Genomic DNA, 144,179 nt, shown 5'->3' on the forward strand with positions numbered 1-144,179 from the left:
CTATGGACCTATAAACTATAAAAAGGCCTCCATAGAAGCAGCTGAGGAAAGGAAGAACCGTTTCAAAGGAGAGACTCCTGTAAAGAAGGCACAACCACCGTCACCTCTGCTGTGATACTACGTGTTTTGTCTGTGGCAACAGGATTGGCAGCATTCTATGCGACACAAAGGCTTCCAAGTTCACTACTATTCCAGTGAGAGGATTAAACAGATACTATTGTGCATATCTCTTTTTTTGGATAGATGCTAAACGAGTTGAAAACATATAACAAGCTGTGATTAACTTTTTTGCATCATCCCTCAACTTTTTTTTTTCAAAAAAGAAAGATAAAATACTGATTACAAAATGGCTGCTCTTGGTGGTGCTTGTCTACTTTCATGATGAAGTGACATGATTTTAGTGAATGTTAGAAATTTTTCCTAGTATTTTTTCATGTGAACTTGATCTTCATATGATGGACTTGGAGTACTTGAAAAAAAAACAATTGTATATATGTCCAATTAAAATAATTACCCACCTAGGTTGTGAGTGTCTTAATAACATAGAGTTTTTTAACAAACAGAAACTAAAGTAAAAAATTAAAAACAAAATAACTAAAACATGTTATAAATATCAAATGTCGGTGTGTGTGTTTTTGTTTTCGTATGTTCATTTGTGTGTGTGTGAGTGTGGCTGAGAAGATAGGATGAAGAAGAGAAAAAATCGCTTCCATCAGAGTTAGGAATTTTCTAGTGCTCAACTGTATAACTTCTGCAGGAATAAAAAAAATCATTGGTATATTGGCAATAATTGTGTCCAACCAAAATAATAGGGAAAATTTTTTTAAAAAATAAAATAAGGGACAAGAGCTTAGTGCATATGGAAAATCTACTTCAAAAATTGAGTCAATGGTGTGCAGAAGGAAAATGTTAAATGTGTTACTGTCTTTCTAACACCATGTAGAATTTTTTAAAGATAGACTATTCTTAGTGTCCCATCTCAGAAATATATATATATTATATATATATACATATATTTTTTCACATCACATGCCAAAATAATGCGCTAAATGTATATGTGCTGACCTTGGTTGTACTTTTTAACAAATTAAGATAAATTCGTAGCCCTTGTTAAGTCTACTGTTATTGTATAATATGTATTATTTTGTATTCAGTACAATTATGTAATAAGAGTGTTTAAAAGAATTTTTAAAAAAACATGGCCAGGAAATGTTTCGAAAATCACAAAATAAGTTATTTTTAATAAGTGTTAGTATAACATTTCTGTGAAATCAAGAAAATATCTGAATTTCTCTTTTATCATTTTTTTAAATAAAATAGTTTACATATGCGAAGGTGAGTAGAGTGAAATTGTTACTTGATACAAATACAGGATAAATAACTATATTAAAAAATAAACTGAAAGTCAATTATTTTGTAGTATGGTTAATAATAAAATTTTAAGGATTCTTTGTTACATTAAATATTGGATTTTAGAAATTTCCTGTAAGAGCTTATTGGAGTTGCACAAAAATAGTTCCTCTGGATTACAAAACAAACTGGAGCCATTTAGAAGTTTGTGAAGAATTTTTTATATTTTTCTGTGTATAATAAACGGTTAAATTTTTTCAATAATGTAGATTTTTATCCTCTTTAACAAGTATTTCTAAATCAGAATTTTAGAAATCAAATGTATAAATTTTTCCTTCTTAGTGTAAAATATTTCTATGTAAGTAACATCTGGGATGGGACTGTAACGTTTAAACTCTAGCCAAAAATTAATATTATATATATAATTGCTCCAGATTGGAGAAAGGAAAGGTTAGACAGTGTATGTACAGTTAAACTACTGTCTTTTGTAATGTTATAAAAGGATTAATAGGCTTTTTAAAAAAATGACTGAAGTTTTGTTTGAAGTTCAGTAGTTGCTTTTGATTATTCGAACAAAAGAAAACTTGTATTTGTTGGAATTAGCTTTATGAGATGAACTATTTAACTTGACTTCCTGGTACAGATCTCTACGGTGCTTTTTCTTGTAGCCTAGCTTGAAACAAAACAAGGAGCATTGTGCAAACTGTATATAGAGGTGTCTACCTTGAAGTCTTTGTTTGTACTTGACATTGTTATACAGAAACCAAACTACATCACTGATATGTGTCAAATTTCATGTGTGATATTGAAAGCGTACATATAAACTGTTGTGATAATAATTTGTGTTTTAAATTCTTTTGTATTGATTCCTTTACCACGCTTATTTCCCAAACCTTTTCATTTGATGTTTCCTTAATAACGATTAAATCACGTTTCAAGTCTGTTAGTAAACAAAGATTTTCAACCATATTGTTCAGGGATTTCAGGGATACTAACTGTTGAGATAAATTTAACTTATCTATAATTATGCATATTTACACGTATTTAATTATTAAAATGATGATTGTTTTTCTAAGTTCCTATTACAATGTTTATATCGGTAAACCTGTGTTCTTTCTTTTGAGGATTAAGTAAGTGGAAAAAGAGAAATACAGACAGCAGAGCCGTATTTTCCAGAGCCTAACCAGACAGAAGTAGAAATCACTATAAAGAAATTAGAGAAAAACAAATTTCTGGGTGTAGACAAAATTCCGGCTGAGTTACTTTTAGGTGCAGAGGAAAAATTGTGGAACAAGATACACAAACTCATTCTCCTTATCTGGAATACGAAGAAACTGCCACAAGAGTGGAAAGAATCAATCATTGTTCCAATTCACAAGGAAGGCGCCAAAACTTATTGTAATAATTATCGAGGCATTTCTCTGCTGTCAACATGCTGTAAAATCTCAAATATTCTATTAGCAAGACTGACCCCATACGCAGATGAAATTATTGGAGAATATCCGTGCGGATTTAGACGAAATCGATCCGTTATTTACCATTCGACAAACACTCAAAAAGAAATGGGGATACAATACCCGGTACACCAATTATTTATTGATTTTAGAAAGGCTCATGACTCGGTTAGGAGAGAAACATTCTACAACATTCTTATAGAATTTGGACTACCGAAAAAAAAAAGCTAATTACATTAATTAAGATATGTTTAAATGAATCCTAAAGTAAAGTCCGGGTAGGAAAGTTCTTGTCCACGAGCTTTCACGTAGAGAATGACCTGATACAAGGAGAGGCATTGTTGTCATTATCATGCAATTTTGTCCTGGAATACGCTACAAGGAAAATTAAAGATAGCAACCAGGGCCTAGAGCTGAATGCTGAATGGATTCACCAGGTTATGGTGTATGCTGAGTATGCAAATTTAATAGGATTTAGGATTTAAATTTCTGGGCTTTCGGCATCTAAGGCCATTTAGTCCTTCACGATTTGAGGGATGACGTCCCTCGGGAGCACACAATCCGGGGAAAGGGAAGGAAGAAAGGATTGGGGAAGGAAGGAAGCGGCCTGGGACCTATAAGTTAGGTACCACCCCAGCATTTGCCTGGTGTGAATGAGGAAAACCTCATTCAGAGTGGCTGGCCTGAGAAAGCGTGTTGCACTTTTTCGATCGAGTGACTCTACCGGGAATCGAACCGGGGACCACTCGCCCCGAAGGTGACAAATTTAATAGGAGATGATAGGAGAACACTAGAAAGACATGCAGAGGTCTTATAACGCTTGCAGAGACATGGGTTTATTTATTTATAATAGGTTTCAGATACAGCACTAGGCCATTTTATACTGAAACATTTAAAACATTTTGGTAACATAACAATTGGATAATAATTTGAGCTCAAGATGTACAGCATAACAGCGACATTACAAAAATTGTTTATTTGTAGAGGATCTGAAAGTATACATATTTGAAGAAACGTCTACAGTTTCTGGTAACTGATTATAAGTACTAACAATTCGGTTTAAAAGGGACCTTTGGACAATATTTTCCCTTGCCACTCGAGTGTAAAAGAGATCACTAGACTAGTGGGTATGCAAAAATTGATCTGACTTAAATGTTCACATGATATATGGCCATTTACAATTTTATGCAAAAATATTAGGTCTGAAATTTTGTTTCTGACTAGGGGAGGTTTGATATTGAGATATTTTAAAACGTCATTTTTGGAAGTATTCGGAGGTGAGGTACTCGGTAGGATACAATGGCTAAAAGGAAATTAGTTACTGATTTTTTTTTTTTTTTTTTTTTTTTTTTAATGAGTAAGGCAGGCCGTAGACCAGATAGGAGAACAGTACTCAATAGTGGGAGCAACATATGAATTACAGAACATGCTTAAGGAATTAGGATTTTTTTATGCCAGTGAAGTGATAAAGGAGTCCCAGTTTACTCATTGCAGTATAAGATATTGTGCTTATATGATCCGCAAAAGTAAGCTTTACTGTCAATGATAACACCAAGACCTCTGAAACAGGTGACAGGATTTATGTTCTTATGATCAATTTTGTAAATGTGGTTTATAGTTTCCTTTTTAAGAGAAATCGTAAGAGAAGCACATTTTTCTATGTTTAAGCTAAATTTCGAAGAGTTACACCAGTTGAGAAGAATTGAAACATCGTAATGAAGAGCAAGAGCATCGTACTCTGATTGAACTTGTCTATAGAGTTTTGCAATCTTCCGCAAATAGAATAATATTGGTAGAGCTGCTTATAAACAAAGAAGGCAGATCGTCAATGTATAATAGAAATAGAAGTAAACCCAGAACACTGCCTTGAGGAACTCCATAAGTTTCGGTAATAAAGTCAGAAAAGTAACTTGAAACTGAAACTTGTTGTGTCCTATTACTGAGATAGGTTTCTAGAAGACTAAGTACTTTACCATGTATATTGAATGTAGAACTGAGTTTGTATATAAGAAGATGGTATGGAAGAGAATTGAAAGCCTTAGACAGGTCCAAATACAAAATGTCAAGTTGAGAATTTTCTGAGATGCTGTCCACTGCATCGGACAGAAGAACTGATAAATTAGTAAGACAAGATTTTCCTGGGAAAAAGCTGTGTTGCGAGGGGTTTATAAATGGAGCAACAAATTGAAAAAGCCTGTTTTTGATTATCTTTTCACAAACAAGTGAGAGTGGTGATAATAAAGAAATAGGTCGATAGGAGGATACCATTTTTATTTTTTATCAGACTTATGAACAGAAGCGATATTAGGAGGTGGAACAGAGGTGGGAGGGGATGAAGCAAAGCTACTAGCAAAAAAAAATCACTAAACACCTTTGCCCTGTCTTCTTCATTTACATAAGCATTTTTGTAGGTCAGTTCTGTCGGTATGCGAGAACTATTTCTTCAATTGTTTATTAGGGTCTAGAAACACTTAGAGTTTTTACTTATATCACTTGTGATGTGTTCAATGTACTCTTCATACTTTCTTTTCAGAAGATATTTACTGTCTTCTAATATCTGTAAAGTTCTTTAAGTATATTCACTGGGAAAATCCTTCCATAGCTTCCAAGCACTTTTATTGTTGCGAAGTATGCACTTTAGTTCATAAACCACGGAGGAAACCTTGAAGAAGGTCTTTTACGGAAATGTACAGTCTTTAAGTACAGTCTGTAGGACGTCAGCAAATAAGTCAGCTGCATCGTCAACTGAGCCTGAGGAAGTAAGCACAATGGAAAAATATGAAGAGCTTGACGTATTTCACTCCAAGGGGCCTTTTTCCACTGGGGCAAAGAAGTCACTGATTTTTGTCGTTGAAATATTTTGTGTTCGGTGTGAAGAAAGAACACACTGAGAGAGTCGTAATCTGATGGTAAAAAGTTTAACTTAGAGACCACAACCATTGATTTGTGAGTTGATAACATATAGTCCAGGTTACTATCGCCTCTAGTACGGTGCATATTATGCTGTGCTAAGCCAAGATCATGTATGAAATTGTCCAAAAACTAAGAGTCATTAGTATAGTTTTCTAGAGTGTGGGATACCACATGTGGGGGAAAGCCAGACAATGGAGAGATTGAAATCTCCAAGAAGAGCTGCATTACAGTCTGCTACGGCGGCAATCATAGAGTCACCACATGTTTCCAGTATGTACAAGGGAGAGTTTTTGTGTGGTCGATAAAAACAGCCTATGAGTTGTTTTGGACCGTTCGGAATGTTTATTTCAACCCATAAAATTTCACAGTCCTTACTGTATAAGTGTTTGCGTTCTTTACTTTTTAGTTTAGAGTTCACGCATATCATTACACCACCACCACATGAACCCTTGTCCCATCTGTATATAGTAAAGTTATCGGAGAATGGCAATTTACAATCAAGTATGTCATCAGTCATCCAGGTTTCAGAAAAAAAAACTAAACAGTCATATTCTAGAACTTAATATATTCAGGTGAATGTATTTCGCAGTCATTTAGTTTGTTTTTAACGAAGCGAACGTTTTGATAATATAGTGAAACCCCTCAATTTGGACACCCCTCTAACTTGAACACTTTTCTATTGATTTTTGTATACTAGAAACCCCTGTAACCTGGACACCCCTCAATCTTGCATCTTGGATACACACACATTTGAAACGAAGTTGGACACCTAAAAGATACACCACAGGGGTAAAAGAGAATTAAACTGTAAGAAAACGAACTGTTGACAAAAGGTTATCCTCTGTTGAATCGCGAGAAAAAATTGCTGGAATTCCGAGAAGAGAAGGTGGGTGAGGGAGAAGAATAGATGACCCATTTTCATGAGAAAACAATAAAATTTCGAGAACAAATGGAGGGTGGCAGGTAGAGTGACCAGTAATACATTCCTTATTCTGCACAAACTAAACATTACAGTTTTGTCTGTGGTGTGATCGACGTCAGAAGACGTTTGAAGTTGTAAAAATGAGTAAGCGGAAGCCGAACGAACTGACATTAGAAGAAAAGAAAAAAAAGGTAATCGATCACTTGAATAACGGTGACTGCTGTAGGAAATTAGCAGATGAATTTCGGGTTTCAAAATCGACGATATCGATCATTAACAGAAACAAAAACGTTATTGTAAAATCATGGGAACAAAATTGTAGCACTCGAAGGAAATGGGTACGTGAAATACCACACGAAGAAGTGAATGATATGGTGATCATTTTTTTCGTCTTTGTCGCACAAAAAATATCTCTGCAAGTGAGACATCTTAATTGACTGCTAAGATACGTACGTACATTATAAACTGAATTGTGCCCTATATTATATTGCACAGTTTAATTCAAGATGTGTTTCTTGTGATACTTTAAGAGTATTCAACAATATCAACATGATGTGTTAGTACTGTTCTGCTTACAATACTGTATAGCGTATTGATGCATGCAGTAGTGTACGATGTTTTTCTTCTAACATGGCCATGATATAAACCTTAACCCCTTTATCTTGGACACCCCTCTCACTTGGACAGTTTTCGAAAGAACCGCAGGTGTCCAACTTAAAGGGGTTTCACTGTAGATAGAAAGGGCATGTCCCTCACTGGGTCCTGGATTGAGGTGGACATCGCCACTAAGCAGAACGATCAGCAGTAGGTGGTGCCATCTATTGGCATATGTCTTACCTGAATCTGTCTGCTCGGAAGAAGTTTTCGTAATGGCAGTCCAAAGAGTCTTTGTCAAGAATGATATAGGAAGAGAAAACATCCTTTTAGAGCAAAGCAGATCACAAACACAACACTGAGAACCACACTGTTTTTCAATGTCACACCATCATGTAGATACGGACAACTAAAACACTCTAACCCACGGGTAAACCAGACAAAAACTTAAGAATATCAGAGCATAACAAAACACCGACACGCCACTGAACACTATCTTGAACCAGTGGCGGCTAATGTTAGTGTTGCAGCGTTGCGCAAGGACCAAAGTATTTCAAGAAAAAAATATTATTATCAATAGTAGTAAAGAACAGAAAAATACTTTTTAATACTCGCATATATACACTTTAAATAACATATTTTTTACTTCTGTAACTGTCCGTTCCGTTAATCCGTTTTAAAAATCGAAAAATAATCCGTCACAGAGTCTCTAATTTATATTGTGTTGCACCGAACATACAACGACCAGATTCCTTCAGCGCGGGAATTGGAGCGAATGTTAAGTCTCCTTTCCCCTATCTCAGAAGTTAAAGGGACTGGTCGTTGCAGTGCTTCTGCAACAAAGCACTGTTTCCAGTGAACGAGAAGGTTTTTCGCGCTAAATAAAATTTCTAAATTTTATTTCACTAGCAATTAACAAATGGAATTTGCTTTTATGCATTCATATTTTTAAATTACAGGACCATACTGAAGCAAATCAATATAATGACAATTAAAAAAGTGATTGCAGAATTACAAAATAAGAAAGAAAATATCTAGTAGAGCAGAAAACAAATGAAAGTAGACCAGCGTTTACAAGTTAATTCTTAGCTTATATAGATAATGAAGGCTTCTTCTACAGTAATTTGTGAAACAAATATTAATAAGTCAATATGTAGAATCCACCACCCCCTCCTGTGGATAGTATTTTAGTATATACATTTTTCTTTTATAAAATAAGTATGTTTTATACTCTCGATAATTTCCACATAAAACTGTATGGTGAGGAACGCCACATTGAATTTGGGACCAGTTAGCAATGCTCAGAGGCGTAGCCACGAGGGGGGTCCACCGGGTCCGGACCTCTCAAAAATTTCGAAACTTGACTAACATTTGTAGACTTTCCTAACGAACTATACTTGTTTAACAGAGAAACGATTGATGTAAGCTAAATATTTTATTTTACGCCTCATCATGTACTCTCTCTTTTCTTAAAAACAATTGTTCTATCATTTTTTCCCTAAGAATATGTGACGGTTATTACTTATTGTCTTTTCGGATGCAGAATAAGAAAGGTATATATTGCATAGACGTATCGAACCCCTCCCAACACACATTTCTGGCTGTACAACTGCCAGTGCTGTTTGTTTTGATGTTCTTCGACTTTTACCTTCTGTTAGGTATACATGCTGATCCTACATTTGGCGGGTTTCGAGGTTTCCTTTCCAGAACATATGACATTGATAAGCATTGTTTCGCCTCATGTGGAAGTATATTGTGTTCATCGTGCATTGCGTAATAACCAAGACGGATGATTTGGAATGTAGTTTTTTCTTTTACGCACATGTGTGTGTGTTGATGTATGAATATGTGACATTCGGAATTCATATACCAGTACCTCTTTTGTATCACTGTTTTGATTTTTATTTATTAGATTTAATTTTATTGTGTGTGCTTTAATTCTGTAAATAACCTACAAATTCTGAATGAATTGTATACCATGACTTCTGTAAATAACTTACAAAAAACATTGACCAGCTTTCAACTGAGGAAATACTTGCAATTAAGGCTTAGACAAAACAAGCAAAGGACAATTCAGGAGAGTGTTCGAAAAAAAAAAATCCAGTTTAAATTTACAGGATGTTTTATGGCAGTAATGTTGTTTGCACTAGATGCATTTCCTCAATTTATTTTAAATTTTCCTGGATAAACTGTGAATAAAATGTGTTCAATGGACATTTTCTATAACACTAATCTCTGTTACGAACTCTCTTCAGCCAACGCTGAAGAGGAATTCGGATCGCTGTCAGGGACTGAGTTTGGTAGAATGAATCGTTCGCAATAATCTAGAAAAAATATTTAGTGAATCTACAAAGCTTCTGAAATTAATATTAACTGTACCTATGGCGTCAGCAAAAGACGAAAAGTATTTTTCTACATGAAAAAGAATGGACACTTTCAAGGAATTGAATGTCCCAAGAAAGGTTATCACCATTGGTTATGCTTTCCATCGAAAAAGACCTGACAATAAGAATACCAGAGTTCAACCAGCATGTATGACAGTTTTGCTCCAATCAAAGAGAGGATAATGAACTTACTAATTAATTAAGGTGATTAATCGAATAAAATGTTCTGCATTTTTTATTTTTTAAAAACAGAATTTTATTTAATTTCACATCTCACATAGCATTTGCATCTAAAGTTATGCTGATTAGTCAATGAGTCCACTTTATATCTTCTGTCTCTTATCGTTCGTACTGCAACACCCGAAATCACAATCCACCGGCCGCCACTGTCTTGAACTCAAATGCAGAGAAAACCAAAAATACATGGAAGTACGTCGGGATTGTAATACTGCAAATTATGGATGCGTTAAAATATTAAATACACGTAATACTTTCGACAGACTGGATACTTTCAAGTATCTAGGATGAAATATTAACAGACCAAAACCATATTCAAGAAAAAATTAGATGTCGACTAAAAGTAGGGAATTCGTGGTATTATTCAGTTTTAAATCTTTTGCCGTCGCGAATCCTGTCGAGGAATTTGAAACTTGAAACATATAAAACGATAATCATGTCTGTTCTGCTATATGTTTGCAAAATATGGTCGCTGACTCTAAGGGAAGAATGTAGACAAAGTATTTTTAGAACAAGATCCTAAAACGAATATTCGGACTCAAGAGGAACAGGAATGGGAAATGGTGGAAACTTCATAACGAGGAACTGCATAATTTATACCGTTTACTAAACAGTATTAGGGTCATCAAGTCTACGAGGCTCAGGTGGGCAGATCGTGTAGCCAGAATGAGGGAAAGTAGGAACACTTTGAAAGTTTTAACTGGAAGTCCAATTGAAAAACGACCATTAGGAAGACCTAGGCGCAGGGCAGAAATAGGAATACAAAGTATAAACTGGATTCAATTGGCTAAGGACAGAAGTCAATGGAGAACTTTTGTGAACGTGACATTGAACCTCCGGATTCCATTTAAAATTATGAAGGGCAATTGTGAAATTACATTTCTAAATCTCGCGTATAGTATTATCTGTGTTGGTATGATAATATTAATCAAACCAATAACGTCTTTGAAATAATCTTAAGTATTTTGATTGCTTAATAAATGATATTTCTAGTTTTCCATCTCACAATTATACATTTTATGCTAAAAGAGATGGATAATTAATTGAAATGAATGATTATGCAAGAACCGATGGAATGAGGATGTAGAAGGAAATGGAAGAACTTTCGGAAAACTCATGGACACAATGTCGTTAACACAAACACTCACATGGCGGAGATTGAACAAGGACCTCTCGTAGTAGAAGTAATAGCTCCACTACCAAGCCATTGTGCTCTCAATAAATCTTATTATGTTGTTGTTATGTTATTTCCTAGTTATTATTAATATGAATCTACTCTCAGGTATGAATTGCATAGATCATTTTCAAAATTCGTGACATTTTCCTTAAACGGAAAGATAAAATATCGAAATAGAAACTTTAAATATTTAAGATGGAAACTCCAGTAATAACCAATTATTAAATTATAATTAATGAAATTATTTAGCAATTACCAGAAATGTACCGTACATTTGTATTCTTTATTGGTAGTGAGTTGTATGAAAATGGGCACTTTATTAAGAAATAAATCAGGGTAATTTAAAATCCCATTTGGAAAAGATAGAAAAAAGAAAACATTGTATATAACATTCAAAATAAAAACCAGATAGTAGGTTTTGCGTTGTAAGGTAGTTCTAGCTATATTAATATATGCATATACAAGAAAGTACCAAATTACATCCTCAGTGAATCTTGAATATGTCTGGAATATTTCTTTCTCTGAAATAAGTCATCATTGATGACGTCGCAACTAAGCGAGGCGCTGGAACGGGATGCACCATCGTTGGATTGTGGATTGGTTGTGATTGTGTAGACTGCCATTGTCCCAATTTTCAATAGTCCTTCTTTCAGCAGGTCATAGTCCTTACACACTTTTTACTTCTCCGTGCACCCACATCAATCATCCTGATTGCATATAGACCCCTAGAGTTTTCAAGCAATTAGATATTCTATTTCATTACTGCCGTCCGTCTTCTTTAGCCTCGGTATATAATCGTGGGACGTTAAACTAAAAATATTCCTCCATTTTTAAATGAGATTAAGAAACATTTTAAGCTTCATTTAAGCTAAATTTCATGAGAATTCTACGTGGATCGGACTCCACATTAATCAGTAGGTCCCCATCTCATATGGCCTCGATAAAAGTAACGTTAAACTCAAAATCAACTTATACCAGGAAGAAAATTTGCTTATTTAAAGTACAACAATACTGCAGATGTTTCATTATGGGTAAACTAACCCTTATGCATCAGCTACGTTTATTTGTTTAATTGTCTCAGACTGATGTATCTGAATCATATTTCCTTTATATTCCACAACTTAATGCATGTTCCTGTATGAATTGAAAATATAATTGCCAACCCTGGGATCATCCGAACTCATTTCAATATTTTTTAATGAATTCTTTAACATTCGTTTTCTGTCATGAAATTATCTTACACGTGCAACGAATACAAATAATTGAGTACAATCCTATACATCCGCTCGAGGCAGGAACAAGGCCAAAAAGATTGCAAAGTTATTGACACAAAATTCATGGGAAGGGGTCCTTCCCAAAAACAGAGTTACTCTACTGAACTATTGGAAAGTGGGTGAATGCAACTTTGAAATTTCTTTTGTTTTTCTGCGTAACTTTTATATTGGTAAAATATTTTAACCGAAATAAATCACTACATTCTCAAAATTTCAACCACTAAAGTTTTATTACAAAAGTAGCAAAATATAAGCCTAAAAAATAACGTGCGTACATCAAGGTGACCAGACGTTTCATTTTAGCCGGGACAGTCCCGTATTTTCAACCGTTGTCCCGTTTTTTCCTGATTCTCAAACGGGACGCCTAAATGTCCCGTTTGTAAGCAAACATGACCCAGGTGTCCCGTAATTATTATTCAATATATAAATGATCAATGCTAATTCTATACTCTTCCGTACCAACACTCATTGGGAAGGTTCAGCTGTGCCTAGAACTTCTGAATATTCAAATGAACATTGAGTGTTCTGTGGTTCCAGTGGGAATTGAGTGGTAATTCTGAGTGTTGAAGTAATTAAAAGTATTTTTGGATAGTACTTAAGTTAGAAACGCTGTGTTATCATTCTTTTTTGTGTATTTTGTAAATTGAAAACACTGCTGAGTCCCAAAATGCAATATATAAGTCCCCCCCCCCCCCGTCGCCGATTCGTATGCGTCCCGTTTTTAAAAGTAAAAGTTCTGGTCACCTTGGCGTACATAGCTTGAAGTACGAATAGATAACTTATAAGCCAATAGTCTCATAAAGTTCAACTTTTAAAACAGTAATTTTATCCAAACATCTGTTTTCAAACATATAACAAATGAGTCACTTTGTTTTAAACTTCAAAAATACTTTTCCTAGAAGCTCCTGCTCAAGGAATTCCCTTAATTTATGTTGGAAAGCAGTCACTGTAAAGGCCGACAAAATTTGAAAGATAACACCTACAAGAATTTCCGCCAAAGTTAAGTCAGTTTTATAGAATACTACTGTGTATAATGAGACTTTGAAACAATAGTTGAAATTGAAGTGTGAAACGATTTAAAGTCATAAAAACATAAAACTGGGAGAAGGCGGTTTCATCCTCTAATAGGGGTTACTTTGCACCGGTCCAAAGTAACCCCTTAGATAGGAAATTACTACTGTTCGTACCTCCTCCCTTCTAATTTTAGGTAAATTTCCTATTTAGGCAGATGCTGGAATGGATTTTTTGTTGGAAAATAAATTACGAACAGTGGCGGATCCAGAAAAGTAATTTGAGAGGGGCTTCACTCAGAAAAGCTTACTTTTTTTTAGAAATCACTAGACTTTCGGGGGGGGGGGCTTGAAGTTTATCGCATAGAAATGACTAACATTAGATTAAAAAAAAAAGGAAAGAAAAGAAATTATGCAATTTGGATGGGCTTCAGCTTGAAAGTCCCAAACCCCGTAAATATTACACTGATTACGTTTGGGATGATATTCTTGGACATGAAGAGCAGTCAAGGCAAATCAGTTCACGGGATTATTTTTTCTGTTCGTGCGTTAGCATTTTTGTGGGACATGTGCTAAACTATCAGAATGTGGCTCCTGTGCCGGTACCAGAAAATATACAGGGGAGACCGGGGTATTCACGAACACTTAAGCTGTGATTATAAATTTGTTTTCAGAGATACAATTAAGATTTCTTGTGTATACAAAGCTTGGTGTTGTTCCTGTTTACTAAAGTGCAGAGGAAAGTCAAAAATAACATTTTTCAACAAATCAATGAGATGTTTTAAAAATGTACCTATATTCGGGATTGCCCCAGTGGTCGGGGTAATCCCGAACTAGTGATGGGAAGATATTTTTCGGGAATGTTCCCTGGGAAGATTACCAAAAATGGGAATTTTCCGGGAATTTATGTATAATCACAAAGAAAATTGCATTCTATTTCACATTATGATGTCAAAGTTAAATTCGTTTTTATATCACAGTATATTGTTACTGTTGTCCCCAGGGTAGTCTTTAGAATGTATATTCTGAACGATGTTATGTTATTTTATTAATATTTTATTATATTTAGAGAGTACGCAAAATGGATTCAAAAATGGTATAGTAATTCCACATACTTTTAAACCGCTAAACACTTTCTGCCTTATGCAGAGTCGTTTTGACGTATGATTAGCATCATACTAAAGGCCTCATTACTGCTGCAAACATATGTTAGTCGAGATCTTTAGTATGGCACTAATCACACATCAGAATAACTCTGCATAAGGCCCTTTAAATTTATATGTAAGTGGATTTTCTAAACTTCTACTACTAACATTATAAACATTAAATTTTTAAATGTTATAAACAAATTAGGTTGGGTAACTGCCAGGACACACATGTCCCATCATTTTGTCAACACTTGCGCATAAATATGTATGTTCACAATATTTGCAAGATACTTTCCTGTCTTTATAATTTTGCATGTAACATTGTTACACACGTCTTTTCTGCCTGCCCATTTCTCGAAATTCCATGCGTTAATTCACATGTAAAAGAAGTTCGAGTACCTTTTCAGAAATTCGAGTCAGAGAGAGGAGACAGACTGACGTCTATTACTAACAGTGGTTCAGGGTTTATTAATAGTACTTCATTTCTATTTCTACATAATTCTGCATTACTTTACAAAATGGTTTCTTTCCATCATTTGTAAATTAGTACTTTGCTACTTTTGGCGATTGTTTAGCTTTGGAGGGTCCGATTTTGCACCTACTTTTTTGCAATATTCTATTCCGATGTTGTTGTTTTATAGTTTCATACGTTAAATTACGTTACCAACATTAAATTTAGATAGCATTGCCGAGCGAGCGTTAGCGAGTGAAGGTGGGTTAGAGCCCCGCAGGGCACGTTGTTTGCTATCTTCGTTACCAACAATTCACTTTCTTTTCTCACATAAATCACTTCGACTTACCTTTACGGTTTGTACAAATCCCCTACTGCCCCCCAAAAAATGTGTTCGATACTTTCTTGACTACTTGAACACTATTATCAACTCATTTCTTCCGTAAATCATCCTACTTTTTGCTAGTTTTGGCCCCCCAATACTAAACCAGGGCCGTGCCGTGGAAATCAGCGTCCGGGTCGAGAGTATACGACGGCGCCCCCATACATATATTCCAAGCAATTTTTCCTATCTTTTTCCTTTTTCTCCCGAATTTTTTGGCCCCCTTACTTCGGCCCCCGGGGCCGTCGCCCCGCTCACCCCCCACGGCACGGCCCTGTACTAAAGAATTACTCTTTTTTAGTGCAAATGGAAATGGAACTTAAAAAAACACATTATTAATTATATAAAGTACTATCAAAGAATTTTAAATTTTTTAACCTCCAAATTCTTTAAAACCTAGAAGTAAGTCATAATATATAAAAATAAAGTAATTAGTCATATAGTTCTTATAATTTGGAAGATAGACTAAAGTAAAGAAATGGAAATAAGTTCCTTCCCGTGAATTTATAGGCCAGGGAAAAAACTCGGGAATATTCTCATTTTTTAAATTCCTTCCCACCGGGAATATTCCCACTGCCCATCACTATCCCGAACACACTGTTTACTTTAAACTTTTCCTTACGAACGAAGCGAAATACATTAAAATAAATTGAAAATATACCGTAATTTAGTATTTAAATCTTAAAAAGAATTAAAATTACAAACATATCTCAAATTAATGAGAAACATGACCAGACCTCATCATCTTTAAACCTATTACAAATGAAAGCTAATAGGTAATAGGCTAAACAAAATGTACTCTTGTGAAACAAATTCAGAAATAACGGTACATTAAGTAAAATATTCATTAAAATGAAAACATTATTTTTAATTGCAGAAATCACAGATACACGAATTAATGTTTTGCTTCCAAGGACAGTATTATTTATTAGTTCAATGTTCAAATGCAGTTAATAGGACGAACAAAATTGGCTAACTGCTAAGGGACGCTACTAGGCTAAATACATTTGTAAAACGCTCTGTGAATCACGCACTGAAAAAAATTGCAGCCTATGATGAAGGATCAGTTATCTAAAATATGGTTACTGACTATAGAATAATGAAATAGGCTACTAATGGCCTAAAATAATAAATATAGCAAACTATTCTAATTAATAAAGCTAATAACGCTTATTACCAAGACATGATTTTTTTATAAAACCAATTTCATTAACTCATTACTTACTTTTCAATAAATAGGAACTATTTATTTATTTTTTAATGATAATTTATTTCACACCATGGAGCAATCCTGAACACTCCGGGGTAATGGCAAACATTCTGTTTGGCATTTCCCCATGAGACACCATTTTATTGTTAAAGTTGAAACTAATTATTGACTGCATACAGGGTAGTAAAATTACAAGGAACTAATGCTCAAATATAGGGAAATATATAGCCTTATCTGTAACAATATAGATAAGATAAGAGCCACCTTACCTTGCTCAGATTGTTGAATCAACGTTATAAGTGATTCGATATATATATATATATATACATATATATATATATATATATATATATATATATATATATATATATATATATATATATATATATATATATATAAAACGTTTTCTTTACGGCAATCCACCCAACTGATTGTCACCAAATTTATGCTACACTTTTCCAGGTCTCTCCTATAGCGTGCAGCAAAATCATCTGTTTTCTAACAAGCTTCCTTGGGCGTAAACTTGGGTGTTCGGCATTACCTCATGTTCGCGAATACCCCGGTTTCCCCTAATTGTCTTTACAAATATCGATAATTCATACTAAGTACTGATACCGGTACCATCATTCTAATATCAATATTTGTAGACTGCGTGCAGTTTTATGTAAGTGAAATGTATAGATACTGAAGGGAAAATATTGCACAAAAGCATTATGTTCGTATGTTGAACATACTTTTGTATGTTGTGTAAAGTATCCTGACCCATGGTGGAAAGACTACAAGGTGGTTGCATACGCATGTTGCCTGGAGCGCTGTCGTGGCTGTGACGTCATCTGGTTTGCAAGAGACGACTCTTTGTTACTTTGTTCTTTTAAATGATATCGAGAATGCCTAACTGTGCAGTGCACGGCTGTAGTAATTATTACAGAAAAACAAAAGGAACTAATAGATTTCCTCAAAAAGAGGGGGAATGTCTCCAGAAATGGATTTTAGCTTGCAGGCGACAGGACAAAATAAACCTAAAATATGGTAAGTTTTACATAAAAGTAATAAATAAATGCAATGTTAAATGAAATTATAGAAAAAGCGATTTCATTATGTAGTTTCTTTTTAGTATTAATAGTATGTAATAATAGTAGCTTATATAAGGCTACAGTAGCTTGTGTTGATTCTGCATACAAAAATCCAATAGTACGATTTAAAAAGACGAACTTTGAGGCAAGACCCGGATTCGAAATCGTAAGGGAGGGGAACCGACAGAGTGATAATTTCTATCATCATTTCCTTCTACATAAGATATTGAGATAAAATTTTCCCCACAGAGGCAGGCATGTAACTCGAGAAGGGAGGCACGATGATCTAGGAGGCTTACCTCCCTCGAGTTACGCAAATGGAGAGCATTGAACGCGTTAAAGTAGTTCAGGTTCCATTTCATTCTGGAGGTCTGCATTCCCTGTAGCCTCGGTGCGAAAACGGGACGTTGCACTTCAAATTAACTAACGAATGGAAGGTTCGTAATAACGATTAACGGTTACAAAGATATATAACAATGTATTAGATCAAGAGAATAAAGTATCCACCTACCATGTCAGGGCGACATTGTCGGGACATTTTTACACTCAGATTTTGAAATTTTTGTTCATTTTAATCATAACTTTGGATAATTTACTTTGGATACATATTTAGGGGTTCCCTCCAGAATTACAAAATTAAGAATGACTGCAGTAAATTTAAAAATATGGTAGATTCTCAACCAATCCAGGAAGCACGGTGGCTCAGTGGCAGAAGGCTCGTCTCTGGTGCAAGGGGGTACTGGTCCGCTTCTCGGTCAAGTGAGTTTTGGTGGACAACATCGTGTCCGTGAGTTTCTCGGGATACTCCCGCATTCTCATTCCACTAAATTCCACATAATCATTCACTTGCATTTATCTTTTGTCTTCTTTAGTCCACGGGACAGAAAAGAGAAAACTTATCAAGAAAATTAAGAAAATTATGTAATTTTATGGTTTATATGTTTTCTAGTCCAGCTGTAACACCCCTACATCGTCTTCACCTACTCCTAGTACTTTGTTTCTTGCTTGAAATAGTCATGTTGCAATTTCTTTGTTTGAGGTGCTTTGTATATACATATTTATTTCTATATATTTTTAGAACACAATAGTATATGTAACGTTTTATTTCGTACAAATGTTTAATAATACAGTTTGTTATGGCGTAAATTTTGACGCTAATATTCAGAGAGCTGTCAGATTCACCAAACCTTTTGTTCAGATACAAATTCTATAAATAAGCGATCAGCGATTTCAAATAAGATGATTTTTTTATATATAAATCAAAAATAAAAACTATGTATAAATATTAAATACGTGCGTCCCTGCTCAATAAAGTTTTTAACCTCCCCTGAGATTCTGGCGAAACTTACATGGGAGCAACCTCTTTTTAAAAAAAAAAAAACTGTTCAAGCATAAGGAAAATACTGTATACGTACGTGCATTTCTGTACGAAAACCGTGAATTCTCCCTTGAGATATTCTCAAAATTTATATGGGGTCTTCAGTAAAGAATTCTCTTTCAAGCAAAATAATAATAATATAAATCAAAACCGATCAATGTGTTACGAAAATATACTTGAGCATACATAAATATATAATAATGAAATGCATTAACGACACACTGTGTTATAGATTATTCAGGCCCATACATACTCGAGTGTATTACTTCAGATGTTTAAAAAAGAAAAGAAAGAAAAAGCAGAAAATGTCGTGAGTAATATTGGTTTGTTCAAGCTTCAAAGTTGTTTAATATGAACTGATATTGCTGTTTCTTTTGCTATTGTAAATATCTTCCTTTGAATTCGCTTAGCTTATGCATTGATTACATTACGTTTATATAATATTGTTTGTACTAAAATTTTTACTTCGTTGAATATCACTATAAATAGAAGAGAAGTTTGCGTGTAAGATACCAGCGAGCAAGCGATTGTTAAAAGTTCATCTGACTCTCGCTGGCCACGTCTGAGACCAAGATGACGTCATGCGCCAGAGCGACAAGAATGTAGCACTGCATTGCATCCACCTTGTAGTCTTTCCACCATGTCCTGACCTATGGGGTGACTTTGCACCAAAGTTTATATTTCAATAACTATGGTCATACTGAATGTTAATTTTCCTTATATATCTAGCTATTATATGTTTACAATATAGTGTTCTAAATCATTACATTTGTAAGTTACACGTGGTTTTCTTTAAAATTCCTTAAATCATGTGCGATGTAACCCCGTCTTATGGTAGTAGAAATTTAAAATCTCCTTCCCTTTACCAAAATTAGGTCAATATTACCATTCATTTAACGAACCTACTTTCCATTCAAAATTTTCCCTGCGAATGGCAGACAGAGGAAATGTACTGTAGCGAAATACCATATATCAAACCACTTGCAGAAACTAATTACCAAATTTCAAAAGCACACAAATACTTGGAAAAAAATGTTTTCACCATTCATTTAACTGACATATCTTTAAAACCTAGTATCTTTTAACTTTCCATTATTAGTTAAATCGAAAATGTTATAGTTACATAAAACATTTTGCAAAATTTAGAAATTCCATTCTTCCCAACATCCCACTCTATAATTAAAATTGCTACAGCATTCAACCACAAACAAACAAACAAACAAAAAAAAAAAACATACGGTACGAAACTCAGCTAATGTAACTGCTAAAGCCATCTATCGGCTTACTCTTTCAAAACTATAGCCAAAACGCAGAGGGAGCTGCTACTACTTACGACGTTTCCCAAAACTATTTCGAGCCAGTGTTGCCAGAGCTACTGATTTTGCAGGATATCTTCCGCTTTTTCTACGTTCTACTGATCTACTGCGAAAGAAAATGAAAAGTGGACAATCTCCTGCTTTTTCTCTACTTCAAGAAGTTAAAGAAATATATCATTATTAATATTGAATTTTCATATTTTTCCTTACATAAAAAAAGAAATTTATCTGTATGCATATACAAAGCTTCGTAGAGCATATAGTTCTAGAGGTTTGCTGTATATAATATGAATACAAGGATACAACTATACGTCATTTTGTAAATGCATGATGGTTGGCGATCTTTATGACTTACTGTAAGATTTAAGAGTATGTGTTGTTTTGGATTGGGACTTGGGTTGGAAGATAGCTCAGATCACCTCTTCACGATCGTCAGCGAAAAATCGTCTTATGTCACGATCAGCTGCGAGTGTATCATATAGCTATACTATCGCTAGGTGCATGATAAGACATTTTCCCGTCTTACTTCACACACATATGTATCAAACATTATTAATGTAAAGAGGGCATGAGGGTCTTTCTACCTCCAAAAGATTAACCAATCGTCGGATCAAATTTTCTTTATGAAACTTATCTTGAAATAATTAAAATTCAAATTTATGTTTACTATGTATTGTTTTATTTTGAAATGAAAGTAATAATGACTTTTGGACTGCTTGATTGTCCACTGTCTCATTAAGAATGGCAAATTTTTTGTTCCTTCCCCCTGGATTTGCACTCAAATTCTGCCACTTTATGTATCTACTGCTTTCTCCTGTTTTTTATCTTCGAGTCTTCTGCTTTTCTAACTGATCGGTCTGGCAACAGTGTTTCGAGCTGAGCCTAAATAGCAGCAACGTAGCCTAGTGTGTAGTAAAAAAAAAATAAATTAAAAAGTTAAAATAAAACGACCGGAAAAATAAGTGAAAAACATCCTACTGTGCATGAACCATTAATTAAGCTGTTGTGAGAACTAGGATGTTCATTCACATGAAACATGCGAATGGGAACAATTAGTTAAAAAAAATCTACTTTTGCTTAATAGAGAAAATCTCGTCAACTAAAATGAAGCCTAAAACAAACAACCAAAAAATAGATATATACGCGGCAATTAATAGAGGAAAGTACCTAAATATGGAATAGGGTTGAGAATATGGAATACCACCTTATCTACCCTGGTATGTGGTGCACTTTCGTGAAAGTGCCCAGAAACGCTTGACTATGTATAATGTGATGTGTTTCTGGTCAGTTTGTGGTGAAGTAAGCAGTTTGTTGCACGTAATACTTCAAAGAGTGGATGCTCGCAATTGTTAATTATCGAAGGTGAGTGTTTCAGAAGTAATTTTCTTAGTTACATTGTAATTTGAAATTATTGACAATGAGTCACGCGGAAAGTTGGTGTTTTCTAGCTATAGGCTACGTTAGTTAGATTATTTTGTACCTAGGCTAAGTACCATTTTTGTGGTTATGAAAACAAATATGGCGAGGCTTGCAATATGGAATACCATAAGGTTTTAAATATGGAATAGTATTCCATATTTAGAGTCTTATGCAATCTTTTTGTTTCGTTTCCCAGATGAATAAACAGTGGAAGACTTTTGATCACAACGCAATGAGGAATGCAATTCAGATGTGAGGAAGAAGAAAATGGGATTTTTGAAGGAGACCAAAATATACAATGTACCTCGGACAACACTCTTTCGCTTGGCGTCATCTAAATTGAATCCTGAAGAAGCTGTTGTGGAGAAGCTAGGAAGAAAACCAATTCTAACACCGGAAATTGAGGAGGAACTGGTCCAGTACCTGTTAGTTATGGAAGACAGATTTTTTGGTCTTACTCCGAGGGATGTGCAAACTATGCCATATCAATTAGCTAAACAAAATGGACTTGCATACTCATTTTCAAAGTGCCACGAGTTTGCAGGAAATACTTGGCTGAAATTGTTTATGAAGAGACACAAGGGAAAATTTTCTTTCAGAAAACCGACACAAACGTCATACAATCGAACCATTGGCTTTTGTAAAGATAAAGTGACCCACTTCTTTGACCTTTCTGCAATCGGAGGTTGATAATAAAGACATTTCTGCTGATCGCATATTTAACGTTCATGAGACAGGCCTGACTGTCGTTCCATTAAAATTCTTCAAGTTCTTGCACACAAGGGAAAACGTCAAATAGGCGCAGTTAGCTCTGCAGAACGAGGCTCTTTAGTGACCGTAATAACGTGTATGGGTGCCACGGGTATTTATGTTCCTCCCATGCTAATATATCCAAGGAAAAAATGGTCAAATCACCTCATGCGCGGTGCTCCTGAAGGATCTATTGGAGCGTGTCAACCTTTTGGGTGGGTACAGAGTAATCTCTTCACTGAATGGTTCAGACATTTTATTAAACACACAAGGCCATCTGAAAAATCTCCAGTGTTGCTCATTCTTGATGGCCATTACGCCCGCTGAAGGAATTTAGAAGTTTTATATTTGGCGAGAAGCAATAATGTTTCCATACTTTGTATTCCTCCACATTCATCGCACAAACTGCAGCCTCTTGACAGAACCTGAGTTCCTTAAAAACGTACTACAGTGAAGAGATCAGGGTTTGGATGAGAACTTTTAAGACAAAAGACTGTTTTGTGCGGCCTCTCTCTGCATTTGAGGTAGCAGAACTCTTTGGAAAAGCGTACGTGAAAGCACAAACTTCTTCAAACGCCATTAATGGTTTTAGAACGACGGAAATTTGGCCCCTCAATCCCCACATTTTCAATGATAGTGACTTTCTTGAAGCAAAGCACGCACAACAACTTAGATCAGTATCTGGCTTTGAACTTTCACGAGATCTCTGTTCCCCTCCTATACCACTACTAGACTCTGAAACCTTCATCTGGACTCCCTCCTCCTTCTACATCAATCATACCAAACACTTCTTCCTCATGTACTTCAGACAACCTTTCTACTACCTCTGCTTGTCCAATCGCAATTCAAGCTTCAGGAAGTGAATCATCTGGCAGCAGTATAACTCCATGGCAAATATCACCAGTGCCCGCAGTGAAGAAGAGGGAAGGCAGTCGAGGAAGAAAGGCTGGCTCTGCAGTCATAATTACTTCATCACATTACAAAAATCAGTTAGAGAAGTCTGTGAAAGCTGTTGATAGTGGAAAAAAATTAAAAATGAGGAACAGTGCAAAAAAACAAAGGTAAGAAACAGAAGAAAAGTTCAAATTAACTAAGAAAGGCCCGAAAAGTACGTTACGAAACAAATTTGATGACAGTCGTCCCCAAAGTGAAACTTCAGATTCCGAAACATCTATGTCCATCAGCGCATATGATGATCAATCATCAACGTTTAGTAGCATTCCCGAAAATGATCAACTAGGGACAGGAGAAGATGCTGAGTGCCTCTTCTGCTTATCAAAATTTTCTGAAGATAAAAGCGGTGAAAAGTTGGTGATGTGTATGATGTGCCAATCCTCAGTTCACAATGAATGTGCTGGATATGACGAAGGTGTTTATATCTGTGACTTCTGCAAATAGACATAGATTTCTCACTGGATATTTTGCAGCATATCTAACACTAGGCAGGGTATCTAATCATTTTTCTTTTACCTAACTTTATAACTCCTCTAAGATATAAATGTCTCTTTGCAAATTTTGCTTCTATGCTTCTTTTTGTAACTTTACAGCTCATTTACTACATTTTTTTTTTTTTGCATTTTTTAAATGATTTTTGGAATTATTTGCATCTTTATATCATGTAATTAAAATATTTATATTGTCAAATTCCTTTGTTTTACTTAGCATACCTATATTAGAAGCATGTAAAACATTCTGGTATATTTCATGAGAGTTGTCTATGGTATTCCATATTTAGAGCACTTTTTCTCGAGTAACAATTTTGTACAATTTTGATTTTCATTTATTTTTGGGGTCTCTTTTTTATTATTGATTGACTTGAAATGGCAGAAGTTATTACCATATGTGTACAGAATGCACACAAATTTTTTCATATGTAGAAACGTGTAAGGTGAGCTACAGTTGCCAAAAAATGGAACGGTATTCCATATTTAGGTACTTTCCTCTAACATTATTTCTTCTGCAAACGCCAATCATCGTGTCTGAGGCTGTGCGCTTCTGTCGCTCTACTCCTGCAGTGACGTTATTTTACCAGTCAATCATCGTCAACGTCACGTTTTTGTTATTATCCAACCTTACTACTCTATAATACCTTGCATCACCTCTCGTGCATGGGGTCCACGGTTCGATGTCAGCTTTCGCCAAGTGAGGTTTATAGTAGACAAACACCGTGTGCGTGGTTTTCTGTGTTCTCCCGTTTCCTCCCACTTTCTTCATTACACCATTTCATTCATTTCTCATCATCACCATCTTGTTTAGCCTAGCCAGTATAGCCGTGGGACGTAAAACTTAAAGAGTTCATTTCATTTCTATAATGCCTTGCACTGTATACGAGGAGGGACATTTTGCGAGAATTAAACAAAATCTAAAAGGAAAATGTTTTGATGGTGTAGAGGCTGTAAAAAAAAATGCAGGGCGCATTCGACGATTTAAAATTCCAGAGTTCCAGAGGTGCTTCAAACAGTTGGAAAGATGTGTGAAATGTATCGCACTTAATGCAGAGTACTTTGAAGGAGACTGAAAGAATTTTGTAAAAAATGTAATAAATTATTATTTTTAGAACGAAAGTCCGGTTTCTTTTGGGTCCTCCCTCGTATGATAATCCACTTACTACCATCCACGATCTCTTATGACTTTCATTTCACATCGTATCAGAGCTGATCTGAGGGCAAAAGTTGCACTTTCTTGAAGGTGTTTATATATATACATATAACTATATATAATTTTGACAATCGTCTGTATAAGTTATATACAGGATTTTAAAGGCTTTGTAATATTTATTACATTTAACGTACCATTATAAATAATACCGTACTTTGCACAAAATATGAAAAGAGTTTCACAGTCCTCTGTCGGCAAAAGCATGTACAGTAAAGAGGGAGTTCCAACTGCCACCGTAAGACAGAACATCTAACTGTATTTTGGCTGTATTGTTGGGGGTAGTGATGGGCAGTTTGGTTCCTTTCCCGGAATCAATTCCTTTGAATCCGTTCCGAAGAAGGATTCGTTCCTCCGGATCGAATCCTTTGGTTCCGCAAAGTTAAATGATTCCATATTTTTTCGATTTGATTCCCCCAAACAAGGATTCGTTCCTCTCTGGATCGAATCCTTTGGTTCCGATGAGTATGAATAATTGTGAGTTCTCATATGGCTCTCCAATTCAATTCCTCCTTTCACCTAAAGTTGTCAAACCACTCTTATCGCCTGGGAAGTTGCTGCAGTGTGGTGGTGTGGGAAATTGGAATGAGTAGAAGCAAAAGAAGGGATTGCAGTGTTTTGAAACATGTTCACAAGGTTCCATTTTTTCCTGATAAGGCAGAGATAATATTGCACATAGGACAAGAACAGATACAGATATTGTTTGTTTCTTTGAATTTTTCTGTTTTATTAAAGCGTTTTGCTAAGAGTTCACGTTGAAACTGTTAAAGAGTAACAAGTGGTCTTCTTTTTCTTCTTATTTTTTTACATGACTATTAAACGCCAAAAAAATAAATGTTTGTTATTTTCATTCTTACTACAGGGTGTCCGAGAAGTCCTTCCCTGATCACAGAAATTGATAACTCAGGCTAGAAATAAGATAGAAATATGAAACTGGTGTTGAATTGTTTACAAACTATAAAAGTTTTTGTCTGTGTTAGGTTTGTTACGTTTTACCAAGTCTCAATTTTTTTTTTTTGTTTTAGGTTTGTAGTACGTAAGTAAGAAGCCCAAGAAGCCATGCCAACCAACCAGGAGAAGGCACAGTGTGTCCTGTGGTACCATGAGACACGATCACCAACCATGGTGCAGAGACAGTTCCAGACAACATTTGGGAGGATTCCACCTGATGTCAAGAGCATTAAAGCCTGGTATGAGAAGTTCAAGAACACAGGGTCGGTTGCTGACCTTCCGAGGTCTGGTCGACCAAGAACCTCAGCAGACACGGTGGAGGCTGTGCGGCAGTCTTTTCTGAGAAGTCCTAAGAAATCGGTGCGCAGGGACTCACGTGAATTACAGATGCCAAAAAGCTCTATCCATGACATTTTACACAAACGTTTATTATTTCGTGCTTACAAAGCGCAACTCGTTCAGACCTTGTTGCCCGACGACGGTACACGTCGATATGACTTTGCGGTCGAAATGCTATCACGTATTGAGGACGATAATGGTTATCTCAGACGAATTGCCTTTTCCGACGAAGCGACATTCTTTGTCAGTGGAGTAGTGAATCGCCATAATGTACGCATTTGGGGTTCAGAACCCCCCAGGGAGGTCAGGGAGTTCACCAGAGGCAGTCCAAAGGTGAATGTTTGGTGCGCGTTATTGCACGATCGAATTATCGGGCCATTCTTCTTCGCTGAGGATACCATCACATCTGCAGTGTACCTGGATATGTTGCAGCTGTATGCTGTTCCTCAGCTGCTTCAGTATCGCCCCGATGTCGTTTTTCAGCAAGACGGTGCACCACCTCATTGGGGTTTGGACGTCCGTGCCTATCTCGATAGGACATTTCCTGGGCGATGGATTGGTCGTGATGGACCAACAGCTTGGCCTCCACGCTCTCCTGACATACCCCATTAGACTTCTTTTTATGGGGTTATGTCAAGGATGAGGTCTACCGAACACGTGTACCAGATCTTGAAACCCTGCAACCACAGTCGTTGCATCGATCCCTCCAGTGATGTTGGGTAATGTGTGGATGGAAATTGAATATCGCCTAAATGTGCTACGTGCTACCAAGGGTGCTCATGTGGAAGTGTACTGATGTGACCAAAACTTTTATAGTTTGTAAACAATTCAACACCAGTTTCATATTTCTATCTTATTTCTAGCCTGAGTTATCAATTTCTGTAATCAGGGAAGGACTTCTCGGACACCCTGTATTTATTTAAATAAGTAATACCAGCAACATCAAACGAAGTCTCGGGCTTTCTTGTGTAGGAGTGTCATTTGGGGAGGGCAAGGGGCAATTGTCTATCCTGATTTTGAGAATTACATATATTTTTAATAAACTGTATAATAATAATAATAATAATAATAATAATAATAATAATAATAATAATAATAATAATAATAATAATAATAATAATAATAATAATAATAAACGTTACGCGCAATTTTGGTTCTCCTCGCGGGAGACTCGAGATGTATTTCCAGTGGCAACTCGTGTGGTTCGAGGGGGTGCGGTGGCTCAGTGGTAGAGCGTTCACCTCCGGTACTTGGGGTTCCTGGTTCGATCCCACCTCGCGCCGTGTGGACTTTGTGGTGCACAAACACCGTGCTCGTGGGTTTTCTCAGGGGTTCTTCCGTTTCCTCCCACCTTCTTCATTCAACCATTTTCTTCATTTCTTATAATCACCGTCTCCTTTAGCCTAACCGGCATAAACGTGGGACGTAAAACTGAAAGATTTCATTTTCATTTTTTCGTGTGGTTCGGATTTGTCATTAGGTTGTAAACCCGCGTCACAGACATTAATATCTTCGATGCTGAAAGAGAAGCTAAACTCCCTTTCTGCAAAAGTATGAAAGAAGTGTGGTGAATTATGGGAACTCATAAGCATAGTTTCTTTCACACATATTTCTCAGGGAGAGGGAAAGGGAGTTGAGTTTGTTTAGTTTATCGTCCCTTTCAGTAGCTAGGTTATATGAGACGGGACCTACTGATTAATGTGGAATCCGAACCACATAAGCTTCCGCTGGGAATCGAACCCGGGTTTTCCACGCCAAAGAAGCGTACGATAACCGCTTAACCACGAAGGAGCTCAAGAGGGAAAGGGATAAGGTAAGTAAATCACTATTTCATATCATTCTTGTGCAGGACATGACCTTTAGGAAATAGTCACATTTTGATCTTACCCTTTTGGAGAAAATTTTCTGGATGAATGCCAGAAGGGGGAGAATCTGTATGGTTTAGATTCCATTTTTTTATAGGTCGTATTTGCTAAATACATATGACATATCATTCCCTATAGTGTGGTTTAGAATTTCATTCCATTTTTAATGCTGATTGTGCAACAACAAGGCCCTCTTTGACCCTCCTAAGCCTCCCTATAATCCGGCCCTGGAAAACGGAAACACCCAAGGAAATCCACGGACACAATGTTGTCCACCACAAACATACTTGGCCCGTGTTCGAACCAGGGACCCTGCACACCAGAGGTAAGCGCTTTACCATGCCCCTATTTTACATCTGAGGCACAATGCCCACTATTTTATAAAAAGTATAGCTAATTAACGTTGATTGAAGGTCGTACCCAAGAAAGGTATTGTGGACCAAGACAAGGTCTCCGATTCTGGTGGCCCGGGACCCCAAATGCTTATGATGGCCCCATGTATTTTTATGAATATGAATTTTTATATGTATTTTTTATTTTCACATGTATTCTTACATGTATTTTTTTATGAATATGCAATATTTGTTATAATTTAAATTAAATTTCTCTTAAAATTCTCGTATATACCTTTTTAGACCCTTGTCTGCAACCACACATCTGTATGGGCCCCTCCCAAAGTTAGAGAAATCGGGGCCCTTGGATCCAGGTGAAGTATTTTTAAAATATGAAAGCAAGTAACAACATAATCATCAGTTCTTCAAGTTAATTCTTAATTAATAGCAAACCTATAATTGCTTATTCACGCCTAATATGATACATTCGAGATTTTAAACCCAACTCTTAAACTATTTGTTACAGCTGCCTACTATAAACTATACGGTTACTATAAACTATATGGTTAGCTCGTACGCCTTCGGTGTGGGATTCTTGGGCTTAATTCCCGGTTGGAGCTCATGTAGTTCAGATTCCATATTAAGGTGTAGGTCTACGGTCTACGTCTCATAGCATCGGTGCTGAAAGAGACGCTAAACTCCAAACCATCCAACTAAACTATTCCTACACGTTCAATAAAATATTACTGAAAAAATAATAATTAATCGTATACAGATATGTACACAAAAGTAACGCGTGTCTTGAAACGATATAAGGTTGGGCATTTAAACCTCCGCTCTTGATTAAATTATCTGTACGTCACTGCATTGAATTAACGATAATGGTATTAGTGTTAAGGAACCCATAAACTCCCTTTCCTTCTGGATGTTGCAAGGATACAGTTTCAACACCATATAACGCAAGCCTTTATAAATGTATTGGTGGTCAATTTATGAAATATTAATACTTTACAAGAATGGTGAGAAAAGATGTCCAAAATAAGTCACGATAAATAAAACCCAGCAATTTCCGTCTCCTCGTGTGCTTATTTTACCCCTCTAGGAGAGGCCTGAAAACATTAGATTTCAAGGAAACTTTTTTTTTAAAAAAAATTCACTATTCAATATTTTCTAACTCAAATAATTACACATAAAATTAAAGTATTATTGTTCGATTTTTTCAATATGCCTATTTTGAAAAAAAAAATATATGTGAAGAATGAAGACAGAATTGATAACTACTTCTAAAAGGCTATGTCTACCATGCAACTGAGAGGGATAAACAGTATACTTGTAAGAGGACACGACTTTTACGTTCTAAGCCATTCAAAACTAGCGTTATATTAGTATAGTGTTATATGGACATTACATCAGAATATATTGAATAAGAGTTTGTGTGTTACAGCATATAGTTTTTTTATCCATTTTGCAACAAAAATCTATAGACCTGGTAACGCTGAACACCTGTGAAAAAGTAAAAACAAAAAGAAAGAAAGAAAAAAAATAGTGATAAGACTAGCAAACGAACTCCCCCTCTCCTCCAGTAGGGACAGCAGTTGCGATGCTCAGAATATTGCGGAAAAGTGACACGAGAGCGCGTAAGATTGCTTGTTTCCAGACATGCGCAGTACGTGCATTATTTGCTTCTCTGTTGTGCAGTATTCTTTACTACTGTTTTTGTTCCATCCATATCAATCCGACTACATTCATATCAATCCACTCGTCTGTTGTTTGGTTCCGCCATCTGGTTCCACTAACCGAATCCACTGATTCAATCCGTTAACTTCCTGAGTGAATCCATCCCGTGAGTGAATCCGCCCAAATGAATCCGATTCCTTTTAGAGATTCAATCCTTTCATTCCTCTGAAGGATTCGTTCTTTCGGAACGAATCCTTCCGGAACTACCCATCACTAGTTGGGGGTTAACACCAGTTCTAATTACCGGAAGGGATCGTTGTTGTAGGGGCATGGAAAGCAGTCACTGTCAAGGACGACAAAATTTTAAAGGTATCACCTACAAGAATTTCCGTCAAAGTTAAGTCAGTTTCGTAGAATACTACTGTGTATATGTAATGGGACTTTGATGCAATAGTTGAAATTGAAATGTGAAACGTTTTAAAGTCATAAAAAAAGTAAAACTAGAAGAAGGCGGTTTCAGCCTCTAATCAGGGTTACTTTGCACAGGTCAAAAATACCTCTTAGATAGGAAATTATTACTACTGGAACTTCCTGCATTCTAAAATTAGGTAAATTTCCTATTTAGGTAGATGCCGGAATGAATTTCTTGTTGGAAAATAAATTATGAACAGTGGCGGATCCAGAAGAATATTTTCAAAGAGGCTTCACTCACAAAGGCTTCGTTTTTTTTTTTTTTTTTTTTTAGAAATAACTATACTTTTGGGGGGCTTGCAGCTTATGCGCATAGGAATGACTAACATTAGATTTTAAAAAAATAAATAAATCATGATATTTAGGTGGGCTTCAGCCTGAAATTCCCAAACCCCGTAAATCTTCCACTAATTACGGTTGGGATGATATTCTTGGACACAAGGAATAACCAAGGCAAGTCAGTTCACGGGGATTTTTTTTTTTTTTTTTTAGTTCCTGAGTTGGAATTTCTGTGGGACATATGCTAAACTATTAGAATGTGGTCCCTGTGTCGGTACCAGAAAATACATAATTTTCTGCACAAATATTGGTAATTCATACTAAGTATCGATACCAGTACCCTCATTCTAATATCAATATTTGTAAACTGTATGCAGTTTTGTGTAGAAAGTAAAATGTATAAATACTCAAGTGAAAACATTGCACAGAAACGTTATATACGTATGTTAATATAATTTTTTGTATGTTTCAAAGTAGCCCCAACTATGGGGTTACTTTGCACCAAAGTTTATATTTCAATAACTATGGCCATCCTCACACTGAATGTTTACTAATGAACTTGAACGAATGTTTTCCACATATATCTAGCTATTATATATTTAAAATACAGTGTTCTAAATCATTACGTTTGTAAGTTACATGCGATTTTCTTTAAAATTCCTTAAATCGTGTGCAAAGTAACCCCGTCTTACGGTACATCAAATGAAAGAACAACTGAGGCAGTTTTTGCTACAAGTGTTCAATATGACCACCAATCGTTACACGGCGTACATTGAGTCGATACTCGAGAAATACCCAATCTGTGGATGTCTCGTTGCAACTGTCTCGTGGGGATTTGCTGACCCCCAAATGCGAACATATGAGTGTTCACATCGCCATTTCCGTTAAATATCGATTCATCACTGAAGACGACACGATCCAGAAAATCTTCATCGTCATGCAGCAACATTTCATTTGTAAAGTTGGCACGTAAACCGTAGTCTGTAGCCTTGTAGCAACTGAAACAATAAAGATGTAGTTGTAAGCATCTGCTTAAAATTCTCCACGCAATCGGTTACATTGTAACTACAGATTCAGTCTTTTCAAAATGTAAACCACAAAAAGGTTTTTGCTCACTAGTCACCATCTTTGCTACTAGCGCTTTCTAATGGCAGACAGAGGAAACAGTGCAAGTGCATGTGTGCGTTCATAACTGTTTGAGTTGCTTTTTATTTGATGTATTGTTTGTAGTTGTAAGTTATTTGTAATATATACTATAAAGCCTTAAAATGCCGATATACATTTTGAAACACCCTGTATTGTGTGAATTAATTTTTCTTGAATTGTCTCGCTGTGTTATATGAAAACTGCAAATATTATTAGCTTTTAACGGAGACAGAGTTCCAAAGAAATTGGACATAAATCGATCGGTAGATTTCGTTGTGCTGAACAAAATTGCATGAGGGAATGTACACTCATGTCCAAAATTATTGTCGCATATCTATAACTGTCTTCTTCTAAGAATATAATTTGATAATGATTTTGCAGGGTACTTTTAATACTGATACTATGTGTTTAATCGGGAAATGTATATTTGTGGTAAATTTCATAGGAAAAGAATTATAAATACAAAAATTAGAATGAGTAAAACAAATTATTGCTAAATGGACAATAAAGTTTTATTTTCATTTTATTGTTCTTATTTACTGCTCTTTTAACATGAAATTTGCCAGGTACATATATTGGCCGATTATACACATACTAACATTGTAAGAAATACTGGGCGAATTCGTTATCAAATTATATTGATACAACAACATATTTATAGACATGCGACAATAATTTTGGACATGAGTGTACATCATGATGCGTGGTTCTTCGAGAAAATTGAGATAAGTGAATTTCTTTTAATCCTAAAAATTGATGCTCTACGATAACCACGCCACATACTAACGTAAGAAGAAGGTACGTTTGGAATAGGTTATTTAGTTTTTATTCTATTGAAATTCTATTAAAATAGCCTATTTTTATTCTATGGAATAGGTTATTTAGTTTTTATTCTATTGAAATTCTATTGGAATAGCCTATTTTTATTCTATGGAATAGATTATTTAGTTGGTCTTGGTCTTGCATTTGCTCATCACTAACAATAATTAATTATCCAGGCATCTTTCGGGAATTTGCCGGGCCTGAGGAGATGCCAATTGATTGTATATAGGCCCTCATCGCTCATGACCTGCAAATTACAAAGGGGAAACGAACCTGAGGAAGATACCATAAGGTGAACATCCGTCAAAGCTTCGTTTTCATAGAGGGATTAGTAGAAGAATACCCACATGTCCTTTTATTCACTTTGAAAGTACTTACACTAGGTACTATATGTACATACTCCAAGTACTGTTGTTGAAGTAATGAATATTTTGATTACTCTAAGTACTCTCGTTGAAGTAATAAATGTTTTAATTAAAGTACAAGTATTTAAACGTACTTGAACTTGAATTATTACGGCTTTTTTACCGGTACTTTAGGAACAATTACTGATATACAATTACACATGGTTATGATAATGATGTATCGGACTTAGTGCTCTCAAACGGGTCGGGTTACGGGTCGGGTCGGGTCAGGTCAGCTCGGGTCGGGTTGTCGGGTCGGGTCAGTCGGGTCAGCTCGGGTCGGGTTATCGGGTCGGGTCACTCGGGTCGGGTTGTCGGGTCGGGTCAGTCGGGTCAACTCGGGTCGGGTTATCGGGTCGGGTCACTCGGGTCGGGTTGTCGGGTCGGGTCAGCTCGGGTCGGGTTGTCGGGTCGGGTTGTCGGGTCGGGTTATTCGGGTCGGGTTGTCGGGTCGGGTCAATCGGGTCAACTCGGGTCGGGTTATCGGGTCGGGTCAGTCGGGTCGGGTTGTCGTGTCAGTTCACTTTGGTCAACTAAGTTTAGGTTGAGCTTAAACTCGGCTGGAGTCGAAAACTGCTGTTTTACACTACCTGCGTAATTAAAAATAGCAATTTTCAATTGATTTTATAGAAACCATAAATGTATTTTGAACACTTGCAGCTAGTGTTTTTATGGTAAATGCTTATTTTTGTACTTGTGTGTACTTTAATTTTTAAATGTGGAAGATTGATTTTACCAATCGACTGTAATATTAATATCTACGCCAATATGGAGTCTGGATTTAGAACAAAACTAGAAGTTGTTTAAGCAAGGCCAAAAGAAAGATTGGATATGGACGATCAAGCCCAAGCAGGGCCGCGGTAGCTCAGTGGTAGAGAATTCATCTCTGGTGCATGGTGTCCATGGTTCGATCCCAGCTTGTGTTAAGTAGGCTTTGTGGTGGAGAAACGCCATGTAGTGGGTTTTCTCGGGGTTCTCCTGTTTCCTCCCACTTTCTTCATTCCCCATTTCATTCATTTCTCATGGTCACCATATCCCTTAGCCTCGAAGCAGAATCGAGGGACCTTAAACTCAGGGGTGTAGCTAAGGGGGGGCCATCGGGTCCAGGCCCCCCAAATGGTTTCCTGCCTCCCCCAAATGACCAGCTTTAAAAACATCATAGTAAAATTATCTGGCTTCCTTCATTTAAAAGTAACAAAGTTATTGACAATTAATAATATACGGTAAAATAGTATGGAGAAATATTGTTTTTCCATACCGATCGAAAAATAGGATACATTTTTGTGACAGCAGATTACACAATTTACTGCGATTTATATTTGACAGTTTAAAGACAAACATTTTAACGAGGTACTATAAATACAGCCATAAAACAAAGGTACTAAACTGATTTGTAAGTACATTATATTTTTATATGCTTTAACAAGTATTTTAAAAGACAGAGAATGGAAAATTTGGTGAGAAACAATGTTTTTATTCAGTTTGGATTTCATTCGCTCTCTTTTATTTCTACTCAGTGTAATAAAATAATTGTTTTTTTTTAGTCACGAATAATAAATAAATATTTTTGTAAGGAAACCATAAAGAAATTAAGTGAAATTTAAAGAAAATCAATCTTGTGTACATAGGTTCTGTATACAAGGTCTTAAATTTAAATAAAAAGGTAACCAAGAAAAGTTTTGTTGCTTTTTCACCCACCACCTTCGAACATCGATACGTCACCTAACCTGGAAGATCAAAAATAGTCCCCATCAGCATCGACGACCTTCTGAAAACGTTCCTGAAGGCCATGGAATTCATCGCGGTAGAAGTTGGTGGTCCGTGAAACGAAGAAAGTATCAGGTGCATTTTGGACTTTTACTAGGGATTTGAATTGGCGGCCTCTAAGGTGATTGTCCAAAGAATGGAACAGGTAATAATCGGACGGTGCAATACCCGGGGAATATAGTGGTTGCAATATTGTTTCCCATCCAAGGCGGAGAATGGTGTCCTGAGTCATCCTAGCCACGTGTGACTTAGCGTTGTCCCGTAAACCAGGACCCATTTGCAATTCAGAAGTGATGGCTCCAGAGTTTTGAGTTTTTGTTGAGCACAGCTCAACTGCTGACACTACACAGTTGCATTGATACTCTGACCAGCTGGTAGTAGTTCCCGATGCACGATGCACCAAACACACAGAAGGACCTTCTTCTGGTACAGTGCTGGTTTCGGCTGTTTTGAAGTCGGTTCATGGGATGCTAACCAATGACGACGGCGCCGTGGAACTTCGTATAGGACCCACTTTTTAGCACATGTCAACGCCCTGTCCAGAAATGGCTCCGAAACAGTAAATAAACCCATGCGACTGCCACGTTGCCTTCTGGCCCGGGGTCAAAACATGTGAGACCCAACTTGTAGTGCTTCCCAACTTGATGGATGTGCTGCCGAATGGTTTCTCCACACACTGAATTGTAGTCCCAGTTCCTCTTTGTACGTACATGTGTTGGTCTTCTGGCATGTGGTGTTTTCGGGTGTTTGGTCATCGTCCTTAAACTTGTTAAACCATCGCTGCACTGTCCCTGTCGTCACGACACCCTCAACAAAGGCCTGGCATATTTTCTGGCATATTTTCAGCGGCGTTTGACCTCCATTTGAACTCGTTCAGCATACATGCTCTTATGACGCTCTGTGGATGTCCCATGTTCCCCCTGTCTTTACGCAAGTTCACTGTGTATCTGAATTGCCACAACCAGGTAGTATGTTGGATATACCCACACCAACAACTGACCTTCGCCTTATCTCCACTCGCATTCAACTCACGATGTGAGGTCCAATTGAACACAGACCTCCACGAAAAGGGACAGAACTTTCTGGTTATTTTTATAGTTATGCACAAAAGTATAGCGTTTGGTCCCGGGCAGTAGTTCTTGATTAAGCATAATAAAAACTATCTTGAATATAATTCATGGATAATAATAATAATAATAATAATAATAATAATAATAATAATAATAATAATAATAATAATAATAGTAATAGTAATAATAAATAAGATAAAATTGTGTTTTTAGTTTTCCAGTAACGAAACCAAAATTTTCCTTTCTTTTAGGCCTGAAAAACACTAGCAGCAACACATTTTTTGCTTTGTACATTGTAGCCGCCCCCCCCTCAAAAACGACGGGCCCTTCCTACACGAACCTGCTGGCTACACCCCTGCTTAAAGTGAATATTTCATTTTATTTCACCAAGCCCAAGGACATCGATACAAGAACAAGATAAAGATTGGATATGCAAGACGAATTGCATAGTAATCTTGCTCCTGGCCTTGTTTTAGTGATCACCAAGTAGCGATGAGCGTATTTTCTAGCTTTCCGTATAGTATGAAATACCATAATCAAAATCACACTTGGTCTTCATTTGTACCGATGAGGTGAGCATTCTTGGCTCTTGTATAGTATGAAAGATCACCAAGACTACGAAATGCAGGACCAAGACTTGACTGCAAGACAAAGAATAAGACGCAGTATTGATGACCAAGGCCTAGGGAGCGAATTGTTTGAATTTCATTTGTTGGGCTGAAAGAGATGAAATAAAATTAGTACTTTATAATTAAATATCAACCTGTATTTCGTCACATAGAACTAAAGAAAAAAATAAAAATAAATAAATAAAATAAAAATAAAAATAAATTTCTCCCACGTCGGACATTGGTATCAGTTATAAAAAGAAATAACTAAACCTCAAAAGTGCCAAATATTCATTAAGATGCATATACAAATCCCCGCTTGATCTAGCTAGTGGTTAACGTGTAAGACTTCGGTACATGTGGTCCGGGTTCAATTCCCAATGGGAGTGCATTTTGGTGTTCACCCAGTGTTGTGACCATAGTGCTCTCAAGTGGATCGGGTTGACCCGACCCGACCCGTGACCCGACCCGACCCGACTCGGATCGGGTCAGCTCGGGTCGGGTTACGGGTCGGGTCGGGTCAGGTCAACTCGGGTCGGGTTGTCGGGTCGGGTCAGTCGGATCAGCTCGGGTCGGGTTATCGGGTCGGGTCACTCGGGTCGGGTTATCGGGTCGGGTCATTCGGGTCAGGTCGGGTCGGGTTGTCGGGTCGGGTCAATCGGGTCAACTCGGGTCGGGTTATCGGGTCGGGTCAGATCGGGTCGGGTTGTCGGGTCGGGTCAATCAGGTCGGATCACGGTTCGGGTCAGTCAATTCGGGTCACGGGTCGGGTCGGGTCGGTCTTCAACCCGACCCGACCCGACCCGTTGAGAGCACTAATCGGACTGTAGTCTCATTACTTCAGTGTTGCCTTTTTTTGTGTACGTAACATTGAACGTAATTAGTTTTCGTACTAACAGTTCAATTACTGTATCACTTTTTGTATTTATGTAACGTAGCATTTCGCGTATGTAATTTCATTGTTGGACTGTCATTAAAGTCGGCCAGTACCCATTATGTATCCTATTGCATTGGTAATATCGTACGGATAATGATTAGTTACCCTTTTCCCGATGTACCGCGAGGTAAACTTTCTTATTTAAGCACCGTTTTCAGGGTCAAACCTGCTTATTTTAATTGCTTTGTACTCTCTTATATTTATATATGAAATTGATTTGTATACACGAAATATTAATTATTATTTTTTCGTAATTGTTTGGTAGAAATTATCGTATTTTGTATAATATGTACGTAAATCCACAATTATTTAGCGCGATGTTGACCTTTTGTATAAATATAGTTTTTATGAAGATTTATTTCCATTTATATATAGACTTAGAATATGATTTTTTAAAGTCACATATATGTTTGGGTGTTACCTTATCTATAAGGTTGAAATAAATAAAAAAAATTTACAAGGTACGTTTTTTATTGAAATTATATTGTAGAAAGTAAAAAAGGAGTTACATATCTAGTTATTCATACAGTGACTCTTACATAGCATGATATACATTTATTAAATATACCTTGTATATAACTAATTAATGTTGTACAGTAACGGACACTTCTGGATGGTACACTTTTGACGTAAATTTCCATATGGGTGTACCATCCAGATGTGTCCCTTACTGTACAAGAGAATGTGTTTGTCATTTACCATTATGAGTACAATTTATTGTACATAAATTCCGTAATCAAGATAATATTTATATACATATAATAATGTACAATAGAGTAACAATAATATTAATTATGCTACGTATTTTAATATATATCAATGTTCAGGTAATTTTATAATGTATTATACACGGAATCAACATGTAAGATTATCACAAACGTTTTCATTTTTCACATGTGTAAAATTATATTTTCATTCTGTATGAATCAAAATTCTCATACATAAATGCATTATGACTCACTGAGCAAGACTTCAACTTCGGTATCCATAAGGTAATGTTCTATAGTTTGTTTTACTGTGGGGATTTAACCGTCGCCTCTTGTTGTTTACTACTCTATGCGTTTTAGTTTCAGGTCTTGTACAGTAAATCCAGGCTTACGAGTAATCTTACGTGGATTCAATAATGTTTTACTTTCAATTTTTTCCTTTACTAAATTATAATAATGCTCAAAGGTAATTACTTGACTTGCCCTAGAATCTAAAGTAATTCCTCTAATTTTATGCACGTAATCGAATTCTCCAGTTTGAATATTTTTAATTCTGTATGCATAATTCTTTGCTCCACATCCTATAAAGACATATATTCCCCATCCTTCTGGAACCTCGTTTGTTAACTCTCCTAAGTAAGACCCTATCGCAAGTTTAGATTTTTCATGCCGTGGTTGAACAAATATAATACTATCTGTGTCACAGTACAGTACGTTGTTAGGTCCAATGGTGATCAGAAGGTCGTGAAGTTTAAGCCTCGCCCATGATGTTATGAATGCTGCAAGCACAACATTGGAAAATTTGTTCGGTTTGTTTTCATTTTCTCTATCTTTATACGTTACAATTAAAGGTTTCTCTCCTATGGGAATATTGTGGGGCATATATATACGTCATAAGTTTTTCAGGAGTATCATCGATTACAGATTGTGAAAGATCTGTTCTTTGACCCCATTTTCCATAGAGTGAATTCAAAAATATTTTCGAAAGGTCTGTAAAATGTTCGTATTTATATACTTCTCAAACAACTATATTATATCTTTAAATTCTACAATAGATTATTGTACAAAATTGTCCAAAGACGAGATAGGTTCAACTCTTAGATGCGGGAGGATAAAACCTTGCATGTACTTTTCGAGAAACTCTGCAAAAATAAATATTTATGGTGCTTAAAAAATGTTATTAGTGGCCAACAATAGCAGACTCAGTAACATTACACCTAATAAAGCGAAATTGATATTTAAAAACTTTACAAAGCATTTCATTATAACACCAGCAAGAAGGCAGTACATTCTTTGGTTAAAAATACAATAACTTAAAATCATCATTAACTTTAATTTTGGATCCAGGATTGTAATTGTAATAATGTATCCCCTTGAACTAGGATCATACAAGTCTTACCGCCTCGGACAAGGCGCTGATAACTATAGCAAATATGTGAAAGACGTACGTGAATTGCCATCTCGCCACTTTCTACTTTTGATTCTTAACCGAAGCCATACTTTCAGGCTCGTATTTATGTAAGCGCTATTCTGTATTCGAGCACAGGGCGGCAGAAATTTAATGAGCTGCAAAATTTTGGATTTTTTTTTTTTTTTTTTTTTTTTTACGATTCACAATAAAGTAATATTTAAAACTAGCAATCCACAGAGTCCCGTGCAAGCGCGAGAAAATATTTTAATGTGTTTAATTCACTCTAATTGCAGTAGTTACTAATTAGCTAAGATATCTGATTATTTTTAAAATATGCGATCCTTTCAAAGAATATACTTCTGTTCAGTAGCGTAAGGAAGGGAGAGATTTCGGGGTTTGAAATCCTATTTGAGCAAGATGTTATGTAAAAGAAGTAAAAGATATATGTATATATAAACACTTGAAATTATATGAACTTGGGAGTCTGAATCCCGCTTGACGAACTTCTGCGTAAGCTACTGATTGTCTTCCTCTTCTTCTTCTTATTTATTTTTATTTATTTTATTTATTTATTTATTTATTTATTTGCTGCTTTCTGCTTTGAATGAAATTTGCAAGTACAGGGCAAGCGTAAATATGATCACCAGCTTTATTATCAAAATATATTTAATGCTTTTCGATTTTTCTTCAAAACAATCAATAACGAAAGAAAATAAACGATTGAGTTTGGTTTTGAATCGAAATTTGAAATTTTAAAGACTAGTGTGAAGTTGGCTCACGCAATATTATTTTATAAACGACTCTTAATATTTTTCGAAACAAATTATTTTTTCTACAAACCAATCAGTAAGAAACGAAAAACAAATGATTGGCATGAGTCGAATTCAAATTTAAAAGTAGAATTAATAGCATGAGATTGACCAGCAAATGTATCCTGTAAATATCTGTTTTCGTTTTTCGTTTTTTCCCCTCAAACAATCACGAACAAATGAAAAATAAGCCACGTTCGTTAACGTAAATATATCCTTATGTTTATCGAAACAAACTACTTTTCTTCAGAATGATCAACAACAAACCGATATAAAGAAAATTGATTTTGGTTTTGAATCAAATTTTCTAAGTGAAGGAACTAAGGTAAATTTGGCCACATTCCAGCTTTATTTAAATATATTTTTATGATTTTGGAAACAAACATCTCTTTCTTTTAAAAACCATTAATAACTTCAGGTTTGGATCTAAATTGAAAAATGGGGAGGGAAGTGAAAGTGTAAATATGTCTTAATAACTTTCGAAAGAAACTATTTCTTTCAATAGAATCAGTAACAACTGAAAAACAAACGATTGGCTTCGGTTTCGAATCAAAATTGGAAAGTGGGGGGTCAGTATGAAGTTTGTCCCAGCTTTGTTTTTAAATATATCTTAAAGCTTTTCGAAACAAACGATTTTTTAATTCAAAACAATCAATAAAAATGAAAAGAAAACTATTGATTTTGATTTCGAATCGAATTTTGAAACTGAGGGACAATGTAAAGAAGCCTCAAACTTTATTTTGCAAATATCTCCTGAAGTTTTTCGAAACAAGCTATTTTTTCCTTCAAAACAATCAAAAACTAAAGATTGATTTTGGTTTTGAATCGTAATTTGAAAGTGAGGGTCATTGTGAATTTGCCTCCAACTTTGTTTTGGATATATCTCTTTATGTTTATCGAAACAAACGATTGTTCTTCCAAAAAGTCAACAACACACAAAAAACAAACGATAGATTTTAGTTTCTAGTCGAAATTTGAAAGTGCGAGGGGGGAAGGCAACTTTATAGATGTATGTGAAAGCGGTTTCACAAATATCAAGTATAACTCACTGATCAGATAAGAAAATAGTCTCTGTCTGTGTAATTCTCCGCATCTCCTCCCTAATGCTGGTAAATATTTTTTTTTGCAATATAATTGTATTTTTCCACATTTAAACGATTGAAATCTAGTTTTAACTTCGTAAAAAAAATGTGTGGCACGTTTAATTCATGTTCGACATTTGAAAATTTTATCTATTGTGTATCGTTATATTGTAGTTTATCTACTGTGCCAGGTTGGCAGCCTTACTCCGTATTTAGACCACAAAAACACAATGTTGCAAATAGTGTTGCCACGGGACGAGACATTTCTCGTGCTTCGTCTCGTCTCGTCTCGTAAACGAGACGAGACACGAGACGAGAAGGAATCCTTTTAGACGAGACACGAGACGAGACATTCTACTTGTCCCGTCTCGAAAACGAGACGAGACACGAGACAAGACTGGACGTCTCGTGAAATGTCTCGTCTCGTCTCGTGTCTCGAAAATGAAAACGCTGGCGGGAATGGCCAAGATTGAAATTGCCAGTGGTCATATAGATTGCAAAAGGAAAATCCCCTTTGTGAGAAAACATGTTGAAAAGCCTTCATAGAAAAGTGTCCTCTGTCTATTGAATGAAACAATCAGTGATACATGAGCTTCCAGGAATGTCATCCCTAATGTCTTGTCCCCAATTCCCCTTGCTGTAAACTGAGGAATTCTCATATTTTTTTTCATTTCTGGCTGGAATGACATGGAAGATTTTTACAAGGTCTAGAAACCGAACTACCACCACCATCTATTCAATTTGAAAACTGGATAAGGTGTACACTCATTACAGGCTGTAGTTGAAAGTTCTGGTTGAGATGGCGGATTCTCTGGTGGCGGTATTCTTTTTGCTATATGAACCGAAATTAACCGAAAACGGCAATTGAAGTATGTCATCTTGCAACTAAAATTTTGTCTTCTCGCTCGTTCTCTCTCTCTCTCTCTCTGACACACACACACACATACACATAAAAATACACTTTTACCCTTTTACCAATCGCTCGCTTATTATACAGCAGTCATGTTGTAAAATTCACCTCTTCGTTTGGAAGGCGGGCGCAGGACAAAAAAAAAAGCAGATATTATCGACGAACCCTTCAAATTGTTTGCTTTCAGCAAATTTATGATACTAACAACAACACTTTAAATGAAGAGGTTTTACAGGGGGACCTTCGTTTTGTTACGCGGAAATGTTTGATCTGACCAGTGTGCGAAATTGCCCTCTGCTTCCAAGGTTCGTCGACCCTACTGTTCCTTTCCTCTTTTAAGGTCGCGTCATAATTACCCTTCTTTGAAAACCGAAGATGCAGTAAAATTGTGACGTCACGGCGGGAGCAGAAACAGCTTTCGCCCAAGGTCCTTGTCATTCACCCTTGTTTGTTTCTTTAATTTTTGCAGGAAAGTGAGTAATTCTTGCTTTCCTGTATTAAGAAAACATTAATTACTGTAGTGCTCGTGTTAGCCTATAAGCATGTCGAATTCTACACTAAGTACTTGTCGCAATTATAGTAGAAATACTACGGGTTCCAAAGTTATTTATCATGTATTTCCCTCGGTTCCTTTGCGGAAAGTTTGGCAAAAGAAATGCTGTCGGAAAGACATCTTTAAAGTTGAAAACGCCAGCGTCTATTCCGATCATTTTATTCCCGAAGATTATGGACATAATTTAAAATGTGAGCTTCTAAATATTCTACCCAAGAAAAAGTTTAAACAAGACGTGCCTTCACTAAACTTACCTTTACTATACGGAACCGTGTTGATGTAAATAATGAAAGAATTAAATGTACGGAAGTTAGGTGTTTAAAGAAAAAACAAATCAGACATTGGGGTGCAGCCAGATGAAATAACTATTGTGACTGAAATAAAAAAATAACTCTTTGTTTATGTTATTTTTCGTTTGTTTTGTGAAGAGTGAGGGGCATAAACCAAAAGAAGAGCTCTCCTTTTTGCGTAAAGAGAACGAAAAACTGAAGTCTAACAGTATGTACAAAGCCAAAATATGTTTACAAACGAAGTTAAAAGAATTGGAAAGCAAATATAATAAAGAATTAATTTCAAAGGCCAGTTCTAAAATATAATATTGTGATCGTTTCAATAAAGTGGTTAATAACCGGTGGTGGATATATTACGAAAAAGTTTTATACAGGGCCAAGTAAATATGCTAATGAATGGCAAGAAAAAACTAAGATGGATTGATTAAGATATCATTCGTGCATTAACACAACACGCCTCATTGATAAATTATACAATCATCTGCGGTTACAAGTTCGAATCCCCGTACCCAATGTGTCAACATTTCGACGTTGTATGCAAAAATTACCGTTTTTTCCTGGTATTCCTACCCCAGTTTTGAAAATTTTGACTTAGCAAGGGCGCTACTTAAAGAGTGTGGAAAAATTTTCAGTGCTTATGTTTGATGAATTGAATGTTAATAGGCGTGTATGCTATGACCAAAACGTTTATTTATTTTTAGGACCACACAGAAATGTACAGGTGCCAATGATTCGAGGCTTAATAGATGTGTGGAAACAGCCAGTGTATTATGATTTCGATAAGACTATGAAAAGTAAAAATTACTCTTCGAAATCATATCGAAAGTTGAAGTCTCAGGATTCAAGATAGTTGCAATACTTCCCTTTCCTAGTGAATAATATTCATTAGGACCTAAATTATCTTCATAAATGGTTTCTTACAGAGTGTAAAGAACATTTGGTATAATATTCATGGAACTCCATTGAAAGCAGAAAATATCATGAGAATGATCAAAATTCGAACATTGAAGAACATAATTAACAGAAAAGAAATAGGATACCCAAACCATAATTTTAAACCTGCTATAAAATGTATATCCTATATTTTTACTAATTCCTTACTCCCATGAAAGTATCCTGGGGAGGATATTCTCTCCAATTTTTTTCAGACTGAAATCCTTTTATCCCGTACGATTTCGCCCCTGACATAATACGTAAAACAAATGCTGTTAAAATCCATACACACGACCCTTCCGGGACTCAACCCGGGGCCTTCAAGCCGATGGTCTATCGCCGCAGACCGCTCAGCTTGGTATGAAGATGTACGTTGCATGATTGCGAATAGATCACGACAATATAAGAAACTTTAATCCAAAATGGCCACCCAAAATTCAACTTTTTTTAGACCAATAGCTAATCTGGGTGTACTGTCATGAGTTTGTTACACAAACGGGGCAACCACCATATAGTGGCACACACCCCGCGGTTATGGGAACAGATTTGTACCATGGAGGTGAAGATTGGCCCCAAGCATTCTTTGGTCCGATGTGTCATTCAGCTCCCATTACTATGGCACTTTAAGTAGAGCTTACTGTGCAGTAACATATAAAATTTCAATCAAATACTTTCCATTACTCAATAAAATTATTTGGTTCCGAGCTTTTTTTAAAAAAAAAATAATTGCAACAAATCTAAACATGCTAAAATGGAAAGTAGTTTTTGGATTGGTATGGAAACCTAAAGGCTGGAATATATGAAATCAAAGTGTACACACATATCTATCTCTCTATTTATCTATATATCTTTCCATCTTTCCATCTCTCTGTCTCTCTGTCTCTGTCTCTCTCTCTCTCTCTCTCTCTCTCTCTCTCTCTCTCTCTCTCTCTCTATATATATATATATATATATATATATATATATATATATATATATATATATATATAGACACTATAAAGCAAGTGGGCTGATAGTATATGATAGTGTCGTGGATGGTGCCACCTTTACATCGAACTTGGCTTGTGTAAACATTATTTGACATTAGTGTCTTCATCTTCGACGTACCTATGAGCAATTTACTGTATATTCGTGTATTGAAACTGGTGAAACAAATTTCAATGTTTCAGAATGTTTTAAAAAAAAACCAGGGTCGAGAAGTCTCAAACAACTAACAGCAGAGATATATTATCTTGTAAACTATTTGTCCTTGCCTTATGAGCTTATTTGAATTTATTTTTAAGACCTTTAGGCAACTTTGTCCCACCCCGAATGGATGATGATGGGAAAATTAGTGGAATGAAGAAAGTGGTAGGATACTAGACAACTTCGAGAAAACACACACATTCGAAAAATGAAATGAAATATTTGAGTTTTAGGTCCCATGGTTATGCCGGTTAGGCTAAAGGAGACGGTGATGATGAGTAATGAATGAAATGGTGGAATGAAGAAAGTGGGATGAAACGGGAGAACCCCGAGAAAACCCACACACACGGTGTTTGTCCACCACAAAGTTCACTTGGCAGGGGCTGGGATCGAACCCGAGACCCCAAGAACCAGAGATGAACGCTCTACCACTGAGCTACTGCGGCCCCCACACACATTCGATGTTTGTCCACCACAAAGCTCACATGGCACTAACCGAGATCGAACCGACTACCACATACACCAGAGGTGAAGGCTTCACGGTGTAGCTACCGAGACATTTCTTGTCTTTGTGTTTTGGTTAATACTTGTAACTTAGTTGTATCTTGATTAGCATGGTGCAGCCTGCTACATTTAACTTTCGTTCCCATGGTATGCTGCTATATTTTTTACAAGACAAGACGAGACAAAACGAGACAAACGAGACGAGACGGGACAGAACCTCTCGAGACGAGACGGGACGAGCACATTTTTTCGAGACGAGACATGTTTTGCACGAGACAAGACGAGACAGCCTGAGGTCTCGTCTCGTCTCGTGGCAACACTAGTTGCAAACTAAGTAGCACGTAATAAAACATTAATTGGGCAAGAACATTAATCATGTGACTTTTAAAAGGAACCGTATTTTCTTATGTGAATTGGGAATTCGTGTTCATAAATTGAATGTTAGCATTAACTTACACTCGGTTTCAAGTATTTGATTTAAAACATCGGTCAAATGACAAAGAAGTTTTCAGATAGGAGATAGTGACACTGAATTCTACAAATAGACCACAAGCAGCTTCAATTATTGTATGTGGATTTTTAACTATCTTAATGAAAATATTGAAGTAAAAATTGTCATGTACAATCTCACCCTAAAGGGAAATATATTTCATACCTTATTTTCCTTAAACGTTTACGGAAAATTAGATTATTCCGGTTTTTGGCGAAATCTTGTTCTTTTGTCCGCATATAGACCACTTTCTTGGTTTATAATAAATATTTTCGTATTAAACACTCAATTAGAATGGAAAACCTATTTTAATAAGCCAATAACACCACATTAAACAATTATAGATACTAAAAACAGTTAATATTACAAATTTTGAAAATTCAATTTTTTTTCACTTTTTCCTCTGATGACCGAACATCATCTATGACTAACACATTGACTTTTTTGTCCCAAAAATGCAAACTTTTTTATTTGAAGGTTGATAATATAGTTGATAAAGAATAAATTGTTCCTTTCATCTCTTTAATGCCTATCAAACATCAATATTCTAAAAATAAAACACTTTTCTTTGTGATTTTCGTAGTCGGCAAATAGACCACTTTGGGACATGTTTTTCTCAGTTGATAATACAATTTTGCAATGAAACACTAGTCGGCTTTTATTTTTTGGTTAATTCTACGCAATTCACTGCACCTACCATAGTTTATTATGCCGTCGTACAATTTTTAGACCTATAAATTAAGAGTCTGCAAATAAGCCACTTTCAAGCAGCTATAGATAGATAGATAGATAGATAGATAGATAGATAGATAGATAGATAGATAGATAGATAGATAGATAGATAGATAGATAGATAGATAGATAGATAGATAGATATAGAGTGTTCTAAAAATGGCCTCCACGGACAACAGAGCACTATTCTGCAGCTCAAAATAAAGCGAAAATGCTATATGATGAAATGTCCTCAGCGGCCTCATTCAACCGCTACAAAGAATTGAAAATTTACAATGTGGCAACATGAGCGCAAGAGTTTTGGTCTTGCAGTTTTTGCAAGAGTCTTGCATGCAAGACCAGGAATCCCGATGCAAGACCAAAACCATATCCGCAAGACCAAGACTCTTGCGCAAGTCTTGCACAAATGCCGGTACTACTTGATTTCTTTTTATAGAATGTAAAAAAAAGGGGGATGGATTTCTTGGCTTCAGTAAAAATGCTGCTGGAGTGAATGTGTTCCCAGTAGTTTATGCAATCCGTGTGAGTTGATCTGCCCCTATAGCATATAGCTACAGTATGTCGTTTCCTGAATTGGTTGTTTGTGTTTTCTGTAGATATTGCTCGTTTTCAAGCCACACAGGTGTCATCTTGCGCAATGTGAGTTTTTTTTGGTGGACAAACACCATGTGCGTGGATTTTCTAGGCTTTTTTCCTTTTCCTCTTACTTTCTTCATTCCACCATTTCAGTCATTTCTCATCATCACCGTATCCCTTAGCCTTGGTGCATAATCGTGGGACGTTAAACTAGATATTTCATTTCATTTCAAAGCATATTATTAGTGGTGTTCTTCTTCCAAAACTAAAGAGAAATGTAGTATTGAACATCGGTAATTTCGTACACCATAGGTATCGAATACATGGGTATGGCCTTAGCTCAGAGACTCAAGCATCCGTTGGAAATTTTTAATATGTGCTTATAAAATTATCTTCGAAATAACATTTTCACGACATTGAAAAAGGCTTAGTGCATGTGACCGTAAGTTTGATTTCATGGGCAGATGATTATACGTTGAATAATTGTTTATCAATATAACTTTTAGCCTCCTTAGGTATACGGTACATCGAGGACTGAGCGACATAACATTATACTACAACAATAGATCTATATTATAAAATTGAAAGTGACTATGTTTGTGACTCCTAATCTCTTGAACCACCCAACGGATCTTGATCAAATTTTCATCATAAGCTGAGGTTTGGGCCTAGGAGTGTTTTCATCATTTCACTTTGACGATAAAACTTAGGGGAGGGGAGAAGGGGGAATTATAAAATAATAAATAAAACTTAATAGCTCTTGAACCAAACGCCAATCTCGATCAAATTTTTTAACATAGATGAGGTTCAAGCCTGGAATGTTATTTGTTAGTTCACTGACGGGGCAACTAGGGGAGGAAAAGGAGGGAGAGATGTACAAAAATAAATATAAATAAAAATAAAAGTAACTAAGTTTGAGACTTAATAACTCTCGAACCACCCATCTGATCTCAATCAAATTTTTAACATGTATGAGGTTCGGGACTGGAAAGTTTTTGATGGTAGAACCTAGTGTTGGAGGAGGGGAAAGGGATATATATAATAAAACTTACTGGTAATAACTCTTGAAACACCTGACCGATCTCGATCAAATTTTCAACGTAGATGACGTTCGGACCTGAGATGGTTTCTGTCATATCACTTTAACGGTACAGTTTAGGGGAGGGGAAGAGGAAAGATATTTAAAAATGATCGTAAATGACCGATATTAAGGTGTAATCTATAGTTTTGCGGGTCACTGAGATAAACAGTGACACTTCCAAGGCTGTTTTAATCCAAATTCAGCTTATCCTGGCGAAGGGGAGGGAAAATATATAAAAAATGATCGAAAATGACGAATATTATTGTCGAATGCATTGTTTTCGAGGTCGCTGAGTTGAATACTGACACTTCCGATATCGTTTACTACCAAATTCAGCCCCATAACTTGGGAGATACATAATAATGATCAAAAATGACCAAATCTTAGTGTTGAATCCATAGTTTTCGGCGTCGCTAAGGTGAACAATACTTCCAATCTCGTTTAAATGCAAATTCAGCAGCGCAACTTAGGGGAGGGGAAGGAAGGAGATATATAAAAATTAACTGAAATGACCATTATCAATGTCGAACTCATGGTATTTGAGGTCATTGAGATGAACAATGACACTTTCGATGCCGTGCCTCGCAACATGGGGTGGAGGAGATATATAAGTTTATTGAAAATGACCGACATTAGTGCCGAATCCATAGTTTTCTTCAATGTCTCTGAGACAAACAGTGACACTTCTGATGCCGTTTAAATCCAAATTCAGCACCGCAACTTGAGGAGGAGGAGGGGAGAAATATATAAAAGTCATCGAAAATGACCGATATCAGTACATAGAGTGCATATTGGAATGAGTAAAACAAAATCTCAATATTTAGTTGGAAGTTTATTTAATACAAGGATTAGCTAATCGTGGTTGAAAAGAAAAATCTGACGCCTTTAGAGCGTACAAATAATTTTGGAATTCATGGTATTTCAATAATCTGTGCCGTCTTGATTTTTTTTTCATGGTCTCAGGAGTAGCCTCCCCAGTTTGGGGACCAGTGGAGTGTTGGATCTGTTGAAAAAATATAAAAAAAAAAGAAACGTTGTGATTTTCTTATAAGTAATGATGCGTGAGCACATTAAAAAAATGTAAAGGCCATCACCTATGTTGTACAATATCATCATACTTACACGAAGGTAAAACTATATTACATTTGGTAACATACATTGTATTTCCGTTACTATTGGCGCACTTTACAGTTTATTTCTTATATCGAGAGTAAAATTTACCTATGAAAAGCATAAGATTTCTTAAATGCAAGACTGCAAGTCTCTTGCAAGCAAGACCAAGACCAAGACCAAGACTGGGTGTGCAAGACCAAGACCAAGACTGGATGTGCAAGACCAAGACCAAGACCAAGACCACCCCGGTCTTGGTCTTGGTCTTACATTTGCTCATCACTAGGCAACATTGTAGATTAACTTTTAGTCCAGTAAAGATAGGATTGAGAAAGGAACAAATTAGTAACAAGCTGAAAATTGGTATGGAAATAGGGGGATGTGTCAGGAATAACATACTAAAAGTCCCCTAAAATCCTACTGTAGCTTTTCCCGCAATTTTGAAAAATGTCCGCCATCTTTAGACGACGACAAGGAATTTATGGGAATCGTCACCCTTTATGTTTATTCCTCTAGCCACCGTTCTAATTATCACAAAGCCATGAATCATATATGGTTGGAAAGCTTGAAAGACAGAAAATCTAAGTAAATAACATATATGCTCATCGTGCTAAATTTCTAGAAGAAGAGGAAGAAGAAAACAGCTTTTTTATTTAAAAAAGATATATTTTCAGAAATCATGAGAAGTTTGCAACACTGACAGTTATTGCACACCAACGAAACACCACCAACAGATGTCCTTGATATTTATCTCAATCATAGCCAACAATGACACAAATCGGTGCAATACAAGCCGAGGAAAAAGTGTAACTTATGTTATTTTCTGACCTCTTTGTACAAAAGTGCATAAGGTGACATACACTTTCACGGTTCTAGTCATCTTCTTTTATCACATAGGACCAAGAGTTTTATATCATTGGAAATCTTAAGAAACGTAAATTCGAACGAGGTAACACTTATACTAATCAAGCCCAATTTGTGGAAAAAGCGCAAAACTCAAAATTTCGGGACAAAACGTGATTTTCGCAATAAATTCTTTAAAACTTGCAACACTGACATTTATCGTATGATAACAAAACTCAGTTACCGTTTTCACTACCATCATTATTAATTTACTCTTAAAATGGCCAACGTCTTTCCCAATGGAGTAAGCTTTTATGATACATAGTTTCACATCACTTAAACATAGCACAAAAATCATTTATTGACAGCATTAGAAAGTAGCAGAAATTGGTAGTCTCCTATTCATAGGAAAATCGTAATTCATACACTAAAAATAACTCTCAACTACAATAGTCATTTGAATGAAATTTTTTAAAAATGTCTTGTTTATAACTAGAATGCAATTTTCCTCCTAGTATTCTTCAAATCAACTTAATATTTACATTATACGTTAGTATGCACTTTAAGAACATTTTTGTAACTAGTCCATTCGGACTTATTTTATTAGAAATCGATGAGATTATCATTATCTCGTTCATCTCTATGGTCTTCACCATTTGGTTTTGCATTCATGTATCTAATTCCTCGACACTGACATAAATTAGAACACACAATTCCTGCTTTTCGACAAGCGTACATGCTTTCACAGCCCTTTTTACAGTTACAGGATATTACACGGAGCGGGTTCCTTGGTCATTCTTGCTGGTACGAGGATACCTTCTAATGTTGTCCATTCATATTCAGTCGCTCGCATATCATTGAGCAATACCTGGGCTCGAAAATCGTACACTGTCAAAGAATGAATGGAATATACCACTTTTAACGTACACACGCAAAGGTAATTGTCTTTCGGATTTAATCATGGAAGATATAAGACACCTTCGTGTTCTGAATATCCAAACTGAAATCTACTTTCTGTACGATGTAACATGGATGATTCTCAAGTGGTTGAAGACACCAACTTGCCCGAATTGGAATGGATTTATGCAGCTGGTGACAAGCAACAACCATAAGTACCAAGCATATTAAGTAGTAATTCAACCTTTCATCAATCTTCAGCCAATAAGCATGGATGCTGTATACTCGGCGCTTATGTTTGCCAGCAAAGAATGTGCAGAAAAGAAGCAAAAAAGAGTGCTTAGTCACGTTGGATCAACCTTTGTACTCTAAAGCATGTGACATTGTAGCAGCATGTAGAAATTCTGGTGAATTACCGTCAGTGATTGTTAGACCTGGGGGTTTTCCACACTATAATGTCATTTATGGAAACAGTTGCATATATAATGAAAGGTAGTGCCATTGAAGAACTTTGGTCTTGTGTGTATGCTAGTAACTCCATGTCACAGATAAAGCCAGGCCATTGTTATTGCTCGTGCTTTGCGAGCTATTTTTTTTAAACACAGTTAGCAATTGCAATATATTTTTTTAAACACAGTTAGCAATTGCAATATATACTGTTTATTTAATGAATCAGACGCCACTGATAAGTTTGAGCGTCAATTGCGAGATGTTTGTATTCCTCTGATGACTGAAGAAGATATCAATACTGATGTAGTGGTTCAACATTCAAAAATAGTCAATCAAGATTGCAAATGAGCTGAAGTTAATCATTGACGCTGCTGCAGAAACAAGCCGTATCTCTAAGTTACTCACTCTGTATTTTCAGCTTGTAGAAATTATGCGTCTTTTAGTTCGAAAGAACTGGAGACTTGAATCTTCATCTTCACTGCATGTGAAAAATGTTACCATACTTCTCTGCAGCTGAGCATCTTTTGAATGCCAAGTACGCACATCTGTACTTACAAGAAATGTTGCGGTTGGAGGATGAAATGGATCTTCATGAGTTCCAGCTATTTACAGGAGACGGTTACTTCACTATTCGTAGAAAAGATATATTTTGGCACATGGTTTGATATGGCGATTGAGCAGGTTTTAGCGAGAGCAATGAAGAGCAGCGGTGGACTGACCCATAGGAGAGGCATAACTGAAAAGATAATATCTAGATGTGTGTCAAGTATGCCAGCAGCGTGCCACTTACGAGAATGTCTTGAAAAATTATGAAACAAAGATAGGTAAGAACTTCACACTGGTCGGCATGTGCACCTGTACTAAAGCAGTCAATCGCATGATATATTACATCTAAAGAAATTCTTGCGTTGGTTTTGCCAGCATTCTCCATCCCCTTCATATCCGGAGCTCGCGTCCCTAAGCACTGGCATGGTAGGTAATGAAATGGTCAACTGATAAATCTAAGGAAATCGGATTGGCTGCTATGGAAGGAATGTTTGGACGGACTTTTGGAAATGTGAAACTTAAACAAAAAGATGCGTATCCGTGATGAGCCACTGGCTGTAAACACTATACTTCAATTGAATCATATGAGTAGAAGTCCGAAAAAGAACTCCAGCAGTCTTTTGCTTACGAGCTTGCACCCTATTCACTTTCTCTTTTCACAGAAATGTCCATGAGGAAAACGAAAGAGTCCGCTTTGTACATGTTTGAATATCGGACAAATTTTAAAACTCAATTTGAAAACACTGTGTACGTTATAGATGGAGGCTGGCTTCTACATCATGTTGTTTGGCCACAATATGGAACATACCTTGACCTTCACAACTCGTATGTGTCCTATGTACTCACAAACTCAGGAACGAAAGCAACAATTATTTTTTTTATGGGTATTGCACTGAAAACTGTACAAAAGCCGCTGAGCGGGAGCAACGTGAGTCAAAGGTCCACTCAGCTTTGGTGTTATTCACAAATGAAACCACATTATTAACAAAAAAATATAAATTCTTAGGTAATTTCAAAAATAGGGATTGTTTCGCCCGTGAGTTGATGGTTCATTTGACATAAGCTGGAATACAAACCCAGCAAGCAAGAAGTGATGCTGACGCACTTATAGCTAAAACTGCTGTAGCCAAGTCTTTAAATCCTTGTAAGCACGTCGTGATAATGTTGACATGATGTTGACGCGAGGATGTTGACATTTTAATCATTTTGCTTGAACAAGGTAATAATCAGTACGACATCACAGTTCGAAAGCTTGGACGTCTACAAGACGTGAGTAAGGAATTTAGTACTAAGAAGTTGTAAGATACACAGGCAAATATACTAACTGGTTTGCTCAGCTTTCATGCTTTAACTAGATGAGACATATCATGTGGTTTGTATCGACAGGAAAAGAAAAAGCCATTCTGATTACTTCAAAAACGGGAAGATTTATGCCGATCACTTGAAGTTTTGAACCATGGCAATGCTAGTGTACAATCTATGAAGCTGGCACATTATTTCTACTAACATACTACGATTCTCCAGCAATAATAACCTTACTGGATGAATTCCAGTATCATTCATACATCTTTGCAGTAAGTCGCTACCCATTCAGAACGAAATACAATTGACAAAATTGCCACCCACCACTGATGCTGCGAAACACCATATCATCAGGTTCAATTGTACCGTCGAAATGATTTGCGAGCGACTGAATATGGATGGACAACATTAGGAGGTATTCTCGCACCAGCAAGAATGACCAGGGAACCCGCTCCGTGTAATATCCTGTAACTGTAAAAAGGGCTGTGAAAGCATGTACGCTTGTCGAAAAGCAGGAATTGTGTGTTCTAATTTATGTCAGTGTCGAGGAATTGGATGCATGAATGCAAAACCAAATGGCGAAGACCATAGAGATGAACGAGATAATGATAATGTCATCGATTTCTAATAAATAAAGTCCGAATGGACTAGTTACAAAAATGTTCTTAAAGTGCATACTAACGTGTAATGTAAATATTAAGTTGATTTGAAGAATACTAGGAGGAAAATTGCATTCTAGTTATAAACAAGACATTTTTAAAAAATTACATTCAAATGACTATTGTAGTTGAGAGTTATTTTTAGTGTATGAATTACGATTTTCCTATGAATAGGAGACTACCAATTTCTGCTACTTTCTAATGCTGTCAATAAATGATTTTTGTGCTATGTTTAAGTGATGTAAAACTATGTATCATAAAAGCTTACTCCATTGGGAAAGACGTTGGCCATTTTAAGAGTAAATTAATAATGATGGTAGTGAAAACGGTAACTGAGTTTTGTTATCATACGATAAATGTCAGTGTTGCAAGTTTTAAAGAATTTATTGCGAAAATCACGTTTTGTCCCGAAATTTTGAGTTTTGCGCTTTTTCCACAAATTGGGCTTGATTAGTATAAGTGTTACCTCGTTCGAATTTACGTTTCTTAAGATTTCCAATGATATATAACTCTTGGTCCTATGTGATAAAAGAAGATGACTAGAACCGTGAAAGTGTATGTCACCTTATGCACTTTTGTACAAAGAGGTCAGAAAATAACATAAGTTATATTTTTTCCTCGGCTTGTATTGCACCGATTTGTGTCGTTGTTGGCTATGATTGAGATAAATATCAAGGACATCTGTTGGTGGTGTTTCGTTGGTGTGCAATAACTGTCAGTGTTGCAAACTTCTCATGATTTCTGAAAATATATCTTTTTTAAATAAAAAAGCTGTTTTCTTCTTCCTCTTCTTCTAGAAATTTAGCACGATGAGCATATATGTTATTTACTTAGATTTTCTGTCTTTCAAGCTTTCCAACCATATATGATTCATGGCTTTGTGATAATTAGAACGGTGGCTAGAGGAATAAACATAAAGGGTGACGATTCCCATAAATTCCTTGTCGTCGTCTAAAGATGGCGGACATTTTTCAAAATTGCGGGAAAAGCTACAGTGGGATTTTAGGGGACTTTTAGTATGTTATTCCTGACACATCCCCCTACTTCCATACCAATTTTCAGCTTGTTACTAATTTGTTCCTTTCTTGGCAGAAAAATGGGCTATGTTTACTGGACTATTTGAAACTAAGCAGTTGCTCTACGAGTTTTCATCAGCTAGTTATATCAATTGTCGCCAGATGGAGTTACAGTTGACAAGTGCAGAGTAAATGGAAATTATATGATATATTTTATAACAGTCATATTGAGGGTATCTGAAAATTATATCGAACATCCTGATTGGCTGATCGTCTGTTTCGGCGTTCTTTATTGGCTAACCATTTCTCGATTTCAGAATAGATTGCCATTCCCCGTATTTTCCTTTAGTCTCGAAGATGTTCATACAAACGCTATCTCTTAGCATCGGTAGCGGATTGATACAGAAGCAAATCTCGTGTTACTGACTTGTTTAACGTCACAACTACAAAATGTATTTGCAAATACTTGCAATAGTGAATTAATTGTCATGTTAACTATAACTATAAAGATTGAGGAAAACATCCAATCGAAGAAGGCATTTCTTTTTTATCATTTCTACATTAGTATCAACAAGATAGCACTTTCTGTGAAACAGGACCAAAAATGTCAATCCTCAGAAATATTTCGATGCAAAAGCGCCGGGTTTTGTAAATCAGTAGGGGTCCTTTAATTAACCCTTTTAAATTATGATGGCACAACACCTGTGCCATGGTGTCGACCTTCGGAATTTGCTTTATACGTCTCTAGTAAAGCTATTTAGACCGGGTTTCTTGCATTCATTCAAATATGGAAGCATCATAGAACATATTTTATGAGCATTTTGCAGCGTCGCGTGCTCTGTCTGGGGGCTGTGACGTCACAAACATGGAAGATATATTTTTAAAAAAAGGGTAGGCTATATTTGAGAAGTTTTTTCCAAAAGATCACTGACACATTACTATTTACCCTAGAATCATGGTTTGTACCTCGTTGGTTTCGTTGCTTTCGAAATGTACCACTCAAATTTCCCTATCGTGTACCAGAAGCGGGAAAATCTCGTCCAAAATGGAAAAAGGGGAATTTTAAAGAAAAATATCCCTTTTACCTATTTTTCTCTTCACAGGTACACGATAGTGAAATTTGAGTGGTACAATTTGAAAGGCTGCCTTACGCTAAAGAAAATGAGGTATGACTCATGTTGCTAGAGTCAACAGACGTGTGTCAAAAAATCTCGATTTCTTTATTTTTTCATTTTTTACACATTTTTAGTCAATTACTTTAGTAAAGTATCTACACAGTATTATCACTATTTATTCTAAAGTCATGATACGTACCTCGTTTTCTTTGGCATGAACAAGTCTTTCAAACGGAACCACTCGCATGTCTATAGCATGTACCATAGTGGAAAAATTCTCAAAGAAAAGGGGGAAAAGGGATTTTTTCACAAACATTTCCCTTTTTCCACTCAACTATGGTACATGCTAGAGTTCCTTTGTAGAGAGACTCCTTCATGTCATGCGAGTGGTTCCGTTTGGTTTTGGCCAAACAAAACGGTATCAATCATGACTCTACGATAATTAGAGATGAACCTGGAAATTTTTATATAAAAATGGGTTATCCATTGCTCACATAGGGGAAAGCTGATACTGTTTGCACACGGGGCAATATTTTTCTCTCTCTTATTTTTCAAGATAAAACATTGAAACTTCGTACAGTTATTACACATAGTATGTAGTATGTTTGAGTTTTTTTGGGCTCTGTGGATTGACACAGGGGCCGGCCAGAGGGGCCCAAAATCGAAAAAAAAGGATTTTTTACAAAAATTTCCCTTTTTCGCAAATTTTCTCCACTATGGTACATGCTAGAGACATGCGAGTGGTACCCTTTGAAAGACTGGTTCATGGCAAAGAAAACGAAGTACAATTCATGTTCCCACAATGAACAGTCTTGATGATGATGATAGTATAGAAATTCACTAAAAAGGTATTATCAAGAGAAAATGTGTAAATCGGCTGTAGCATCGAAACTATTCAACCCAGGGCCACTCTTTGTATCTCATTTTCTTCACCATAAAGCAAAGTGTTTTTAGTAGCATTCGCATGACCGTATCCTATACCAAAGATGAGATATTCGCGATAAAAAAAAGGGATTTAAAAAAGAAAATCCCTTTTTTTTATTTTGAGCGGAAATTTTCCGCATTTGGTACGCTTTAGGGAAATTTTACGGACGCAGTTGGAAACAATGCTTTACTACAAACAAAACGGGATATGAACCATGATCCTACGATAAATAGTCTTGACGCAATAGATGATTGAGTGAAAGTCTACAAAATACCTCAAAAAAGCCATAATTTAAAAGGGTTAACTGTTCAAGACCGGGAATCTAGGGGTACGGAAACCATTCAGGCTTATAGGAGGGCTCTTTCCCAGATAATTCTGGAAACTGGCTCTCCTAAAACTGTAATTTTAGGTATTTTGAATGAATGAATTTTTTTCGTGTTTCTTCTCTTTTCCACAATGGAAAATGTGTATTCTTGGATGAGAGTATTGAGGTGTAACTAGGGATATTCTAAGATTCTAACTCCCGACCTTAGTTCTGGCCACGACATTTTCAACGTCTGTCGTTTGTGATATAATACTATATGAAGCATAAAAATTATAGTTCAAACTGTCATTTAAAGGAATCGTCACTTCATTGAGAAAAAATAGAGTGAAGATTATTTTTACAGTCTTTTCATCATGAGCATCACAATTTCGGATTTTTCCATCCCTGCTTAAATCTCAGCTCAAATTTTATATATCTTTTGTCACCCTAAGAAAATCTTGGTTCCCACTGTCATTTGGGGTGTTCAGAGCACAAAGGATTCAAGTTCAATTATCAAAGCTGTGAGAAAAAATGACAAAGTTTGTATACATGAAAAAAGGAGCACTGTTTTCTGCAATATAAGAAGAATTTACAACACCTGGATATGAACCTTTCAAGCACTGAAGGGAGCTTCATATATATATATATTAGGGATGCCCATTTCCGGAAAAAGAGTTTTCCGGTTTCCGGAAATCACATTTTCCGTTTTCCGTTTTTCCGGAAAATTTTCCGTTTTCCGATTTTCCGGAAAATTTTCCGTTTCTGTTTTTCCGGAAAATTTTCCGTTTCCGTTTTTCCGGAAAATTTTCCGTCTTCCGGAAAATTTTCCGTCTTCCGATTTTCCGGAAAATTTTCCGTTTTCCGATTTTCCGGAAAATTTTCCGCCTTCCGATTTTCCGGAAAATTTTCCGTTTCCGTTTTTCCGGAAAATTTTCCGTTTTCCGATTTTCCGGAAAATTTTCCGTTTCCGTTTTTCCGGAAAAATTTTCGTCTTTCCTTTCTAATTTTCCAGTTTCCGGAAGAATTATATTCCGTTTTCCGTTTTCCCTGAAAATGTGGCTATCCCTAGTCTGTAGGAAGTTTAACCTTTTAAAGAGTTCTGGTATATTTATATACCATGGCGTACTATCGTCTTTGACCGCTTATTTAGGTTCTATAACAGGTATTTAAGCCTCTTTGACCGCTTATTTAGGTTCTATAAAAGGTATTTAAGCCGGGATTTTTTTTATTTTTCAAGTCAAGGATGGACCAAAGAACACCGCAGATGCGTTTTGGAACCGGATGGTCAACTTGGCGGCGCCAAGTGGTGCGAAGGGACGTGACTTTTTTTTCTTAAAGCAAATTTCAAAACTTTTTCACGCCTTTAATTTTCAAGATATCAGATTGAAACTTGCATAAGGATTGTGTGTAGACCTACCTTTGGGTATTTATCAATTTTTTTAGATCCCTACGTGAAACCGGGGACGGACCCGAGGGGCGCAAGTGTTACGAAGGGGTGATTTTTTCAGAAAAAAACCGTTTTTTTTTCGATTTTCCGGTTAAGGTTTATGATACAGACACGTGGTACCGTTGGTAAGTATGCTCTATCGTGAGAAAAACGAGGTATGAACCATGATCCTACGATAAATAGTAAGAATTTAGGACAGAATGGCAGGAGGACAAAATGGCAGGGGACATAATGGCAGGAAATAAAGGCAGGAGGACAAAATGGCAGCGGACGAAATGGCAGGAGGACGAAATGGCAGCGGACAAAATGGCAGGAGGACGAAATGGCAGCGGACGAAATGGCAGAAGGACAGAATGGCAGGAAGTTAATTTGGCAAAAAATTATAACTCCTAGGGCTCGTATTTTTAGGTTTTACCTATTGTGTTTGTTAGTAGATCACGATTCTAGATTTATTCATTTCTACCTCAAATGTCCAAAGCATATAAATACAGCTAAATTGAACCAAGAGCGTAAACGAGGGTAAATATCAGTTATCCATGTCTTAACTTTTTTCTTAAATTTATTTCTTTTTAACCATCTTCCAATTGATATCTTGGTTTTATAATAATTCTAAGTAGTACAACTTTTATTTATGATGAAAGAATTTTCCCGTGGACTCCCTCTGAATTTCTCTCAAAGTCTAGCTACCATGTGACAAAGAATTAAATCTACTAACTGCTTTCACACACAATATAATTTTGAAACTTGGGAGCCTAGTAGTATCTTTGTGTCTGTAGTATGTAATACTGCTGATACGCTATTCTCTTGAACATCTTAATGGTATTTGTCGTTTGACTTCAGAAGACTGAGTTAAGCCTGCAAGTACAAGTTGCCTATAGTTAAAACATATCAGGTGTACGATCTTGTTTAATAAAACCTGCCCCTCCTCTCGTCTATCCGAAAAGCCCTATATTGTTATTCACATATGAAATTCAAAGACAAAGGCAATCGTCTTTATCCAGTCATATTTTTATTTCAAGTGTAAGTATTAAAATGTGCTACGCATGGTTACAAGAGGCTAGTTTTTTTTTTTTTTTTTTTTTTTTAAATACTGAACTTAGGTACCTAATATTGGAACTAATTTTCTTCATGAATTGATGTAAGAAGCGACCGCGTGATTTTCGACCAATTATTTCATCACTGGTATCTATGAGCAACGAGATAACAACAGTGGAAGACAAACTTCGTTCTTCTCAAACTTGATACTTTGAAAAACTTATGAAAGTAGTTTCGTTATCCAAATACATATTCAATCAAATCAGTTTCAGAAGTAGCATTAATATTATAATAACGTAATGACTGTAAGAGTTATCCTGAAAATGTATTTTGTATGTTTTCTTTTTTTCGTAATTCAGATATTTTTTCCTGAATTTCACTGGAGTTATGAGAGACCTTAAATTATCAGGCATTCCACTTTAATCGCTCCCCTTTCATCTCCAATGCGATATTGGGTATATTTACAGCTTAGTGCAGCTTAAAGGAATCATGATCGTGCATATTTGATTTCTAACTTGCTTGCTCATAGCGTTGTCCTCGAGACGAGATGAGAATTCAGGTTTTGTCGTCTCGTGTCGTAAATGTTTGTAAAAGTCTCGTCTCTTTTTGTAAATTTATGTACAAAATGTGTTCTGATTTCCGTCTTAGTTTTATGTAGAATTTATCAGAATTCTTCCAGGTTACGACGAGTCCACGAAGGATTGATATAACGACACTTAAATCACATTTATTAATGAAGTAAATTGTGTAATGATTTGCGTATCTTTAAGCGTTGATAAATGCTCTTTCTTGTGTTCATACTATTACCTTATCAAATTGCATATGACATATATACAATTAATCATATGACATATTTACAATTAATTGGGTCTAGGAAAATTCGGAGTAGGAAAATTCGGTGTAAGAAAACTCGGTGTAGGAAAATTCGGTGTACGGAAAACTCAGTGTGGGGAAATTCAGGTGTAAGGTAGATTCGGTGTAATACATCTGATACTTTTTGTCAGAAATAAAACAATTACAACTATAAGTTCAGAGAATAGTTATAGGAACAATTAAAAGCACCACTTTGCCTCACGTTCTGCCCCAGACAGAAACATAATATGGTTGTTAGTGAATAAGTTGCAGGAAACAGGATCGCTTCTGAGGAAGACAGGAAAGGATCGGACCTCGCTGGCGGATGTTGTGGAAGATGTCAGTTACCGACTCTAAGAAATCTCTATTCAACATGTGATTTATGTGTGTTACCACTAACACTTAATTTGTATTCTTCAATTTCACTTCAAATATCCAATATCTCATTCGAACTGTACTTTACAATGGCGAATATTTGCTGTTTTTCTTGCGGCCTGCTCTATATTACCCCAGATGAATTTAAACCAGTAAACATAGTCCCATAAATCTCTCATCCTTCCTTGATGATTTGCAGCAAACCGCATGAAAATCAGACTTCAGTTAGAAATTCTAGAGCCAAATGAAATCCGTGAGTTTTGAAAGAATCACTCTGTATATACATATGTAAGATGCCAAAATATATTGATCAAAAAAGTCTTAGTGGAAAGGGCAATATAAAGCAGGATAGTTTTATCAGATAATATTTGTACAATTAGTTGACTTCTCCTCCAATCAGACATTTTAGTTTGTTGCCTTAAGTTAAGGTAAACAAGTACTGCAACCCTATTGACTCCTTATTGACTTCTCCAATCAGCCGTAGATACTTTAGTTAAGGCATTTATTTTTACACCTTTGAGTAACATAAACAAACAATGTCATTTTTGAAGAATGTAGACTTAAATATTTATTTATAAAATAGACATAAAATCGTCAGAACATTTTTGAAAAATCTACAATTTTCAACTTTACCCATCCAGTAACCTACATTTTTTTTAGAAGTAGAAAATTCTAGGAGGCATTCTCCAAAACAGCATAAGAACTTAAGTTTTAAATTAAATGTCAATTGGTAGCGATGGTCGCTTCGCTAAATCACACGAACGGACTTCGAAAAACAAATTTCTCGTCATGTAAGGGCCATAAAATGTTAAAATCCGTCGAAATCTAGAATTCAAATAATTTCAGGAACACAATTCAATATAAAGCAATATAAAGTAGACAGTAAACAGTAAAAATGATAGTAGACAGTAAAAGTACTTCTACACAAAAATTTGAACTTCAAAAAAATACGCTCATTTAACCTCAAAGTTGAGTTTTTAATAAATCCTACGGCCTACTACAACGGATCTTTCTTTACACCTAACATTCCCCACACCGAGTTTTCCGTACACCGAATTTTCTTACACCGAAATTTCCTGCTCCCAAATTAATCATATCCTATATTTTGAAAACGGGAGATCCTATGTCTACCGAAAGTTCTAGTGTTTCTTGTGAGTACTCTACAATTTGTTTCCTCCGATGATTTTTGCCCCGAGCTTCCCTTGAATTTGCCCCTATGTATATTTTATAGACTTAAAAATACTAAAGACAGTCACCAGAAAATAATGAGTACACATCCTACATATCCTCTCGTCAAAAACTTCGGAACGAGTCGAATCGACCAATTTTAATTCGTTTTCTTTGCCACAGAAAGTATCTTATTCTTTGTACAATACCGAGGTTAGTTTATTCACAAGTTAATATGGAGGATTATGTATTTTTCTTTCTTTCTTTTTTGTTTGTTTGCTTGTTACTTAAAATGTTTTGCAAATAACTTCAATAACTTTTGAAACTGTTTGTCTTCACTTGAGCATATACAGATCACAGTGAGAAATAAAGATAAAAGCTGCTCCCTTCTAGTAATACCTGAAAAGATCTTAATATATATAAAAAGAAAACGACTAAAACTATTTTCTTTCATTAAGACACTGCTGGTATGAATAGAAAGCTTGCAATAGTAAGGTGTTTGTAGACGACTGTCAATTAGAATTGAAATATTAATAGCAGTTCGAATTTTGGAGCATAATGAATAAATCGAAAATTTATGTTGAAATCTTCATTTATCAAGCAAGAAACAAAATAGTTTAAAACCCGACAATTCAAATTAACTTCCTGCCATTCTGTCCTCCTGCCATTTCGTCCTCTGCCATTTCGTCCGCCTGCCATTTTGTCCCCTGCCATTTCGTCCGCCTGCCATTTCGTCCTCTGCCATTTTGTCCTCCTGCCATTATGTCCCCTGCCATTTTGTCCTCCTGCCATTCTGTCCGTTCCCCAAATAGTAAGGAAGCAGTAGCTGTTTGAGTGAAAGTCTAAAATTTTGGACATCCTTAAAGGGTTAAACTTCTTGCAATCTGACGTCTTTGTTACATTTCTATTCATTGTTAAGAGCTCTTCTTTGTTCTATCAATCTCTCAAGCATTTCATGTATGCTGTTCCACCGAGTTTTAACTTGCTGTATAAGGAAATGTACTTCCAATCCTAATAACCTTTAGGCGCGCTATACACCACGAGATCAATCCTAGGAAATATCTTAGGATTTATCTTCGGAAAAATGTTATGACATATCTTGTAGGAAATCCTGCCCTTTTTGTGCCATACACGTGAAGAGTTTTCCTGTCTGACCGAATGACGTTTATCAACATTGTGAAATAGTTCTATTTAATAAAAGTACAAAGTTGAAGAATTACTATGCTAACCATACTGTACATCCCACTGATATTAATACTAGGCGCTATATTGTTAAATTGGATACCTCTAAATAAAAAAAAAATTTAAAAAAATATAAATGTCAGAAGGGTGCTGGTATACTGTACTTTTGGCGCACCACATTTTAGAATATTTACAAATAAAATTTTATACTTTGCATGAAAATACATATTTATAAGGATCAAATTTCTGCAAACAACAGAATTAAATTCAAAGTAATACAGCTGTATTTTATGTTTACAATTGTAGGGTTACTAGCGTAAAATCATTATAAATGTTTTAACGACGGATAAAATAGGTGAGAGACAATGTTTAGCAGAAAGGGTTTGGCTAATTTTTCTAAGAAATGTTACAATTTCGGTAGTTTCTATTTACATTAGTTTAGTTTAGGCTTGTTCAGGTTAATTACGGTTATGTTACGTTAGATTATATTAGTATATGGCTGCAGCTAATTTTCAAAAAGTGATAGAATTTCTCTTACTTCTATTAATATTAGATTAGTTTAGGTTAGTTAATTTCTTTAGGTTAGATTTGGTTAGGTTGAATTTCTCTTACTTCTATTAATATTAGGTTAGTTTAAGTTAGTTAATTTCATTAGGTTAGATTTGGTTAGGTTGAATTTCTCTTACTTCTATTAATATTAGGTTAGTTTAAGTTAGTTAATTTCATTAGGTTAGATTTGGTTGTGTTAGGTCTATGTACTTGCATCTGCCATTTCTCCTGTAAATTTTGTATGTTTTGCCTACTTCTGGACCCTTTCTGCGAAACATTTACCGAAGTGAGTGCATATGGAAGATGACCGGTGATACTATTTTCCACCACCGGTATATTTCTGTATAGTTTACAGAAGCTATAGTTTATATTTACAAGTGGAGCGCTACTACCACGATACCATGACAATTGCTATTCAAACTCGTATCATTGCCGAAACCCACTCGTTTTAACTACATTCACTGACGCGCCTGCTTCCTTCGCTCGCACCCCCTGACTGACACTCGGGCCCCTTCCTCGCCCTGCTCTGACTCGGTTAGATAGCATTCGTACTTCCCAGAGGCCACCTAGCACAACTTGGTTTGCGTTTTTTGCACTATAGTTTTTATACTATACAGTATATCTGACCCCGTATTTGTACGCAAATCGTAAAAGAATTATAGTTTATCAATAATTGCTTTTGATAGTCCCTTTGAGGGATTTTATCTATACTATGGGAATAATTTTCATGTCGGTCAACCCAAATCATTTAGGAAACAGTGATAAATTATAATAAACAGTGATAATTTTTCAACAATTATTTCGAGTGGTTCACCTAAAGTAAACCTGCACGATCAGAAGATACCTCATGAGTTGTGTTTTCAGTTGTTTTGTTTTCACTTTCTCTCACCTGATGTCGCTTAAATCGAAATCTTACGAATTTTCTTTCCGAAATAGAGCGTGCTCTAAACAAGAGAAATCTCATAGGATCGTTCAGAACACTGGAAATGACATGCGATCTGATGCCATACACGTTGAGATTTTGACTCTAGGACAAATCGTAAGAGATTTCCTAGAATCTATCCTATAGTGTATAGCACGCCTTACTGTTTTTCCAGTTCTGACGTTGCCAACGTACTGGGCCTTATGCAGAGTCGTTTTGACGCGTTATTAGTGCCATACTAAAGAGTTCGACTAACATATGTTTCCTGCAGTAGTCAGGCCTTTAGTATGACGTTAATCATATGTCAAAATGACTCTGCATAAGGCCCACTATGTTTAAAGTGGGAAACAATCCGACTAGCAACACTTAACATTTTCTCTATTGCAAGTCCCTTATTTATAGAGAGTTGTAGGGTCTGAGCAAAACAATATATGCTTCCATACGAAAGTTCTCGTATCGCACTTGTGATATTACTAGCATTGTCATAGACAATTGCATGTATTCTATCTAAAATGTTCCACTACTCTGCAACATGTGCTAAGTGCTGAGTTAGGTTTACCCTTGTGTGCCTCACTTCTATTTCAATTATTTGAAGGACTGAACTTATTGAACTTAGATGGAAGCATATAGTGGGCTGTGATTGTAATATAACTTTCCGTAGCCTGCGAAGCCCAGCTATCTGTTGTCAAATCAATCGATTACGCAGCCACATTTCTCCTTAGAAAACAAGGCCTCAATACGGCGAGTCACAGTTTGCCTGGATGGTGAGTGGTAACTTGGTTCTACTTCATTCATAAATTCAAGAAACCGAATTGCTTCAACGAAAGGCAAAGGAAGAAGATCGTTTGGTACCATATTACTTATTTTACTATGAAGCACCTCTGCTCTTGCGGAAGAACAAGGTTTAGGGTCTCTGAGATAACACAGAATTCTTTTCTGTTTCTTACGAAGTTCCCTTATTTGTAAAACATTTTTTCTGGGATCTTTCTGTTACTTTAGATGCATTTGAGCGTGCGCCAGGTGAAGCGATAATCTGAGAAATAGAGGTAGCAGCACCTAGATTATCATCTACGTTTATATAATAATAATAATAATAATAATAATAATAATAATAATAATAATAATAATAATAATAATAATAATAATAATAATAATAATAATAATAATAATATAATAAAACACTTTAATTGCATTAGGAGTTCACAATTTAGAAACAAAACATGAATGTAGAATAATAAGTAGAGCAACCCACATTATGATTTGTTTTTTTTTTAAATTATGCTTTATTATGCTTTATTATTAATTTCAATCATTGTTTTACATTAATCGTGTATAATGTATAATATTTACTATACATTAAATATTCTAAATATCTTGATCTATTTATTAATATTTTATGCAACCAGTTTCTTTCATATTTAATTAACTTTCTACCTAATGCACTGTAAAGAGAGGCTTTACTCGAGTCAGTTTTTTTTAATCACTTGTGTGCGCCTTAGAGGTGCATATATACAGAAAGGGAAAGTAAAAGACGCCACCAATAAGTACAGAAAGTGCTCAACTTCAAGAGGTACACATAACAGTATAGTGTGGAGCCCTTTGTACTATTCATTGTTGGTGGAAGTTTTCTTCTATTTGTCCTTTATTCTTTTCTCCACGTCAAAGGATTAGACCAAAAAGTTTACAGAAATAAAAATAAGCTTTTCATTGTTGCATTGTTATGTTCTCAATGATTTTGCATTGTAAATATTGTTTCTTAAAAATATTAATACATTATGTTAAACTTGAAGTTAGAGATTTTTTAAAGAATTGTGCTATATCTTTTAAATTATGCTTTATGCTTTATTTTCTAAAATTATGCTTTTAAAATTAGTTTCTTCTGGACCCTTAGACAGCCACAACCATGTTCAAGGTACCAACCATATGTGTAAATAGCTATTATGCTTTTTATGCTTTCTATGCTTTTGGGTTGCTCTAATAATAAGTAAAACTTTCAAATGCATACAGAAACATAGATAATAAGTCAGCATTGAGAACTGAATTGATGTATCGATGACTAGGTGGAATCGTCCTTCAGTTTAAGAGAAATTAGCGGAAAAAGTTACGAAGAGAATTATGTAGAATAGATCATTATATAAATAGCTGGTGCTAGTTTCAAGTAGTGCTACATACTATGGTATTTATAGTCAATAATACACGACCCGCTCGGGAGAGTAATACTCCCGGAAGTACGTTTTTCGCGCGCTACTCTAGCCAGCTGTTTTACGCGCTATCCTAGTCAGTTGTTTTAAGTTGCACAAAATCTATATCATTTAGTACAAGGGGAACAAAACGAGCCTTAAATCATGGAATACAAGGGCAACAAAACGAGCCCTGCGGGGCATCTAACCCGTTCCTACTACTACTACTACTTATCTGCACAAAAGTAAGTGAATCACATTTTTGAGTATTATTTTTGTATTATTTTAATTTAAAAAGTGTTATAAAAATGTAAAAAAAAATGTTAAAAAACTTTCCTCGGGCATTGTTTGAACTCACGCCAAAAGAGATTTTCGTTACTAGCATATAGCGCTAGCCCACTCGGCCACGAGGACCGACAACAACCATCGTCTGAATTCTGCTATTTGAATGCAACGTGGCAAGACATAGATAAACCCAACCAATCAGAACTGTGTTTTCCGTTCCTACTTCCGGGAGCATTACTCTCCTGAGCTAATCCTAATAATACTGGTATTTGGAATTCGTGACGCTTATAGTTGCAAGATGGTAACACTAGGGTAAAGTGTAAAATTGAATTACATCAGTACAATTGAATTTATCTTAGGGTTAAAAAGTCTATGGCACAGGTCGGATGTAACTGAGTAATAAACTTACAGAAAAAAAAACCCATCGGGACGATAGGGTGCTCGAATCGAACATCGGCCTTCTGAATGTTAGTCCGATGTTCTAACGCCTGAGCTCCGTTGGAATACGTAGTGTACTCCCGCCAATACTACTGCGTGTGGATTCTATAGAATCAATCTAGGGCGCCGATTTCTCTGTAACTTTGGGGATCCATTCAGATGCAGAAGGTATATATGAGGGTTTTAAGATAAACTGAATTCAAATTGTGCAAAATATTGTATATTTATAAATAGAATGCGGGGTCCACATGAACTTTGAGGGGGCTGCCCCCGGCCCCCTGGATCTGTGACCTTGACAGATCACCGTGATCACGATAAGCAATGAAGAAATGGTTGGAATATAAATATACCAGTTGTATTAATAACACACTGCCAGCTCTACTGCCAGAGTTCTGCGCTCAGGTACACGCATAATCGGGGATTCCCCGAAACACACGCATGATGGGAATTTCCCGGTGCAAACGAATGATCTGCAAGCCCTCACGCAAACAAAAAAAGTACATTATTAAGCAAGTGTACAAATAGATGTAGGAGGAAGGAGTGTTTCGTCGCTGATTTACTCGACCTTTTCTCTCCTATCCACTGTTAAGTTTGAGTTGCGTTTCTTTAGCACTAGATGGTGAAGAGCATTGCCTCATTTACAGGTTGTTTTCGCGTAGCATTTTTCGTTATATTTCTTAATGTAAGACGACCAATGTCACTATTCCAAGTGAACATTTTCATTTTCCGGAAAATTTTCCGTCTTCCGTTTTCCGGAAAATTTTCCGTTTCCGATTTTCCGGAAAATTTTCCGCTTCCGTTTTTCCGGAAAATTTTCCGCCTTCCGATTTTCCGGAAAATTTTCCGTTTCCGTTTTTCCGGAAAATTTTCCGTTTCCGTTTTTCCGGAAAATTTTCCGTTTTCCGATTTTCCGGAAAATTTTCCGTTTTCAATTTTCCGGTTTCCGGAAAAAATATTTTCCGTTTTTCCGGAAAATGTGGCCATCCCTAATATATATATATAAACAATTAGCCCTAAAGAAAAAGTCAATATAATATTTAAATAAGGGGTTTCTTAATCACACTAATAAAGACAAAAATAAACTATAAACGGGAGCTAAATAATAAGGATAATATTTAGATATAGTAGGGAAAACTTGCTCCTTAGTAAACAACTTAATTGCATCTGCAAAGGGCTGAGGTACCACAAATCCCTACTTTATTTGGACCTCGTCGAATCTGAATATATCCTAAAACCCTTCGCTCCAATAGAGTTAAAAATGCAACTCAAATTAAAACCTAACCTAACCTAACCAAAATTAAATAAGAAATAATACCTATAATATAATCATAATACACTATTACCTGGATTCACTACATCCATTATTAGATCCTAAATCTAATGCACTTCTCTGCCAAAGTAATTATTAATTTTTTTTATTCCTCAGTAATAAATATTAGTACTTAGTCCTTTCTGTTTTCTTATTCTGAATTATTGGCTTTGCCCGTTCTATTCATATCAATCCATCAACTGGCTTTACTCGTTTGTTTGGTTCCACCATCTTGTGGTCTCACTGGATCCGCCTTTCGGTCAAACGGATACTTTCCGTAACGGTTTGCGTCTACAGAAGGTAAAATTTCCGATAATCGGAATGTCGCATTTGCATACCTTGTTCATTTTTTTGCCTTGCGTTCGTGTACGCAAAAACTAGAGAAGATTGGTACGGAATTGTCGCCTTTCCTAAATCAAGCTTCCTATCAAGGTTTCGATCCTTTAATTTCACTAAATAATTCATTTTTGGAGCGAATCATTTCGAAATTACTCATCACTAGTTGTAACATTTCGTATTCTATAATGTACTCCTATACTATCTACTTTTAACACGTTTATATGTAATACTTTTATAAATTTATTTATCCCTTCCTCTTATTTTTACTTATGCCCAACGCTATAGCTTGCCGAAGAGCATTAAATTGGTGAAGAAGAAGAAGAAGAAGAAGTAGTTGTAGAGTTAAAGGAGGATGCTGTGAATGGTACGAAGTAGGGCGATAAGTGAAAAGTGAAGGTTTATTTCGTGTGTTACTTTCCCTAAGCCTTTTGTAAATTTTTTACTAATGCCGAGCAAGAAAAAAAAGTACAATTCTAGGTTTCCACCTGTAAGTATTAATGCACTGAGACTTACATTTGGAATTTGTGTGCAAATATTTATTAGTTCGTGCTGTATTCACTCAGTAAATAATTGAAATGTATTTGTTTTGCAAATATGTCTTCTATGGTAAAAGTTGCTCCTCCTGTTGTTTTTGAATATTCGTTTTATCATTTGACAGTGCTTTCTTCTAGAATAAAACCACCTGCCTGGAACTGAGCAATGGATTTCGAAGTTTAATGTATCCATAGCGTTATATAGTCCAGTGTAGTTGATAGTTATAGTGTGGCAGATTTGATGTCAATCTTGCGTTGATTGAAATTAGTGTTTCGTGGATTCACGTGCACGTACGAAGTATTGAGGACTTCACTGAAGTTCGTAATGTAATAAATGTGGGCCAATTACTTTTTGTTGTTTTGTTTTATCTAATGGAAAGTCTTATTTACTTCATTTTCTATTTGATAAGTTGCAGTGTTTCTTTCCTTTGTAAGGTTATCAATGGTGCCACTGGCATTAGTTCAGTTTTTAGGTAGATCATTTGGAGTATGCTTAGCATAAGGGTTCCAGAAGCACGTAAAAATCACAAAGTTACGGGTGAAATGGATGATGCAAGTACTTAGACGTAACATAACGGAACTAAATCTGACCTAAGCTAACTTAAACTAACCTAATGTTAGAAATAAGCGAAATTCGGTAAAAGTTTACTTAGGCCATTTCATTTAATTGAATCGTTCAATGAACAGGTTCCTCGGAACAGTTCGTAAAATATCACCTGGGACAAGTTCCTTAGGAGTAGAATCGGTTAAAAATTATGGTGGTTCCGACTATAATGATTCAACTATTATTTACAACATTCATATTTTAAGAATTGATACATATAGAACTAAGCAAATTTCGTATCGTATCAGTTCTAAACGCAACAAAACTTAAAATACATTCCATATTAAATAATAGATGAAACTACAGCAAGAACCACCAAAATTTCATAACAAAAAAAAAAAAAGCACATGAGAAGGCAAGCCCCCCAAACCCACCTCTTACAAACGGAAAATAAATTATACACATGAGGGGAGCACGCCCTCCTAACCCTTTTCTAACCCCATTACAGTTTAAAAACGGCATTTAACGTCCAGTGGAAATTTCACAAAACTATACACTTAAAATGAAAGAACAGCAAACAAAAAGAATTACAACTTAAGGACAAAATAATTAAAACCAAATACCTCATATTTCAATACCGAACTAGAGCCTCAAAACAAACTTCTCTGCAAAATTTTAGCCAATAAGAAACTGTTCTTCCGCTTAACAAACAGCCAAATGAACATTAATGTATAATGTTTTCATAATTCGTAATTCCTGACTCAAACATAACAAAATAAAAGAATCTGACGTACTTCCATCTTAGATCCACTAATAAAGCTGCCAGTTCGCACAGACAACTGCTTGAAGTAAAAACATTGATGTTTATAACATAGAAAGTACACTCTTAACCGATTATATCCTAGTGTGTTTAATAGCTTCTGCTCCTTTTCACAGACACCACAAATCCTTTTAAGGTTTAATACACTCACATTGAAACAAAATCTATAAGCACCAACATCATTTCCGCAAATTAAGGTTGTTAGCTTATAAAAATTTAAATTTCCTATGACTTTTTCATCACGAAAACCTCTACGTCATTCGACATTGTACGAACACCACAGCAACGAAGCAGCAATCAAGAAACCACGTATAGTATTGAAAACTGTCACACAATATCCATAATTTCCCGTTCAAACAAAAAAGCATCTTGAACCTTGGACCACATGACTTCCTAGAAGCAATCGAAGTTAGCGGAACAGGTAAGCTCTTAAAACCGGAATCAAAAGATCGAAAAAATGAATAAAATGGCTATAGGAAACTCTTTCCCGAAATTCTATTATTTTTTGGAAAATTATGCTGGACTCCTACACTAACATAATATAACCTAAACTAATCTAATGTGAACAGAAACTACCAAACTTGTAACATTTTTTAGATAAAAAACTTGGACCCCTTCTGTAAATATTAGGCCGATCATTTAGTACATTAAATGGATTTAGTATAGCCCGCTCCTCCCAGTGATTTTTAACGAATAATAGTGATTCTAACGATTCATATTAGTTTATAATGAATCGGAATCGCATATTATAAAGATTTAAGATGTAAATCTTGTGGTAAGGAAGCTTCAGTATAAGTAGTAGTAGTAGTAGGAGAAGGAGGAGGAGGAGGAACGGGTTAGAAGCTCGGCAGGGGTTGGTTGGGTTCTGTTCTCGATATAAGTAGTAGTAGTACCGGTATTAATAGTAGTAGTTGCTTCCAGTTCCGGTGACAAAGAACTGGGGGGAGCGGGCTATACAGAAGCCCATTAAATAAAGTTCATAAGTCATGTCACATCACTTTCTAAGTGAAAAAAGGTATTGCTTATTGCAGCAGTAAAAGAATTCACTCGTACCGTTCAGATTGAGAGTGCCCAACTAAGGTAAGGTTCTAGAATACAGGTTCCACCGTTTAGGTTAGTAGCTAGATTTTTTCCTTTCTGTACCAGAGTTTTAATATTTATTTCACGTAGTATTGCCCAGTGAGTGAAGGCGTGTTACATCCCCGCAGGGCACGTTGTTTTGTCTTTATTACAGCTCAGTAGGAAGGGGGACCTATGTTCTAGAACCTTGTCCTCAACTAACCATATCAATCTGCGATATAGTAGTTTATTTTAAAACTGTCATCTAAGGCCTTAAAAGAAAACTCTATTGAATTTGGCACTTGTCCAAATTTTCATCGGGAATAGAGATGAAGAATATTGGAATTACTTTATTAAAATGCTTTTTAGATCGCTTTCTTGCTAACAATTATTCAAATGCAGCCCTCTGTACCACAGAGGAGGCCAGAAGTTTTAAGACTTGAGTTAACTTAGGGTAGGGTAGATCAGTTTAGATTGGATTAGGATAGCTTAGTTGAGACTGGTTTAGGGTAGGTTGTGTTAGTTTAGTAGTGTTAAAATGAGTGAGTGCATATGAAAGAGAAATGTCTAGGATATTAATTTTCACTGTCGGAGTATTTCTACATAATGTAAGAATCAAGTATTTCATGTTTACAAGTGTAACGTTACTAGTGTCAGACCATTACAAGGATTATACTAGGGTTGAAATAACTGAGTGCATATCAAAGACTGCCCGTGTAACACAGCATTTCTGTAAGATGTATAAAACCTGTATTTTATGTTTACAAGTATATACTTGTTATGTGAAAACGTGCGAAACTATTGCAAGTATTCTAACCAATGTGATTTTATGCGATACCAAGTATTGCATGGATTATCCTCATTTATGTGCTTACCTTCCGTTGCTGACGCAGCAGCTCCCTGCGGTCGCACTACCGTGTGTACCCACTTAGCGAGTTTTTTTTTTTTTTTTTTTCATCATTTTTGTGGCATACGTTAAGACGCGTATTTCCATAAGAGGAAATACATCCGTTTACATGTATTATTAATCTATGCGCAATTATTTGGACATGTACCAGCCTAGTAACAGTCCAGAACGTCGTAGGAAAATAATTAAAGTAAGAGAAATGATTTTTTTTGGGGGGGGAGAGTAATATAACGGGGTATTCTGCACCTGCACCCGTATTTACTGTAAGGTATAAATGCAAGACAAGTTTTAGCATCTATTCCAATTCAAGATAGGGCGAAACTGATCTGGGTGCGTTCGTATTAAGCAGGCGCGTTAGTAACCGTAAATATTTGCTTGTATCTTTAATAGTGTGTAAAGGTACCAACTGGCAGTGCTAATGTACGTGTGACGCAATTGTGTGTGTTTGAAACAATTTGTTTTAGTGTCTGCTTATCACTTTCAGTAAGTACCAGTACGATTTCATAGTACGAAGCATTCTTTTTAATGTATTTAAGTTGTTTCAAGCTTTACATGTTAGTCAAAATGATACACTCACTATGAATATTAGAATTTACCTTGCACTTTTCTTCTTTCTTGGAGTATAATTTCATGGTAACTGAGTGTATTTTCAATGGTGTATCAACATTAATACAGGAGTTAGATGTTTGCCACCTACATAAATAAGTTCGTTAAGTATTACGTTGCCTTTATACATTAACTGATTTTACTTGTACGTTTCCTACGATTAAAAAAAAAAAAAAAAAAAAGTAACCTCCGTCTTATCCTGCAGCTAGAATAATATATCTTTATCTCTGATTGCATATTTGCTGCCCTTTCATATTCAGACTCGAGAAGATAGTGAGTGAGTGTGGCAAGCTGTGAAATAATTGCGGTTTATGCCAAACACGGCTCAATGTTTCGATTCACTGCTTCGATTTCAAGTAATTCGAATTAGTGAACTGTCAAACTAAGTACAATAAAGTGGGACAACGTAACAAATAATAATGTATATTATGTAATTCTGTCTATAAGTATTAATTCTACCTAACTGCGCTTAGCCTAAAAATTGTGAAAAATGACAGAAATTGATAAATTAAACCTTAAATTTTGATAGATGCAAAATATGTACAAATGGAAAATGTTTTATAAGAAGTGAATTCTTGAGTGATCCAGTTCTGTTGAGAAAGACAGTAGCATGAACTGTCAGATCAGACCCAGAATAACTTAACGCAGTTTAAGGTTGGTTCTCAATATTTACCTGTAGTACTTTTTTTTTTTTTAATTAATAAAAATGCATGTTATTCTCTTGAAATAGGTAATCTAACTTAATATTGTATTTTAATTTAATAATCTATTTTACTCATCTGTACCCTGTTCTACTTGTGTAACTTTATGGATAGAAAGCATATTAGTAAGTATGGACGAAGCATGTAAACCAGCGAAGGAAAATAGAAAAAATATTCTCCTTCATTTATTATATTAATAAAGTATACAATTATGAATATGAGTGTATACTATTATGAATGTAGCTTACATATACACAATTCATCATTGAACGCTTTTACCCGTAACCATAATAAACACTAACATCATTACTTAGCGTCCATTTTGGAGGTCGCGGTAATTCAGTAGTAGAGCTTTCACCTCTGATGTGTGGGGTTCCTGGTTCGATCCTAACTCGCGCCAAGTGAACTTTGTTGTGGGCAAATTCTGTGTGCGTGGGTTTTCTCGGGGTTGTCTCACTTTCTTCATTCCACCATTTCATTCATTTTTCATCATCACCGTCTCCTTTGGCCTACATGGTATAATCGCGGGACATAAAACTCAAAGATTTCATTTCATTTCATTTTAATATCCATTTTAGTTTTCTCCCTTTGTAATTAGGAACATTACCTTTATAAAGTGATTACATCCTAGGAAAGGTAATCAGAACGAAGTGAGTAAAGACAGACATAATATGAGATTTCTTCCAAATTATCGTAAAACCATGTCAACAGGAAAAACTTTAATACGGAAAGTACTTTCCAATCACCATGACAATGAATTCCAATTATGAACGTCCATACCTTGTTGAACGTTCTGGTGATTTAAAAATAAGTAAAATAACCATTTTAAATTTCTCCGGTAGTCTCTGGCATCTTTTTCGATGTCTTCTACGTGCTGGTAGCATGTGAGTTGTCTTTTTTTTTTTTTTCAGTGGAATCCTTTATGAGAGAAAAAGTAAGTGAAATCCTCGTTTTGTGAAGTAAGGATTTCATTCCCTCCCACCCCTCATAAATGGTCCTACAGAAACGCAAAAGCACACACACGTAATCGGTTACCAGTAAATAGAAGACATTGAAACAGATCGCTGTACATGAAAATGGTAATAGATAGGGACAATTTTTACTCATTGTGTCATGGAAACATACATACCACTTCCACCTATAACATACTATTAAAACAGAAAGGGAGAGGTTGAAATTTACTAGTTTTTGCGCCTTCAACAACTCTTGGACCGCGCCCGCCGTGATTAGTTGCGCACACGACAGAATAAAGTTGCTTATAACTCAGACACTATTAGTCCTATACTAATATAAGTTTTTTGAAAGAGCATAAAATGACGAAATACTTTTAGAGGAAACATGTTTCCAAATTCGACCTTATAAAGAATCTGTGGCTAAAAAACTGACGTCAAGCGCAACCGATACTGAGTAAAAATGAAAATAACAAGAAAACCATTATATTTAGCTCCAAAATGCACTGAAATTAAGTTGTAGAAAACAATTAGACAAACAAAATGAAAAAAAAAAAAAAATCGGATGCTTTAGCTCCATTGGCTACGGAGATACAGTGAATAATAGAAACGCCTAAATTTTCGGCATTCCCTCCTCCTCCCCTCCCTGAGGTGTTTTTTTCTGGTATCTGGCATTTTTGAAATCAGTGATGGTTATATATTAAAAAAATATCGGATGCCAAATTGTTACATGATTAACCTTAAACTCGAAAAGTAGAGCATTTTTACCAAGTTGATGCCTAGACTATATGGAAAATAATGAAAATCTTGCTGTGAAAAACGTTGACATTGGTTTTGCTATTGCCTTTAAGAAATGTCAGTTATTAACAGCTTTGGACACTTTGGATTTTCATCGAAATTGCAAAATGTGTGCAGGGATTTGTTCTTAAACTCCCGGAGAAGTTACTTTTAAATTATAGACTAACTAGAGCTCTTCCCTGTTTGAATCTTAATATTTCTACAGAATGTTATGTTAGAGTCAATTGCATGATGTCTCTCGTAACTCCGCTAATTGAAAATAACCGGTTAGATGGCAATAGAGCAGATCAAGTTGCAGGGTTTGCTCAAGTGGGCCATCCCGAAAAAAACCACTGGGTTTTTTTCGGATTGGACCCACCTTACAACCCACCTGGGTTTTTGAGCTTTTTGTTAGTATATTATTGGTAAACTAAGATGAGCACCTTGAAAGTGATTTTTATCAGATTTTGAACTTTCCTTCAGCGAATTAGATGCTTTCACGTTAAGGTATACAGCAACATTCAACATAAGACCTTTATGAAGTTCTGAATGCACTGAATAATAATTAAAAAAAAAAATGATAAGAAAGCTTTACCTTGGCTTGAAATAATTATAGAATAAATTAATGTATGCTCATAGTCTATTTGAAGTAAAATATGCAATTTTATATTTTAGAAAATACTTTCTGTGAATAGTGTGCTCGCCTCGGAATACGTTATCCCTTATACGTTGACGGGTTTAAGGCCATAGGTGTCGATACAACAGTAAATATGTAAATACATTAGTAAAACTATTAGTATTATTTCTTACCTTTGATGATAACGCAACTATTCAGTAAAATTTGGTTTTCCAGCAACAATAGTTCAGTTCAGTCATTTATTCCTAATAACTAACTCACTTCATGGCCTATGGAACCCGAAGGTTCTATCTTTAGCCAACTGGATCCAGTTTCTACTTTGTATTCCTATTTCTGCGAGATCTATCTTAATATTGTCCTCCCATCTGCGCCTAGGTCTTCGTAATGATCGTTTTCCGATTGGTCTTCCAGTTAAGACTTTGAAAGCGTTCCCACTTTCTGCCATTCTGGCTACATGACCTGCCTACCTGAGCCTCCTAGATTTGATGACCCTAACAATGTTTGGTAAACCATATATATTATGTAGTTCCTCGTTATTAAGTTTCCGCCATTCCCCATTTCCGTTCCTCTTGGATTCCGAATATTCGTCTCAGGATCTTGTTCTCAAATACTTTCAGTTTACGTTCTTCCCTCAGAGTAAGCGACCATTTTTCGCAACCATGCAGAACAACAGCCATGATTGGCGTTTCATATATTTTAAGCTTCAAACTTCTCGACAGAATTAGCGACGACAAGAGATTTTGAACAGAATAACAACACGAATTCCCTACTTTTAGTCGACATTTCATTTCTTCGTGAATATGGTTTTCGTCTGTTAATATTTCTCCTAGATATCTGAAAGTATCCTCTTTATCAAAAGTATTATTTGATATGTCATTTGTTGCTACTCTTCAAATAAGCATTCTGTAGAATCAACACCAGCAATAGTGTAAAAATTGTCAAATTTAAGAAGCTTAATGCTCGGAGCTCCGAAAACTACGTAACGCTTACCATTACAAGTGCTGAATTCAAACTTCTGTACTAATGGAGGTTTCAGTGAACAGTAAAGAAAGCTGCATTTTTGGGAAAAAACCGTCTTGCAATAAGTGCTTGGGAAATTCCCGTTATTGAACGCACAAAGTATCGGAAGTGAACTTCAACAACAAAACCATTTACGAGTATTTTACGTTGGAAAATATTTATTTAATTTAAGACATTTTGAAACATTTATTGTATAAAACATGAATCATATCTTTGTTTTAAATGAATATATTTGGTATTCATATTTGGCGAACGTCAATGAGGCTCCTGAGTTGACTCGGTGTACATTTGTTCGTTTGTCTGGCTGTACCACACACACTATAGGGTACAACTTTAAATTTTCAATTTACGAGCACGATTTACTCTAAATTTCCTCATAGATTTTGGCGGCATACCAACGTAAAATTTTCTATATGGCAGCCATTTTTTAAAAACATTGGGTATCCACGCTACAGGGAGCAATTTTTAGACTTGAAATTTTGAGGGTAGAATCAGGAGACATTCTAAATTTGATGTATAGATTTTGTCGGTGATCGAATGTCAAATTTCAAAATGGTGGCTATTTTTTTAAAACTGCAGTGAATAGAAAATTGTTGCAAGTTGCAACAATGACAATCTTGAAATGTAAATCACATTTTAATACTTTTACCCCAAAGACATTGAAATATTTCGATAAAATCCAATTAAACCCGAAAAAACCCATAAGGGCCCAGGTGGGATGTTTTTTCAAAAATACCCGGGTTTTTTCAAACCTTGTCAAGTTGTGACTTAGTTCGAAGAGTTTCGTTAGAATCCGGATTCCAACACAATTATGAGTCAGTATTCTAGAACTGCACAGTGTTTGGATGACTTTTGGCCAAAATATTTGGATACTTCAGAGTACAATGATTTTAAAGATGTTTAAAAGATCTTGAATTTCTCTCATGAATATTCAAATTTAGAAAGAGGATTTTCAATCAATGTGGAATATGTAGCAGATAATTTAAAAGGACAAACTTTAGTAGCACACAGGCCTGTTCGATTCACTAGTTTCTTCTGATGGCTTGAGAAACTATCCATAAGCAAATCCACGATTCATTATGCCCCAAATGCTCGTACTCGTTTTGCAGAAGCAATAAACCAACAATGAGAGGAAGAAAAGGGAAAAAAAAGCGAGAAGAAGCTGAAGACAGGAAAATAAATATCATTTTTACCGAGTTTGAAGTTAAGAAGACAAAAACAATCTTGTTTAAATAATAAGAAGAAGAACTTGGCCACTCACTTCTCTTTGAAAAGCGCTGAACTCTTATTTACAGTTGGGGGGCGCGGTGGCTCAGTGGTAGAGCGTTCACCTCTGGTGCTTGGGGTCCCGGGTTCGATCCCAGCCCCCGCCAAGTGAACTTTGTGGTGGACAAACACCGCGCTCGTGGGTTTTCTCGGGGTTCTCCCGTTTCCTCCCACTTTCTTCATTCCACCATTTCACTCATCTCTCATTATCACCGTCTCCTTTAGCCTAACCGGCATAACCGTGGGACGTAAAACTTAAAGATTTCATTTCATTTTTCTTATTTACAGTTAGGATTAAATCAAACAGGTGTGGAGGTTTTTTCTTTCTTTTTATTTTATTTATTTATTTCTAATTGTGAATTTTCTACGAACGGTTGGCAGAATATGGTCATCTAAAGCAGGATGGCTTGCCAAGATTATTTAAAAGGAATGTACGTATATCCACCAGTTTCGATTAGTGTCTCAGGATAACATATCCCAAATCGGAAGGTACCAAATCAGGTGATGAAGGTGGGTAGGGGCCAATCCATGGTGGCAGTCGTGAATTGCTGCAATTGTGCTGACTGACTTGTGGCTAGAGGCATTGTCTTGATAGACAAGCACACCTTGTGTCAGTTTCCCACGACGCTTCTACCGAATATTACCAGGCAGCTGTCGTGGAAGACCTGCATAGTACTCCCTAGTTACTGTTCGCCCCTTTGGAAGATAATCCATCATCACTATCCCTTCCGAATCCCAGAAAACTGTAATCATTACTTTTCTAGCTGAGGGCACTGACTTAGCCTTTTTATAAAGGGTGTTTCCATTGCTTGGAACTTTTTACTGGTTGGTAATGGTGGACCCAGGTTTCATCTACAACTGTTATGAATCGAGTGCGAATGACATCTGGATTTGTCCATAAGATATGAATATTGTCCCTTGAAATGTAGCGTTTAATGAGCTTTTGATTAGATGTCAAAAGTTTTGGCAGCCATCTCGCGGAAACCTTCATTCCCAGATGCTAGTCATAAGTCGGTCAACGCTTGCAGTAGATATGTTCACTGTCTCATCAATCTGCCCAAAGGTCATTCGCCGATGATTCATGATGGTTTCGTGCACTTTGTTAATGTTCTCCTGAGTTAGTGCTTCCACGGGCCTTCCGGATCGAGTGTCATCTTCAATGGAAGTTCTGCTGCCCGTTTCTTCACTGTGGCATGTGAAGGGCCACTATCACCTAAAGCAGCAACTACATGTCGGGCGTGGATCTCCTTTCTAACTTGGCCTTTCTAACCTTTCTTGTGCAGATATTCAATAACAGTTCGCTTTCAATTTCTCCATTTGGTCACACTTTGTTGACTCTTCTGTCTTTATGGACCTGTACAACATAATAAAAAGTCGATATTAGTACAAAATTTGATATTACATCATAGTAAAGTTCAATAAGTACGGCCTAAAAGTATTATACTAGGTTTCAAAACAAGAAAGCCTCGATTACTGGAAATCCACAGAACACCACCCACGCCTCTGACCCTTGTCAACAGGTCATAAATCTAAGAAAATAGGAGATCCTCGATTAGAAGGAGTAAAAGGTTATTAAACGTCCCGTTTTCTCCAGATTCCTTTTATTTAATTTATCTTAAAAAGTAATAACATTATGTCTTTATTCCTCACTTGATTTTTTTTTCTTTCTTTTTTGTTTCTTCTATCTAATGACATCGGACATCTGGCAACATCCACCAACTACTGTCCTAACAGGGGTTGGGTTGCCCTTTTGGTAGCTGTGTGAGACAAGGCTCTTATGTTTTGAAACGGACAATATTCTAATATTCCTTGGTTAGGCGTAAAATTTATGAATAACTATCGTATATAACGAAACTTTCATCATGTAACTTGTATCAAGAAACATATGTAATTTCTTGCCTGATGCAGGAATTTTTAGTAGATAAATGTTCTGTAATTTCTTAATAAAATAAGTTGTATTTGGTTTTGTATTATTCATATTTCTAGTTGACTAGGGAAAAGTATATTACTTCTGTATCAGCATTGTCACGTTTTCTTGGTTTTCGTTCTGCCAACATGGTAAAATTTGTATGGTTAATTCCATATCAGAGAAAATTTGAAAAAAAAAGATGTTCCGGAAAACTGAGAAAAGTCAGAGAATTCTTTCCCATGATTTTTGTCGCTATCCTGTACTGGGTATATCAAGGTACCTAAAACGAAGCATTATATTTAGTATATCAGTGTTCAGGATTTTACAGTGACCGTTCATAGCTTAGCATGGCGAAATCGCACGCACTTATATCTATATACCTATAGCTATATATATTGAACATTCTGCGTGAACTTAAGAGTTATTGCGAATTTTTGGCCCGGAGGACTTTACGCGACAGTGTTTCGGCCGTGAATATTAGTTATTGATTACGTCTTTGGGCGAGGCCGTATAGTTGAGTAATTTTGGAAATTTTAAATAATTAGTTATAGTATCAATCAAAGTATCAAAAAGATATTTTAGTAACTATATCTATCTATAATATCAAAGATTCTTATGTGTCCGATTCTGTATGGGTCATTAAATTTAAAGCCTCCTAATTTCAATGTGTGGAGGATGTTACAGTTTACAACCCACAATTTCAAGAAAGTTTGAAATTCTCAGTGGGGGCTCAGCCTACTATATGCCGGTTGATTTTTTTTTCTCATATGCAGACACTAATAGGAAATGCACACAAACTCTGTTGTATGCTCTTTTATATCATCTGTCTGCTGCAGCAAGTTCTTTACCACGCTCTGTTTGTCTTCGTGACTCCTCACTTTGTTACAAATAGTATTACTAACCATCCGGTTTTTATAACACCTTTCGTTTAATCTTTTTATTTGCAAGAATTACAGGTGTATATTTTTAGCTACAGATATGTTGGTAAGTTAATTATTTTGTAAAATTAGGTGGGGACTTGTATAGGGTGTTTCAAAACAACACCTACAACGTTTGGGAGATGATTCCTGACACCAAGATAAAACAAAAAGTATAGACCAACCTGGGTGCACAAATGCTTCCTTTCGGAATTATAAGCTGCCGAACACATGAAAAAATGAACTTTAAAGGTCCATAGCTCCAAAACTGTGGGAACTACCGTAGTAGGGTCAAGACTTTACTTAAGAACTAGTATGTGCCCTATCCAAATATCCAAGTTTCAGAATCCTGCGGTACTGCAACTATCAGTTTTATTGAGATAGTTGGTAAGTACTTCAAATTATATGCCCATAGCCATACTCCCTTTATAAAAATTGTTGTGTGAGTACCTTAGGATTCTGAAACATGTGTTTTTGGATAGCGACATATTAGTTCCTCAGTGAAGAATTGACCCGACTACGGTAGGTCCTATAGTTTGGAGCTATTGACCATTAAAGTTCTTGGCAGCCTGTAACTCCGAAAGGAAGCATTTGTTCACCCAGGTTGGTCTATACTTTTTATCTTATCTTGGTGTAAGGAATCATCTCCGAACGTTGTCGGTGTTGTTTTGAAACACCCTCTAAAAATGTGTTCCAGTGGTTGTAATCCAAATTTAATGAACATTGTGCTTAATCATAATTACTATTTCCCCAAGCAACACTTACATAGAGTATTTCCATATCCCCATTTCATGTATTAAATTTTTAGATTATTTAAGAAAGATAAGAACCAAACAGGTTCTTGAGTATGCAAAGTGTACTATATGAAGAATTTGATTTTGAAAAATAATTAGTGTTTCCTACGAAACGAGAAGTAGGCCTACATCTTCAAATTCGAGACGAGACGAAATTTTTTTTCTACATTCAACACTGGTTCATCCAAGTCTTATATATCAAACCTAGTTTAATGTAACAGGATTCATAGTATAAAAGTTATAAATTGATAAAATAACTGTACGGGCATAATATAAATATTTCAGTTTAACATCCCACGATTATAGCAGCTAGACTGCGGTGAAAATGAGAATGATTGAAATGGTGGAATGATGGTAGTAGGAAGAAACAGGAGAACCCCGAGAAAACCCACGCACATGGTGTTTTGTCCACCTCAAAGCCCACCTGGCGCAGTTTGGGATCAAACGGGGTCCACACCAGAGGTGAACGCTCTACCACTGAACCATCGCGGCCCGTGTACGAACAGAATAAAGATCAACGTTTAAAGATATGCAAGTCATTACACAATATACGCCAATAATAAATAAGATTTAAATGTTGTTATATCACACACTCCATATACTTCTCGTGACACGGAAGAATTTTGATAACTTCTAAATGAAATTAAGGAAAATCAGGGCATAAATTTGTACATAAATTTACAAAACGGTAAGAGACGCAAAATAATATATGCATGTATGGTTCCATGACATAGCACCATCATGAGGTTTCTCTGGCTATTCTAACATTATTCGACGATTTAGTATGTATACTATGCCACATAACCTCAAACGCATATTAATTTGTATATTATTTGTTTAAAAAGAATGAATACTTTTGGAATCGCATCCGAGACCTTCCCATGTAGACGTGTTTAAAAAATAGTAAGCAAAAATGGTCGTGATAGACTGCAGTGGCAAGACGAATGAAGTTCATTGGTATTTAGGGATATGAATCGTTTCTGTACCGGACAAAATGATGAACATCTGCGTGTCCGTAGACTTTGAGATGAGCGGAGATTCTACACCTCCATACAAGACTGACACATGACATTCTCGTGTTGAGAGGGCAGGTAATAAGCTACACACCCTCTGTGTTCACCTAGAGAAGTGCCACTTGTATGTTCGTGACTTCAACCCTTTCTTCCAACTTTACCTGGACATTTTGTGGGACTCACAGCATGATAACGAACGCCTCGTATCACCGGGCAGCGCAGCGTGCCATACTCTGTGTACGACTTCTACTCTGACTTCAAAGTCTCCGAATGTAAGGTCTATCGAGCTCGTATGCGACTTAGTGGAGCTACTGCTCCTTACCAGTAGCTGTGCTCCGGCAATATCCATCGCCCAGCTATGCAAAGATTAAGTTGTTCCTCGTAAATTATTATGCTTTGGTTTATATCTACCCATCTCTCCTATAAACCAAATGTCAGCTGCCGAGGGATACCATGACACCCTAAATCACTAATAAATAATCTTATATATAACAATATAATAACAATTGGATTCTACAGCGAGGTCTCAGGCCTTTATTCATTTAACTGGACGAATCAGTTCAAGTCTTACAAGATTTACTTCTATGTCCAAAGTTGATTGCCATTGCCTTTGACACTGGTTTCTCCTGCTTTAGGCTTCTTCATTCATTACTGCATATTGATTTTGTCGGTTATTGCCTCACCCTACACCATTTCCTTTTTCAATTTCTGTGGATATTAGCAAGCTACAGTACATCTGCTATTTCTTACGGATATTGATCTGTGGTTAAAGATTTATATTCGAGTTGCCATAATTAGCACATGTATTTCAATTGAAAGCAATGAAATATTGTTTGCGTTTGTCGTAATATTTGTCAGAAAATCTAGTAAGAAACGTCCATATTGTAATACCTGTTTTTATTTTCTAGGGTCGCATCAAGAAGATAATGCAGACTGATGAAGAGGTGGGAAAAGTTGCCCAAGCTGTACCTGTGATTATTTATATCCTTTCAATATAAATTCTTAAAATGAAGGTTTTAAAATGTAAATGTATTGATAGCTTGCATTAGTCCGTGCATTTCATACAGCAAGCGAAAGTATGTACGCGTTTCTATTGGCCTGTTTATATGTAAGATATTAAAAGTACTTGCAAGTAGAGTAATGAACATAACTTTACAATGGATATGTTGCAGTTTAAGAGTTTTTCAGCAAAATAGCTCAGATACAGTTACATTTAATTCATATAAAATAAAGAAAACGAGAAGTAATGAATAAGGGTTGTTACCAGCAGTCACAATATATCTAATAAACACAGAAGGGTAGTGGTAGAGCGCTTACATGCGGTGTTTATTATTATTATTATTATTATTATTATTATTATTATTATTATTATTATTATTATTATTATTATTGTTGTTGTTGTTGTTGTTGTTGTTGTTTTAATAGTCAATGTGTGCTGCATGCATGGGAAAATTTTCCTGAGATTTCAAGGAAGTAAACTTTTATTTTGGATGCAGTGACTTTGAAATTCACGAATTTGTACAGAAAAAGGAGTATTTAAAAAATAAATAACTAAAATGAAAAGAAAAATAATGAGGATGGTAATGCATTTCATGACCTAATCAAAATACATTCGTTGTCCAAATAAGATTCTTAAGTTTAATGATTTAATGGAGAGTTATATAACTTATCTCGCTTTCTTTTTAAGAAATATTTAATACTTGTCTTGTCTTTAAAAGATCTGACATTAACAGTATTAATAAAACAAAACTGACCACAATACCAAATGTACACATATTAATATTTGTCTAACAGTTGTTCTGACCATACAGCACGCCTTCATGAGACACGTTATGAAAAATCTATTCAAGAATAACAGAAAGTGAAAGAACTCCTCACCCACACTTCCCAGAGCCAATCAAGTTTTCCCTTCACTTTTTACTTCCCTTAAAAGTATCTGTACAACATTTTTTTTTTTTTTTTTTAAATTAGGCGCAAAATGTAAAGTGTAATTTATTCTTGTATTGATTCTTCATAATGTGTCTGATGAAGGCGATGTTGTTACACAAATAATATTATGTGTATATTTGGTGCTTTGGTCAGTCTTGTTTTATTAATACTGTGGAATATTTCCAAAACTAGGAAGCGTGTTCGGAAAGTAACCTCCGATTGGCCACTGTGCGTGAAGTACTGAGGCCAATGCTACCATCTTTGCTTAGATGGGCGCGGTAGATCAGTCTGCATCCAGTTGTGGTAGTGTGAAGATTGTCTGATCACTTGTTCCAATTTTGTAGCTTCTCAAAATGTGTGCTGCAATAGAAAACCCCGCTAAGTGCGAGGTGCGAGCAGCTGTTCATCGGGAACTTTGTGCCGTGTATGGACCAAGTGTGATGAGTGAAGCAGTTTTTCGTGAATGGGTTCGTTCATTTAAAAGTAGACAAACAAACATTCGTGACGAAAAGAGGAGTGGCAGGCCATCAGTGGTCACTGATGAACTCGTTCAGAAAATTTAGAGAAAAGTTCGTGAAAATCGACGTTTCACAATCTTAAAGCTTTCCGATGAATTTCCACAAATTTGTAGAAATTGTGTTACATAACGTAGTTACACAGAGGTTAGGCTACAGGCTGTACTGTGTGCGATGACGATGAGGAGCTGGAAGATGTGGTCACAGGCTGGCTCAAGGCACAGATGGGAGATTTTTATGCTGATGAAATTTCTAAGCTAGTACAGAGATATGATAAATGCTTGGATGTTTTTGGAAACTATGTTGAAACATAGATGAAATAAGTAGTTTTCAGATGTATATAGTAAATTGTTCTTACTTACCTTGGTGTTTCCTTTTTTTTAACCAATCGGAGGTTACTTTCCGAACGGCCCTCGTATAATGAACAAGATACAAATTTGACATTTAAAGGAAGTTAAATTGGTAGATGTTTTGGTTAAATGCAATAAATTTTCTAGTTTGTTCTTGAATTTAACTTTTTTTTTATTTGTCATATCAATATAAAGACAATGAAATTTCAATTCCAATATATTGTTCTTACATCTTAATTTTTCACCTTTTTAACTTGAGAAAAAGACTCTCAAGATCTTTCATGTTTCCACTCTATATTGGCAGACACGTGGTCATTGCACAAAAATAGTGAAAAAGAACTGGAGGGTTCCGAAATGTCGATGTGCAAAAGATTGGAGAGAATTAGCTGGGTCCAACTGAAAACGAATGAAAATGAGTTAGAGATAGTGCGGAAGAAAATATAAATTTTAGATGTAATTGAAAAGAAGAAGAAGAACTGGTTGGTACATTGGCTGAAAAGTATTGTATAATGAGGGACATGCTAGAAGGTATGGTGGCAGGAAAAAGAAGAGACGGAAGGTTCTACAGTTGATGGTTGGTATCAAAACCGAGAAATCGTACATGAAGATGAAGAAGTTAGCTGAAGACTGTGGTGCATGGAAGCTTGTCATTTGCGAGGAGTGACCTGCCAATAGTCGCAGACATCAATGATGTTGATGGTAATGAACACTCATGCTACATGTTTAAGCAATGCTGTGTCCCCCCCCCCCCCCAAAAAAAATCTTCAAGTCATATCATAAGTTTAGTTCCTTAAACACAAATGCATCTATGGTCAGATCGACGTAGGCCAGATTATTTAATTGGTTAGTTGATTTGAAGTGTAGCGTCCCTTTTAGCACCTAGGCTATACAGGATGTTTCAAAACAACAACAACGTTTGGGAGGTGATTCCTGACGCCAAGATAAGATAAAAAGTATAGACCAACCTGGGCGCACAAATGCTTCCTTTCGGAGTTTTAAGGTACTCCGCAACAATTTTTATAGGAGTAATTGGTACTTCACATTATATGCCCATAGCCATACTTCCTTTATAAAAATTGTTGTATGAGTACCTTAGGATTCTGGAACATGTGTTTTTGGATAGCGCACATATTATTAGTTCCTACGTGAAATCGTGACCTGACTACGGTAGATCCGACAGTTTTGGAGCTATGGACCTTTAAAGTTCATTTTTTCATGTTTTCGGCAGCCTATAACTGCGAAAGGAAGCATTTGTGCACCCACGTTGCTCTGTACTTTTCGTCTTATCTTGGTGTCAAGAATTCCCTCTCAAACGTTGTCGGTGTTATTTTGAAACACCCTGTATAAGACATAGACCTACATCTTCATTTGGGATCCAAACCATATGAACTTCCCCAGGAATTGAATCCAGGTCTCCCGCGTCGAAGGTACGAACGTTAAGCATACATCCACGATAGATCTCTAGCAGATGATTTAATTGTATAATCTGCCAGCATTGAGAAACTGAATGGGTGTAGAGTAATAAGAAAATCTTTGAGTTAATTATGTATTCTTATTTGAATTGAAGATGAAAAAATAGAAACTAATATATATATATATATATATATATATATATATATATATATATATATATATATATAGCTAGATATTGCGTGCGTGTGATATTGTAGTACGTGAGTTGGCTTATGGAAATTTGGGCGTGCAAATTAAAACTTACGGTAACAATGCCAGTTTAGAAATGACGAAAAAGAATTTTTATTGAAGTTCAAAGAAAGAGAAATAATTTGTGCTTCTCCAGTAGCAAATATCGATTTAGATTAAATGTGGATGGTGCGAAAACTTATGCGTTGATTGTTTCGTGGTTAACTAGGTTGCATATAGATACTACTTTCATTTTTGGGGGAGATGTGAATGCGTGGGCTTATTGTTACATTTAGTTGTTGTAGTCACTTAGATTTACCTTTTTCATTATTATATGTCGCAGCTTTAATTTTTGCGTTGAATTTATATACTTTTGCATAAAAAAATTGACACAAACATTGATTTAGTTAGCCCATACACTACCAGTTTAACTGAAGAAAAACCTGATCGTGACGTCAGAACTGATGGAGAAACGGCGAACTGAAGTAATTTGTTCAGTTTAGTCAATTCTTCATGCGGTTATTTGCATTGAAGAACGGTTATTTTGGACTGAACAAACGAACCGTCTTTTTCTACGATAACCGTGCTATTAACTGAAGGAAACACACAGTTGTCTCAGTTCAGGTTCTGTCATCACAGCAGCTAGTAAAATTGAGACATTGTTGGCTTTTATTGAAGCCGATCATGCTCATCTCAACTTTGGGACATGCAACATGTGCATTATGCGAATCGGTGTAAAAGAGGGGAAGCGTATGATGTGTTACTTACAAAATTAAAAGAGTTAGAACCTCAGATAACACGCGATACTGTTATTAAAATAATAAACAACCTAGGTCGGCATTTAGGAAGTGCGGAAAGCGAACAAATCCAAGGAATCAGGGACTGGAGGTGAGGAAGTGTATCTTCAAAGCTTTGGTATTTCAAGGAACTTAGAAATGCACTCCACAGAACATCTGATGAAACTGAAGGACTGAATTCGATTAACTGACGGTACTCCGCACACTATCAGTTCAGTTCATCGTACGATTGGTTAAGTCAGTTTCTAGCTCAGTTGGACTAATCAATTAAAACTGATAGTGCAGTGTATGAGCCCTATAAGGTATGCCTTGTTCATATTTTCGATATAAGTGATTTTGAATAGTTAAACATACATATATAAAGTAGTTTGATTTTCTCCATATCTAATTTTGCATTGGCCTTGAATCAAAAAACGTTCCACTCGTATGATTTTGGTCAAGATAGCAAAATCAGGGTGCTGATTTGTTCTTATTAGAATAAAAAGGTGATGCCAGCTTTGGTTTGTAGTATTTTTTACTCAAGGATGAACTATGACATATGTTAATAACAGTACCATTATCTGAAAATTGTAGCAGTGTTATGAAGTGCTAGAATTTTGTTAACCGCTTAATACTATGATTGAATTTTTCTGATCAGACATAATTTTCCTTAACTGTCTGTGTACCTAGAGCATTGGAACTCTTCGTTGAATCTTTGCTGACAAAAGCAATGGAAATAACCAGTGCAAGAAATGCGAAAACATTAAGTCCTTCTCATATGTAAGTAAACATTTTATTTTATATAGAAAAGATAATACAGGATATGAGTATACTTATATTTGACTTATTTAAATAATTGGAACAAGAAGTGTACACAAGTATGGAAGGTAGTTTTAAAATGAATTGGTCGTTGTTTGCAGGGTAAATCTGTCATTTAAGAGCCTGAAATGCTAAAAAATAATACACTATTTACCATTTTTCTTTTGCTTGTTTTTCGTAAGTGAAAGGAGATAATGAAATGTAACTTACTACAGTCATAGATAATGTTATTCTACAACAGAAAATATGAACCTGAAGAATTTTCAGTGTTGTCATACATAGAAATTACAGTGTTGCCAGAATAACAATTCCCCCAAAATCTAAGTTAAGGCTGCGACTAGACGAACGAACTCAACTGCATTTGATTACATATCATGTTTTGGTACCCTGTGAACTACTTTTTAAATAATAGTTGTATTTAGTTTGTAATAAACAAAATAGTTTTAATATACGGTTATTAAAATTAAATAATAATGTTATTTAAAAAGTAGTTTACAGGATTCCAAAATAACATGATACGTAATCAAATGCAGTTGAGTTTGTTCCCCTAGTCGCTGCCTTAACTTAGATTTTGGGTGAAATGTTATTCTGGCAACACTGTAATTTCTATGGATGGTAACACCGAAAATTCTTCAGGTTCATATTTTCTGTTGTAATAAGTTGCATTTCAATATTTCCTTTCACTTACGAATAAACAAGCAAAAAAAAGTAATTTTTTGTATTATTTTTAGTGTCAGGCTCTTAAGCATAAAACATATTCTCTTTCAGCAGCTTCGGTTCAGTTTCTTGTGAACGGTAGTGTAGAAGACAACACTACCGTGAAGCTTATATTGTAGAATGAAAGTGCAGTTTTTATATTCTGTTTGTTACCATTATTATTATAATTTTTAATTGATAGTGGCTTGTTAAGTATAATATTCACCTTTATTTCAATATAAACGGTAAATACGTATACCTGGTTAAAATAGAGAAGTGTATTTAGAAATGAAAGTTTTAAAATGCACTTTTTGTTTACGTAAAAATTAAATCATAGTGATGTGTTAAACTTTTATAAGTGGAATAAAGATATTCGTGTTGGTGTTGCAGCTGATATGGAAGTTCAGATCTCATTATGCTATACATACTTCAAGTTCTGGCACTGTTAGGAGTATAAAGTTTCAGCAAGAATAATTTTTCGGGTTCCACTTTAAGAATAGTAGTTTTCGTTTTTAATTGCGTTAAGAACGTAAACCAAAAACTAGACACATCAGCAATGAGATGTGAATAATCGTGCTAAGGGTTGCAGACAGTCTCTATTCATTGGTGGTTTTTCTGTATGTATGTTCCGTAAATCTATTATTAGATAACATGTTGATATCAAGAAGACATACTACAGATTTCGCTTCGTTTTTGTATGTCTTCGTTATCTTAAGTAATACGAAAGATTGTAAATTGCTTCTCACACTTCCTCAGATGTTTGGTAGATAATGGACCGTAGAGAAGTATTTCATAGAAGCATGGAAGTCTTTTGACTAGTATAGTCATCAACATAAATGAGTATACTTTCTTTCGTCAATAACTTCTCATTGAATGGACCAGTTGAAGTAGTTCTAGTATTGTTAAGAGAATTACGTTCTCCTGACGTCAAAGAAAACTGAATTATCTCGTTCCGAAGTTACTAACAAAAGCTAATGAAAAGTGTGTGTGTGTACCCATTTTTGCTGGTGACTGACCAACATCTGAGTGAAGAAAGCATAACACTTTTAGAATCTGTAAGAATAATTTGATCTTTTGTGTTCTTGGATTCGAAATAATTTTGAAAAAGGATTAGGGTTTTAAATGATAACATTGAAAAACTGGTTTTGATCACGTTTCCCGTTTTCGTGGCGTGATATGTGATTCGTAATTTTTGCGCCGATTATCTGTATTAGTCAATTCTACTTACAAGGAAAGTACTTGGGTTCAAACGGGTGAATACGCACAAAAAGGAAAGCAAGTGTAATGTTAGTACCCCGGAAGCAAACAGTGATGTCCGTTTTTCTGCAAGATGCTGTAAACGTCCGCAAGAGCAGGGCAAAGTAGAGCACATGCCATAATTACAGGGTGTCTATACTGTCTGACTTCGGGCCATTTTCTGCAACAGTAGGTTAAGTAAATGGAAAAATAGGCGAACACGTATCCCATTGTTTTTAGAGGCACACTTTTTGAATGAAAAAATTGTGTCCCAGGGTCACCCGAAGGGTCCCAAACAGGGTCCAACCAAAATTTTCAAATGCTAAGGGAGGGGGGTCAAGTAGTATATCATTGGAAAGGTATTGTGAAAAGAAACAAGGTAAAGCAAGTCCCGAGTCTCTACGCTCACCCTGTACAGAATGGTAGACAGTCAAAATATCAACACAGTTGTCATGAAAGAGTCTATTACCACCATTTTGCATAGGGTGCGCATACAGACTTGGGACTTGTTGCAGATTGTTTCTTTTCACAATACCTTTCAAAAGATATACTACTTCACCGACTTACCATTTGAAAATTGTGAGGTTGACCCTGCTTGGGACCCTCGAGGGCCCCTGGGGCAATACGTTGACATTCAACATGTGTGCCTGAAATAATAATGGGATACGTGTGCGCCGATGTTTCCATCCACGCAAACGTTTCCGCAAAAATGGCCCGGGGTCAGAATTTATAGACTCTCTGTCAGATGCACATGCTCTTGTGGACGTTTACACCAGCTTGCAGAAAAAACGGACATTACTGTTTGCTTCAGGGGTGCTAACATTAAACATGCTTTCATATTTGTGCGTATTTGACCGTCAAGGAAAGTACGTGAGCTCGACCGAAAAAATACGCACAGAAATAAAAGTATGAATAGTGTTAGTATCCCTAAAGCGATAGGTGATGTCAGTTTGTCTGCAAGTTGGTGCAAAATTGCACCAATAGATGGCGCTACGCAGGGGCACCTCATGTCTACCACTACACTACTTTCAACAGTGAAGCTGCAAACGCTAGTTCTTCCCGTGAGGAAAGGTTGAATGTGTAGTGAGACGTCAAATGGTGAGGAGAGTGGTGATCAATCCAATGAATGTAGTGCGATTGGTTGGGGTGAAAATGCGAAGCAAGGTACGGTATTAGGCAGGAATTAGTCTGGAAGATGAGACATTTGCATGCTTTCTGGAAGAATTAATTTTGAAAAAATATGGAAATCAGTTAGAAACCGAAAGTCCCCGAACGTTAGAGCGCAGTGGTGAAGATTCTGTAGAAAATGAATAGGAAGAAGTGAGAACGTATGACATTGTAAGTCCTGCAAGAGACAATGAAAGTAGCCAAAGTGAACACGAACCGTCGCTGAAAAGGTGTAATGTCGACAGTGTGATCAAACAGTTTACTGATGCTCACTAGAGAACATATTCGAGGATTATCATGTGCGCAGATTCAATTCATAAAAATACTCCTGCAGCGATACCCGAAACTGAAGACAAAAAGCAATATTAAATGCGTGTTACAAGAAACGGCAAAACACGGTTCCGTTCAAAGGAAATCGTACACTACAGTTAGTGGCAATCAAGCAGGGCACCATAGCAAAGTTTGATGAAGCGCGAGCTATGGGAACTAACGCCTGTAATTATGGCACGTGCTCTACTTTGCCCTGCTTTTGCGGATGTTTACAGCTTCTTGCAAAAAAACAGACAACACTGCTTCCGGACTGCTAACATTACACATGCTTTCCTTTTGGTTCGTATTCACCCGTTCGAGCCCAAGTACTTTCCTTGTTAGTAAGTGTTTTCTTGTTGGCAAGCGTAATTGGTGGAATTACGCTCATATGGTTTAGTCAGTATAAATATTGCGTCAACTAATTAATGCAACACAAATATTCATTAAAGTTCTGCATAGCTTTAAGAAGAAGAAAGTAAACACTTATATACATGTGGCTATTCAGCTCTGCGTATAATGAAGATGATGATACAGGTTTCTACGGTTTTAATTCGAGTATAGGTTATATAGACTACTGGTTGCAACAGTTTGAAATTTCATGAGTACTTCATAGTTATGTTTTAATGTGTATTGTCATTTTTCAGGAAACAGTGTATCCTTTCAGAAGCGCGTTTCGATTTTTTGAAAGATCTAGTACAATCTTTACCAGATGTCGGTGGGGAATCAGATGAGGTTCCTGTCGGTGTGAGTCAAATTCCCATCTCGAACGCAAATGAAACAAAACCATTCATTAAACAGGAAGTTCCCAGGTAAATTGCTTTCGTCTTGATAAAATTAAAATTAGAAATGTTGATTTTGCATTCAGTGTAATAAGTTCAGTTAGTTGTCTTACTACGATATTTGTGATTTGTTCCCTCCGATGGTGTTATATTTGTGTATGTGTAAAGAACAGTGCAAACATAGAGTGTGTAGTATAAAACAAATTTTACAGAAAATGTATCAGTTAATTCTATCAAAATTGTGTTGATGAAAATAATTTCGTATAACAAAGTAAAATATTAGCTAAAATGGAAAGTTAATTTATTTTTGGCCTTACTAATGACGTACTGAGAAAGGTGATAAGATTTTTTTTATCTGCCTCCATCGTAGTTTTTTTTTTTTTTTTTAAACTGCCGCTCGTGAAAATAAGGGTTTTGTATGATGTAGAAAATAGGCTGTTGCATGGTTATTTAAAAAAATACAAAGTTGCTGTTTCTGCTGCCTTAAAACTGGTGGTAAAATGGATTTTCATGGTCTCGAATGTAGCCATCAAAAGTCTAAAATTTGCCAATTTCAAAAGCCTGTAAAATCAGAATTACTTGAAATAACAGAATGGAGTTTTCTGCACAAGAACTATGGCCAGAAGGGTTTTTACAGAAATGGCAAAATAGAACTGGAGTTAAAGGTCTTTCTTGCTTATCTGTGACTCAGATAATCAAAAGTTTTGAAAAATTTCAAGATCCAATTTCTGAAAAATGGGAACAGGAAAAAATTTGAAATTTTGTACTACTCCTAGATACTCGTACTACTTCTAAACGGAAACTATTTCATTTTATGGTTTGCACTGATGAACGATTTACACTCTCAAAATCCTTAAATATGAAAATAGCAACTGTGAAAAAAAAAAAAAAAAATTAAAATACTGCGTGACCCCATATCTGTGTCGGTTTTATTTATTTATGTATTGTGATGGATGTGAAAAATTGGTATAGATACTTATTTGTATTATTGTTTGCACATTGATGCTGTTTAGATGTGTATTCCTTGACAGGCATAGACATACTTACTTATGCAAATTGTGGGAAACCAATACAAGATAAGTTGCAGCAAGCTGGTCAGTCTGATGTGAACCTGTGGCATTGTTTGTTCCTGGGTACTTGAAGTTTGCTAGGCTTCATTGTACTACTACTAAGAACTGTACAAGATACCATGGAGTGCTTTTTACGTTGCTATGTCAGTGAAACATGTGAAAATGCTTCCTACGGACACTCAGTTGCGAGGACAGCAGCAGATATAAGTAAAGCAGAACGTTTTATTTTAAGAAAAAGAGCTGGGCTTGAAGAACTTATTACAATTTGCATGTATCATTACAAAAAGTATGTGGACAAATACCAACATCTCTTTTGAAACTAAAGTGTACATGAAGCCCATTTACATTCCAAATAAGCTGCCTGTCCAACTATCGAAGAAGCGAATTGTATATCATTCACAGAATCGTTGACAATTGACCAAATCTCGTTACCATGGTGTCGTACCAATAACACAGTCAAAGTTGGACACAGTGAAATCCTATGTATCATCATTCCTGTGTATCATCATTCTCATAATCATAGGATGTCTAATCAGAGGTGAGCCTACGGAATCGTTGACGGTTACGATTCCCTTTAAGATGGTAACGATAGCAACAGCAGTACGTTTAAAGATCGCAATACAGTCAACATTACCAATAATGGCAATTGCCAGAAATTCCTATGCATATAATACTAGAATACAATGTACATAATAAAAGATAAGCAGCGGTGAGCGTATCACATTTCCGCCACTCCGAATGTAGTATCACAGACAAATATGAATACCAAACAGTGGAAGCAGTTCATTTTTTAATTTACTCCTTCAAAAGAAGTGATAAAAATGGACTTGAGAACAGTGACTGTGGAAATGTGTGTGGAAAGTGGACATCATTAAAACTTACACTAGGAAAATCCGTGTATAGTTTGCACCATAAAAGACTGTCCAAGTGCAGTGGAAGTGATTCTAACAGTGACAATGATGAATCTTTTCACATCCATTCAGGAAGGTATATAATTTGTAAACAAAGCAGGTGAAACAATAGGAGTATCTCCATTTAAAATCGTGGAATTAAGGAATAAGAAAAGAACACTTAGAAGTAAATTGAACAGTGCAAAACTTCGCAAGTGCGATTGAACACAAATTGAATGAATCTTTCCATTCACAGTGTGAACTGAAGGAAGGAACAAAATAGCAAGAAAAGGTATGATATTGCAGTGACAGATATGGAGTACTTACGGAACACTCTAAATGAAAGGATAAGAAGTTGTATATCAAATAGCGAAAGAATTTGAAGTCATGATTGTACCCTCCAAGAGCTGGTCAATATAGAAAACTGCACAGGAATCTGTTATGAATTAATATCTTGTGAGAAAAATACGTTACTTGTACGAAAACACGGAATGATTTCTGAGGAAGAAAACCCACATAATTTCTGAATGTAATAATGAAAGGAGGAGGAAAAATCACTAAAGAAACTATAGACTTAGTTTTGAATTTTTATACGAGTAATAGTATAAGTAGTATGTGTCTAGGAATGAAAAATACTAAATATATTCTCTCTGAGATGGTAGTAAGAAGTTCAACCAAAAACAACTGTCTCGGTAAGAACATGTCTATAACAGAACAGAACAGCAGAACGTGTCTGTAACGAGTCAAGAGTAGATTTGAACTAGAGATGGATAGCGGTCAAACTTTAGCCCTCCGTTGATCAAAGCATGTGGAGACCGGTGCAATCAGTAAGTTCTACAACACAGCTACACAATTCAGCCAGTTGTTACTACAAGCGGTAAGTTACTTTCACCTTAATTCATTGTTCTTCAGGAATCCAGCGGGGGCTGTCTCACGAGTCAAAGAAACGTTGTTCTATCCTGCAAGCTTATATTTGGCTCATCACGTTCAGGGAACCTTACCAAGGAACACTTCCGCGTGTGGCTACAAAATGTTGTATTTCCCTAACGAACGGTAGTGTGCTTCTGCTAATGCATAGACGGGCCATTGTGAGAGGGATGTGCGAGAACTCACGCAACAGAGAATAACCATGACACTGCAGACGATACTAAAAGCATTCACGGATCAGTTACAGCCTTCGGATATGTACGGTTTCCGATTGTGGTTTGTATGTAGATTTTCAAACATTGCGATGTTGGAGGGATCCGATATTAAATTGCATGTGTGTAATAACATTATCAAATTTCAGTCACTTGTGCATAATTAGATTTCTTCTCCAGTATTTCAAAGTATCTTTCAATATGCGTGATACAATTCAGGGTACGTTGTACACCAGCACCAACCACCTATTAATTTTTGTTTCACCCAAAACAATAAAGTAACATATGACATATATGGTAGAGTTGCAGTCATAAGATGCGGTTGGTGCAAGCGCTCGTTGTTTTCACTTTTTTTTTTTCTCACGAGTACACTTATTGTGACAACTTCATTCAATAAATCATGAATAATGTTCACGATATATATGGAATTTTTTTTTATTTTAAATTTGGGAATTTTACACCACTAAACCCCACGGTTGCCAATATAATAAAAAACGGGCCTTATTTTATCTCTAGTGTTCACTGAATTTCGTGTATCACCTTTGTACTTTCCCTTCTGAGTGACAGAGACCTTTATGGCTTCTCCTCTACAATGCTTTCAACTATTGTTCGACGTACATACGTAAGGAAAAATCCAAATATATATTATCGGGATAACGTGTGTATCAGGAAATTGGTCCGGCGCGGCCAATCAACAATTGGAAAATGTAAGGCATTTAAATAATGTCAACCTGAAGGCTCCAATGATGGAGCACCATGCTACTGAAAGATCGTCGGCTGCATTTGTGCTATCTGTGGTAAAGCAAAGTCTTCCAAGTAAAAGTTACATATAAAGATGCATACATTGTGGCGATTTACTTTTCCCGACAGATGAAAGATGTCCTTAACTGTAATCATTAAGCGCGATAAAAGGATATTGTTATCAACAATGCGATCTAACATAGCGCTTCAAGTATTTTGCGCTTTGTGGTCCTTATTCGGAAACATTGAGAAAGTTTTGTTGCACTTTTTACGTTATTTCTGTACCATAACACTACCTCGGTACGTTTGTTTGCGATCGCCACTGTAGAAACAATCACTACTGCAGCGCCACTGAGGTTCTAGCGCAAACTACAACATTACCATGTAAACTTTTAAATTTTTTCCTTCTGCTGTTATAATAATTCTAACAAGATAGCCTAAAATAATAAGGAAATATACTTTTATAATCACGTAGTTTTATGGTGAATATGCTGTATTTTAGATAGTAAATGCGTGCGACTTACTTTACCACAAATCTATATCAATAGTCATAGAACATCTTTGATATGTATTCTCTAATACAGATGACGTTTAACTATTCACAAAATTACTATACATAGTTTAGTAATTCCTATTTTTATAAAGAATATTCCTCTGTTTACAGTACATTTAACTGAAGACAACAAATAGAGGGTATAAGAAAATGTCAGTTAAGCACCTTGTAAAATGGACAGAATACAGATAAACGGAAAATAATTTAGAAAGATAGATAGTAAAGTTGGCTTTTCTTTCATTAAAAATAGTCTTCAGAAGAACGTATTATTTATTTTAGTGTAATTTATTGTTCTTTGTTTGGTCGGAAGAAAGTCTTATTTTATATTGTGGTTTCCCAGAAGACACTAGGAAAAATTAAAAGCACTAAAATCATTAATACAAACATATTTCCGTTTCATTTAAGACAGTCTGGATTATTTCGTGCATGCCAAAATAAAAGTAGAGCAAAGGCAAGTTACTGTTCTCATTATAGTTACGCGAACAGCGGGTCGAAAAGTTGTGTTTTTATCTGTAGAGAATTCAAGTAATTGTTACTGAAATTCGAAAAGTTTTATTGAATTTGATCTTTTGAGTTATAATCGCGCCATAGCGTGTAATAATATAGATTATAAATTTTCCTGTGCTTTTGTTCTGGATTCGGTTTCCGCACTCATGGTAATTGTTACTATAGGAATTAAAGATGGAAGGTAAAGCTTTGTGACTAATAAATAGTAAATAGGTTATTTTATATCCATTTAAGAAACTAATTTTTATTTTGTTCTCGTTGCAGTTTCAAGGGAGACCCTACACCCTTCCAAAACAATGTGAAAGGAAGAACCGTTGGAAGTAGCGTCGGTTCATATGAAGTAGATGGAAGGAATTATCATCCTCCACCCCCACCATTAAGCGTTCCAAAACACACCGGTGTGCCACCTGTTTCTGTACCTGTAACTCCATCTAGCAGTGAAACCGTTCCAAGTCCAAATTTCTACACAGAAAACCAATCTAGTGCCACGTATGACCAAGTAGCACATCCTCTAGTAGCCGCAAACTTTGTGTCTTCTAGCTCAGTGGTGTGTGCAAGTGCTGTATCTGCTCTCCATCCAAATCCAAGTTTAGAACAGAAGCCTCTTGCTGTTGCTCAGAGCAATCCCTCGAGGGTTGTTGACGAGGACTACGACACATAACGACCTAAAAAAAAAAGTGTTGAAAACAGCACAGTGTTTTGTCTCGAAACGTTCACTTGAATTAACACTTAACTGAAAAATGAAACGTGTAAATTGTGGGTGAAGTAATCACCATCATCATCACATGATTTTTTTCCCCGAAATTTAAGTGAAAATTTGAAATATGGCACCAATATTATTGAAACATTCAAAGAAAACTTGAGTGTTTTGTATCATCGCCATCAGTACAAGTTTTCTCGTAATTTTCAACGTAAGTTGAAATAATTTTACACCAATATGTTTCCACTAGTGGTAATAACTCATTTGTCGCTACATTTAGCATTGGTGAAACGTATTGCAAAATAGAATTTTCGAAATTGAATACGTTGAAGACTTTTTTCTTCTTCTTCTTGTTTTAGCGCGAAAGACCAGAATAACTTTCGCAATTTATTTGTTCCTTCATTTTCATTGAGTCTCATTTGAAGTAATGGAGGCTCTTCATTATAAGGGTATGATGTTCTATCCTTTAAATCTTATAGCTTGCGTTATTTTAAATTACTGCTTCAAATGTTAAAGTAGCTCCAGATGTTTTGTTTACAACCGAATTAATGAACTTTTTGTTCCTGTTAATTATGAAAAAAAATATTTATTCTTCAAGGAACAAAGGAGGAGTTATTACCTAATGTTTACATATGTGATGTGAGATATAGCTATTACCTGATATTTAGGTAGAACTGAAACTAAGTTTGTAAAACTAAAATTACATTAATACAGTCGGTGTGATATTCTAATTTGGTAGTCAGTAAGGCCACAAATACAGGAAGGAAAGCGTTGTAGCAATGGTTTCCTTTTCAGAAATTAAAATAAGTATAAAATTGCATTTGTTGTTTTGACGTTCATAGTCATGTGCGTGCTTTTTTAAAAAGAAAATACGTTGTTGTTTGCCTAAGTGCGTACGAAAAGTTTTGCGTACTGCAAATTCAATAAACACCCATGGCAATTCATGATTAATTGGAGCCACATAATGTTGAATTCAGTTTCACAACAACGTTTCATCTTGTTTTTGTACAAAGTTACGAAAGAAAAGGCATTCCGTATCACATACATGTGTAGTCCAATACCTACGCATCTGTATCTTTGTTAACAGCAATATATAAGTTGTGCGTATTTTCCTGCGTAGCTGTATAGCTGTCTGTATGTGTATTTGATCAGTTTTGATTTCTGTAAAACACTTCTGTTAAATTCAATTTAAAATATTAAATTTTAGCATGCTAAGAATATCAGGTTGACATGGACCAATTATAAAATAAAACTTTAAACCTTGAACTGTGCTTTTTATTTATTGTTGCGTTTCAGTAATTTCATTTTTCTTTATATTAACAGCCAAAGAAATTTTATGCAGTGGATGACTATATTCAAATCTAACTGTAGTCTTCAATGATCGTACGGAAGACTTGTTTCCGGTATACGAAACAAGTCTGATAAAAAAATGTATACAGTAACTGATAAAAAAAAATTATTTTTCCACTCTTCCAAGATTTTGGGAAAGCTTCATTATTCTTCATAGGTCTGGGTTGAGATATGCAATAATACTCCTGTAAAACAGTTCTGGTACTTTGATGTTAACCTAAAGATCAGGTATTTACTATGTTTCTTCAGTCTCCTGTTGATTGTTTTTAACTCATCAATTTTTGGTACGCTGCACTACCATCTCGGAGCATATAGCTTGGAAAGGGCTAGTCGTTTGGTATTCTGGCTTTTAAAAACAAAGAAGAGAAGAGAACAAGATAACAGGAGGAATACCGAGATTGATTTATTTGTACTGATACGAAGTCAATGTGCAGCTGTACCGCGCATGCGCAACCGTCACCGTGAGATTGCCACGAGGCAAGTAACAGTAGTATCTCAAGTCACGCAGTAGAGCATGTGATCGAGCGTAGTCTGATGTCGTCGAGACGACACAGATTCTGGGAGGGATTCATTGTGGCCCTTTCCGATGCTAAGTTCACAGCGTCGCGCATCGTAGAAATGTATCAAGTGCGTAATTTTCGTATAGGTCGTGCTACTGTGAATCGTATTATACGGAAATATGCGGTACAGAGTTGTGGGCCCACCAAAGGAACTTACGGATTCCTTCGCACACATCTTGCGGAGGTTTGACACGTACATTTTTCAATCGAGCAGGTATGACTTCGAGTGCCATGTTCTAAACCATACTCTCTACGTTGCGTTTTTGAATTACAGCCATCTGAAGTTTATTTTTCCCACGCTTTCGGCACCTTATATCGCCGAAAGTATCCCTGACCAAAGTTCCAAAGGACTTTTTTTGCTAGTCTCGGAGTCAGGAATCAGCTCCCGAAGTTTGTTCAAATAGTTTCTTACCACCATATATTTATATATATATAATATAACAGCTATGCGCTGTATTAGAAAAGATGTGGAACGAACTTCTCTGGTAACGCAAGAAATAACGTCTTCCTACCTCTCTAATGAATTCAAGACTTCTTGCACCCCAAGCACCACTGGTTTCAATAGCAATTGGAGTGAAAACAAAATTTTCGAGAACGTTGTTGTATTTTCTTTGCTTTCAGCTTCTCTGCCATTAGCAATAGCTCTAACGTTCATTACAGATAGAGGAAGACTTGAATGAGCGTATGTATCAGTGCATGTAAAGTTCCATAGTAAACATTTACCCCTCATCCATGGAACCAGTGTCGTCCCATCGGGTTGCTTTCCATCCGAACGACAGCAAGCAGAAGGTTCCCATATTGAAGGAATCCCAGCAGTGTTAAGAGCCCGTAGTATTATATCATTAACGGAGAAGTGTCGGGCATATCTACCAGCGCTCTTCATACATGAAAGGTCATGCAGGCCACGTTGGTTAACGTAATACCCACAAGCTGGACAGCGATGACGCTCACAAATATCTAAACCTAAACGTAAGGCAACGGAAATTCGAAAGCTTTCATTTGACAAACGAAGGCCTAAAGGCGGAGAAGGTATCGCGATCAACCATGCACCCACTTCGGGAGATAAGGCAGCAAGGAGCCTGGCTTTATCTTCCGGAACCACAACAGATTGTAACAGATGATTATGTGAGATGCAATTGGTGTATACCAAGACGATTGATAACGCTTTTTGCTAATTTCTGGGAAGTTTGTATCTGCTAAACTTGCCCACCTATTAGAGCCTTCCTGAATTGAACCATCTGGGTCTAAACAATAACCGGAGAGTTTCGATTAAACGCAGCGATCCCGTGGTAAGACGCTAAGAATGCAGGAATCGCCATATCCACAGCTCGTCGAACACCAAGACCACCCAGGCCAACAGGTACACATGCTTGAATCCAAGAGTCGTCATTTAAGGAGCAATTCAAAATTGATTCAAGGCCAGTTTTCAGGACGGTATCATATTTTTCCAGCAAATAACTCTCATGCCAAGATGGAAAGCATTGTAAAAAATAGGTTAAGCGAGGGATTGACAAAGATGCCCGTAAAAGGCAAAAAGGCTGAATGAGCTGAAATTTAGGAAAGTCGAGACAAGAACAATTCTAAATTAGATATTTTATTCAATATCACGTTAATGAGTGCTTCCGAGGTAAGAGTAGCACCTAGAAGATAAAACATTCTTAATTGTTAGAGGACGTATGTCTGGTGTAGCCTTATTAAATCTTCTAAAGAATTACAAATTTCAAAATTATTAAAAATATATATATTTTTGTCAGGGTAAACTAATTGTACAGCGGGGGACACTTCTAAATGGTACAGCCATATGGAGATTTACGGCTAAGATGTACCATTTAGAAGTGTCCCCCGCTGTACAACACGAAAAATTGAGAGCCAAATATTTATCCTTAAGTAACCGTTATTGAAACACTGTTCTAAAAATTGGAACATCAGGAAAAGGATATAAAAAGGGACTTTTTTTTTTTTCAATTTGATTTCTGAAAATGCTTGCTATGATCAGATGCAACACCGAAAGAAACCGACAAAAACAAGTTTTTGGTGGCAGACCGGAAACAGGGCCGGAAAGGGCACCAAAGTTTCGAATAGAGGACGCAGAAAGTGCATATAAATATCATGTAATTTTGAAACGAGTGGAGAAATTGAGATCAAATTTGAGGTGTGAGTATCGAGTGTGAAGCTCTTCGGAATAAGTATATTGTGCATCATGTCGGCCATCTTAAAGTCGCCATATTGGAAGTTAGGTTTTACCAACCTTTATGTGTTGAGTAGTTACGGATTCTGAAAATTTTGAACAGGCGAAATTAATGGTAGTGACTTCTGCCATTTCAGTCGATTCAACGTAAACCAAGAATAAGATTAAATAGTGCTTGAGAACAGTTCTACAATTAATACAGTTGATAAGAAACTTGTTGATATTACAGTTGATACAATTATTACAGTTGATTATGTTGTTAAGACAATGTTGAAAGATGCATGGGAGCAACCAACATAAAACCTTAAGGTGTCAAAAGTTCAGAAGTAAGTAAGATTGGCAAAAGATCTTACGCATGTTTAGTTGCATCTTGTGTACCTTAAGAATGATTGTGTGGTTAATACAAAAATGGGAACAACAGTGAACACATCTGAAGAATGATAAACAATTAGGCTCATCACAGTTTTCACCAGTATTGAAATTGAAGCAATAGTCGACAGGAGTCCGAAATGCATATCTTATCATTCTTGTAACCTTGGGGCTGTGAACTGGAAGCGGGTGAATGATTGCATGTTAATAAAGTAGTCTCGTTGCCAGATTTTAAAGTCCGAAGACATGAGAATTGTGTCGGTTATGTATTTACAAAGTTCTTATACGGACGGAAGAAGAACTCATCAAGTGTTGTATAAGTGACGCACAACCATCAGGAATGAAGAGTCGTATAAGTTGCTGGTTTCTGCACCAACTCTTCATCTTTATTAGTGCTTCATGAATCAACGAGAAGCAGCAGTTTAGTCTGATCAATAGAAGACCAAAAAAACGTCAGTTATAAACTCTTTCATGTTGTTCTTGTTCATATTTGAACTTTTACCAGCATATGAACGAATGTTAAATGGATCGGGAAGTTTGTTAGCTGAAAAGTGGCTACTTGGCTCGGAATAGAGGAGATACATCTGACTCATTAATTTTCTTTCCATAGGAACAACAGGATATATCATATAGAAATGGGTAGTAGCTGATGCAGATCCAACTTCGGCGTAGGTTCGTTTTTCACCTTGTAACGACAAAGCCCGAACAGAATGTTGCTCTTTGTCAAAACGGCTTTGATCTGCGTTGAAAATTTGCGAGCTGCTCAGCTCGATTTGTTCAATCATTTGCTTCGTTCTAGTGACGAATTATTCTGCCGTTTTCCGTCTCTGCGCGTCGTCCTGACGAAACGACGAACCAACTTTGTGTGTGATTGACCTAGACACAATCTTGTTCTCTTCTTAAATCTGTATAACCACGATTTTGAAGCCTTAAAATTGATGTTCAGTCCGGGTTCTTTGACTTCCAATGCCTCCAGTCGGATAGTACGATCGTGTACAATCGCATTTTTCTTTCGCATGGCTACAAATATATCTATAACCCTTTGATTAATTTTCTTAGTCGAACTCGCCTTCACTTCGAATCTTCGTATCGGTACAGTGACCTAAATCGGTTTTGTAGTTTTTTTGTATTGAGCTAAAACCGAAGATTGCTTGCCGCTTTCCTCCCTTTGCAACGACAAGAGGAACGTCTTTTGACTGATATGTCCAAAAACGATATGCTTGTTCAAGATACGCATCATCTTCCTTCTCGGACTTCCGACATGTTATCGGTGATAAAGCTACGTTGTGTCATCATCAGAATAGTCAGAATCCTGGTCGCTACTTCCATCTGATTCGACGTCATCATAGTCCAGCGTCTCAATACTCTCTACTTCGAATTTACACTGTTGGAGCTGTCGGCGAATTTGCTCAAACATAAGGTGGTCTTGCAAAGTAGCTTCATCATCTGAAGTTCCAAAATGTTCAAGAAGCAGTTTTACTACTCGTTGAGGTTCCATATGAAGTACTGAATGTAGATACTAGGCTGAAACACAAACAGTTAAAGTTAGTTTTCTTTTTTTTTTTTAAAAAAAAAAAAAAAACATGTGCAAGGGCAAATTAAAAAACGTCCCTATAATACAAAATTCCCTTTGATAAACTGCGTAAAATACACTTCCCTTTAAAGGTCATACAGAAAGTGACAATTGTCACTCAAAAATCAAATCACACTTGACATAAAAAAAAATTCGCTTCTTTATTGTTAGCGTTACCACAAAACTGTACAGGTGAAATATACAAGTTAAGGTGAGTGAGCGCTGAACAGCTTTCTATAATGCAAGCTGTGTATACAAATACACGGAACAGAGTGAGCTATCTATTCGCGTCAAGAAAAACAAAACACCTAGGGACCAGCCGTTGCGCCCTCTGTGGAGAACTTATTGCAGTGCAGTTAGTTTCTTCAACACGTCACAAGCAAAAATGCAGACTGATGAGGTAATAGGAGAAAACAGCAAAGCTAATAATAGTAAAGTGTATAATAGAGTCAACATTGCCATGTCTAATGATTATAACCAGTGGGTGAAATGTCATATTTTAACTGGAGGAGGAGGGCGAAAATACAGTGAAAATAGTTCTTCTTCTATTGCTAAACTATTACTACTACTACTAAAATAATAATAATAAACGATAAGCGGTGTACAAACTACAAACGGGATGAAGGCTAATTCTCCTTCTCAAATATGATGTTCCCTACAATCTTTATATTTCCAAATTACATTTTCTTCTGAATGTACCAGTACAGTATGTCTTTTCTCCCTGTGCTTTCCCGTAAATTGCAATCCTGCACATGGTTGTAAATGAACACTATTGCTAAAAATCATATATACCAGAGGTGACCACAATCGTCGATGTATGCGTAGAAGAGCACTGACGAGTGTTAGAACCAGTATTTTTAGTTGAAATGGGTCATAAATACACAATGACTCTGCATGAGACGGGAGTCGTGTTTTGTAAGGTACTACGCCAACATTTCCCGGTGGGATTACACAAAATTAGGTTACAGGTTCAAAACACTCTTCCCTATTAACACTAATTACTGTTGGAATTTAAGCATCTGTACTTTCCGCCTCATGAGCAACTTTCTCATATAGCTGTTTCGAGGATTCTTAAGGATCTATATTAATAGGATTGCATGCACCTTTCAAGCTTGATTTAACAACATAATACTTCCTCATCCACAGCAATAACTCTAAGACTGTGCCCACACTCACAGCACTATTTTGATCATGTTTCTGGTTCACATTGAATCGACTGAAATGGCAGAAGACACTACCATTAACTTCGCCTATTCAAAATTTCTAGAATCCGTAACTACTCAACACATAAGAGTTCATAAAAACTAACTTCATTTTTGAATTTCTGGGAACAACTAGCCTCTATTGATATGCCACATGATATCTTCTCCGTTTCATTATTTTCGATAACTCCAATATGGCGACTTTTAAGATGGCCGACATGATGCTCAATGTACCTATTCCGAAGAGCTTCACACTCCATACTCACACCTCAAATTTGATCTCAATTCCTCCACTTGTTTCGAAATTACATGATATTTATATGCACTTTCTGCGTCCTGTATTCGAAACTTTGTTGCCCTTTATCTCCGGCCCTGTTTCCGGTCTGCCGCTAAAAACTTGCTTTTGTCACTTTCTTTGGGTGCTGCATACGATGATAGCAAGCATCTTCAGAAATCGAATTGTCAAAAAAAGAATGGTCCCTTGTAAGTAGAAGACACGATATATCTTTATTGTGAACTATTTTGAGATTTAAAAAAAAAAAAAAGATTCAATCTTTATTTGTACACGGCTTAAGCTGCACTAACAACCTTTTAGTATTATTATGTAACAGAAACGAAAATGTTCAAATTTAAAAATATATTTCAGGTTAGCGACAAACCTGGAAAACGGGAAAAAGCAAGGAATTCTGTTAAGTCTGGGAATTTCGAATAGAGATATTTCATAAACATTTAAAATGAAAATTACAAGATGATTTCAAAAGTGGTTGAGGTTTATTATTATTATTATTATTATTATTATTATTTTCAGCTTTAAACTTTATCTATGTTTTCCACTAATGATGTGTAACAAACTTTTTTGTTTTGTAGTTGTGCGCATTATCCTTTGCTTTCGCTTGTGCAGAGGAATATCTTATTGGTAAATCATCAACAAAATGCACTTGAATCAACGATACAAAGGTAAATTCATTTTCGATGCACGCATAATACCATCCTTTTTACGTTTTCGTTCCCACTAGTTTCGATTTTATCGGAGTTTCCTCCTTTGCATTTAGTGAAAGTAGCTAATCATGTCAATAAGGGATTTTGGAATACGGTTAATTGTATTTTATCTTCTGAGTTTTCGTTGTAATGTATTTTAATTCACAAAGAGGTTTACTGTATTTTGGAAGTGCTTATGAGTTTACGAAAATAGCTGATAAAGTTGGACATCAGCGTATGCATTGGATCAGTATTACTCAGTGGATAGCCGAACTACGAAGGTAATTTTATAAATATTGTGCACTAACTTTTTGCAACTTACACGTTTATTGTTTAGAGAGGATCTCTCTACAAGCCTTCAATATAATCTCTCTGCTTGACAATGACAGAATCCCAACATCTGGGTAGCTTCTGTATTCCATCAAGGACGCCATCTTTGTGAAGCTGTCGAATGCTTCGGGTATCGGCTCTTCCAGACATGGAAACCGACGTCCACGCATACATTTGTTTCAACTTTGGGAACAAGTCGTAGCCTGGTAGACTCATACCCGGACTGTAGGAAGCATGAGGTAACGTTTACCAACCATATGTGCGAAGCTTTTGACGCAAGGTATTAGTGGTGTGCGGACGAGCGTTGTCATGAAGAATGAATGGACCCGCCCTGAGCAACTGAAGTCGGGGTTTGTGCATTTTTCTGCACAGTTTTAGTAGGAATTCACAATAATATGGCTGCTGTAACACTTCCACATGGATCTCTGCCCGTTATGATAATACCGTGATGATCGTAAACAAAAGTCATTTGCTTAATCTTTGATTGAGATCGGCGACACTTTTTTGGTCTTGGAGAAGATGGAGCTCTCTACTCGTTTGATTGTGATTTTAACTCCGGCTCAAAATCTTTGATCCACGATTCATCAATAGCAATAATACGACACAGAAAATCTTCACCTTTGCATTGTCCAAACGTGTCTGCATCTGTTAAGCAGTCAAAAAGTAAGGAAACTATCGAGCAGAAATGTTTTTCTAAGGTAAATCACTTGTTAGAATTCGGTACACTGACACAGATGGAATCCCTGAGATGTCAGAAAGTTCCTCACATGTCACACAGCGATCTTGTTCTAGTGTATATGCCCCAAGTTGCACATTTCTTTCATCGGTTGATGGTTTTGGCCTTCCTGGTCTCACGTACTCCTTTACGCTCACACTACCACTACAGAAACGGGAAACTGTACTACGGTCCACTGTCTCACCACAAATTTCACGCAAATCAGTATGAATTTCTGTGGGGTTTTTGCCACATAAAGTTTCAATCTTCCTGTACGACTTCTGATCTTCAATACACACGTTACCCGAGGCACCTGCCGCCTCCATTTCCAACACTTGTCACAACCACACTGTTTACTAGAGAGAAAACAAGCACGTTGTGCTGCCTTAAGACCTCAGCTTCAACTGACGAAATATCTACCTTGATTTCATCATCCACTCTTCAGTGTTACCGTAGTGTGCATTATTTATGAAATTACCCTCGTAATTTAATCGGACTCTTGATTCTTAAATATGAAATACGTCTATAGTAGTTACCAAAGTGTACTTTCTACTTTGTGCATATAATGCAATTTATTAATTGTTGTAAATTTATCTCAGGAGACGTAGCTACAAATTTGATCATTTTCCATCAATGGTTATATACTTGTAATGATATTTTAGTGATGATGCCTCTCCATGGGTTTAAAAGGGAAATAGTTTATTCTCGTTTTAAAATTATTCTGACATTAAAGATGATGCAGCAACTTGCAGACAATGTTTATGGTACATGAATTCAAATAAAATTTCGTTTTCTGTCTCTTTAATCATTCTTTGAGCCAAATATTTGTATGCTTTTTCAATGCCAATATGAAATGTTCAAAGTATTATAAAACAAGATTCTTTCAGACAAGACCTGTAGCAAAAACATTTGTAACTGGAATGTAGTTTTTGAGAGGGGTTACAAAAACTTCTAAGGGTTGGAGGGTGTGTCATGGGAGCATCCCACAGCTAGCATATCTCTTTTCAAAAATACGGAACAAAGTCGGGATTTCTTTACTTAACTATTCACAGTGAAATGAAAGAAAAGAGGTCGGTTAGAATTTGCAATTGAAATTACCGTAAAATAATATGAGTTTCTTTCCAATACACTGTGGAAATAACGTTTCTGTTTTTAATTACGTGAAATTCCTTTTAGTACTGACATGTTAACATTTTTAATGTGGTAGAAGATCGTAAATGGTATCTCCATATATTCTGTTTTATATGGTGTATCTCTGCGTTTGATCACTGCTCGGCAGAGTTTCGCCGTCGTCGCCCTCGATTAAAGCGGAACCCGTTAAATTTCCATAGCGCCAATGAGATTTACAAAGCTCCTTTTACACTTCTCGAGTTCGATTTTGGTATGCTGTGTTGCGCAACAACTCCCGCGATACTCGGCTTACTTACTTGCTGCTGTTGAATCGCATCTGGTGAGACACTTTTCCATCCCAGTGGCGTGATGCTCTGGTTCTTCCTATTACGTAAAGTCTCAACCAATCCAACCAATTACTGACCAATCCCATGATAAAGAAACGCTTGGTTTGGTACTCGGTATGAAATTTTCTTTTGAGCAGGTATCAGTTTGGTCTTCGTTCTTTGCAACCCTGAAATCCACTATTGACAATCTAACTCATGTCGAGGATCAGATTCAAGACGCCTTTCTCAACCACTTACATTTAGTTGCTACATGCTTCGATTTTGAGAAGAGTTACGATACAACTTTGCGTTACGGTACATTAAGACAATTGTATGACTGGTCTTCGTGGACATACAGCTAATTTTCTAGCCAATTCTCTTGACAGAAATATTTTAGGTGTGTGGGTTCTAGCTTTCTCCAAGAAATGGTATTCCCCAAGGCAGTGTTCTTAGTGTTACAGTGTTTGCCAGGCTCGTATTTATATATTGTGCGCCCCTGTGCTCTAAATAATTTGCCGCCCCCTTTCCCGAAAACAACCTATATTAGAGTTTAATTCATAGTTTTTAGTATCGCTGAGATGAATCGTGACACTTTTAAAACAATTCAACTTCAAGGTCATACTCCACTCCCCAGGGAGGGGGCAAGATTTTAAAAGTAATGAAAGACGACAGATATTAGTGTTGAATCCATAGTTTTCGAGGTCGCTGAGTTTAACGGTATCAGTTTTCATGATTTTCAAGTTCATCCTCACCCCTTGGAGTGGGGGTGAGAGAGAATGACTTTTTAAAAATAATCAGATAAGCTAGCTAATTAGTAACTTCTGTAATTAAAGCGAATTAAACACATGAACATATTTTCTCGCGCCTACGTGGGACTCTGCGGGTTGTTAGTTTTAAATATTACTTTATTGTGTATTTTTATAAAATTCAAAATTTTGCCGCCCCCTAAATTCTGCCGCCCTGCGCTCGAGCACAGAATGGCACTTACCTAAATACGGGCCTGGTGTTTGCTGTCCTCATCAACAATGTACTATCCCACATCCAACCTCCTGTCAGGCGACGACCTTGTTACTTACTGTCGTTTAATACACCTTTGTAACATTTATAGGCAGCTCCGACGGACAAATTGCCTTGTTCGCTGGTCGCATGATAGAGGATTTCAATTTTTCATCACAAAAACTCAGTATGATCCGTCGTATATTTCTGCCGCCAATGCACGTGCATTGTTGACCCGGGCCTTATCATAGTGGCACTTGTCTGTCGTTCGTAGATGGTTCGCTTTTTCTTGATCGTCGCTCGCTTCTGATTCTTGATCGTCAACACATAACGTAATCTTGTCTTCGCGCTCTGAACCTATTTCGCGTTCTTTCTCCCCGCACTTGTGGTGCTGATCGCACTGTTCTGTTACGACTACCGTAGTCTAATCCGGTCCAAGTTTGACTATGATTATATTGCTTATCCGTCTGCTCGCTTCTCCCTGTCAAAGCAAATTGACTGTTCATCACCTGGGAATTCATCTAGCTACTTATGTTTTTCACATTAGTTCCTTTGCTAGCTTTTACGTAGAAGCTAACGAACCACTTTAGCCTATCGTCGTATGAGGCTCTTGTTGAATTATTCTGCTCATGTGCGGTGTATTCCTGATCATCCATGCCAATATCATCTGCGCAGGTGACAGGTTTATGACTGATATGCAGTACAACCTCAGACTTCCTGCGCTTGGTACATTCGTGGCCATGAGAGTCTCACTGAGCACGATTTTATGACATGTCTTGCTTCACCCTTGTTTTATTCCACCCTGGCAGTTGACTGTTCCAACGTTCATCTTCGTTTGACGTCACATGCCAAGCAGCACAACCAGCCTCCAGGAATACCAACAAGATTTCGGAGCGTTGCTCGTGCAGTGTCCCGATTTTAATGCATTCTATACGGATGTTTCAAATATGAGAAGTCTATTGTGTGTGCCTTTTTCACAAACGAAGACAGTTCAGAATTCAGTCTGCATCGTCTGTGTTCTGTTTCCATTGCAATTAAGCTTAGACTTTATCATGCGCTTTTGCTTTCCTAGCGTCATGTTTTGGTTTGTACAGACTCTCAGAGCGCTCTTAAGAGTTTACAGAATGTCTTCACTGAGCATGGCCTCGTTCAAGATATTCTCGATACTATCAGCTACCTCAAGAGGACTCTGCCGTCGTTTTCTGTTAGGTGCCGTAACATGTCGGCATTCGGGAAAACGACAATGCTGACAGCTGCTAAGAATGTTGCCGAGGCCGGAGTTGCGTTGCAGCATCGCCTTCATCGCTCCAATCTTAATAGCTATTTAAAATGCTGATGCACTCTCATTGGTAAACACACTGGGCCCATGCGAATAAAAGTAAACTTCACGCTGTAATGCCAGTTTTGGGACGTTTGGCAGACATCATCATGTACTAGCCGCCGAGATGAAGTTCTCCTGGCGCGTTTGCGTATCTAGTATTTTGAAGAGTGCCTCGTCTCTTCATATTCTTGAGAGTGTCCTGAATACTCATATCTCCGAGAACGTGTAGAACTGCCTATATTCTATATTGTGCTTTTGGTGATGATTTTGATTCTCTTACTCGTGTTAGTTTTATACGTACCGCTGAAATCACTCGTCTCTAAATATTTTTTTTTTTTTATGTCTTGCGTGCTTTACTTTTTCACTGCTCAGTTTTATGTATTTTTTATGTTTTATTTTTGTATCTCTATTACGTTTTTATCTGTATTATTTCAGTTGTTATTTTGTTCTCGTACCGAATTTTCACTGTGTTTTAATTTTTCCTTCTTTCGTTTTCATACTCTTTCAATTTCTTGTACATGTTACACCTTTTTATAGCATCTGGTTGTTATTTTTAACTGTTGTTTATTATTTTACTTGCCTTGCAGCGTTTTACGTCCCTGTTTTTGTTCTTTTTATATGTATATTGTATCTTTGCTTTTGGCATATGATGATTGTTCTGAACTTCGGCAGTCCGTCTATGATTAGTTATTATGTAACGAGGACTTGGCCAAGATGCTGACGACTTCCCACTAACCCCCATTCAATCAACCAATGAATCTTGTTTTTCACCAAATTCATTTAGTTCTAGAGCTAGGGAAGCAAACAGGTTTTTTCGTGCTGACGGTTCATTATCACATTTTACGTTGAATAAAATGAAACTGATCCAAATGATCGAACTTCACTACTGAAACGTGAATTCGGTGGCGTACTCGGTAGAGCTTTCACTCCAAAACTCCTGCGTTTAAACTATAGGTGTGCCATGTATGTTTTGTAGTTAATAAATTGATTCAGTCATGTGATTCAGATCCCACGTTAATCTGTAGGTCCACGTCTCATATAGCCTCTCTGCTCAAAGCAACGCTAAACTGAAAACTAGTGGGAAACAATCGAGGTTTATCCGTTTTCTCCCCTATTCGCATTCCTTTCTTGCCTCGTTTGTGTGACATTAGACTAATGACAATGTGAAACATAAATGTTAAACAACGAGCTTTCGTTTGGTTTTAATGTGCTTCTTCTCTAGCTTTTCTTTCATGAAGCTCCAAAAGTTTCCAATCGGGATTATATCAGGACTAGTGCCTGGCCCCGGAAGAACGCTAATTTCGTTGTCCTTCAAGAATTTTGTCATAGTTTTGGCCCGGTAGTATGGGGCTCCATCATGCATAAAGATGAATTGTACGTCATCAAACAATAGTGCAGTCTGGGAAAGCAGTTCTTCTTGAAGAGCTTGTAGGTATTAGTCGTGCTTCATTGTCCTCTCTACTATATACAGTCTTCCAGGCCCGAAGAAAGAGATCACAACCCAGACCATGACTGAAGTAGGATGTTTCACGGTTTATTAAGGACATTCCAACTTGAATTCCTCCCAGGTCAACGTCGCACATATTGTGAACATTCATCAGACACAAAGATACATGATTCATCACAGAAACACACAATTCTCCAATCGTCAGCAGTTTAATATTCTAGGCCTCCTGCCCACTCCAGGCGCTTCTTTGCCATGATTGGAGTAGATTCTAATTTTTGTTTTCTCTCCTGACCGTGTGCTTTTGTTTAATCGGCACAAAGAATCCTTCGAACACTTTCAGGCCAAATGTCTGCGCCATACTCAGCCATTTTTATGCTTAAGTCTATTAGAAGTTGCACTTCTGTTTCCCAGAGCCAATCTTTTTAGTTTTCTGATACCTCTTAGCGATAGCTTTGGTTTTCGCCCACACTTCCCAGCCCTATTTTGGGTCTTGTTCATTTCAACAGAGATTCTACTCACATATTTTTGTTCTATCCTAACTCTACTAGCAATGTATTGCCGTGTATATCTTATTTCCTCCACAAGTATTTTGTTAACTTTCATTTTACGCGGAGAAATGTCTTTTGCTTTTCCCATTATGCTGCAATTATAGGACTAAACAGAATAAAAAAAATTGATACCCGAAACACGTCACGATCATTTTAAACTGGCCCATTCGAACTGTTGAACGCTTTGAATGTCGTTAACTTCTTACGACAGCAACCACAACACTTCAGACTGTAACTTGTTGATAGGAATCACAATAGCTATCTACAACTGAGACACCACTTTCAGAATTCCCCCCCCCCTCAATAATATCATATGCTGTTCAACGATGATTTCACCACTTCAACTGTACAGTAAACAAATGAAGGATCCTATATTGGTAGTTTAACAATTAAATTAAATGTTCTAGAACACTGAAATTAGGACTCCTACATCAATTTTGCATTTGTCGAGCGTGAGTCTAATAATTTGAACACATCTGTATATAACAATTCGCAAAATGTATCAATTTTTCTTGCAGTTATTTATTCCTGAATATATATATATATATATACATATATATATATATATATATATATATATATATATATATATATATATATATATATATATATATATATATATATATATTCAGGAATTTATTGACAATGGATCCAAGTCTCTCCATGTCCCTCTCCCTGTGACTACAGAAAAACTCTCTCCAATAGTTTTTAGTCTTTATGTAAATAGAAATGCAATCTTTTATGCAACATACCTTCACTGTATTTCAACATTTAGATAGCCGGTATGTTGAGTCAAAATCGTAATAAAACATACCGCCTCTGCCTTTTTTCCACTTCGAACCCTGGTGAAATTTTATAATGTTAAATGAACTTCAAAAATTTAAATGTTCCAACTGAAAGTCTAACATGTAAAAAGGAAAATACAGAATACTAAACCAATTCTGTAAGATGATGAATGTAAAATAAGTGTTAATTTATACTTTAGATTTTCATACGTGTAAGTGAAAAGCAAAAAATATTAATTGCAATTATTGTGATTTGTTTTCAAACTCGATTTCAAATTAAAGAACATTGAATGCAAAAACTAATATGCAAAGTTTAAATGTAACATGCAACTAATAATTACTTAACACCGAATAATGAAATGATATTACGAAAATCAAAATATTTCAAGCTCATTTTAAATGATATCAGTTAAAATTAAAGTTCAGAAGAACATATGACATGATACTTATGCATGGTTTTAAAGTTAAAATTTATACGGTAACTATTAATCACTTTAAATTTTAAAACATTTTAACGTGTTATGTCAAAGTGAAAATATAATATATCATGTTATTAACATTATGTGAGAGTTTTTGTAGTGAATGTAAAAGTGTTAAGCATATACAATATAGATATAAAAAATTAATTCATGATAACGTCACATGGGATCATATTCATCAGATTTATATTATGGATAACTTATCTTCACTTGTTCAAGCACAAACTGCAGTAAAAATAAATTTGGATACCTTCGATTCTGAGATCGCATTGGATTTTTGTATATTAACAATGATTATCTTGAATATTATTTTGACAGTTTAGTAATCACATAACAGATGCAATCAAATTTTCTTAAACACCAAGATATATATTTTCAAAATATTCAAGTTTACCAAGATGGATATGGTAATCATTATGGATATTTTTATTAATTTTTTCGTCATGTTGTACGCAAAGGTCTTCAATAAAAAAAATATGAAGAAATATAAACTTGTATCAAATATTTTAAAACTGAAAAAGACAAATAATTATAAAATAAATGCTAATTATAAATTTTATTTTCGTTTACATAAACAATAATATTATTATTTCATTATAAGTGTGTAGGATAAAAATTGCGTAAGTTAAATCCATAACAAACAAAATAAAAAATTACGCATGCATGCTTAAAATACGCGACTATAAACAAAAGAATAGTCATGGTTTAATTTAACAGATTTACTATTCCACTAATTGCCTGTCAAAAAAATCTTTGTAGTCGACACGCCACCAGCGTTCCCCATTGACAATCCGCTGGCGGGCCGAGAACGGGCCTACAACGGCCAAAAGCAACCAAACAGCGGGATTCGGGCCAGTATCGACAGCGGCCCGCCAACGACTTTACACTTTTTCCGCCGTCGGCCCGCTTAGCAGTAACGTGTCTGCTGCCACCAAAATATACGCGGGTTAGTCACCGATTTGTGTTTTTTACGACCACAAATCAGTACGCAGACAGCCGGATGAATAAATGCCTGAGTCTTAAGGACCAGGTTTCGGAGGAACCAAATTAAAGTACCGCTAAATATTACCGTTTTTCCGTAATCAAACTGAAGAAAGAAGTAACTCGAAAAATTGCTTTGTAGGAATAGTAGTGTGCATGAGACAGTAATGACGAGTCGGTTAACTGCTTTCGTTAATGCGAATTCCACAGATTTCTGCCCTTTGGCGTGGGAGACCCGGGTTCGATTCCCGGCGGGAGCTCATGTGGTTCGAATTCCACGTTAATCAGTAGGTCCACGTCTCATATTGCTTCGCTGCTGAAAGGGACGCTAAGCTAAAATCAACTCAACTCAACAAATTTCTGCTTAACGAAAACAGCCGACTTGTGGTAACCCTATCTCATGCACTCTACTGTTCCTACAAAGCAATTCTTCGAATATTTTTCAGTTTGATTACAGAAAAATGATAAAATTAGCGGTACTTTAATTTGGTGTATGAGGCCCCTTAACACATAGCAACATATGTGTTACGTAACTATAGTCATTGGGAAGAAATCAGTGAAGGCACACAATATAAAGAAGTAAATCAATCTCTGTAGCTCTGAGACCGTAGGAAGATCCCAACAACTATTGACGAAGTACAAGAGGCCTTAAAGATTTAAAGAAAAATAACTGGGTTACCTTACGGAACATTAGGTTGAAACAAGGAAAAGAAATAAAATAAATTTGATGAACTTTATCTAAGTAACCAAATAAGAAAATACAGAACCGTTTGATTCTTTGCATAACCAAATTTGGGCATTTATTGTTATTTGATGCAAAGAGTTTCTGCAAAATTGTACTAAAAAGTTGGGAAAGGCGTTATTTTTAAAGGTATTTTCGTAATTGTTAACTTTATAATCTCGCCAGAGAACACGCACCACTGTTCGAGCACTCTAGCGTGTAAATTGAAGGAAGGAAAATTTGGCGAAAAGTGATTTTCTAAATTTTTTAAAGTACAAGGGTCCCACTCCCCCTGGAAAATGAGATTTCAATAAAAATTAATGAAGTAAAATTTATAAATAAAAATATTGTAATAAAAGGTATGTGGTAGCGGAGAGATTAAAACCGGGCCTACTACTCACCGCGCTGACATTTTTCCCTTGAAGTACGGTTTTCTCCTTGGAAATAGCGTTCTTTTGATTGTATTATACGGGTGCAGCCTGTATACCGCCTCGCTTTATTAAGTATTTGTACCATAACAAAACGTTGCGGGTCACTTTTTCATTCCGAGAAAACCCACGAACACGGTGTTTGTCCACCACAAAGTCCGCAAGGCGCGAGGTATGATCGAACCAGGCACCCCAAGCACCGGAGGTGAACGCTCTATCACTGAGCCACCGCGCCCCCTATTTTTTAATAGTTCTATATAACTCACACATGGTATGTCATTCCCTTGGCATACACGCACCATTTCTACACTGCCTTTCGCGCCACTATATCGTAACAAATGTACCTCTCCGCGAAATAGTCAATCCGCCTCCACATACAGCGAAGCTTACATAGAAAACAACCACTTTCTTAAATTTTACTATTCCCATTACCTGACTTACACTCATTCTTCCTCAGAAAGTTAAACAAATTCTCCAATTCGCCCGGTAAATTTCCTAAAATTGGTCCCGCCATAGAGCAATTAACCCAAATTTAGTACATTGAGTCGTAGTCTTACCCACGTATTCTTATTGCGTGTCTTGTTCGAGCGTAGCTGAGAGCGATTATGCAACAGTAACCCAACGTTCTATTACACGGGAACACGGACGTCTCTGGCGGGAGGACGAGGGAGACGCGTCCCCCAATATTTTGAAGTGCAAAATATTCAATATTTTATTCTCATTTAATTTATTTACTAACGACAGAATATCATATAAATAATAATAATTATATTTATTTGAAATATAATACTCAGACTTGAAACGATTGTAATCGAATTTTGTGCATTTTGGTATTCCATACGCCGTTATATGTGACAACGGTCCATGTTTTGTATCTAATAAGTTCTTAGGGTCAATGGTTAGTAAAGGAGTTAAAGTATAACATATCACACCATACCATCCTCAAGCAAATCCCGTGGAGAGGATGCATAGAGAAATGAATAGGCTTTTGAAGTTGTATTGTGCTGGGCAACACGTGAATTGTAATAAGCACTTGTGGAATATCGTTATGCTATTAAGGTTACTGTGCCCACCCCCTTCTCCGAGCACTTCGCCTTTTCGCCACCAGATGCTCACTTTTTCATTTAGCAATCACTGCTGGTACCTCTACTGGGAAGAACTGAAAGATCGTACCGCTCAGTTTAAATGTGTCTAGGATATCCACAATTGAAGTGGACGGGGAGAGGAATCCAACAGTTTTTTTTTCCTTCGTGCACCTGCAGTCAGTCAGAGTCTATTTTTACAAGCCGTGTTGTTCAGCCGCAGGGCAAAATCTCAACCATTGACGGGTAACAGAAATCTTTTCTTTTTGCAGGTAGGAATAGAGTTTTTGTACAAAAAACGTGAATTAGGTTGCAGAGAACGTTATTCGCATCGCGTTGACAAATTTTCTTTCGTCCGTTTATCACATGAAGCCCTTTTTTTTCGATTATTACCAGAATATGAGATAAAAAACCTAAATGGTTCTTTGTGTACAGAAAACAAACAATACCAATATTTTCTTACATATCAGTATTATATGATTTTTTCCTGAAGTGTATGACGCTTGAAAAATGGACAGAATGAATTTTGATTTTTCTATTTGTCCCTATCCTTTTGAGTAGAGAGAATGCTGTGGCGCAACTAAAGGGCCTGAAGGGCCCGCAACATTGAGAGGCCCATTTCAGTTTCGAAGTTAAACTTTCTAATGTTAGGATGTTAAAAATGATGTGATGTTCCAACTATATCTCATTTTTACCTGTGAAGACGGTAACACCTGAGCGATTATTTAGTAAATTAAATGCCAACAAAACTTATACTGACCAGCGAAAACATTATGACCACTCGCTACTTTTTGAACGAAATCATTGTGCAGAGATAAGAGCTACAAGGCATAACACAACCGCGCGCCAAACGTGACAAGAATCTCACTCGATTAGTCAGTGTGGTGCTTGTGCCTTGAATGGGGAAGGACGACGATATATCAGGGTGAGTAAATGACTGGGAGCTTCATTTCGGAAACAGCGCGACTTGTCGAGTTTTCGCGATCTGCCGTGCTTATGTATTTCAAAGATGGGAAAAGGACAGTGAAACCAGCATCGAACCAAACAACAAAAAGTGGGGCGACTACACCTCATTAAAAATGTCGGATGTCGTAGACTCTCGAGGTTGGTACAGCAGAATAGACGAAAACTATAGCACAATAATAATAATAATAATAATAATAATAATAATAATAATAATAATAATAATAATAATAATAATAATAATAATGTGCATTTTTTTTGCATATGAGCAAGTTGTGACTCACTAGATAGAACATAGAAAGTCAAAACTGTTCTCTGTAAATTTTACGTGACTCATGGATGTGGATAGAGGGGGTCCGTTTAACATTTTTGCGGGGAGGCCCATTCGTCCTTACTTACGCTACTGAGAGGTAAGGTAAAATAATAACACCAATATATATATATATATATATATATATATATATATATATATATATATATAACTCCTGGCGCAACAGTCCCTTGTGATCTGAGTCTGCAGCGGGCTTATGTTAGTGGTCAGCACAACTACACCCAACGTAGCCGGCTGTCTAGATTGAAGTCCGCTATCTTTTACTTTCCCAACTTTTCTGTCGATGTTTGGTCAACACAGCAATGTTTGAGTGCCACACCGGGAATTAAACCCTGGACGACGCACACCGTATCACTTTCGCTAATCTTTTGGTAAAATTCAGGTTAGAATGGTACTGAATTATTTTTGGAATATGCCATTTCTCATAAGGTAAAGTTCAAAAGTATTGTGACATAATTAAAAAGCTCATTATCAACCACGTATTCTTGCCTCTAATATCACTAAAAGTTTTCGAGATATGTGTCAAAAATGGTTGAAACACTTGAAGTTAGTTTAGTAACTTGAAGAAGATAGTGGCCTTATACATACATAATTGCTCCAATTTTTATTTTTATTCTTCTTTCTCGTAAAGAAATACAAAATCATAATTTCAACCATTTTGGTACATTTTTTATAATTTGAAGGGCAAACAGCCGGTTTCTTTCCTTACGTTTTGAACTTGGGATTTATATTCTTCTTGTCACTTATCGTGAAAGTCATATAATGACATGGGTCCCAAAGCTAGAATATATTATGCGACAGAGGTAATGACAATTTCATCTCTAAGATGTATTAAATTTGACATTTATTGAACGATATCGGTTTTATAATACGAATAAATTTTTCGCAATAAGGTGCATGTAGTGGTCGTAAGAAATGACAAAAGCTACCATTGACCTTTATAGTTTGACTGATGCTTTTTCGATCATGGTCTTCCCCTTAAATTTTGTAAAGGACAGTATCATTTTAATTATCTTGGCCTAATTTCCTAAAGCCTCTCATTCGTACGCTAAAAGAAAGATTTTTATTTTTTATGTATAAGAATTCAGGGAATGCAAATTTATTCAAAATTCGTTTACAATTAAAGTCGGCTAAACAGATATTCCTTCGAGATTTCTGTATTTTGAAAGCAAATTCACGATTTCAGTTCTTTGTCTTTACTTGTTTCCATTTATATATATATATATATATATATATATATATATATATATATATATATATATATCAACAGGTTCGGATCCAGGATATGATAAAGGGAGGGGCTAAACCATAGTTTACCGTTTTATCCAGTGTAAAGCAGGATTGAAGTCCATTTTATCCAGTGTATATCTGAGCGTCAAGGGGGGGGGGCTATAGCCCCTATAGCCCCTCCCTTGGATCCGCCACTGTATATCAATACTGTATGGTCAATTCCAAGAATTATTTTAGTTCCCCGATAAATCCATTTATAACAAGCTCCAAATACTGCTACAATTTTAATGTGGTTTCAGGAGAATCTGCTTATCTCATCCTTTTGTTACTCTCTATATATTCATCTACTATGTAAACAAACATCAGTGAAAGAAAGAGGCTGAGAGCTAACACGTGCTCCGTGAGGAACGTTGTCATTCCTTTTACTGATATATCTAGAGAGTCTAGTGTTGCCACGAGACAAGGCGAGATTTCTGGCTGTGTCGTCTCGTCTAGAAAAGATGTGCCCGTCTCGTCTCGTATTGAATGGTTCTGTCTCGTCTCGTGGCAACACCAGAAAGGCTGAGGCCCACAAAAAGAGCTGTTATACCAAGTGGTTAAAATTACAACTTTTAACTAAGTTTTGTTTGGTAGCACAACACACAACACGACTGCAATCTTCCAGCAACGACTGCTTAGATTCGACTGAACCAGTAATTACTTCGATAGGAACATTTGTCAATACCGTCAGTACAGTCGAAAGGCAAGATTTCCCCATTTATTCTGATATCCTTTTTTCAAAACCCCTGGCGCCACTTCAACAAATAAGGAGGCCTATGTAACTTTCCCATTTAAAAAATGGTTTAGCTTCGAATAACATCATAAAACAATAAAAAAGATAAATTTTGTTGTCAAGTCAGCACCTTTTCAAAACTCAGTATCGAGAAACGCTGACACGTTTCTGTCTTGGTTCGGAACGAGAAAGACCATGAAACAATAGTTAATTACTGATAAAATTGCCACTTCTACTTGTACTTCTATAACAGGATTTTTATACGTAGATATCTCCACCAGCCCCCGGAATAAAATCTTCTGAAACACTGGTTTCAATGAATGTTTTACATTGTATTTGAATCTGGAGCACTATCACAAAATAATTAAACTTGAATCGATTGAAAAATGGAAGTGAAAGCTGTTTGTAAGAATCATTTTTAAAAAATTCTTTAGGTATTCCCTGTTCTTTGTAGGATTTGAAACATTGAATCATTTCGATCATTTGAAAAAATAAAAGATGGTATACATTTCGAAGGCAAATAATTTATTCCGAGTTAATAAATTTTTAAGCAAATTCAGAAACTGTGTTTGTATTTTTCGAGACACGAGACGAGACATTTCACAAAACGTTTGGTATTGTATCGTGTCTCGCTTCAAAGAGTCGAGTCCCGTCTCGTTGGAGCACTAAGAGAGTCTTACGCATTCTCTTTTCAAGAAAGTGAAACTTGAAAAGCACATTCAGTCAATTGTTATCATAGAATATACTATGGGCATAGCCACTGATGTGTAGAAGGTGACACAGGCGGAATTTGTTCTTATGGAGCCCTTGGCGAGTTGGAGCCGTGGGGCTCTATTATTTGGATTGGAAACATTGGTTCAAAAATATTTTACATTTAGCATACATACACACACACACACACACACACACATATATATATATATATATATATATATATATATATATATATATATATATATATACATACATACATACACAACGTACATGTGTGTTACATATACTTTAATTAATATGTGGACCTGCGGACAAGGTATAGTTCACCCGCCCAAAAAACCGCCTCTGGGGGGTGGGTTCGAAGCGCACTCCTGAAACATAGAATTATGCTAATCGTAATTTTCTGAGATAGACTACCCCCCGAGGAATAAGTAAATAAATAAATAAATAAAAATAGTTTCGTAATGTTTATCTTCCGTATACGAGTAATTGAAAAATTTTAGTGTCTCAACAATGAGAGCTGTATACAGGTGATTCTGCGTTCCTAGGGAAACTTCCCTAGTTCCGGCCCAAAATTTCGGTTCTCTCCCCCACGGTAGTTTTAAGAATTTTTATCTATTATCTACTCCCTTGAAGTAACTGTTGCTCTGTATTTTCACGGGCTAGCAACCGTCAGAATGAATATCCTGGCTGCTTTCCCAGCTACCCATTCAGCATGCAATAGATACATGCAATAACAATCAAATCCCACACAACCTACTCTACCCATCAAATATTTTAACATGGAAAGTTCTTTTACGCAACGTATTTCGTTTGTTTAAAATGGAATAGACCTAAATACAACTTTTTTTTAATGTTCTTCTGGAAATTCGATAGCGAGATCGCTTACATCAAAAAATGAGATAATTAGTGCTCTGACAATCTGGTAGAAATACAACATGCCATATATACACATTACTGTGATTACATTGCTATTTATTCAATGATAATTTTGGTTAGAGCTTTCTTACTCTCCAGGGTACTCTTCAAGGGTATATAATTACTCTTCACTTATGTCGCGAAAAAATATTTAGCTTGCAAATTTATTTCGAGAACTTCTTATTCCCTAATACATGTTTATTCTCTGAATTTGTACGTACAGCCGACAAACTTACATAGAATCTCAACAGAGTTCAAATGTGAGGTGTCTGCTGGGAAGCACAGGTCGGTTGTATGGGAGGGGCTTTTAGAGTGCAATTCTAGGAACACTGTGGGCTTTTAGAGTGTAATCCTAGGAACGCTGTAGGGGGCCATCCCGCTCCACCTGAGACAAAAAAAAATCTGGAGGCACACAACTAGTTCACACTGGTTATAAAACAGGCGCAACAAAGTTCTGTGATTTTTTTTTTTTTTTTTACTATTCCATTTTCCGAACAATAACATTTACCGATGACCTGTTAGCCCCTCCACCACAGCCACCATGAAAACAAATTCAATCGGAATTTGTTCAGCTCGTTTGATCACGAATAATTATCGTTTGATCCCAACGCATACTGATGTATTACACACAATTTGGCTAGGGCTTGTTAGCCCTTGATAATCGACATGTATCATTCCACAGATATTTCAATCGTAAATAGGTAAGCAAAATTTGCTTAGTTTCTGGTAGCAAGTATGGAAAATAGTTTACTGTTTCTCTAAAAATGGAGGCCTCCAACAATGAAACTAACAACAATATGAGAAATCGACATGTACCATTCTCTAGATATCTGAATCGTAAATATGTCAAGTTTGGTCAGCTTCTGGTAAAAAGTATGGAAAATAAAGTGAATCGTTTATTTAACAATGGTAGTCTCCAACAACGTAACTAAAACAATATGTGAAATCGACATGAACCATAGGATAGATATTTCAATCTTACATAGGTGCGCAAAGTTTGGTCAGTTTCTGGTAGAAAGTATGACAGATAAAGTTTATTGTTTATTTAACAATGGTGGCCTCTAACAATGCAACTAACAACAACAAGTGAAATCGACAAATACCATTTCATAGATATCTAAATCGTAAAGGAGTGTGCTAAGTTTGGTTAATCTGTGGTAAAAAGTATGGCAGATAAAGTTGATTGTTTATTTAACAATGGAGAAATCCAACAATTATTTATTGAACAATGGTGGCCTTAAACGATAAAACTAATAATAATATATGAAATCGACAAGTACCATTCCCTAGATATCTCAGTGGTAATTCGATTGGTGTGCCAAGTTTGCTCAGTTTCTGGTACAAAATATAGCAAATAAATTTGATTCTTTATTTAACAATGGTGGCCTCCAACAATGAAACTAAAAACAATATGTGAAATCAACACGTACTATTTCCTACATATTTCAATCTTAAATGGGTGTGCAAAGTTTGGTTAGTCTGTGGTAGAAAATATGGCAGATAAAATTGATCGTTTATTTCACAATGTAGAAATCCAAGGATTGTGTATTTAATAATGGTCGTCTTCAACAATGAAACTAACAACAATATGAGAAATCGACACATATCTTTCCCTAGATATTTCAATCTTAAATGAGTGTGTAAGGTTTGGTCAGTTTCTGCTAGAAAGTATGGCAGATAAAGTTGATTCTTTATTTAATAATGGTGGCCTCTAACAATGAAATTAACAACAATAAGTGAAATCGACACGTACTGTTCCATAGATGTCTGAATTGTAAATGAGTGCGCCAAATTTGGTTAGTTGTGGTAGAAAGAGTGTAAGATAAAGTTGATTGTTTAGGTAACAATTTAGAAATTCAACGATTGTTTATTTAACAATGGTGGCTTCAACAATGAAAGAACAACAATATGTGAAATCGACACATACCATTCCATAGATATCTCAATCGTAAATGAGTGTGCCAAGTTTGTTTAGTTTGTGGTTGAAAGTATGGCAGATAAAGTTGATTGTTTATTTAACCATGGAGAAATCCAATGATTGTTTATTTAATATTGCTGGCCTCGAACAATGAAACTAAAAACAATATGTGAAATCGACTAGTACCATTAAGTAGATATTTCTGTGCAAATCCGATGGGTGTGCCAAATTTGGTCAGTTTGTTTAGAAAGTATGGCAGATAAAGTTGATTGTTTATTTAAGAATAGTGGCCTTCAACAATGAAACTAACAACAAAATGTAGAATCCACACGTACCATTCCCTAGATATTGCAGTCTTAAATGGGTGTGCAAAGTTTCTTCATTTTCTCGTAGAACGTACGAAAGATAAAGTTGATTGTTTACTTAACAATGGTGGCCTCTAACAATGAAACTAACAATATGTGAAATTGGCACGAACCATTCCATTGATATCTCAATCGTAAATGAGTGTGCCACGTTTGGTTAGTTTGTGGTAGAAAATATGGCAGACAAAAGTTGACTGTATACTTAACACTGGAGAGATCCAACGATTCTGTATTTAACAATGGTGGCCATCAATAATGAAACTAACAACAACATGTGAAATCGACACATAGCATTCCGTAGATATTTTAACTTTCAAGGGGTATGCAAAATTTGGTCAGTTTCTGGTAGAAAGTATGGCAGATATAGTTGATTGTTTATTTTAAAATGGCGGTCTCTAACAATAAAACTAACAACAATAAATGAAATCGACACGTACCATTCCATAGATATCTCAATCGTAAATAAGTATGCCACGTTTGGTTAGTTTGTAGTATAAAGTATGGCAGATAAAGTTGATAGTTTATGTAATAATGGAGAAATCCAACGATTGTTTTTAAAATGGTGGCCTCGAACAGTGTAACTAACATGTGAAATCGATTGGTACCATTCAGTAGACATCTCTGTGGTAATCCGATGGGTGTGCCAAGTTTGATCAGTTTGTGTTAGAAAGTGTGTTACATAAAGTTGACTGTTTACTTAACAATGTAGGCCTTCAGTAATGAAACTAACAAGAATATGTGGAATCGACACGTACCATTCTTTAGATATCTCAATTTTAAATGGATGTATAAAGTTTGGTCAGTTTGTGGTAGAAAGTACGGCAGAAAAACTTGATTGCTTATTTAACAATGGTGGCATCTAACAATGAAAGAACAACAATATGTGAAATCGACCCATAGCATTCCACAGTTATCTCAATCGTAAATGATTGTGCAAGTTTGGTTAGTTTGTGGTAGAAAGTGTGGCAGAAAAACTTGATTGTTTATTTAACAATGGTTGCATCTAACAATGAAAGAACAATATGTGAAATCGACACGTACCATTCCCTAAATATTTCAATCTTAAATGCGTGTGCAAAGTTTGGTTAGTTTCTGGTAGAACGTGTGGCAGACAAAGTTGATTGTTTTTTTAAAAAATAGTGGCCTCTAAGAATAAAAGTAACAACAATAAGTGAAATCGGCACGTACCGTTCCATCGACATCTCAATCGTTAATGATTGTGCAAGTTTGGTCAGTTTGTGGTAGAAAATATGGCAAAGTTGATTGTTTGTTTAATAATGAAGAAATCCAACGATTATGTATTTAACAATGGTGTCTTACAACAATGAAACTAACAACAATATGTGAAATCGACACAGCATTCCATAGATATTTCAACTTTAAATGGGTGTGCAAAGTTTGGTCAGTTTCTGGTAGAGCGTATGGCCATTAATGTTGATTGTTTGTTTAACAATGGTGGCCTCTAACAATGAAACTAACAACAATATGTGAAATCGACCCATACCATTCCATAGATATCTTAATCTTAAATGATTCTGCAAATTTTGGTTAGTTTGTGGTAGAAAGTGTGGCAGAAAAACTTGATTGCTTATTTAACAATGGTGGCATCTAACAATGAAAGAACAACAATATGTGAAATCGACACGTACCATTCCCTAGATACTTCAATCTTAAATGCGTGTGAAAAGTTTGGTCAGTTTCTGGTAGAAAGTGTGGCAGATAAAGTTGGTTGTTTTTTTAACAATGGTGGCCTCTAAGAATGAAACTAACAACAATAAGTGAAATCGGCACGTACCGTCCCATCGACATCTCAATCGTAAATGATTGTGCAAGTTTGGTCAGTTTGTGGTAGAAAGTATGGCAGATAAAGTTGATTGTTTATTTAATAATGAAGAAATCCAACGATTGTTTAACAATGGTGGCCTCGAAGAATGAAGCTAACAACAATATGAGAAATTGATTGGTACCATTCAGTATATATATCTCTGTGGTAATCCGATGGGTACACCAAGTTTGGTCAGTTTGTATTAGAAAGTATGGCAGATGAAGATGATCGTTTATTTAACAATGTAGAAATCCAACGCTTGTGTATTTAACAATGATGGTCTTGAACAATGAAACTAACAACAATATGAGAAATCGACACATATCTTTCCCTAGATATTTCAATCTTAAATGAGTGTGCAAGGTTTTGTCAGTTTCTGGTAGAAAGTATGGCAGATAAAGTTGATTCTTTATTCAACAATGATGTCCTCTAACAATGAAACTAACAACAATAAGTGAAATCGACACGTACGGTTCCATAGATGTCTCAATTGTAAATGAGTATGCCAAATTTGGTTAGTTTGTAGTATAAAGTATGGCAGATAAAGTTAGTTGTTTATTTAACAATGGAAAAATCCAGCAATTGTTTGTTTAACAATGGTTTCCTCGAACAATGAAACTAACTACAATATGTGAAATCGACAGGTACCATTCGCTGGATGTCTCTGTGCTAATCGGATGGGTGTGCCAAGTTTGATCAGTTTGTTTTAGAAAGTGTGGCACATAAAGTTGATTGTTTATTTAACAATGGTGGTCTTCAACAATGAAACTAACAACAATATATGAAATCGACACGTACCATTCCCTAGATATTTCAATCTTAAATGGGTGTGTAAAGTTTGGTCAATTTCTGGTAGAAAGTACGGCAGATATAGTTGATTGTTTACTTAACAATGGTGGCCTCTAATAATGAAACTAATAACAATAAGTGAAATCGACACGTACCATTCCGTTGATTTTGTAACGTCCATTAACCAGATTATATCCGTTTTTGCTTAATTTTTGAATTGTTCATTTTATTTTTGATTGTTTTAATTTTATTAGTTGCATATGTTAACATTGGTGACGGTGGCGCCATCTACCGTTTTAGACACAAACTATTTGGACGTAATGAATAACCTTAAATTATACTATTGTGGAGAATGTGAATGTTGCTGTAGTTCAAGCACACCTAAACGTAAAGGATGTAATGCCTGTGATGAAATGACAGTTCCAAGAGGAGTCCGATGAAGATGGAAATTTGTGGGACAGTCAGCTACTTATGATTGCACACCGCAAGAACTCTCAGATGATGAAGAAGAATCAACGTATCAACGAAAAATTGACATCGGATCAGTATGCTAATGTAGGCGATCTTATATTTATCAGGGCACATCCCATCAGTGATGCGGCAGCACAGCAGATAAAAAGATGTTTGATCTGTACTCAGGACCATACTTATGTGTTCGCAAGCTGTCTTAACACTGTGGAGCTGATTGATCCGAACAATGGGAAATCGATAGGACACCGATCCGAACATCAGTGTAAATTGTGGAAGCCCACTAAGGAAGAATACTGAAAATGGCGGAAGAACGCAGAGGAGAATTGTCCCAGTGAACTTTCGAAGGACTTGCCTGATTAATGCTGCGAATAGATTGCGGGCTGTACATATTTCGAAATATTGTGTATATATGTATATAAGTGTAAGTGTCAGGTCTCATTTGTATTATCTTGTTCTCATAAGTATCTGTGGCAACTAATTGAAAGTTAATTTGTGAATGCGTAGCGACGGCGCAGGGATTATTTGAATTCTTTGGTTGCATTACGATGTTAATATATTTAATGTTTATGTTGTTTTTTAATTCCTTTGAGGTTTAATTTTAAATTCAACCTATTCGGACGCCATATGTGACAAGACACGCCGCCCCATCAGGATTTTTGAACCAGTTGTTTTCGCGAATTTTGCGTCTCGCTCATTTCGAGCGGTGTGACTGAGCGCTCCGCTCAGTAACCTTCTGATCTCAGTAACCTTAGCTGACTAAACTTTACTGGCAAAGTTGATAACACATGACAAGGAGCAGCATTGTGCAAACAAGAGGAGCAAGACAGGCAGGAAGAAAAGAATAGAAAAAAGATGCAGCAAAGTCGTAAATGAATAATTTTAAAATTAAGTGAGTATACTATGTGATAAGAAGCGTTTGAAGACCAGTACGGAATGATTAGTCGTAAATAATTTTAACCTGCCGGTCAAGGTAAAAAAAAAACGAAATAAGCTTGAATCTAAGCCGCATTTGTGAAGAAGCAAGACGCTGCAAGTAAATATTGCATATTACTTATTGAAGATCATCGTATTTAGAATACTTGGATTATATACTTTGTTTGTATGCATCATAGTAAGAAAATATAAGCAATTGAATTTACAATTGAATTTAATGTGAATTCACGTACTAACGTCAACGAAAACTATTCAAACAACTGATATACGTACACGGCATACGACACAATAAAACATGCTTTGCACTCGTAACTTTATGGATTCTCTCTATATAAAAGTAGAAACATATGCGCTTATAGAAAGTAAATCTAAAATATTGATCAAGTCTCGTATTTAACTAAAGTGATATAAGAATATTGATTTCAAATACTTTACTCATAACCTAATCTATTTTATTGGATACTGCATATCAATGCTACGAGGAAAGTTTCTTGCGTCAGTCAATATTAGTGGAAGTTAATAACTCGTGTAAACTCTATAGAGTCAGTAAATCTATAACGTTTTGTACATATGGAGCGCACAATACGAATGCATTACTTTGTATTGAATTCTTTCAGTCTTAAGCTCAACTTTGGAGTAAATATACATACAAAGCACTTGAAAAGAAACCAATCTATATTTGATATAGGCCTATATACTAGTATAATATAACTTCAATTTATAGCTATAATGATATCTAACAGCTGTGGTAGTAGTATAATATAGTTACAGTACTCTATTATTTCTGAAAATTGTGCTAACATATTTATCTGAGAAGAATGTTTGAAATATCAGTAATAAGTTGAATTCAGTCAAAACAAAAGTTTGCCAGTCGCGACAATCAAGTGTCATTTAGTTAGTCACTTTGTATTCAAATTAGTGTTACACTAGTGAATCATCTGTTCGGCAAAGACAGAACAGAAAATAGAAAAACATATACCGAAGTGGCAAGCATAATATAATAGTTCAGTGCATCAGTAAAAAAGAAATAATGAAATAAAATAAATAATAAATATAAAAATAAATAAGAGATCAAGCTTCTCTAAAACAAATCTTTCTAGACATATGAGATAATATAATTAGCTACTGACGTCTGGACTTTCATTTATTCTGAAAGGGATTTATTTATGGTCGACACACCATCAGCGTTTCGACGTCTTTACAGCCATGATTTGCTGCGGTCGTTCCGTCCGCTTTATGCCAACTTTCTGCCGACTCCGTTTTCACAAGTTATATTTAGTCGAATTAGTATCCACCCACAAGAAAGACCTTCGGACAGTTTCAATTTTTACTTCATCAGTAAAGAAGATACAGGCTCTATTCATTTTCCAAACTTCGACTCATTGCCGCTGGTATGCCATATTGAAACTTTCGCCAACGTCGTTTTTCAAGACATTGCCGGCAGTGTCTTTTTGCAGTCGTCGTCCGACTGTCTGCCGACTGTTTCGAGAAAGCTTTATACGAGGGAAATATAAGCTCTAATTTGTATTTTGAAGCAACGAATTACCTTCTAGCTCTCTTTGTTTTCTCTTGGTGAACGACTCTGTTTTTGCTCGTCGCGGTCGAAAATCGCACGAAAAGACGCCGGTGTCCAGCGCCGGCAATCCGACCGCGGCATCTGGTCGGCATGGACAAATTGTCCAACTGTAGGCGGCTCGAGCTAGCGAAGATCACTTGTTAGTGTTGCCAATTAATAAAGAATTACTGCACAAGATAAAATAAACACCTCCATATTATATTATAGGCATATTTTACGAATCCACAAGCTCTGTACGCAGTGGCGGATCTAGCCCAGGGCCGTGGGCCTAGGCCCACAGTTTTCAGAGTAACGAAAATAATTTAAGCTATTATTTATATATTATTGAAAGTTTTTAGTAAACTCATGATATACCTCTCATAGTCCGGGTTTCTGGCAGGGCCCCCCAGTTTTTACCTTCTACATTCACCACTGTTTGCACGGTTCGTTAGATACACGAGAAGCAGGGTAAGAGCTTCTAGATGATGCCATAAAGCCAATAATAATTGCTGTCAAGTGCGATATCTGGTATGTGGGATTAAATAATACTGATTCAACGAGAAGGATACAAAAACAGTGCGAAATTTGACAGTCGATTGATTAGAATTTAATTGTATAGCCAATACTGAGGCTATACAAGACAAGATGAACTGCTTAAAATGGGGCGTGGATTATTAGTCGGGTGTTATCTCAGGTTTGATACACTTACTGAGGACTGAAACCGCGAACATATTCATACAGAACGTTATCCACATCTATGAAGGAGCACGTGATCTCCAAAAAAATTATCCAGCCAAGAATGAAAGAAAATATAAAGTGCAAACAACAAGCTATAAAATAATACTGGTTACACATTTTTAATTTTTACACTATTTCGAGATTATCGAGACTTGACCCTCTAGACCAAGATTGAGACAAACATTTGTTGGAGTTCCTTCGTGGTTAAGCAGTAAGTGTACGCGCTTTTGATGTGGGAGATCCGGGTTCGATTCCCGGCAGGAGCTCATGTGGTCCAGATTCCACGTTAATCAGTAGGTCTTGTCGCATTACCCTCGCTGCTGGAAGGGACGTTAAACTTAAAATCAACTCAACAAAAATTTATTGATCCGGACGAGACCGAGTGGGTGATTTTCGACTACATCGAGATAGCTATTTCTCAATCGAGATGAGATCGAAATTAATATTTTAAAAATAATAATATCTCAATAAATCTTGAAGACAAGCCATTTTAACAATAGTTACCATATGCGAAAAGTTACACAAATATTAAACAAGTTTATCGTTCATAAATTTCTTGTCCTTAACTAAGCTTAGTATGACTGCCTTCTTCGCAGATTACGAGGAAAGCGACTTTCGATTTAAATGTAACAATGCATAATGTTTCCTATTATAACTTTTCATGATATTTTTGTATTGCAGATGCATTTTATATATTCATTATGTATAACTTGTCAAGTAGTGAAACACTGTAAGAATTTACACGATGTTTTCAATTATTTTTTGGTTATGAAAAAAGTACATTTGGCAACGCTCTACCCGCTCCAACTTACCAACCCGGATACCTATGTTACTACTGTAAACGTTCTAATATAAAAAAATAAAATAACATCTCGTTTATATAATTACTGTAATTCATATTTATCTTCCATATTTAAAATAAATATATTTGCATGAGGTACATTACAATTTATTTTCCACTTTTTTTGTATATGTAGAAATTAGACGGTTTTATGATTATGGATTTTATTTTGACGGCAGCGTCATATTGTTCATGATCGTGATGTGTAGTTCAGAAGAAAATTAATTATATCATTCTCAATAGCAAGTTCGTATGCTGTATGTGTTAATTTCAAAGTATTTTAAGAAAAAATCTACGTAGGATTAAGCCAAAGTTGTACATCTTATTTTAAAATGCATGAGTGAAAGTTACATGAAAACAGTTTTTGTGCAATTGCTACCCGCTCGCAGTTGGAGATGAATGAAAGTGGAAGTGAACTTAGGTGAGCGAATATAAAAGTAATAAAATTTGGGCTTAATTTCCACTAGTGAAGTGTATATATGAGTACGTGCGTATAGGTAGTACGAGTATTGGTAATATGCAATGTTTTATAGCATATGTTCAAATTAAAAGGGTTTTAAAGTGAATGAAACCAAAACTTGTATTATTCTCTTAGGTAGACAGTAAACAATAATGTACAGAACTTTACCGGTTTTGATTGTGAATATTGTTTGCATATATTAGATAAGTCCTGCAAATATAGTGCGTTACGATCAAGATAATTTCAGAACTGAAAGGAATAGTTCTAATGTGGGATAATATTTCCCAAAATACTTTTAATTTCAATGTGAATAGGGGAGACAGTAAGTGTATAATATTATTTAAAGGTGTAAGTTATCTTCCAGATTATTCTGTTACGTAAATATACTACGATTGTCATGAAACACCACTATCTCAATTATATCAATTGCTGATATAGTTTATTTATTAACATTTTCCAAAGCAATATAGAATATGAAGTACGGTAGCGTACATGTTATTGCTACATATTTTATCGTGCAGATGAACAATTTGAAGGCCACTACGTAACGCGCGAAGGTTGATTCTTTCTTGACAGTAATCATTAATGCCTGAAAATGATTTACTCTTAGCTTATTCCACCTTTGTGCCACAAAATAGGCCCAACAAGTTAAGGTTTAGATTAGGTTGCATATTTGTGAACCTACTCTCCGGAACATAACTTGCTTATTCTATTAATGACTTATTTTACTCCCACCACGCTAGTATTTTTAAAGAGCACGTATGCCACTATACAGTGATAGGTGCATGTATTGTCTATACACAAATTGTCTCTTAATTACTTAAATTGGCTCACTCGAGCAGACTGTTGTACCAAATAGATAATTTATAGGTAAAATACGATATAAAACATTTTTCGAGAAGAAATGAGAGTGTGAATTTAAGTAATTACTGTCAGTGCACAGTATACTGAAAAAAATTTGGAGTGATACTGATAGTATTCTGTGTGTAAATATGCACTTCCACTATCCTAGCTTATGCGTACACCCACCGTCACTGACGCGCCTCCTCTATGAATGCATCCCCTCGTTACCGGTCGGGCCCTCTTGCTGTACTTCTCCTCTGCCTCGCTTAGGTACCATTCGTGTTTTTAGTAGCCGCCTAGCACAAGTTGTTTCTTGTTTTATGCGCTGTAGTTTCTATGCCATACGTCCACACTGTATTAATACTGAGCTCTCCTGATCTCAGTCTGCAAGTAATAATGGAGCTCATTTAGTGTATGTTCTGTTAGAAGAAATAGAAAGCTCTAACGTAACCTGAAAATGTAAGAAATGTGTCGAAACATGGTAGAACCGTCTGCTTGAATAATGCCCTTAAATTATTACCATTAGTAACTTTCCAGTATCACATTACGAGCAATATTGCTGTTACCGTCGCGTAAAATATCGTGGGAAATTATATAACTGGTTTCTATTTTTACGAGGTAATCTTGAATGAAAGAATGATTTGGTAACGTATCAGGAAATGTGGCGGACTTTTTGTATACGTATTTTCGTTACAGGCTGTATGATATAAACTTTTTCTGGTGTTAATTTCTGTATTGTATGCTCTAAGAGATTGACTTAACATCAGTTTATTTTTCGTTTTAAATATTACATGTTAACTGTAGAACGTCCGTTTTTGTGCTATAACCAGCGTAGACTTTGTGGCATGTTTCTTATTCGTTTCTTATGATGGGTCGTTCGAACGCTTTTGCTTACGTACTAAATCTGAAATAACTATGCTATTATTATTGCTAAACTATGCTATTGTTCAAAATTACGCTATTATTATGTTTATTTCTTTATTTTTCAATTCAGAATGTTCTTTTGGGCGCAGATTGAAGAGTGGGATAGCTCTGATTCTGACATATTTACCCTTTTGACATAATTTAATCAAAGTATCTTCAGCAGTCGTAATTTATAAGCGCGTTACATTCCTTGGTTTAGATTTACTTTAGGAGAGTAAGATGGCTGTAAATACAGCATGTTCTGACTAAATCGCCAAAAGAACATACCGGTATTAGCTTTTTACTAGCGTCCTGGTATGAAAGAATTGTTTTTTCAGTACGAGTGAGAGATCGCACAAGAGGTACCGTACTCCTCAGACTCTGAGCGGAGCCGAGATAGTTTTCATTTATTTTAGTAACTTCTTTATTAGCCACGGTTTTCTCACTTGTGTAAACCTTTTCTGGATATATCTCCTGTACTTTATTTCTTAGTAATACACTAGCGCATTAATTATCTTACTAGTGACATATATTGATTATAATTATCACTTTTCATGCAATCGTTCAATGCTGATTACACTTTGCAAACTTTAAGATAAATAATATTCCCGAACAGAAAGCTAAACAGCCTTAGGTAAGATACCATATCACGTGATGTTCACTGATTTTTTTTTTTCATAATTGCTGTACACGTATATTGTTTGCATATATACATTTCTGTTGCACGGTTCATAGGTAAATTTTCTAAAACTGGTTTACTGTCGTTCATCACTACGTTCTTTGCATTTGCTAATTTGTGAAGATAAATTCCTGTGAAAGTGTAGTAAAGAAAGTATTTTGCAGATTTTGCTGGGAAGGTTCTAAAACACAAGTCCCCTTTTATAAAACTAATAAAATATATTTTACGTGCCTTGTTTTGGTTCCTTTTCGTTCCTTATTCTTTTCTTTGTTATTTTCTTCCAGTTTTTAGAGCTTTTTATCGGTCAAATATATTACTAGCAAAACTAAGAACACTGAACTTCAATCTTTGAATAGTCGATTACCATGTTTGTTTTCTTAACTAGCTAGTCATATATAGGTCTGTTGTTTTATACATAAAGTAATAATAAGGTTTAATTAATTATAATTTTAGTTAAATAAAGTTTTTTTTGTGTGTGTGTGTGTATGTGTATTATTTGTTTCACTTTACGTGTATATCTTCTATTTTAGTGTACTTTTTATTTTATTCAAAATTCCATTCAGTTTCGTTTTCGGAGTCGATGTTAAATTGTTCATTAGCGGTAGAGGTGGTATGTATTGTGTGAATCTGTCGAAGTATTTGTGACAATATATTGCTTTACACCTCGTGTGTTCTGTGTACATTTTATAGTTTCTTTTAGTATTATATTTCTTGATTAATGCGTGTTAAAGTTTTATGGGAGATTATTGATGGTCCTGGTTGTTTTTTTTTTTTTTTTTTTTTTTTTCGGGCAAGTTGGGTGAATTACAACAAAATGAATTATTCGAAATTATTAATTAACCAAAATTCCAGTTGTATTGAAGTATTTCTTTTAATAACATATATTCTAAAATAATATATGTTTGGGGTGTGTGGAGGCTCTGTACCCCTTTTTTATTTTTTATAATGTAGGAAGACATCCTTTTATGCAAGTGATGTTTTGGTTAGTTAATAGTTTGAAATCAGTTTACTTTGTCGTAGTTCACATGACTTGGACTCTGGACCTGAAGGGGGACCTGTGTTCGAGAACTTTGCTCATTTTCCTTACAGGTAATCCAGTAATTAATCTGTAATATGCCATAAAATGATAATTATGCTAATTTAGTTACATGTAATCTTTAGAGCAGGAATTCATATAGTTCAAAGGTGTGGTGTTTAAACTGTGCACATTTTTCTAGGTGGTGCCTTACCTAGATATAGAGTGCATATCAAACTGAACAGTGGAAATGTGTAGCTTCTTGAAATACTAGTTAGTGGTGTACGGCATTGTAAACAGGACAACTGGATTTAGTTTTCGGTTCTGATCGCAAATTTTCATTCGTGGATTTCATTTGTTAGTGTACGTGTTTTGATTTCCTTTCATAAGACATTAGAAGGCATTTATTTGAGATGGCGGCCTAAGAGGAACAGTGTCATAGAAGCATAGTTTAATAGTGATAATACATATTTACGAAGGGTTAAAGATTAGTAAATTGTTGTAATATTTGGCTTGCTACTGTTGCCCCCGTTCCTTGAGATTCACAAGAAAATGTGCTAAACAAAAGTTAAATTTTGTAAGAGGTTATCCCGTGAGTTACGTTAGCTTGTTCTTTTTTATTTATTTCAGTGCTAATACAGTGGTGCCCACCCCCCTCATGTCCATGACGCACCACCCCCCTCAATTGTCTATCCGTAGGTGTTCTTTCATGAAAAAAAAAAATCTTTTCGATTAATTTTTACACCCTCTCAAACTTATTTATATAGATTTTTAACCCCTCGACAATATTTCAATGACGCAGTTTCGTCATAGCCCCCCTTTGTGGGCACCCCTGGCTAATACCAAAATAATATGTTAGTATGATTTATGAAGTTATGTTGTCTCACTGTTCTTTTCGTCCCATTGCTGCAAATATCACTTTTTCTTATAAATATAATTAATATATGGCAGCAAAATACTTACTCCAGTGTGTGAATATCAAAATCTTTATTATTAATTACACTAAGTAAAGTTTATTATTATTAACAAACTATGTTTCCTGGGATTCTTAAACTGTTGATTACTCTCCTGATATTGTTTCATCAGCCAATCCTGTTGCCTTTACATGGAGCCGCGGTGGCTCAGTGGTGCATGGGGTCCTTGGTTCGACTCCAGCACGCGCAAAGTTAGCTTTGTGGTCAAGAAACACTGTGTTTGTGGGTTTTCACGGAGTTCTCCCGTTTCCTCCCACTTTCTTCATTTTACCATTTCATTAATTTCTCATCCTCACCGTTTCCTTTAGCCTAGCCGGCGTAACAATGGATCGTAAAACTTAAAAACTTCAGTTTTCATTTACTGTTGCCTTCGTTTGCTGGATACTATTAGAAGAACGTTGACTTTTGTCCTTTTTCAAGAAGCACTAATATCATTTTTTTTTTTTTCAAACCACGTTTTAGCAGCGAGGCGTGACCGATTTTACCCCGGCAGAATTTAAACCAGTAAACATAGTTCCATAAATCTCCCATTCATCCTTGATCATTTACCACAAAACGCATGAAAATCGGACTTAAATTAGAAATTCTAGACCCAAATGAAATCCGTGAGTTTTTAAAAAATCACCCTGTATTTTACAGCTTCACTGTGTAGAAAGCACTTACCGCCAAAAACTGGTATATATGTAAATATATAACTAGAAAAACGAACAACGATGAGCATTCACTGACCAGGAAGAACTTTCAGAAAATATAAACACATTTGGTGTCTTGCTCCACATTTCCCTATGTACACAGTTGCTGCTTTGAGAGAGATGCATTTAATGTTGTGTAGTAGGGATGTGTTTTTACTCCGTAGATCGTGACCGACGAAGGGGACAGAAGAGATAGTGAAAATGTTTACAGAATAAATGTCCAGGCATAATGATGTTTTTTATTAAGTTAATAATGATGCATCAGGCATTCTTATATCGCAATATAAATCCCAGGAATCCCTGTTTGTCAAATGTTAATTGAGAAACAACTAGAGTGCACTTAATACTTAAGCTAGAACGGTATTTTAACCTGAAAAAAAAAGGCATGGGGTACCCTTTCCATTACTTTCAGATTTTTATTTCCATTATCCAGAAAGAAAAGACTTATTTTTCAGAGAGAGAGTATTCGGGGCGGGGTCGTTGAGATGGATAGTGAAAAAAGGAAAAACGAGTGGGAATCTTTTTCAAGATGGAGTACAGAATGATGTACTGGTAATACACGTGGAGGTTTTACAAGTGAAAGTACATGCGCATGGTACCATTTGAAATCTTTCGTTCTGAAGAGCATGACGTTTTAATCATTTTTGTAAATTTATCTACAAATTTTGCCATTGTCTATACTTTTTTCTCTGTTTAAACTGCTAGCAGTTACAACTTGGGAGAAAGTAACCTTTTCAAAGAATACACCTTTCAGATTTTCTAAACCTATTTTGCAGTTAGGAAGCATTTCTTGCCATCCGAATGCGGCTGTATTGTCCGGGAATATGGAGTCTACATTAACTTTCCTCAACCAAATCGGAACACGTGGCTTTGCATTGCTGAAGCGAGTAACACCTGCGATTCATACGCATTAGTTTCACTGTTTTACAGCCTTTCATTGACATATTCGAACGACTGCGAGTACATTGTTGGATTGAACACCTTGTCCACCGAACTCTCTACTAACTACAGAGCAGATCCTTCTGTTGCTGCAATGATAGTTTTGGTTTATTTTTTTAGTGAGTTCATATGGTATCAACAAATGATCTGATGACCTTCTCTCGGAGCATCATAAAAAAACGAAACCACCTCTCACTGCACATCAGCACTGTCCAGAAAAGAATCTCCCCTGGTGAGACAGCAACGAAACACTGGCTTTTGTTCACCTTGCTTGGTTAAGTAGTCAACTCATGTGGTACCCGTCGTTCCACTTTATACCCAAGCTGGTGGAATGTTAGCAAATGGTTTCTGTACTTCAGTTAAACGTTTTTCTCACATCCATGTGTTCGACCATTATCGACTTCAGTAGTCATAAATGTTGCGAAATAGAGGAGTTCACCATTATTATTGTTCAACCACCGTTGTAATGTCTGCTCATTTACAATATTCTTACCAAATGTCTGGCCTATTTCTTTCTGTTTCACGTGGAGCCGTACAGCTCGAGTTGTGGGTCCCATGTCACGAATGTCGCCGTGTATCTGTGGCGACCACAACCATCATACTACGGGAGCAGATGCTCGTACTTTTTTCTTCCTTTTTTTCACCTCGGAATTACAGGTATAGGAAGCGTGTACAGTGCCACCGTATAGCAATCTGTCAATATTCTTTGATATATAATCAATCCCGTTTCAAGTTTTTTTAAAAGGAAATCTAATGCAGTGTAATTGTATGGGGTATAATTCATTTATATAAAGACTGAGTTGTATGTAAAAGATAGTTCGTAGATAATCTTCGACTCTGGGAGGTTAATATCTTAGCTACGTTTCGTAATAAGTAAATTTCTTTTAGAAAGAAATCAAGAGTAAAAAGTAACAACATAGTTAAGTTGCACAACTCTGTCGCCAAGTGGCATGGAACGTACTGAATTGTTCGTAGTTTTGTTAAAAATGGACAATTTGGGTGCATTTTTATTTATTTAATTATTGCAAATAACATATACTTACTGTAGTGTAGCTTACGTCAATTCTAATAAAACCTTTTCCTTTTTATGGGTAAATGAGTTTATTTTTGTGTAAAGAAAAACTGTACTTCGCTAGATCCATCATGAAACATGATTATACGCTGCTGTTGCCAAACGTCACCACGAATAACTGTTTATCTTTCGTCATATAACGTGAAGATATTCCTTGTATTCTGTGTGCACTCAAGATGGAATTGATAAAAAAAAAGAATTATATATCATAGTGTATGAAACACTACTCTAGCAAAATATATAAAGCTCAAAGGAAACGAAAAATAAAGAAGCTATATAGAAATTACTTCGCTTGGGCATAAAATAATTTCACGAATTCATTACCAGCATGTCACTGATAATTTTTGATGTATAGTTTCAAGTAACTTAGGCTGATATGTTATGTACGGTTTAGCTGTTCTTGTGCTTCAATCCACTCCCTATAATTACTATTTTAATAGTAGATGAGATAAATAAATAAATCATGCAGCGCCGATTGATGAGCTGTTCGCAATAAGATGATAATACTAATATAAGTTTTTCTATGGGGGGGGAGGGCATCATCTCCCATTTTAGAATAGGCTAATCTTTCTTCTGTTTATGCTTTTACATTTCTTATGCCCACGACTGCACAAACATATAATACATAGTTTACCGTGGAAGTCAGAAAGAGCACTATGTGGTTTTTAAATATTTTGAGGTATTGAATTGCCCACATGTAAGACTTAGCCCTACTTTAGGGAATTCATTCAATTCGTTACGTTCATTGAACGAATTGGCTAATGAAAATCTTACTATAGAGAATTTTATATTAATACGAACTCGAATCTGTCAGTAGATTTCGTTTTGGAATAAAATAAACTATTTTATGATTATTTTTTTTTTAAAGCCCGTCCTTTCTGGCCCACCCTAGCTCAGTGTTACGGCGTTCACTTGTACTGTGTGAGGACCCTGGTTCAATATCAGCTCTTGCATGTTTGTGTTTTTTCTGGCTTATCCCATTACTTTCTTCATTCGGCTGTTTCTTTCATTAATATGTCTTCCTCGTCTTTGGACCATAAACGTGAGACATTAATCTTTTTTTAAAAATAAATAAATTAATGAATTAATTAAAATAGCGTCTTCGACACCCAACTCCTCGGTGCTAGTTGTCTGCCGTCGCTCGCTGTCAGTCTCAAGTTCGTACTCTCCGCGCTGGGCTATAGAAGAAATTCATCCGTGCAAGAAACTTAGAGTGTATACTAGTTTATGAAGGCAGTTATGTCGAACTTCTCACAGAAAACGCTGCATTTGTAGCCATAATGACTGTGCTTTCTGAAGTAAACCTGCACCAAGGAATGCATTGTCGCTTACAAAATACGATTTTTGAAGTTGCGAAGAATCCCTTTTGTCTAAAAGATGGGATTCATATAATATTTTGATTGTACATATATTGTTAACCTGCTCCATCGAGGTATCAGGTTAATATAACTTTTTCTACGCCATTATGTGAGAAAAATTTACAGTAAAATTGATTTTAGTTCAATCTTTAAAGCAGTTTGAGTAGAACTTTCGTAGTAAATTATTTTGAATTGGTATACAAATTCTAAATCTGCACCGTAGAGTTATATAATTCTAGATAAATAAATAACATTTCGAAAGTGGAATTAATAACTTTTGATTATAGAATATAATTAATTAATAGCTCGAAAGCCGACTGTGTTGAATAAAAGGCAAATAAAAATTCATTGTCATTTCTCTTGGTACTAAGTCATGTAAAAAATGTGCTTGCGTTTTCTATCCGAAACTTATATGATAACATCACAATGCGATCTGTCATCTAGTGAGAAAACAGCCATAAAAATGATTTGTGGTCTTAAGATATGGAAGGATAGAGCCGCTAATCAGGACTTGTAACAATACGATTGGGAAAAACTGCAATACTGCTATAACTGTGGTTCAGTGGTAGAGCACTTCCCAGAGGTCTGGAATTCCTGGTTCAATCCCCGCCCAAGTAAGTTTGTGTTGGGGAACGTCGTGTTCGTTGGTTTTCTAGGGGTACTCGAGTTTCTTCCCAGCGCGGTGGCTCAGTGGTAGAGCGTTCACCTCCGGTGCTTGGGGTCGCTGGTTCGATCCCAGCTCGCGCCGTGTGGACTTTGTGGTGGACAAACACCGTGCTCGTGGTTTTTCTCGGGGTTCTCCAGTTTCTTCCCACTTTCTTCATTCCACCATTTCATTCATTTCTCA

General features: G+C 36.0%; 3 protein-coding genes across 3 annotated transcripts in view; all 3 read left to right on the top strand.

Annotated features, from left to right (window-relative positions):
- nrm (neuromusculin) overlaps window positions 1-85 on the top strand; it is an 851,931-nt gene extending 851,846 nt beyond the window's left edge. Inside the window, exon 25 of the mRNA XM_081726627.1 lies at window positions 1-85. This exon is cut by the window's left edge and continues 53 nt beyond it. The gene's annotated coding sequence lies outside the window, so the exon portion shown is untranslated.
- Window positions 86-70,603: 70,518 nt separating this feature from the next.
- NC2alpha (negative cofactor 2 alpha) lies at window positions 70,604-101,811 on the top strand. The gene is made up of 5 exons (XM_081725918.1): window positions 70,604-70,762; window positions 85,637-85,709; window positions 90,626-90,719; window positions 94,811-94,975; window positions 100,110-101,811. The coding sequence occupies exons 1-5, from the start codon at window positions 70,721-70,723 to the stop codon at window positions 100,504-100,506; spliced, it is 771 nt and encodes a 256-aa protein (XP_081582044.1). The 5' UTR covers window positions 70,604-70,720; the 3' UTR covers window positions 100,507-101,811.
- Window positions 101,812-134,559: 32,748 nt separating this feature from the next.
- lin (protein lines homolog) overlaps window positions 134,560-144,179 on the top strand; it is a 15,814-nt gene continuing 6,194 nt past the window's right edge. Inside the window, exon 1 of the mRNA XM_081725919.1 lies at window positions 134,560-134,818. The gene's annotated coding sequence lies outside the window, so the exon portion shown is untranslated. The remainder of the gene's footprint in view (window positions 134,819-144,179) is intronic.

The sequence above is a fragment of the Thermobia domestica genome, chromosome 9, assembly GCF_964235325.1.
Source record: "Thermobia domestica chromosome 9, izTheDome1.hap1.1, whole genome shotgun sequence".
Classification (NCBI taxonomy): domain Eukaryota; kingdom Metazoa; phylum Arthropoda; class Insecta; order Zygentoma; family Lepismatidae; genus Thermobia; species Thermobia domestica.

Coding starts and splice junctions, on each gene's coding strand:
- NC2alpha (XM_081725918.1), top strand. CDS start 70,721: ATGCCGAGCAAGAAAAAAAAGTACAATTCTAGGTTTCCACCT. Junction 70,763..85,636: donor ACAATTCTAGGTTTCCACCT/GTAAGTATTAAT, acceptor TTTATTTTCTAG/GGTCGCATCAAGAAGATAAT. Junction 85,710..90,625: donor AGCTGTACCTGTGATTATTT/ATATCCTTTCAA, acceptor CTGTCTGTGTAC/CTAGAGCATTGGAACTCTTC.